This window comes from Acinonyx jubatus, chromosome A1, assembly GCF_027475565.1.
Source record: "Acinonyx jubatus isolate Ajub_Pintada_27869175 chromosome A1, VMU_Ajub_asm_v1.0, whole genome shotgun sequence".
NCBI classification, from domain to species: Eukaryota; Metazoa; Chordata; class Mammalia; order Carnivora; family Felidae; genus Acinonyx; species Acinonyx jubatus.
Genome location: NC_069380.1, coordinates 148,808,559 through 148,952,737, shown reverse-complemented (window position 1 = coordinate 148,952,737; position 144,179 = coordinate 148,808,559). Strand labels below are relative to the sequence as shown.

Genomic DNA, 144,179 nt, shown 5'->3' with positions numbered 1-144,179 from the left:
ATCATTTTCCCCCAGAAGTCAAACTCTGAAGCACTTTATAGTCCACAAATTAAGCAGGCGGAGAGATTTGTGGTGTTCCTGAAGAGTGAGATTGGCCCATTTGGGAAGGGCTTAGTGTAACAGCTCCATTCTCCCCTAGATGGCACTGCTTAGCTTACTGGGGTGGATTGTTGTGGCACTTGTAGGTGTGTATGCACAATAATTTCAGGAGTTAAAATGGCATCACCCAGCTACCCAGTCTCTAGTATTGGAACTCTGTTCTCCTCAGTCAGCAGTCACACACCTGTGCTTTGTCTCCAGCTTCCATCCACTCCCGGCTTTTATACTGTCTGTGACCAAGCTGTCAGGTTGCCAGGCAGCACCTCCCTCCTGAATTTTATCTCAGGTAAATCTGTCCTTCCCGGCCCCTCACTTCTGAGGGACTATGGCTTTGGCTTGCTTAGACCCTCTGGGGAGGGTCTCACTGAGCAATGGCCAGGTGCCAGCTGCATCTAGGAATGTTCATGGGACCATGCTGCTGCCGATGCGTAGAGACTGGCTGGGTGCCAGCCTGCCCCAGAAAAAGTTCACACGGTTGTATAGCAGTAGTGTTTCAGGGATTATGGAAAATCACAACACACATCTGGCACCAGGCATCACCCTTAATGACCTTGTTCTAGCACCAGTGAATATGGTTGTTCTCTGGGGTCTGCTGGGACCAGGTTGCCACACAGCCTCTACCAAATGTCCTTCCAGCAGGGGAACCGCCTCTCCGCAGGTGGCCTGAGGATACCCGGACTTCACTCTGCTCCTGCGGATTCGTCCTTCCCACCAGAGCACCACCAGGTATTGCGCTACGGGGTTTCAGACTCCACACTCCCCCTGTTTATAGAGTCTTAATGTAATTTAAACCCTCTCCTTTCTCCTTTCTCCTTTCTCCCTTTTTAGTTCAGTCCCTGCAACTCTTTCCACTTTTCCACTTTCTCTCCAGCTGCTTTTCCGGGGGGTGCTTTTCCTGTACTCTCCCCCAGTCTCCATCCTCTCTCCACAAGCAAAAACAGTTCCCTGCTCTCCGCAGTTTCTCTCTCCCCTGGTTCACCCCTCTCTGCCACGTACCTGCTGAGTTCTGTGGTTCAGATCGTGCAGATTGTTGTGTTAATCCTCAAATCCGTTTTCTAGATGTGCAGGACGGTTTAGTGTTAATGTGGCTGTATATCATGGATGCAAGTCGCAAAAAAAATACTTCCATGCTGTTCTGCCATCTTGGCTCCTCCCCTGCCACCCCTGCTTCTGTGCACCCAAACTGGAAACAAAATCTTTGACCTTCTCTGTCCTCTCTCTTTCTCTTCATAGTTCAAGCAGTTGTCCTAGTATTCTCCCTGTTCCCTGGTCTTTCTATTCCATATCTACTATTGCTGCTCTTTTCTGGATTGCCTCTTTTGAACTTTGTAATGTCTTTCTAACTGGAATTTGGACTCAGATCTGATTCATTCCAGTCTTTCTCTTTCTCTCATAATCAAAGATTTAATAAGATCATGCTAAAGTTGGGCACCTGGTCATTAAGCATCTAGCTTCAGATCAGGTCATGATCTTACAGTTTACTAGTTTGAATCCCGCATCAGGCGAACTTGAGCCTCACTTCAGGTGAGCCATGCTTCTCAATCTCCCTCTCTTCCTTTCTCTGCCCCTCTTGGGATCCTCTCTCTCTTCTCTCACTCTGCCCCTCACTCACTTGCACACCTCTCTCTCAAAAAAAAATCATGCTAAAGTCACCAATGGCTATTAACAGCTGTAATAATTTTAATTGTCACAATTTAATATTCATAGTCATTAACACAATAATAATAAAAACAGTTTTTAGTTTTATCACATTTCCCTACTTTATGTTCTAACTAAGTAGTATAGTTGTGAATCTAAATAGTCCCAGGCTTTCCAACTACATGTCTGGATCTTGCTGTTTCTACTGTCAATTCTTGGTTTGTCAAAATAGTGCTCTTTGGTCAAGGTCTGTCTTAAATGCCACTTTATTCATGAAGCCCTTTTTAAGAAGCACTTTTTATTATGAAAAAATTAAATGGACAAAAAAAAAGGACAAAATAATGTAATGAACCTTCATGTATCCATGATGAAGCTTCAATAGTTACCAATTTATGCCCAGGCTAGTTTTATCTGTACCCCAATGTACTACCCTCCTTTTTATCAAGTTTCAAGCTACATGTAATCACTTCCTCCTTTTTGCACCTGTCTTGTAGCACTAACAGTGCTGTGAGCATTTTACAACTTTTGTAACACATTTTATACTCTTTCCTAGATTTAAAGTCCCTTGAAGGTAAAATGTGTGTGTTGCTGCCCTTCAACACCTATCCAGCACAACCCAGTGCCCTAAATCTAATTGGAAAAACAATAAAAATTTTTAATTTGAATTGAAATACCTAATGTTATTTGAAAAGAAGTTATCTTCTCCAGAGTTAATAATTGTTCCTTTTTAAAAAATAATTGTATCTCTTGACAAAATTATTTCTGTACAAAGCCAACATGAGTACCAATCCTATTTTTATATTTTCTGAGAAGGAGATCCATGTGCTTCTTTAGTAGTCCAATGTCCTGTTTAGATTGTCTTAATAATCACTCACTTCTATGCTGAACCTTAGCTCAGGGTGACATTGGATAAATCATTTGGAATTAGCATAGTGAATATATTCTCTTTGCCTGTTTCCTTATTAGCAAATTGCATCTTCCAATTCTAGCTCACAAGAGAATTACAAGATTAAATAGGGTAGCCACCTATTTATTATACAAGTTATGAACCATTCAGAATTTCTTTTTTTGTGCTTTCTAGATCTGTTGTCCAATTTTGTGTTTTTATTATTCATTAGCTCTCCCTTAAAGGATGATGCAGAGGGAGAAAGAGGATTTTAGGCTTAAATTATTTAGCAGTGGGGTCAGTAAAAAATTTGGCAGGGTGGAAAATTAAAGCCATTAACTAAAATGAAGATCATCTGCCTTTCATTAACATGAATGATAAAGAATCATTTGTGAAGCATTTTGAATTCCTTAGAGAAAGTCTTTATGTTTGTTTATCTGATTGTGTGTGTTTTTATCATGGACAGCCTTAATTTCTTCAATTCTGATACTTCATCAATTCAAGAATGTCATCATGACTTAAGAGTATATAATAGAATTGAAACAGAAACCACACAAAATAATTCACTACGTTTCTATAATAATTTCTAATGTTGAGAATGAGATTGTGGGTTGTATTTAGTTTCTGTTATGCTTATGCACACTTGGAGTGAAATACTAAATTCAACAGTAAACCAAAAAAATGGGATTATATAAAAGGCTATGTAAAAGGTTCTACCTGAAGTTACATCATTATGCAAGGTTGATATACGGAAACAAGTCATGTAGGTAACAAGTGAGCCTGAGAATTACCCAGCCTATCATTTTAGGACTTTCTGTAGTTTCCTATGTATTGTATGTGTGGTTACTCTGATAAAATTATGCCCTATTGGGGAAGGAGGAGATAATTATATACTTTAGTGGTATTAATTTGGAGATTGGCAAAAATCTAAGGATGCATCTTTATAAAGGCCAGGCTGTTGTATCATTGATAAAGGAATGTAGAGGACCTGGGGAAGTAATCAGGTCCTCTTTACTTATTGGGTAGTGCCTTAAAATTGTGCAGAGAAGTGTCCGGACCATGCTGAGATGTACTGAGTGTCATTATCTCCATGCCCGTCCGTCAACCACCTTTGTTTTCATTGGTCTTAATGAAATGTTGTGTATTGTTGCTTCATTTTTATTTTCAAATTTAAGTGCTCACTATTAAAAATGTTTGAAAACCACTCATCAGATTTACTACCATCCCCACTCACCTCTACATAAGATTTTACTTGCACTTAGAGAATCTGACATATCCGTTAAGATCCCATTTTTGAAATCCACTTAAACATTATATGATTAATCAGTCTTTGCCTGAGTTAGACACTATCTTTTGAAATATTCATTTCAAATTATTTTAGTTATCAGATCTCTACATTAGGTAAATTAGTGAGTTCTTTCCTTAAGAATTTATGTTCCTTTTTTTAAGTTTATTTATTTATTTTGAGAGAGAGAAAGCATGAGTGGGGGAGGTGCAGAGAGAAAGAAGAGAGTGAAAATCCTAAGCAGGCTCCACACTGCCAGTGCTGAGCCCAACACGGGGCTTGAACCCACAAATGGTGAGATCATGACCTAAGCTGAACTCAGATGCTTAACTGACTGAGCTACCCAGGCGCCCGAAGTATTTATGTTTTTAAATCTAACCTTCCTCTCCCCCTTACCTCTTAATCTCCAGCTGTTCTTTACTGCTTACCAAATTATGGGCAATCTCAGTATGCTGGCATTTGTAGTCCTCAATCACAGGGCATCGGAACTCTCTCCCACTGCACACCTCCATATGCCTTGAAATACAGTAGAGCTGAGGGGCCAGAGCGAGGTCCCACACATGCTGGGTTGAATTCAGTCTCATAGCAACAATATGAAGCAACCAAATTTCTGCTGTTTTCTGTTCTGCTTCTCATTGTTCCCCAAAGTAACTATTTTTTTAAAAACTGTAAGGAAGAAAAATATTTTATTTTTCTTCTCTCTCTATGGAGACTGCTGCTTAAACTTTATGGCAAGTGAACATGCATTTTTCTTAATTCTGTGTTTCCTCTGTCTTTCAAGAGCCTATTTCCTCCTCGTTTCGAAAAATATTTTTTAGTACACACAAGCAATATATTTAATAGTCTGAGTCATGGTTATAAGGTTAATAAATGCTTAATAAAACCACCAGTTTGCTTACTTTCTGAAATGACATAAGAAAAGAAAAATATGATAACTTTTTGTGTGTGTGTAAATTCAGTACTTCTGAAAGATGCCAAATGAAAGATTGAAATCCTTCATTTATGGCACAAATAAAGTAATAAAACACAAAGCTCTATCACAGTTATTTATTAAGTATTCTGTTTTATTTTAGGAATACTTTAGAGGAGGAATTCTTCATATTTAAAACCAAGAAATTTGAAATCAATAGTTTAAAAACTACGTGGTACATTTTAATTTAACCTGGACTACAACTATGGAGAAACAATTAGACTTAATTGTTTTCTGTTTACTTCTATTCCTGGAAGATTCCTAATATAGTCTTAGTGACCAATTTTCTACACATTGTTTGCAGCTTGTCAGTTTGCTTCCATTCATTAATCATTAGGGCATTTGGATGCATTAAATAGAAATATGATATATGACAGATTTGAATAATGCATATAACTTACCTTAAATACTTTGTGTGATTGCCTAGTAACTATATTTATGTATATTATATCTATATTTGTATATGTTGTATATAAATACATATACAGACATTAGAAACTACATTATAGATAGAGTGTTACGTGTCTTCAGATGCAGAATATGCTTTTCTTTTTTCTTAAATGGCTCTTTTCAGTTCATTCTATGAATTAGCTATACTAATCACAGGTAAAAACTGCCATCGCTTTTACATTGCTTATAAAGATTGGATTGGAGGAAGTGGCAGAAGGGAGGAAGGTGCAGAGGTTTGGGGAGCATTGAGGATGGTGAGGAAGTTCAGTGGCTGGGTCCAGTAGTTTCTTTACAAATTGTAATCCAATGCAGTTGTTAGCTTTGTATTTGCGATTAATTTCAGGTTATGAAAATATTTTCATTTGTTTAACATATTAACTTGCCTTTCCCATGCTCACATTTTTATATGAAGATGTTGAGATTTTATATATATATATATATATATATATGTATATATATATATACATATATATATATACATATATATATATACATGTATATATATATACATATATATATATATATATACATACATACATACATAGGTGTGTGTGTGTGTGTGTGTATAGAATTGATGGATATAGATACATACATATATATACAGCTAAAATTTGCTGTTGCTGCTTTCCCTGGGGTATATACCTAGAGTTGCCTCTGTGATTGTAAATCAGCTGCCACTTGGAGTCCCTGCCCCTTAGAATCCATTGTCTATTTACTGCCTCTATTGCATCTTGTTGCCTGTGGCATGCCTCTCCCAGATGAGTAGTCACATGGGCTCCTTATTGTGCCTTAGTTTCAGCTGCCCTGGGGGATTATTGAGTTTTCAAATCTTTAGTTTCTGTCATAGTATCCCAAACATAACCTCAAATTTAGTGAATATCAGTCCTGAACTTTTCACATAATGTGATAACAGACAAATAGAATACATTCTAACAGCATGTCTTCCACAACAGTCCTAAAGGTATATGATAGAAGAAAAGACAGTAGACATGTTTTATTTCAACATTAGCACACTTAGCTGCTGTGTTATTTGTCACAAAATGGAAATATTTTATTTATGTTATTTCATTCACTTTATTTATTCCTTAATACAACTCCATGAGGAAGGTTTCTTATTATTCCCATTTTACATGCGAATAAACTGAAGCTTAGGGAGGTTAATAATTTGCTCAAGGACACACAGATAAGAAAGAATAGGAATCTCACCAGCTCTATCAACCTCCAGAGTTTAAGCTTTTAAGCTGTGATATTTATCCAGCCCTTGAGTTACTGAAAATCTAATTAAGAGATAAACAAAAAATGAGAGAACATAGAACAGTTAGTGAGCAATTATACCCCATTGCATAAAGCTGTTGCATGGTAATAACTAGCTTTCTAGTTTATAATCCAGACTATTATTTTTTAAAATTATATATATCAGAGAAGTAGAGCCCATCTAACTACACTTCTAAGAGAAGAAAAGTAATTGCAGCCTCAAAATGTGGGTGTGCTCTATAACTGAAAGGCTGAATGTTACCTAAAGATCATTTGTAAACGTTATTGATGAGGTTACACCCCTTTGTCCATTGTTTCTTATTCTCTCTGTCCTGCAGGAGATTGTCTTTCTCCTCCTAGCCTCAACACTCTGAGGACCCTCACCCCCACCCCTCACACCTCAGCACCTGGTATCTTTCAGTTCCGCAGGTAGCTTATCCATTCAGCACTCCTGCTGTGCAGATGATCTTACTGTTAGACTCAGTGTGACTGTCTGTCTTCAAGAGAGAACAAGAGTTCTTTCTTAAATCAGATATTGAAATTATTTTCAATAATTTCCTGTATTTCACAGTTTTTCTTCTCTTTCTGTTTCATCTTAAACTAACCCTTGATAAATACTGTCTCACTGAACTTTGATATTCTATACCTTAGAGAAGGCTTATCTAGAGAGAATCTGAGCCCAATGCAAGACTCCATAACCTACACTTTTAGATCTGACATAGTCCACTTTCCCTGATTCCATTCAGCCAGTTCCTGAACTTGACTTGGAATGCTGTTCCTTGACCATTCTTCAGATTATCACACCAGACTGCTGCTAGGAGGCCATTAAGTTCTGTGCCATCTATCTTTCTTCAGTTTATCAGTATAGTCTTCCTGTGTACATCTGTATTATTTGCCTAGTTACCTTTTAAGTCAAATAAATAGCCATGTCCCATTTCACTTATGTTCAGAACTTTGCGCTGTGTTGCAGATAGTTGTATCGACTTCTAGCTAATGAGACTCTCCCTGGGAAATTACAGTCTCCCACAGAAATTCTTCTCAATTGTGGCATCAGTTTCATAGCTTTGTGTAGGTTTAACCACTGAAGAGAAAAGGATAGAGGTATTTTGAACCAGTGATCCCGTATTTTACAAGACAATTTATTTTAGAATTTCCTGCGTGGGCAAAGTTACTTAAATAAAGTTAAGAATTGAAGACTAGATACCAAGTATTCTGCTTTTCTCTTGCTTTCAGGAAAATACCCCTAACACCGGATTCATTGTGATATCACATCTGTGGAATAAGTATTGTACATACTGAACATGAAGTAGTGTCTATGATTAAAACAGGCTTTTTTTTTTTAACCTCAAACTGTACAATTTGCAGCAAAAGTAATGGGAAAGAAAACATTTATAGGTATTAGAGTCCAGCTGTGCTGCTCTATATGTATAGATATATATAGATCTATATATATAGATCTATATATATCTATACATATATATAGATATATATATCTATACATATGTATAGATATATATAGGTCTATATATATATGTATAGATATCTATACATATATAGATATATATATAGATATCTATACATATAGATATAGATATGCTCAAAATTGCTATTCTAAGAAAGACCAATTAAAGTAAGATACAATCAAAAGTGAAAAGATAGTAGGACCTCCCTTTTAAGTGAAAAAAAAGTCCCTGGTCCAAGTAGGGAGTGCTGACTTGGAAAAATTGGTAGTTTGACACTGTGAAAGAAATAAAATTGTCATGAACAAAGGTGAAAAGGGATTATATTTGTCAAGAAGGAACTCCTACTGGATGAACTGTCTGAGGGCTGTGGCATGTCACATCTTGTCTTGGAGAGTTAATGACTGGTAATGTTGAAGGAATAGGTCTTTTGTCAGATCATTACGGCAGTCCCAGTTACATCTGCCTCAAGAGGTAATGACTGGTCCAGATAAGGGGCCCAAATACTTCACGTGAAACATGACTCAATCCAATCACCTCATCCCTGATTACGAGAGGGAAGCCAAGACAGTTTTATCTAGAAAGCACTAGGGTAAGCCCTAGGGTGAGAACACAAAAGCTGCTTATGGTCCTTAGGAACTGAGGGCTGAAGAGTTTGCATGGCCTCCAATTCTGTGCATGTAGTAGATTATACTTTGCTCAGCCTTTCTCTACTATAGAATATATTCTTAGTAAGCATTCTGAAAAAGTGAAAATTGAAAATTAAAACTGGTGAATTAAGCGGGGCTAGATAAAAGATGGCATTGCTCCTTAGAAGAAAGGATAAGACCCTACACAGTTTAGGTACCTCAAGAATATCAGGAAAACAATGAGGGAAATTGTCTCTTTCTAAGAGTGCCAGAGGTCAAATTTAATGCGTGGGTATAATGAAGGAACATTTTATTTCTCAACTCTTACTACATCCCAGATATTGATGTTTCTAGAATTCATCTACTACTCTTAACATGAGGAGGACACAGAAAGACTCCTAATGAGAAAAACACCAAAGCACATCATTAGCCTGGAAAATAAATATTCCTCTAAACTGCACCTTAACAGTTAATTTAAAAGATATTTTCTTATGGTTTAAAAAAAAAATGATAGGGCGCCTGGGTGGCTTGGTCGGTTAAGCATCCGACTTCGGCTCAGGTCATGATCTCACGGTTCGTGAGTTCGAGCCCCGCATCAGGCTCTGTGCTGACAGCTCAGAGCCTGGAGCCTGTTTCAGATTCTGTGCCTCCCTCTCTCTCTCTGACCCTCCCCTGTTCATGCTCTGTCTCTGTCTCAAAAATAAATAAACATTAAAAAAAAATCTTAAAAAAAATGATAAAAGTTTAAAATGGAACTAGTGCCTAGTTCACTACACAACTCATGGTAGGTGATCAGCAGATGTTAGTGTCATCTTACTCCCTTAATCAAAAAGAATTAATAGCCTTCATCCCAATTATAAAGTAGGTCAATTATAGAAATTTGGAAAGTTCTAAAAAGCATGAAAGAGAAAAAAATCACCTTATAATTCCACTATTCAAAGGTAAACACTTGAGATAGTGCTTATTCATTTTCTTACCAACATTCTAAATACTTCACACACACACACACACACACACACACACACACACACACACAAATCATTGAGCAAACTTCTTTTTGTGATTCCTCCAATAGTTAGATTTCAGGGCTAACAGTGATCCTTTAAAGAAACATAGTGAGATTCATCACACTGTATAAGTGAAGGGGATTGTAACAGAGGTGATAAGAGCTTTAAAAATTAGGCTCCACAAGACAGGGATGTCCACTCTTGCCACTGTTATTCAACATAGAATTGGAAGTCTTACCCTCAGCAATCATACAACACAAAGAAATACAAGGCATCCAAATCGGCCAGGAGAAGATCACACTTTCACTCTTTGCAGATGACATGATACTCTATATGGAAAACCCAAAAGATTCCACCAAAAAATGGCTAGAACTGATCCCTGAAGTCAGCAAAGTCACAGGATATAAATCAATGCACAGAAATCGGTTGCATTCCTATACACCAATAATGAAGCAACAGAAAGAGAAATCAAGGAATCTATCCCATTTACACCTGCACCAAAACCATAAAATACTTAGGAATAAATCTAACCAAAGAGGTGAAAAACTTATACACTGAAAACTGTAGAAAGCTTATGAAAGAAATTGAAGAAGACACACAAAAAAAAATGGAAAAATATTCCATGCTCCTGGATAGGAAGAACAGATATTGTTAACATGTCAATACTACCCAATCTACATATTCAATGCAATACCTATCAAAATAACACCAGCATTCTTTTTGTTAATGTTTTTTTTTGTTTATTTTTGAAGGAAAGAGAGAGCATGAGCGGGGGGAGGAGCAGAGAGAGAGGGAGACACAGAATTTGAAGCAGGCTGTAAGCATAGAGCCTGACGTGGGGCTCGAACCCATGAACCACAAGATCATGACCTGAGCCGAAGTCGGACGCTCAATGAACTGAGCCACCCAGGCGCCCCAACACCAGAATTCCTTACAGAGCTAGAGCAAACAATCATAAAATTTGTATGGAACCAGAAAAGACCCCGAATAGCAAAAGCTACCTTGAAAAAGAAAACCAAAGCAGGAGGCATCACAATCCTGGACTTCAAGCGGTATTACAGAACTGTAATCATCAAGACAGTATGGTACTGGCACAAAAACAGACACTCAGATCAATGGAACAGAATAGAGAACACAGAAATGGACCCACAAATGTATGGTCCACGAATTTTTGACAAAGCAGGAAAGAATATCCAATGGGATACCCAAAGACTATCCGATGGACAGTCTCGTCAGCAAGTGGTGCTGGGAAAACTGGATGGTGACATGCAGAAGAATGAACGTGGATCACTTTTTTACACCATACACAATAAACTGAAAATGGATGAAAGACTTAAACATAAGACAGGAGGCCATCCAAATCCTCAAGGAGAAAGCAGGCAAAAACCTCTTTGACCTTGGCCATAGCAACTTCTTACTCAACACGTCTCTGGAGGCAAGGGAAACAAAAGCAAAAATGAACTATTGGGACCTCATCAAAATAAAAACTTCTGCATGGTGAAAGAAACAATTAGCAAAACTAAAAGGCAACCGATGGAATGGGAGAAGATATTTGCAAACGACATATCAGATAAAGGGTTAGTATCCAAAATCTATAAAGAACTTACCAAACTCAACGCCCAAAAAACAAATCATCCAGTGAAGAAACGGGCAAAAGACATGAATCGACACTTCCATTCCAAAGAAGACATCCAGATGGCCAACCGACACATGAAAAAATGCTCACTATCCCTCATCATCTGGGAAATACAAATCAAAACCACAACGAGATATCACCTCACACTGGTCAGAGTAGCTAACATTAACAACTCAGGCGACAACAGATGTTGGCAAGGATGTGGAGAAAGAGGATCTCTTTGGCACTGCTGGTGGGAATGCAGGCTGGTGCGGTCACTCTGGAAAACAGTGTGGAGGTTCCTCAAAAAATTAAAAATAGAACTACCCCATGACCCAGCAATTGTACTACTACATATTTTTCCAAGGGATACAGGTATGCTGGTTTGAAGAGGCACATGCACCCCCATATTCGTAGTAGCACTATCAACAATAGCCAAAGTATGGAAAGAGCTCAAATGTCCATCAACAGATGAATGGATAAAGAAGATGTCATACACACACACACACACACACACACACACACACACACACAATGGAGTATTACTCAGCAATCAAAAAGAATGAAATCTTGTCATTTGCAATTATATGGATGGAACTAGAGGGTATTATGCTAAGCAAAATTAGTCAGAGAAAGACAAATATCCTATGACTTCACTCATATGAGGACTTTAAGACACAGAAGAGATGAACATAAGGGAAGGGAAGCAAACATAATATAAAAATAGGGACAGGGACAAAACATAAGAGACTCTTAAATATGGAGAACAAACAGAGGGTTACTGGAGGGGTTGTGGGAGGGTGGATGGGCTAAATGGGTAAGGGCCATTAAGGCATCTACTCCTGAAATCATTGTTGCACTACATGCTAACTAATTTGGATGCAAATTAAAAAATAAATAAATTATTTTTAAAAATTAGTTTCCATCCTTGGCAAAGGGAGAAGAGCTCCTATTTAAGCCAACTGTTCCACAGATAACAAAAATACATATGGAGAAAATATGAAAAACAATTATCTGAAGACATGGGAATATGACCAAAAGCAATAAAAACTGGAAGGGAGTGGAAAAAATTAATTGATAGAGTTAATGACACTAAGTAAGCTTCCTGTTTTTGTGGTATTTTTGGCCAGCTGGTGTCATACTTGGTAACTAAAAACTAGATATAAACCTGCTGTCTTACTGCCTTAAATAACTAATATTCAATTAGGCTACAGATTTTGAGTAAGTAGACACAGAGGAACAAAAAAAAACTGATGGAAAAAAAACAAATAGAAAACAAGTAATAAAGTCATAAAATTAAATACCACCAGATAATAGTTATATTAAGTATAAATTGGTTAAAAACTCCAGCTAAAAAGCAGGAAACAAAAAACCAAAGAAAAACTCTTTGAAAGGATTAACAAAAGTGATAAACAGCTAGCTGAATGATCAAGAGAAAATAAAAAGAAAACACAAGTTTTCAGTGTAAAGAATAAAGGGTGTATCACTATAGATTTTAAAGACAGTAAATGGATACTAAAGAAATATGTAAATATCTTTATGCCAATAAACATAACAATTTAAATGACATAGACAAATTTTTTAAAATACTACTTTCTTTAAAGGGATGCCTGGGTGGCTCAGTCAGCTAAGCATCCTACTTTGGCTCAGGTCATGATCTCAAGGTTCATGGGTTTGAGCCCCATGTCGGGCTCTGTGCTCACAGCTCAAGAGCCTGGAGCCTGCTTAGGATTCTGTGTCTGCATCTCTCTCTGCCCTTCCCCTGCTTGCTCTTTCTCTCTCTCAAAAATAACATTAAAATTTTTTTAATAATAAAATATAACTTACTCTAAAGACAAAAAAATGAAAAAAAATCTGAATAGCCCTTCAACTGAAGAAACTGATTTTTTTTGTGTGAAAAACCTTGCCATAAAGAAAGCTCTAGGCTTAGATAATTTCATTGATGAATCCTATTAAACATTTAAAGAAGAAATAACACCTGCCATATATAAACTCTTTTAGGAAAGGTAGCAGGAGGGAGCACTTCTCAAATAAGTAAAATGTAGCTATTTTAAAAGCAGTGCAATATAATTTTAACAGAGAAAACATTAGACATTTGAGCCTTTAACAAAGTAAGAAAGTTAACTGTCTTAGTTCATTTGGGCTGCTATAACAAGGTACCACAGAATGAGTAACATAAACAACAGAAATTCCTTACAGTTCTAGGGGCTTGGGGAGTCCAAGATCAAGGCACCAGGATGGTTGCATTCTGATGAAGGTACCTTCCTGATTCAGAGCCCGTGCCTTCTCGCTGTGCCCTCACAAGGTAGAAGGGGCAAGGGATTGCTGTGGGATTTTTTATAAGAACACTAATTTCATTCATAAGGACTCCATGTGACCTAAGCACCTCCCCGAAACCCCATCTCCTAATGCCATTATCTTTGGAGGTTAGGGTTTGAACGTATGAATTTGGAGAGGAAACAAAAAATTGGGATCATAGCACTATCGTTTCTAGTATATAAACAACAGCAAAGGGGATAAGAAGAGTTCTCTACATGGCTTAATAGTTTACATTTTCCTTTTGTATTTTAAAAGGTAGCTTTAGGGGCGCCTGGGTGGCTTGGTCGGTTAAGCGTCCGACTTCGCTCAGGTCATGATCTCACGGTCCGTGAGTTCGAGCCCCACGTCGGGCTCTGTGCTGACAGCTCAGAGCCTGGAGCCTGTTTCAGATTCTGTGTCTCCCTCTCTCTCTGCTCCTCCCCTGTTCATGCTCTGTCTCTCTCTGTCTCAAAAATAAATAAACGTTAAAATTTTTTAAAAAAATAAAAAAATAAAAGGTAGCTTTATTATTGTTTCTTTGCTCATAAGTTGAATAAGTTATAAATATACAGAGTAAAGAAAACAAAATAATAATACAAGCTTTAACAGTTACAAGAATGTAGACAATGAAAGGGAAAATCTTCTCTTTCACTTGCCATCCTCTAGTCTCCATTTCCTTTCCCCAGAGGCAACCAGTTTTTAATTTCTTTTTAGTTTTTATGTTGATATCCTCTGCATGCATAAGTATATATGTATGTATTAATTTATATATATGTCTATCATTTTTAAGAGACTTCCTTAAAATATAAAATAGTGGAGGGGCGCCTGGGTGGCTCGGTCGGCTAAGCGTCCGACTTCAGCTCAGGTCACAATCTCGCAGTTCGTGGGTTTGAGCCCCCGCGTCGGGCGCTGTGCTGACACCTCAGAACCTGGAGCCTGTTTCAGATTCTGTGTCTCCCTCTCTCTCTGACCTTTCCCCGTTCATGCTCTATCTCTCTCTGTCTCAAAAATAAATAAACGTTAAAAAAAATTAAATAAAAAAATATAAAATAGTGGAACATTTTAAAATAATTTTATTTAAGTAATCATTTGACCACTTTATTTTCTCTCTGTATTCTCTGTTATACTTCTCAAGACAGGGGGAATTGGATAGTCATGGGTACTTTTGGGAACTGGTGAGGGGGCAATTGAATTAAGGAAATCATTTAATTTGTATTTAGGGGAATATATTTGGGTGGTTCATAGTCAATTTGTGAAGTTAACTTTTCTTACCAACACTCCCTCATGTAGGAAAAGCCTTAGGAATTCTTCTCACTGTGCTGACTCATCCAGGAAAACTGTGGAGCCTGGAGCTGTGATGTGAGTGTCTCATCTACCTAGCGCTAGAGGTTATATAGATGGCGTGAGGTGGTGGAAGATGAATAAGGTTGATATATACACAGCTAGAAGACAGTTTGTAGATTAGTCTTCCAATAATCAGAAATGCAAAATTATAGGGATGCTTGGGTGGCTCCGTCGGTTAAGCATCCAACTCTTGATTTCGGCTCAGGTCATGGTCTCAAGGTTCATGGGTTAGATAGAGCTTTGCATGGGGCTCTGCACTTACAGTTTGAAGCCTGTTTGGGATTCTGTCTCCCTCTCAGCCCTTCCCCCGCTTGCTTGCTCTCTATCTCTCGCTCAAAATCAAAATAATAATAATAAAAAAAGAAATGCAAAATTTTAAGGAAAGTAAATGAAGAGTAAAAAGTACTATAGAAATTCCAGGCAAATGGGGCACCTGGGTGGTTCAGTTGGTTAAGCATCCAGCTTCCACTCACGTCATGATCTCAGGGTTCATGGGTTCAGCCTGACTCGGTGTCAGGCTCTGTGCTGCCAGCTCAGAGCCTGGAGCCTGCTTTGGCTTCTCTGCCTCCCTCTCTTTCTGCCCCTCCTCCACTTGTGCACACTCTCTCTTTCTCTCTCTGTCTCAAAAGTAAATAAATAAACATTTAAAAAAAGAAATTCCAAACAATTAATAAAAATAATATATTATTTTTTCTGAATTATTTTACATTTGTAAACCTATCTTTATTTAAGATTTATAAACTTGTGGGGTGCCTGGCTGTGTAAGTCTGTAGAGCAGGTGACTTCTGATCTCAGGGTTGTGAGTTTGAGCCCCACATTGAGTATAGAGATCTCCTTAAAAAAAAAAAAAGTTTAAAGACGTATAAATTTGTAAAATTTTACAGTTTGTTCTGATTTCTTTTTCTCATTCTAAGTATTCACTTTTTATCCAACTTTTAATTTTTGAATTTCAAATTGTTTTAAAGAGAAACCCCAAAGTTGTATAAGCTTCAGACTGTACAAAAATTAGATCTTCCCTGTTTAAGTTGTAGGAGAAACTAGGGAAGAAAGACGTGAAATTGATCAAGGGCAGGATACAGATGCCCCTTAATTCTATACTTTAAGCGAAAAAGAAGAAATTATATATATATATATATATATATATATATACACACACACACACACATATACATACATATTTATAATGGAAGTTAAAATTTAAATGTCTAAAAGCAGAATACAGTAAGATACATAATTTCTAAGCCACTAAAACAAGAATGCAAGCTTGACTAATTCCACAGAAGGTAAGAAAGAAAAAAAAGTAAATAATATAAAATGGCAGGAAGAAATATAATCACAATAAATATAAATAAGTTAAATCCTCCCTATTAAATAAAACCCATGTCTCTTGGGCTTTCAAAAATCTAGCTATATACTTTTGAAAAGAGTAAAGGAAAATGGGCTTTTGAATTACATTGGAATACACTTCTATCAGAATCACCTAGGAACTTAATACTAGAATCACATAGGAAAGTCATTACATTAGAATCAGGGGGTAGACTTTGGGATAAAAGGATTTCCTTTTTCAGGACTGTAGAAATTAAGTAGATATGTTTGGTATATCTGGCACTGACACTATGACTGCTTCTGGAGAACGAAATGGGGTACTGATGAACAGGGTAGAAGGTCCATTTACTTCCACTCTTCACCATATGCTTTTTGGGGCCCTTTTGAACTTAGTCTCATCTTTTTTTTAATTTGTTTTTTTTTTTACCAGTTGAAAAATTGTTCACCAATTGAATAATTGTAATGTTTACTCAAATAATTAATAGGTTTAATAGAATATTTGGGAGAGGTCATCACCCATATGCAATTATGTGATTTATGACAAAGGTTCAAGTCAGGGGAGGAGAGGGTGATTTTTTAATTAAATGATTCTGGATCAAATGGAGTTCTATATGAAAAAAAGAACCCTGACCCCTTCCTCACACTATATATAAAATTAACTTAAAATGGATAAAGATCTAATGTGAAGAGTAAAACAAAGAAACTTCTAAAAGAAAATGTAAGAGAATAGCTTCATACCTTTAAGGTAGCCAATGTTTTCTTAAACGCAAAAACACTAACTATGGAGGAAGAGACTGATAAAATAGACTTCATTAAAATTAAGATCTTTTGGTAAATAAACCTATCTTAATAAAAGGGTAGGGAGATTGTTGCTCTGGAAGGTCCGTAGTTCTGGCATTTGCAGAGGCCCTACCTATAAGAACTACTAAGTGTAATTTGTGGTCCTTTTGAAAAGGACATGGCTTTGGGGAAAAAAATCTCTTTAAAAGACAATTGGGACAGTTATGGGTGTTTGAGTATAGATGAGCTGTTAAAGAATGTACTTAGTTTTAGAGATACATGCTGAAGTTTTAAGGAGTGGACTATATCTAATTAATTTTAAAATGTTTCAGCAAACATAAGATAAAGCAAATAAGGCAAAATGTGAAATTTGTCCAATGTAGACAATGGCATGTGGGTGCTCACTTTTCTTTATTATTCTGTGATTGAAAATAGGAACTTCAATAAAAGAAGGGAAAAAATTAAGGTCTTTTGTTTATCAAAAAACACCTTTAATAGCATCAGAAAACAATCCACTGAGTGGAAGAAAAACCTGAAACAACTATTGACAAAGGACTTACATCCAAAATGTATAAATCACTATTATAAATTAAAAAAAAAAAAAGACAACTCAATGTTTTAAAAAATGGGTAAGACTTGAATACCCACTTCAAAAATGTAGATATCTAAATGGTCAACAAGCAGATGAAGAAGGATTCAATATCATTCTTTATGAGGGAAATACAAATTAAAACCATAATCAGTTACCAGTATATATGAAAGCTTTCAAAATCAGATTTGAAAAATCAGATACCACAACTCTTGTACATTGCTGGTAAGGTGTAAATCCATGCGACTCCTCTGCTACTATCATTTCTATTTCCCCTACTCTCACTAGCAAGTTCTTATCATGCCACAGAATCCCTTTACTCATCATAAGGTGATAACTTTTCCTTTGTAGTTCAACTACCAATATTGAGCACATAATAATAGTTAAGTGTATAAATCTGTATTCCCTCCTTTCTTATTTATTCGTCCTACCTTTACTTTCTGTGTGCTCCTTAGTTCCTTATTATAAATCAAAGGGGCCTGTGTTTCCTCACTTATTAATGAAGGGATTCTCAACCTATCATATTCAGCTTAACGGGTAAATGGTTTTGCATTGATGTTACTAGCAGAGACATCATTTGGATAGCTCCTTAAAGACAGAAAACTTAACATTTTGTATTACCCTTCAGGGGCTCTGTATGTACTAATCACTCTATAAGGAAGTAATAAATTTAACATGATTATGGTCAGAAAAAAATGACCAAGATATTATGGAAGTGAAGTTGCTCTCATAGTCTTGGCATGACACGGGAATGACTGTCCTATTTTCAGGTGTCCTATGTCTTGGTGTCACTTTCATTCTTTTTTTTTTTAAATTGTTTTTAACATTTATTTATTTTTGAGAGAGAGAGAGACAGAGTGCGAGCAGGGGAGGGCAGAGGAGAGGGAGACACAGAATCCGAAGCAGTCACTAATGGGGCTCCTCATACGGGATACACTAACTTATGGTGGGAATTACTAAATGCTCATTAGCAAAGCATTTCTGCAGTGGGGTATATAGTAAAAAGCACTTATGTTGATTTTTATTTTCAAAGATTAATCATTTAAATCTATATTATAGAGTTATTTTGACAATTATGTGAGTTAATAATTTCAAACACTTAGGACAAGTGCCTGGCACATGGTAAAGCTGTCAGTAAATGTCATGGTGTTGATGATGATGATGAATATCATCATCATCTAAAAATTTCAGATAGATTCATTCTTCTATGATTATCATTTGTCCTGGACACTGAGGCAGATTCCACTGATACCAGATTCCTCTTCAGAGCTAAAGGTCTTGTTTCTCCAACTGCTGGGAATGCTGTTGGCTCACAGCTCTCAAGATGTGAGCTTTATGCAGGAACTGCCTACCCAAGGTCACATGCACTCGCTGGGGGCAGTCTTTATCTAATGACTGGTTATTGATGAGTATAAGTACGCCTGGCTCCCTACTTCAACTTGGAATACCTCTGAAGGGCCACCCTGGCTTCAGAGCCATCCAGAAGGTTGGCTTAGGCTTTGTTATAACTCTATCACAGCCCAAATTCTCTCTCTACCCAATCCGGCATTTTACCTGCATTAAAATTCCCTAATAAGTTTTCCTGAAATGCAAATCTCTGTCTCAGGTTCTGCTTTCCAGGGCACATAACTAGAAACATCAATTGTTACTTAGTGGATTAAAAGACTCCATTAACAAATGTATCCTTTTTTATTCACTGGTAATTATTAACACAAGGTTCAACTTTGATATGTATATATGTATAATTAAAAGATTAGACATTTGATATCTTAAGTTGGTGGCAGAGACTAGCAGAATAAATTATTAAATGAAATGTTTATCCTATTAAATATATCTATTTTTAAGTTTATTTATTTTGAGAGAGAGAGCATGAGAGAGCATGATCGGGGGAGAGGCAGAGAAAGAGGGAGAGAGAGAATCCCAAGTTGGTGGGGGAGAGGTGCTCGATCCCACCAACCCTGAGATCATGACCTGAACTGAAACCAAAAGTTGGATGCTTAACCAGGTGCTGCCTAAATATATTCTTATTGGAAAAGCTGGCAACATATTCAGCTATTTATCTGAGGTATAGAAAGCATGAAAGGCCATGTAAAGTTTTTGTTTTGCTTTTTGAAAACTTTTATTTAAAAATTTTTTTTCAATACTTTTTAAAAAGTTTCTATATGTATTTTGAGAGAGAGAGAGCATGCACCGGAGGGTCAGAGAGAGGGAGAGAGAGAATCCCAAGCAGCTCTGAGCTGTAAGCACAGAGCCTGGTGCGGAACTCGATCCCACCCACTGTGCTTAACCAACTGAGCCAGCCAGGCGCCCCTGTTTTTTGAAAACCTTGAACACAGGCAAAGTTAGTATACAGATTCTATTTGTCATGACAAGTTAGGTGATGCTGCAGTAATAAGCTGTAACAAAATCTTAGAGTCTTACACATAAAAGTTCTTATTCAGGCAAATCTACTAAAAGTCCAGGAACTTCTCCAGGGCAGCCCTTCATGTGGTGGCTCAACACTCAAGACCCACTTTGTTTTTTTGGTATCTCCATCTCATCGTGCTGCTTCAGGATTCTTTGTTCCAGGAAGGACAGCATGGTGAATAGTGCACTAGAAGTGACACAATGCCTCTGGCCATTGTCTGTCTTTAGACCTAGTAACAGGACCCCATCTAATTTGGAGAACTAAGAAATGCATATAACCATTTACAAATCCAGGAAAAGGAAGAGAATTGAAAATATTGGTAAACATTGGTAATGTCAGTCACAAGGACAGTCTTAGACACTAAGAGAGGCTAATATTTTAGTGTCCATAAGGGTCATCTTATAAGACATTTCACTCTTGAAACAAACTCTCAGTATAGATCTTATGCTAGCACTGGAATTAATTTGAAGCTCTTGTGTTTATCATGAAATTTGAACAATAGTAAGTTTAGTTAACTCTAAACAAAGACAATCAACAGCTAAAGTAGAACCTGACAAGACATGGATAGTCTCTTCAGTCATAAGATAAATAGTAAAAAACAGATCACAATTGAGTGAGCTGTGAAAATTTATGTAAAAATCTCTTCCAGAGGCTTCCTTGAAAATGTGATGTAAAATTTAAAAACAAGAACAAAATATAAATAAAAATGCGATGTGCCTGAATTTATTTCACGTTTGACCATTTACACCTCTAAAGAAAAGGAGTAAAATTACCATCAAGTAAGTATACCTCACACCCTTCTTTCTATGCCATTCTTCAACAAGAAAAAATGTTTCATATGAGAAACATTTCACATTATTGATTACAATACAGTTCAGAGCTAAACATAAAAAAGTCAATGAAAACAAAAATTGAATATAGATACAAATTTCCTTGCTTTCCAGAAACTCGAAAAAAACCATAAATTTCTGTGTGTTTGTCTAGTTCTATAAAATTTACCACATATCAGAGATTAATGTAGTGTTCATCACAATTAGGATATAAAACTATTCCATTACTCCAAAGTAACTCCCTCCTGCTACCCCTTTATAGTCATACCTTCCCTCTAACTCTAACCACTGGCCCAACTGATGTGTTCTCCATCACTCTAATTTTGCTATTTTGAGGCTGTTGTAGAAATGGAATTGTATCATATGTAACCTTTTGATACTGGCTTTTTTTCAATCAGTATAATGGCCTTGAGACCCATATAAGTTTTTGTGTATATGGTAATAGTTTGTTCCTTTTTTATTGCTGAGTAGTATTCCATGATATGGATGTACCACAGTTTACTCATTCACCCATTGGGTGGTCTCCAGTTGGCTGCCATAAAGATTTAATGAAAATCTATACACAGTGGCACCAAGGTGGCTCATTCAGACCTCCAACTCTTGATCTCAGCTCAGGTCATGGTCTCACAGTTCATGATATCGAGCCCCAGGTGGGGCTCTATGCTAACAGCATGGGGCCTGCTTAGGATTCTCTCCCTCTCTCTCTGCCCCTCTCCAGCTTGCATTCTCTTCCTCTCTCTCAAAATAAATAAATAAACTGTAAAAAATTCTGGACACAGATTTTTGTACGAATTTAAATGTTCATTTCTCTAGAGGAAATATCCAGTAGTTGGATTGCTGGGTATTATGGTAAGTTTATGTTTAACTTCAGAAGAAACTGCCAAACTGTTTTCTAGAGTAGCTATATCATTTAACATTCCCACCAACAAAGAATGAGAGATACAGTTGCTCCATATCTTGGCAGTACTTGGTATCATAAATATTTTTAATGTTAGTTAGCCATTCTAACAAGTGTGTAGTGGTATGTCATTGTGGGGTTAATTTGCATTTTCCTTACGGCCAATGATGTTGGACTGTAATGCTTTATACTTACATAGTGTTTTGCATTTTTACAAATATTCAATTAATTCTCACAAGTATAGCTATGTATTTCAAGTGATAAAAGGCTGATATTATGTAAATCTGGAAAAGACAGACAAATGTAATTACACCGATACAGAATCAAAACAATTTAAAACTCAAAAGGAACTGGAGGTAATTTAGTCAAACTTCTCCATTTTACAGAGAATAGAGTCTCAGAGAGGTTAAATGATTTCTCACACGGCAGGAATCATACAAAAACCACACTTCTGTTGCTCGAATCTCTTCTATAATGTCCAGTCAAGTAGGTGACAATTTATGCTTGAATCCTTCAAGTGACTGGGAATTCACTCTTTTTTTTTTTTTTTAACCCAGTTCTGTTACGAAGTGTTTCTTGACATTGGGCTGAAATGGCCTATAAACAAGTGAACAAGTCTGTAAGTGTTTTGACATTGAGCTAAAATGGCTTACTACAGCTCCTGCCAATGGATCTGGTTTCATCCTCTGAGACTTTCCTGAGGAAATGTGGTCCCTTTCCACATGACAGTACTTCACATATTTGAAGACAGCCATCATGCTCTCTAGGCTAAACATTTACATTTTCCTCTAACCACGTCTTAGATGAGCTCCTTTATCATTCTTCTTGCTTGTATTAAAACAGGTTCTAGATTTCTTACAGGGCAAAATACTGTACAAAATATTTCTAGTAACACAGCCAGAATGTATGCATTTTCCAATTATACATATTCACTGTAAGAGATAATGAAATTTCCTTGCCTTTCAGTTAGTGTGACTATTTTAAAAATTTAAGCTGAATACTTTATTTTTAAAATTGCATTTTTGGGGGATGTGTTATATGCACATGGCACAAATTCAAAACATCCAAGATGGTTTACAGTGAGAAGTCATGATCGTTAGCCTTCTAGTTATATTAGCCTTCTAATATAATAAAAAATAATATAACATAATATAATAAATATATTGCACACATCCCATTTTTAAGACACATAATACTGATTATGTTTATGACATCCCATCTTATAGGCTGTACTTATCTTTTAAATCATTTAATCTTAAATTTTTTGCTGATATAAATAATCTGTTATGGACTTCCTTATGTGTACTTTATGGATATATTTTAGATTATTTCTTAAAGCAGGTTCCTAGAAAAAAATAGCTACATAGTATAGTGTGACTTATATATAATAACTTTCCAGGGGTACCTGGGTGGCTCAGTCGGTTGGGCATCCAACTTCAGCTCAGGTCATGATCTCACAGTTCATAGGTTGGAGCCCTGTATCGGGTTCTGTGCTGACAGCTCAGAGCCTGGAGCCTGCTTCGGATTCTGTGTCTCATTCTCTCTCTGCCCCTCCCCCACTTGTGCTCTGTCTTTCTCTGTCTCTCAAAAATAAATAAATGTAAAAAAAAAAATTAATTAAAAAAATAACTTTCAAAAAAATTACCATTTCATGTTTATTCCAATGGTATTCCATTTCACCACATCTCTGCATACATGGAATACTATTATTTATTGATTTTCTTTAAATTTGTTGTCTTGATTTGCTTGTAATTGAGAATGAATGCATTTTTAAAATATGTTTTTATATCTTTATTGGCGATTTGTATTCCCCCCTTAGGGTGTTTAAGACCTTGTTAAGTTTTAGAAAACCAATTTGTGCAAGCTAGAATATCAGCCCATGATCATATTCTTGAAAACTATTTTCTTTCCAGTTTATTAAACTCCTAAAGGTGTTTTACACACACACTAGGGTCTGTCCATCCCGCTACTGTATGTAGTTAATTTTTAAAGAATTTTTACCAAATATGAGGCTTTACAATGAACACTTATGTTGTAATACAGTTTATCTCTTTATAAGTCTGTTTCAGTCAACAGATTTTAAACTGCTGCAATCAAGGGCAATACTTTAATCATCTTTTGAAAGCCTAATATAGAGTTTTGTACAAAGTAAATGTTCCATAAATTTGTGACATCTAAATGAGGGAATAAACTTAAAAATCCCTACTAGTTTGTTAGATTCTGCATGCATGGTTACAGACTTCCCAAATTTTATAAATTCTAGTCATGACTATCTAGAATTTAGCCCAGAGTCAACATTAAGCTGTTCAAAGGCTTGCAAAATATTCTACCCTTTCCAACTTTAAACTGGGTAAAAACTTGATAAATATGTGTTCTGTATCCTCTCTCAAGTCAATGAAATGCAGTGTTGACCCAGATAGGGTTTGCGATTCTATACTAAAAAACCTCTGGAGATGCTGACTGCCATCTAGAATTCAGTACCCTTCGGGTGTTAAGTCATTCCCTGAAGGTACTATCATGTAGCTCCTCCCACCCCCCTACCCCTGGCCCCAGTTACTCATAAGTATAGACAAAAAATGTCAGTAATGCCTGTTGGGCACAGATAAATATTGTCTACTGTATATTTTATTGGTGTACTAGTCTAGTAACCCTCGGAAAAAAATACAATTAGACAAATGAATTCTGATTTGTAAACCCACACTATATTTGGTTGATTACTGCTTTCTTTTATAGATATTTACAGAGTATTTTTGTAGCAAAACCTTTTAGATTCTTCCCTAGGTCAGTGTGGTCCTGGCAGATAATTAGAGATGTGAGGGACTCTGAGTTGAATGAATAAAGTCCGGGTCAAGACAAGATTGAAGGAAATGTTTCCAAGTGATTGGATCTCCATTATTTATCACTGGAACCTCTTTACTTGTCCATAATCCTTTCTATTTATGAAAGTTTGTGATTTCCAGGTAATATCGAAAAAATACTTTTTCCTAGGGAAGTTTAGACAGGATTGAGTAAAATATTGGCATAAGGACAGCTATTACTACAGCGATTACTACTGCAAGAGGTGGGGTAGTAAAAAAAACATTTGTTAATCAAACAGAAGCTCTCTCAGATGACATGAAATACTCTTTGGGGAAACACTGAATATTGGCTTGGCTTCCTGGTTCTGGCAATGCATGGGGTAACCCTGTCAGGTCTCTGAATTTCTGACAATCTCTGTCCAAGCAGAGACTGTATGGTTAGTATTTTGCTAACTCCAGTGTGGTTCACATATTACCTCCACAGAGTCCCTCAGACTTTCTCCACCCTCCACTATCCATTTCACAACCACCTCCCCAGCCCCACCCATTCCTTCCACCCCAGCAAAACCTAATCTACTAGGGACATTACTAGATTCTCTTTAAACTCTGTGCAGTAGCTTTGTAGGGCTGCCATAACAAACTGCCACAGACTGGTGACTTAACCGAAATTTATTATTTTATAGTTCCAAGGCCAGAAGTCTGAAGTCAAGATGTTAGCAGGGCTGTACTTCTACTGAAGGTCTAGGATAAAACCTGGTTTTTGCTTCTTCTAGCTTCTGCTGGCTGTCACCATTCCTTCACTTGTGGCCACACTACTCCAACCTTAGCCTCCGTGGTCACATGGCCACCTCTTCTCTGTGTCTTCTCCTCTGTCTGTCACATAAGGATACTTGTCATTGAACTTATGGCCGGGCAGATAATCCAGGGTGATTTACCTCCTCATCTCAAGATCTTTAACTTAGTTATGTCTGCAAAAGTCCCTTTTCCCAAAGAAGGTAACATTCACAGCTTCCACAGATGTACGACGTGGACATCTTTTTGGGTGCCACCATTCAACCTACTATATCTTGCTTAAGGATACATTTTTTTCCCCTTTGTCTTTCAAGCTGTACCTCTTGAAGCTTTGAAGAAATTCAAGAGGCCTGTTCTTTTTTTTTTTTTTTTATCACCTTAGCTTTTAAGACTTATGTCTTCACTTTAAGCACTTCTTTGGAAAATTCAATCTATTCCTTTGTTTCAGTTGCTTTCTTTTGGGATTCCCCCTTCCCTGGGCACTAATGGGAGGGAGTATCACCAAGTCAAAAAGCAAATCATTCCAGGTTTTAGATTTCTACTTCTTACCCTGAAGGCAGATATTTGTCCATGTTTCGAATAGGTGAATAATATTAATAAGTTGCTATTTGTTGTCACTGCTCTAAGCCTAGCTTAGTTGTGTTTTGAGTGTGTTACTTCCATTATTCAGAATAATGCTATGAAAAAGATATGGTTTTCTCCATTTTACAGAAAATGGAGGGGAAAAGGGGGAAAAGGAGACCCAGGGTCACATAACTACAAAGTGTTGAAACAGAGAATTAAACTCAGATTTGTCTGACCCCACAAACACACATAATTCTTTCTACTATGTCCACCTACTTCTCATGTTTCCTTTGTAGAGAATGAAGCAAAATATTATTAGGGAGTTCTGCTTTCTGTCAGCTGTAACCTTACACCAGAAGCTGCAAGTGGGCTTTTCCCTTCCTTGATCATCTTTTGGCTCTGGATAGAATTTTAAAAAGCCCATTCTTTGTCCTTTCTTAGCATTTTTTTGCAAGTCTCACCTCATTTGGGGGCTTCAGTTTCCTTGACACTATTCTTTTGGGCCCATGTTACCTTCTTATAATTATCCTTGGTATGTGGTTGCTTTCTCCCAAGGTTTCTGTCACTTCCAATTAGCCAGGCAATTCCTCCTTGTTGGTCAGAATTAGGTTCCCCAGTTGCTCTGCTGGGACATCAAATCATGAGAAAGGCAAATCAAAAACTTGTCAGATGTTTTGCTTTTAGCTCAATGAAACTTTTAAAAGGTATCCAGTTATTTAAACTTTCTTTTTTGATTGGTGCACTGCTACAAGTATTGACAAATTAGTATACTGTAGGGCACTGAGGTATCAATAATGAATTCTTTTATAAATAATTACATGTGGCAGTACATATTTGGAACCAGTTTTAAACCTCTGAAATAAAACATTCTAAAGCAGTTCCAAGCTCCCCATATACACCTGATTATTCTAACACATTCCTGTTTCTAATCCCCCGCTCAAGTTCACCACACGGAGAAATGTATACATATATATTTTTATTTCTAATAAACTAATGCTTTGTGTATCTTATTTTTCATGTAATCCCAAACCAGAAAGTGGGAGGTAGGGTGAAGAATATGAACTTTCTGCAGTAAAATATATGTCAGGAAGTCTATGAACTAAAGTCATAACACAGAGGGCTGTGAATTTCAATGAAAAAATAGTATACCTTAAGTTTTGCTAACCTTTAAGTGAAATTTAGAATTTCTTCCAATTGTAACATAGGCAATAAACCATAGTGTTATTAGAAGCAATGGTGGCTTTTTCACCAATAAAATCACAGATATTTTCCTATCATGTTACTATAGTCAGATAGGATAGTTATAGTTGCATACTGTAGTAGAAATCTCAAGATACTATTGGTGTTTCCTATTTTTATTATTACTATTATTATTATTATTTTTGGTGTTCACTTCTTTTAAATTACAGACATTATTAGACCCTCTGCTAGGATTTGTTCTTAGGTGCATTAATAAAGAAGTACATGTACAGTACACTTTTGTTGAATATCTTGATTAGTGTATTTTTGTATAATTTATTTCATTAATGATTGTATGCATATATTATGTTTTTTTTAACATTTATTTATTTTTGAGACAGAGAGAGACAGAGCATGAACAGGGGAGGGGCAGAGAGAGAGGGAGACACAGAATCTGAAACAGGATCCAGGCTCCAAGCTGTCAGCACAGAGCCTGACACGGGGCTCGAACTCACAGACGGTGAGATCATGACCTGAGCCAAAGTCAGACGCTTAACCGACCGAGCCACCCAGGCACCCCATATATGACATGTTTAAAAACATGATTCTAAAAAGGCTTTATAGGCTTCACCAGACTGCCAAAGGGATCCATGGCACAAAAAAGGTTAAGAATATCTGTTATGGACTCTGGCATTGTGGTTAAGAGCGTGTAGTTTGGTATCAAATTGCTTGGGTTCAAATTTTGCTGTGACTTACAGTATAAATTTGGCTAAGTTAGATATACTTTTTTTTTTGCCTCAGACTCTTCATGTGTAAGATAGAGGTAATACTTACCTAAAAGTCTTGTTATAAAAATGAAGTAATATCTACAAAGCCCTTAACATGATGCCAGGCACACAGTATGTTCTTTATCTCCATATCCATCCAGATAATAAGGTTTCATTCAAATCCTATTTATATTTATCCTGTATACAGGTATTGTTTGTTTGTTTTTTTTTACTGTGTTGTCACTGGCTAAAATTTAAAATTATATTATTAAATATTGACAAGTTTCAAATGAATATTTATAAAATACATGTATGACATTAGGAAGAAGGATATAATGAGGATCCATATGCCCTCCATCCAGATTAAAGGGGAAAAAGTTGCTTTAGAAAGGATGAATATATAATTTATGATCTAAACCAGAACACATTTGAGAGTAAGAGTGCTATTAATTATAACACCAAGAAAATAGGTAAACCAGGTCTGTTCTGGCTAAACCAAAATGTAAAATCAAACTATTCTTGTATGCCCCTTCCTTATCCCAATCCCTCCTTCTGCAGCTAGAAAAAAAATCACTATTTTGATTTTGTGGTTATCATTCACTTTATTTATAGATTTATGTCATGTGTTTGTACTCTTAAACAATATATTGTTTACTTTTATTGGTTCTTTAATTTATAGAAATGGAATCCTACTTTAATATTGTTTTGTGAATTGCTTTTTTGCTCAACATTGTTAGAGATTCTTCCATGTCTATGGATTTGTAATGCATTTTTTCCCACTGTTATATTCTACTGAATGAATCTACACAATGTATTTAACCATTCTATTGTTGATGGACAGGTGGACTGTTTCCAGTTTTGACTTTATAAATAATACTGTTAAGAATTTTCTTGCTCATATATCCTAGAACACCTCTCCTGGACCACAAAAGATACACATCTTCAAGTTTACTAGTTAATGCCAAATTGTTTTCCAAATTGATTATATCAACTTATACTCCAGCCAGCAATGTATAAGTGTTCTGGGATATTGTCAGACTTTAAAATTTTTGCTTATGTGGCAGGTGTGAAATTTTATTTCCTTGTGTCTGAGCATCTCTTCAGGTTTCCTGTTCTATGAATTGCCTATTTGGGGCGGTGGGGTGTGGTGTACAGTATTATTTTTTAACTAAGTTGTGTTGGTTCTTTATACAATCTGAATAGTAATCCTTTTGTTAGTAATATGGGTTGTACAGATTTTCTCCCAGTTTATGGCTTGTCTTCTGCTCTCCTTCTGATGTCTGGTTATTTGGTTTTTGTTTTTTGGCTTATTATAGAAAATGTTAAAACATATAGGAGTATGCAGAATAGAATAATAAGCTTCCTTTTACCTATTATCCAGCTTCAACTACTATCAACTCATAACCAATCTTGCTTTATTCATACCACTGTCCACTTTCCCCATTTCTCATTATTTTGAAGCATATCCCACACATTATATCATTATATTTCTAAATATTGTATCTCTAAATATGTATCTCTAAAAGATAAAATGTCTTTAAAAATACTACTAGAACATACCAAATTCTTTTTAATTCCATAATATCATAAAATATTCAGTAAGCATTCAAATTTCTAATTACCACAAAAATTTTTTTAAGTTTGTTTGAATCATGATCCAGGCAAAGTTCTGTGGTGGGTAGACTCCAAAATAACATGCAATGACTCCCATTCCCTGGTGTGCACACCCTTGCATAATTCCCTCTCACACTGTATCTTGGTTTTATGTGGGAACAACCTGTTGGTCACATATCTGTATGATGGTATGTCACTTCTGAGGCTGGCTCAAAAGAGACATAAAAGCCATGGTAGTCTCTGCCTCTCTGTCTTGAATTACTTGCTTTAGGGGAAACCAGACAGCTCTTTGGTGTGGTGAGGCACAAGCAATAAGCAAAAGAACTGAGGCAATTTGTCAAAAGCCACAAGAGTAAGCCATCTTGGAAGTGAATTCTCTAGCACCAGGTAAACCATCAGATGATTGTAGCCCCTGCTGACAGCTTGATTGCTGCTTCACAAGACACCCTGAGCTAGAACCATTCTGCTAAGTTGCTTCTGGATTTCTGACCCTCAGATGCTGCATGAGATAAGAAATATTTGTTGCTTTAATTATTATGTTTTGAGGTAGTTTTTTTATGAAGCAATGAAAATTAATAAAGATTTTTGTACCTGGAAATGAGGTACTGACATAACAAATACCTAAAACAGGAGAGTGACGTTGGAAGCGGTGGTGGGCAGGACGTGGAAGAACTTGGAGGAGAGTGTTAGTGAAAGTTTGCAAAGTCTAGAAGAAATTTATTTACAGATGCTTGGTAACTTTGAGGAGGTGGCAGATGAGGTCTTAACAGATTAGAAAAATCTTATTAAAATTGGAGTAAAGTGGCAGAAAGTTTAGCAAGTTTGCCAGCTACAGTTATATGCAAAGTAAAAAATATGCCTAATGAACTGGAGATTTCCAGTCAGAATGTTAAAGATGTCACCTGGTTTCCTTCTGTTTACTGTAAAATGAGAGACAGGGGAGGTAAGTTAGAGGAAGGACAGAACTTACAGATTTGAGGATTCTCAGCCTCTCCAGGTGATGAGTGATGTTAAAAGTAGAAAATGGCTGTGAACAAAGAACAATTCCAGGGACTAACAGGAAAATATGAAGTTGAGGGTGTAGAGGGTAGAGCCCTTTAGATGTCAGAAAGATATTAATGTGGTACCTCAGAGTAATTTCATACAGACCCAAAGGATGTGCCTCACAGAACTTCTCAAATCAAATTACAGGGCTTCTAAGTTTAAGGGTGTGGTATATCAAAAACCCAAGGTAGAGAAGGGTTTATATAGAGTTATGGCTGTCACTTTGTCTAATGGCATGAACTCAACTAAAATTCACAGGATGCCCACAGAGTTTATAGGAGAATTATTAGCAAAATATACTTTTATAAAGAGACTTAAAAAAATATCTATTTATTTTGAGGGGGGAGGGGCAGAGAGAGAGAGACAGAGACAGAGACAGTCCTAAGCAGGCTCCATGCTGTCAGCCAGGGACCTGAATGCAGGGCTTGAACTCATAAGCCGAAAGATCATGACCTGAACCTAAATCAAGAGTCAGAGGCTTAACCAACTGAGCTCCCCAGGCATCCCTACAAGAGACTTTTCAGGGGGAATTATATTACCAGGCTATTTGCCAGCCTGAACTGAAAGGAAGAGAATACCAAATGAAAAGAGGTTTTTGGACATCCAACTTTTTACAGGCAGAAAGCAAGCAGACAACTACTATAGAGCTAGAAACATGGGAAAGGGAGGATAACTTCGCAAGTGGATCCAAGAGATCAGAAGGCAGAGTGAAGATCCACAGAAAAATTACTCTCAGGCTGTGAATCTTAATCAAGAAACTGCCAACCTGTTCCCAGGTGGATTTTAGGATTTCTGTCAACCTGTATGCTCATTTCCCCCCTTTTAAATACACACATCTATAATGGTTATCCTATCTATTTTACATTAGGTTGTGGAGGCAGACCCTTTATGTGTCTCTAGTTTACAGGTCCTCAGATCAAGAGGAACTCCATTTAAGGAGTTGTGCTTGAGGAAGTATACCTGAAAAGCCTCATCCACACCTGAACTTGATTTATATTTCTAAGATTTGAGCGAATGCTGTAAAAGGATGAAAGTTTTCAGGAGTTTTGGGAGAGGATGAGTGTATTTTGAATATTGGAAGAATGAATCTTTGGAGCCCAAATTATGTTAGTTCCCTCCAACACTGCAGCAGGGATCATCACCTATAGAATATAGGAGAAATAATGATATATCATTTGGATTTGGATCACATGCTCTGGGAAAAGCCAGGTGCCATGTTGTGAGGACACTCAGGCAGCCCTGTGAGTGAGCCATCTTGGAAGTGAGTCTTCTATCACCAGTCAAGTCTTCAGAAGATGACAGTTCATGGGTGTCTGGGGGGCTCAGTCAGTTAACCATCCAACTTCAGCTCAGGTCATGCAAGTCCCACAATGAGCTCCACACTGACAGTTTGGAGCCTGTTTGGGATTCTCGGTCTCTCCCTCTCTCTCTGCCCCTCCCCTTCTTGTGCTCTCTCTCCCTCTCTGTTACACAATGAATAAATAAAAACTTTAAATAAAAGGAACCTCAAAATGGCAATTTTCTAATTCTATCATTCTTCATTCATTAATATATGTATATAAAGAAACTTCACCTCACTTACTATTTGGTTACCTGTGGTACAATCCACATAGAAAAGGCAGGACAGATCCTTGATTAATTTTATACACACGCTTTTTCTTTTTTTTAATTGGTTTTCAGAACAATGAATTGATTTGAGAGCGTCCTCCAATGTTGACGAAGTGGGTGTTTTTTGTTAGTTTAGCTATCATCATGAACTTGTGAATTTAAAGACATTTGATAATTTGCTGTTCCAATCGATTGCATTTGATATGTTCCAACCTGTGCTCAGGGGCATTTCAGAATTTCTGTAATCCTATGTGTCCTTATTGACAGTCAAATTGTCCATCTTTGGCCAGTGGGATGCTTTTTAGTATCTCCTGAATCCATTTGACATGATTCTAGGAGAGCTTACTTGCTATCTTGCAAAACAAAATATTCCAGGCTCATCTTCTACATTTCCTGTGCCTAACTAAAATCACCTGCTACTCCAAGAGCTTATAGTGTCTTTTAAACAGAGGTGTTTTTTTTTTTAATGCATTTGAATATAACTTTTTTCTTTATTGAGTATGCATTTCCCTACCATAAGATCATAAAGATAATCTTGCTATCTTATCTTCTGAAGGTTTAATGGTTTTCCTTTCACACTTAAATTTTAATTCACCTTGAACTGATTTTTCTGTTTGGTGTTAAATAAGGAGTTCCAATTTCATTTTCCTCCATATAGATATCCAGCACCATTCAATGAATTGATCTTGCTTTTCCTGCTGGCCCACAATGCCATCTGTCTTAAATCCAGATTCCTTATAAGAGTGCATGTATTTCTAGACTTGTGTTCCAATATAAATCATTATTTCCATCCCTAAGGAAGTATCACACTGTCCTAATTACTATAACTTTAACAGATTTATTGAGATATAATTCACATACCATACAATTCACCCATTTAAAGTAGAAGATGGGATGCTTTTTAGGATATTCACAGATGTGTGCAACTATCACCATAGTCAATTTTAGAACATTTTCATTACCTCAAAAAGAAACCCCATTTCCTTTAGCTCTTACTACCTTGTGCTCCCATCTCCCTAAACCTCACCATGCCTAAGCAACTACTAATCTACTGTCTCTATAGATTTCCTATTGCAGAATGTAATATGAATAGAATCATATAATGTGGTCTCTTGTGACTGGCTTCTTTCACTTAACATATTTGCAATGTTCATCCTTGTTATAGCAGGTATCACTACTTCATTTCTTTTTTATAGCCAAATAATATTCTGCTGTATGGATATACCACATTTTGTTTATCCTTTGGTCAGCTGATAGACATTTGTGTTGTTTCTACCTTTTGGCTTTTATGAACACCTAATTGGTATAATCTTACAATTCTTTCTGTCCGACAAGTTAACTCTCTCCATCTTAAATCTTTCGCTCCTGGAGTATCTTGAAATTCATGATCCCTTGCTCTTTCACAGAAACTTCAGAATTAGCTTGTCAAGTTTCTGGAAAAACTAAGCTGGGATTTTTATTGCAATTGCTTTCTTTGCAGGGGAGATTTGCCATCTTAACTCTAGGCTCTAAATACTTGAATGTAATTTTTTTCTTATCAGACATTCTTTAATGTCTTTCAGTAATCTTTTGTGATTTTTTTCTCTTAAAGGAAAAATAATCTTAATTTACTCCTATATAACTTGTATTTTCAAAATGATATGGTAAATGGTATTTTTAAAAATAATTTCTAACAGTTTATATCTGCTAGATAGGAATGCAGTTCACTTTTGTATATTAATATTATATACAGAATCATTGTAAAACTCTTAAAATTTATCTGTAAATTGTTTCTTCAATCTTTTATTTTTTGTTTTAACTGTCATACAATGCTAGCTGGGATCTCTAATATGGTACTTATTCCTGACTCTAAGGGACTGTTTAAAAATTTTCATTGTTAAATATATATGTTGTAGGTTTTATTGACTTAAGGAAGTTCTGGGGTGCCTGAGTGGCTCAGTTGGTTAAGTGTCTGACTTCATCTCAGGTCATGATCTCATGGCTCATGAGTTCGAGCCCCACATTGGGCTCTAGGCTCTGTGCTGACAGCTCGGAGCCTGAAGTCTTCTTTGGATTCTAAAAAATTAAAAAATTCTGCAAAACACAATTTGGCAAAAGGTTTTATCCATGTCTGTGTTAATTTTTTCAAAGGCTTTTTCTGGGCAACATGTTTTCTTTTTTGAAAAATTTCTACTGATTCAATCTCTTACATAGTAATCAGAGCATTCATATTTTCTATTTCTTCTTGAATAACTTTTGAGAAGTTACATTTTTCTAGAAAATCTACTTCACTTATATTTTTCCACTTGTTATAATAAAATTGTTCATGATATCTCCTCAATCTCTATAGCATAATGTCCTCATTTTTGTTTCTAATATTCTTTGTGTCTGCTTTCTTTCTTAGGTAATCTTGTCAAAGATTTGTCAATATTATTATTAAAAGGTGAAACTTCTGACTTTGTTGCCTCTCTATATTATTTGCTTTTTGTTTAATTCATTAATTTTATTTCCATTATTCTTTCCCTAATCTCTCAGGTTTAGGACAGATTATTAGATCTCTAATTTTCAGTTTTACTTTAATATTTAAAATTACCAATTTCCTTGTAAGTACTGTTTTAGCTGCATTCTGTAAGTGTTGATATGCAGTATTCCTGTCATTGTTCAGTTCTGAATATGTATTTTCTATTTTACATTTCATTTTCTATCGTTTGTTCTTTATTTGAATGATTCATCTTACATGGAAATGAATTTATTTTCCAAATGTTTCCTAAATTTCTATTAATTTCTATAAAATTAATTATACTGATTAGAAACTGTTATCTAATAATACCAATTCTTTGAAAATTTAAAAGACTTTTTATGATTACATTTTGTAAATTGTTCATGTGTACTTAAAGTATTTTTTATTTCTATTTTTCTGCAATGATGGACTTGGTAATTTAGAATAGCCCTTCTTGTGAAAATAACTAGAAAAGCTGGACAAAATAGAAAACAAACACCTGAAGTCATTAGAGAACTAATGGAAAAATCCAGTGGAAAATTCAGAAGAAAAAAAGAGTTGTTGAATCAAGCATTAATGACAGCTTTTCCCCTGGGATATCTGCTGATCCCAGAGAAGATGGCTAAGAAGCTCGAACAGAACTTCTGACTAAATTATGGAGTTAAGAAGACAAAAATTGGAGTTCATGGCCTGCTCTGGTAAACTCTACATGCTTCAAGTTGAGACATCAAAGGTCTATACCCTGGGGAAAAGTATGAACTAGAAGGAGATATGCTCAGAGTCCAATCATCTCAATCACTGACTCAAGTGATTTTAGCTTCCTAGTGCTCAAAACCCCTGCCAGGAGACATAAATCCTTTCTGCAAAAAATATCATTTCAGGGCTAAAAGTATAATTTCTTCACACAGTAGTTCTGGTATTCAATCCAAAAGTAACAACATAACTTAACAAAATATTATAAATAAAAATAAGCACAAATAAAAAAAATAGCATAAGTAATATAAAATAAAAAAAATGTAAGAGATGGGCGCCTGGCTGGCTCAATTGGAAGAGCATGAGACTCTTGTTCTTGGGTTATGAGTTCAAGCCCCAGGTTAGGTGTACAGATTACTTAAGTAAATAAATAGTTAAACTTAAAAAAAAAATGTAAGAGACCTATAGGTAAATAAGATAAATTTGGTAAAAAACCACAAGAAAAAACAAAGGAGCTTCAGATAATAGCAGACCCCAAAATTACTAGACACAGGTTTTAAAATGATTTATGCTTAATGTGTTTGAGAAAATAAAAGATCCGATTGAGGTAGATAACTAGACAGATAACTAGAAACCATAAAACAGAAACAAACAGAAATGACCAAAATGACAACCAAAAAAGTAACAACTGAAATAAATGCTTCAACAGGTATGTTTGACAGGAGATTAGAGACTTCAAAAGAAAACCATGAACTCAAAGGTAAGAATTATCTAGAATGAACCATCAGAGACAAATGAATGGATACATAAAGGATAATATAAAATGATCTATTATACATTTGAGTGCCAGAAAGAGAGAAGGGGGACAGGATGGGGGAGAAGCAGTATCTGATAAAAGCTGAGAATTTTCCGAAAGAGAATAAGAACATCATATCCCAGATTCGAGAAGCATTACAAACTTCAAAAAGAAAACCAACAAAACCCAAAACATTTAGTTACATCGTAATCAAACTGCTTCAAATTTAAGACAAACATCTTAAAAGCAGCCAGAGAAAAAAGATTACTTTTAAAGGGACAAAAATAAAACTGACATTATTTCTCAAAAAAAATTATGGGAGCCAAAAGCAATGGAATATATCTTCAAAATGATAAAATAGTTGTTAATTCAGTGAAAATATTCTTTGAAAATGAAGGTGAAGTAAATGGTTTAAGGATACAAAAATTGAATTTATCACCAGCAGACATTTACAAAAGGAAATACTAAAGCATGTTCTTCAGGAATAAGAAATATGATCCCAGACAGAAGCTCAGAAATTCAAGGAGTCATAAAGCACATAGACAAAGTAAATGTTTGAGTAAATATAAATGCACAGTAACTGTATAAAAATGTTGTCTTGAGGAATTTAGGACATTAAGTATACACAATGTATATAACATGAAGTGGGGTGGTAAGTAAAGCTGATGTGTTCTCAGGTCCTTGTATCATCCAGGAAGAGGTATAATACAACCTAATAAAAGAATATATAGCTCTCAAGTTCATGGGGCAGGAGAAACAGAATAATTAAAAAATAATCAGAAAGAATGCAAAAAAAGGCAAAACCAACATAGGACAAAAAGGAACAAATAATATCATAATAGATTCAAATCAAGCATATTAGTAACTATGTTACACATAAATGGATTAAACACTTCAATTAACAAAATATTATCAAAATAGATTTAAAAAATCTATTCTTTCATACCACTCCTCAGAGTAAAATGCCTTTCCCATCATACTCAGAATAAAATCCAAACCCTTTCCTGGCTTTCAATGCTAATACAATTTAACCCTTTTATACCCCCCAAACTTATTCTTTTCTTAGTCACTATACTCCAAAAAGGTAGGCTTCTTTGATTCCTGAAACATTCCAAATTAGTTCCTGCCTTAAGGTTTGCCATTATTGCCCTAGCTGCAAGCATGGTTTCCTCAATTTTTGCAAAAGTGGATATTCCCGTCAAATAGGAGCTTAAGTGGCATTTTCTTAGAAGCTTTCCTTCCTTCCTCACGTGATCTAAAATAGTCATCTATTTTAATTTCCTGACTACCACTGTTAACTATCTTATATTCTTATTTATGGTCAATTATCACTAAAATGTAAATTCTTTCATAGTAGGGACTATGAGAGAGAGAAAGAGAGTGTGAGTGGGGCAAGGGCAGAGAGAGAGGGAGACACAAAATCTGAAGCAGACTGCAGGCTCTGAACTGTCAGCACACAGCCCAACTCGGGGCTCGAACTCATGAAACACGAAATCACGACCTAAGCCGAAGTCAGATGCTTAACTGACTGAGCCACCCAGGTGCCCTGCAGTATACTTCTGAAGAGCATGTTGTTTTGTTTTTCCCAAATGAGGAAGATGAGAATTATATGGAGGTTACAAAGCATACTTTTGAGAAAGAAATAAGCCCCTTTCATCCATTCTTAAATAAAAGAAAATAAAATTTTAAAAATTACCCCCTTACAGAAAGGTTTTAAGGGTAATTCCAGGAATGGTGATTGATATACTTTGGTTACTTTTTTACTCTTTGTTCTATGTTTAGGATTTTCTTTTTCACATCAAAGCAATCTTACTGGTCATAATTTTGCAGCCTGCTTTTAACTTGGAAAAGAAACACTTCCCATTAGAAAGACTAGTCTAGGGGACCCTGGGTGGCTCAGTTGGTTAAGCCTCCGACTTTGGCTCACATCATGATCTCCCAGTTTGTGAGGTAGAGCCCTGTGTTGGGCTCTATGCTGACAGCTCAGTGCCTGGCGCCTGCTTCAGATTCTGTGTCTGGCTTTGCCCCTCCCCCGCTCACGCTTGCTCTCTTTCTCTAAAAAAAAAAAAAAAAAAGATTAAATAAACATTAGAAAGACTAATCTACTTTTAAAAAATAGCTATATTTCACTAAGTATACATGATAGCATTTGACTCATCTCTAATTGCTAACTACTGTTTCTAATTTTTTATCATTATAAGTATTGCTACCACGAATACTTTTGTTCATAAAGCATTTTAAGAGTAATGTAACTAAAGTGATTTTTGTCCACAACATTCATTTAAATGGTATTTCTTAAGGGGAAGGAGGTGGTCAACACAAAAAGGTCTCAGCTTTCTAGGTATTTATGTCTAATTAGGAAAACAATATACTATAGTAATTTGGGGGGAAATTACAAAGGCACCTTGTAATAAAGGACATAATAATCCTATTTATTAAAGCAAAGAAAAAGCAATTTTAATTTCTCAGAAGAGGAGCTAATCAGGAAAACATTTTGTGAACAATATGGAGCTGGTCTTTGAAACAGTGATAGGTCTTAATGGTTGAAAATGTTCCAGGTCATTGTGGGTGTTGAAGGAGGAAGTAACTTTTCTGCTGTTCTTAAGTTATTTGAGAACAGTTCTCACTCAGGACATTGCAACTTTTAATAAAACAAACAAACAAATAAGCCTTAACAATAAGCAACCAAGACTTGGATCAAAGATTAGACTAATTCCCTTGCCAAGAGTACTGAATTTCTTCCTAATCTCCCTTATCCACGTCTTTTATTTCCTTTCATAATATTCCCCTTTCTTTTTATCTGTTAAAGACTCTCATCTATTTTAAAGAATGGAAATAGGTAAATCCCTCTACTTCAACACATGTAACCAATACAAAACACTGTAATTATTTGTGGGATAAAAAAGACAGGGAGATGCTGCCTTTAAACATATATGGTATGCATTTTAATCTTTAGAAAACATTACGTATAACAGATTTTTCACACTGTAAAAGAAATTAGAATATTAAAGGATATTAATCAAGGGTTATTTATCAAATTGTCAAATACCAAATAAGGAACATAGAACTCCATGATCTATTAAAAATGATAAGCAGATAACGAATACTGACTGTGATTTCCTCTCGTGGTTTTACTCTGGCAGGAATAGATTCCATCCTGATAATAATTCCAGTCTTACTGTCACATAGGAGGAGATGCTCTGTGAACCTCAATGAGGCTGCCAGGTTTAGGACGGATGTAAGAACCAAAGTGTCAGAAATGAAAGAGTAAGACTTCACAGGATGTGTTGTTACTGACAGACTGATAGCCAGTTTCCTTCTCCACCTTTTCTTCCTCAAGGATAGCAGCTGCTTCCCACAGATACACAAGCAGAACGACTCCAATCCTTCTCTACCACACTTATCATCTGCAGATGCCCTGGGGCTTGTCTATTTACAACCTTGTCCCTATAGAGCAGAGGTGGAACCCTCAGGGAAGTTCTGGATCCGTTAGCAGCCCGTCTGTTTCACAAACTATTTCTCAGCCCCACCCCACCTCCAGCTACTTACAATGTTGGTGCTTACAATTCCTGTGTCTTTATCACATTATTCATCCCCCTTCCACCCCCACCAAAAAAAGAAAATTTAAAGTGAAAACAACTCATACACTCTGTCTCTAGTGTCTCTAGGCCCCTTTTTCATATAAAGCATGCTTCTTTGGGGTGGCTCAGAAGTGGTTCCCATGGTCTTTCGACCATTTATAGCTTGGGTATCATGCTCTCCAGGTACATGTATAGCCACTCCTGCCTGCCCAACCTTCTTAAATTTCTTGTTAAGCTTCCTAGTTTACCTCCCAAGACCAGCTTTATAACAAAACTAGATACTGGCAAAAAGAGATCCTGTAAGTGAAATTGTAGATACAGTCACGTCTTAAACAAGGATCCCAAGTTGTGAGATTAATTTCTGGGTTAAAGGTGCTCTGTATATCCACTTCAAGCCTGCCTCCAGTACCGTGGCTTACAGCCAAATAAAAAAAGGCACAGAGTTGCTGGGTACAGATTTTGGAAAAAAACACAAATTAAGAGGTACACGGGAGTTTCACTTTTTCCCCAGCTGATGATATATATTTTTTAAAATAAAAGGAAACCGTCCACATTGGAATGTATTAAATAGGCAGAATTCTCCTCCTGGTTTCTCTGCTCTTGGTAGATGTTCTTCTGGCTTCAACTGGTATATATGAATAGTGAAGAAACATCTGAGGATCAAATTCCACTGCCCCGCGGAAGAGGAGCGCTGCAGGACGCACTAAAGCAGGTAGAAGAGATGACGGAGGGACAAACAGGTCTGTGGAGATCCGGAAAGTCTCCAGGAAGGGGCAGCCTGGAAAAGGAGAAGGTAAAAGAAAGCGCGTGGCTGAGTTCAGGCAATCACTGTTGTCTCAGCACGACCACGGCCTGTGATTTTTCTCCCTCACTAAATCCTCTGGGGTCAGTCCCCACCCCGTTCATCAACCTGCGCCTCCATCGCCTCCCCGGGCGAGGATGCGCTCCGGCCCAAACCACCCAACGTACCTCCGAAGCTCACGGTCGCAGCAACACCCCCCGCCCGCCCACCTACCTGTGCTGCGCCTGCGCCTCCCCCCCGCGCACTCTCAAGGTCAGCACCGCCCCCAGCCTCTAACCTAGCACCCACGGAAGTGGCATTAGAGGACGTCCTGCGTATGCTCACCTCTGCGTAGCGTGGGGTCGCAGGCGTTCAAGGAAGGGAGGGACTTCCTGTCCCGCGCGGGCAGAACTTCCGCCAGAGCCGGAAAACTCTCCCTCGCGTTGTTTAAGAGGCTCCCGTCTGCAGGGTGGGGAGGGAAGGTTCAGGACGGTCCCGGGGATTCCAGGGCGTCCGGTCAACGACCTGTCCTTGGCGCCATGGTGAGTCCTCGTTTGAAGACTGGAGTAACAACAGGGGGAAGGAAGGGGCCATGAGGTTAGTCCTGTGAAGGTAGCCAGTCGGATTCCCGGCTGAGGATGGAACAGGCGAGAGCAGTGGGATGATTCGTGGGGCAGGACCCCGCACCTGTCCCGGAGTGCTGAAGCTCCTGGGCCCCTGAGGAAGCGGCATCCGCCCTGCCCAAAGGCGAGGTTTGTCCAGGAGTACCTAGTAGGTAGCCAGAATGTTTGTGGTCCATTCACTGTGTATGGCGTGTGGCGCCAGGTGGTCCCTAGAGCTGACCTTGCCGGGTTGATCATTTCCGCCCCTCCCTCCTCCTCTGCTGCTTGGCAGTGGCCAAGAACTTAAGATGTTAGAAATTCCTTTAGCTTTTCCAAGTTGACACAAAGGAACCCTTTCTTGTAGAGGATCAACACTTGTCACCTAAGATAAAGGGCAAAGTCAGCTTATCTTTCAGACTCAGCCCATTTGAAATTGGGAAGGGTGTCATAAAAAATTCAGACTCGGTAAGGAGGGATTTTATTCGAAAGGAATATTGCAAAGGTCTGGGGAATGGGACTATTGCATAGGGAGAATGCTCTAACCATAAGATCGGCAAGAGTCTCAAAGGTTAAGCAAAAAGGTTTTTCTTTTATAGGGAGGAGTAAAATAATGGTAGGAAGAACCATATGTGGGGAGGTGAGATGAAAGCATAGTACATTGAACAGTTACTCAGATTGTTTTACTCTCAGGCCAGTCTGTTCTGAGGAAGAGCTGTCAGAAAGGAGTTGTATGCTGCTTCAGACTGAACCGGGGGAAAGAGGATCTTAACCAGAATTTCAGTAACAAATGTTTTGTTTCAGTTGATCTGTGGGCACATGCAGTTCAGCCAATCACTTGTGAAACAACGAATGGGAATTTGTGGGCTCTGTCTCTGAGCTTGTCATAGGTAAACACGTGGGGCATCTGTGAGTCTTACCTAAGTCATATGGGTACCAGTGGTTCATTGCAGTAAGCCCTTTACAAAACACAAAAGGGTGTGGGGGGTATTTCTGAACCTTAGCTCTTTTCCAAGATCACAGGGATCTGGTAAAGTTCAACATTGTCAATTATTTGACTATATAAAAGATTTCAAATTCTCATCTGGAAGGGAGTGTGTCTTGGCATTTAGTTTCAGTGTACCGTGTTTATCCAGGACCAAATGTCGACCTTGTTCAGCTGTTGTGTACGATGTTGGACTTTCGAATGACTTAGAAACTTCAATGAATGTGAAAGAAAAGAACTTCAAAGTAATGTGGTTTCTGGTGTACTCTACCAGCTAATGTAACATATGATTCTTTTTGGCACTCTGTGTGTTTTTAACTTCAGTGAATAATACAGCTTTTGTTCATTAAGAGTTTTTTTTCTTTTCTTCTCTTTTATATCAGTGAAATTAAGACAAAGATAGAGTATAGTAGAATGAGAAAGAGCCAAAGACAATAATTAGCCTAACCACCTTCACTCCACTCTCTCCCTAATTTGACATAAGGAAGAGTCTGAGGTCTGGAAACAAGCACTGGTTTCCCTAGGATAACACTAGTTTGGCATAGTCAGACTACTACTGACTTAAAAACTCAGTTAAAAATCTCCACTTCTAAATTTAAGCTCAGTTTTTGCTTATTGGTCTGAAAAGCAGAGGATGAAAATACAATAAAAATCCTTAAATTTACAATAGTCACAAAGAAGCTGAATGTGAACTTACGCCCAGTATTCTGTAATACTAGAAGGAGAACTCCTCCTCCTGCCATCTCAAAAAATATAGTTTTATTTTAGGTTGAGGTAAACTCATGCTGTTTCTCAAAATGTCACGTAAGAGAATGTCACCTGGAGAAGGTCACCAGGGGCCAACTAATTGACTCTCCATTCTGGTATTGCTTATATTTTTGTGTTAACTTAACTCCACTTAAGTGTTCCCAGTCATGAAGTTGATAACGTCTGTATATGAAAGTTTAGGCAATGTATGGAATCCTTCAAAAGAAAAGGTTTAGACATTAAATGAAGTGAGGGGTTGAATTTATTTTGAATACAGCTTGGTTAAATTGAGAACTTTTTCACAGCTTGGGCCTAATGCTATGCAAAACAGGCTGTACTTGAACTCAGAAGACCCAGATTCTGCCCATTATTAGTTCCATGAATTTGGAAAAAGGAGTCAACTTAGGTAAGGGTTCCAGTTTCCTCCTAGATAAGAGAAGTGGGGCTTGATGAAGATTAAAACATCTTTTTTTTTTTTTTTTAAGTTTACTTATTTTGAGAGAGAGAGAACGAGCAAGCTAAGGAGGGGTGGAGAGAGAGAGAATCCCAAGAATCTGCACCCTTGCAGAGCCTGATGTGTGGCTCGAACTCTCGAACTGTGATATCTTGACCTCAGCCTAAACCAAGAGTTCTTAACTGACTGAGCCACCCAGGCACCCCAAGATTAAAATACTTTCTAATTCTCACATTTCTGATTCTTTAACTTTCAGGACTTTTTTCAGAAGAGGTACATGTTTCTCATTCAAAAAATTTTAGTCTTGGGGCGCCTGAGTGGCTCAGTCGGTTGAGCGTCCCACTTCAGCTCAGGTCATGATCTCATGGTTCGTGAGTTCGAGTGGGTTCGAGCCCCTCGTCGGGCTCTGTGCTGACAGCTCGGAGCCTGGAGCCTGCTTCAGATTCTGTGTCTCCCTCTCTCTCATCCCCTCCTCTGCTCATGCTGTCTCTGTCTCTCAAAAATAAATAAATGCAGAAAAAAAAAATTTAGTGACTTCCACTTTTTTCCTTACCCACTTTTTTCCTTACCCTTTTGATTTTTCAAATTTGATTTTTTTTTCATTCTCCTTGTGTTTTTTTTTTTTTTATACATCATGTAGGTAATACTTGGAATCTTTGTACATATGTTTGGCCAGGTATTTCACTATTGTCCTAAATACTATTACAGAATGGAAAGCAAAGCGTTGGGACACCTTGATTTTACTTGTTTTAATTGATAAAAATTCACTCTGTTCTTTTATTCCCTGGTACATTAAGTAGACCCAAACTCAGTAAATGCCTGTGCATGTAATAAGGTTCTTCTGTTGTGAGCAGATGAGAGTAGGATTATGGTCCAGACTAAAAATACTTAGTATTCACTCTTAAGTTTTTCTTTCATGTTGTAAAAATTGTTAGTCTATAGACAGTTTACTAAAGGAATGATGAAACTATTTCTTCTCTTATACTTTTCTTTTTGAAAATTACAAATCAGCTGTAATCAAATAGATCTTTTTACCATTTAAGCTTATTTGCAGGACAAAGTATGTAGAATAGAGCTAGTTCCTGGAATTGGAGGTATCTCATGGCTTGTTTTATTTATGTAGCATTCTGTGATAATTTTTATTGCTGGGATTGAGCTATGTTGTCTGTTGGCAAAAAAAAAAAAAGGGCTGTCAACTTCTGCCTTACTCATTTAGAGTTAATGAGAAAGATTAGGGGGCCGAAAGGGGTATTGAGAAGAGAATGGTAAATGTTATAAGAGGTATGTATAACGTGCTCAAAGAATAGAAGTAAGAAATTCTAACAGTAGGTGTCATGTAGTAGGTGACTTAACTGAGGACACTAGTTCTTAAATTTGAGTTTGTGTAGAATTCACCTGTGATGTTTGATAAAAATGCTTATCTGGGCCCCATTAATGGGAGGTAGAGTTTCAGAATCTTACTTTTAATGAAGAGTTTTACAGTTAAATCTGAAATTGGCAGTCCTTAAACCATACTTTGAGAGAACTCTAATGCAGACCTTACAGACTTTAGTTGAGATATTGGAGAGATTTGTGTTGGGTGATGATCAAACATCTGCAGTTTATTGATATGGTGGATTCTTTTAATTGATTTTTGAATATTGCACTAGCCTTGCATCCCTGGAATAAATTCCGTTTGGCTGGGATATATAATTCTTTTCATATGTTGCTGGGTTTGATTTGCTAAAAGTTTAGGATTTTTGCATTTATATTTATAAGAGATAAAGATGATCTGTAGTTTTCTGGGCTGAATGCTTTCTGTTAAGGAAGGTCATTAATTGTTGATTCAGTTTCTTTAATAGATACAGGCCTGTTCAGATTGTCCATTTCTTATGTCAGTTTTGGCAAATTGTATCTTTCAAGGAATCAGTCCATTTCATCTAGGTTATAAAATCTGTGGGCATGGAGTTGTTCGTAGTACTTCTTTATTATTTTAATGTCCGTGGAGTCTGTAGTGATGTCACCTGTTTGGTTTCTGGTATTAGTAATTTGTGTCCTCCTTTTTCTTAGCCTGACTAGGCTTATTGATTTTATTGATCTTTTCAGAGAACCAGTTTTTGTTTTCATTGATTTTTCTCTATTGATTTCTTCTTTCCAGTTTTACTGATTTCTGCTCTAATTATTATTATTTATTTTCCTTCTGCTTAGTTTGGATTTAATCTGCTCTTTTTTTAGTTTCCTAAGGTGGAATTTTAGGTGTTTGATTTTAGATCTTTTCTAGTATTTACATTCAATGCTATAGATTTCTGTTTAAGCACTGCTTTTGCTACATACCATAAATTTTGATAAGTTATGTTTTAATTTAATTAAAAATATCTTGAATTTGTCTTGGTTTTTCCTTTTTGACCCATGTGTTATTTAAAAATGTATTGTTTAGTCTTGACATATTTTGGGATTTTCCACTTTTCTTTCTGTTTACTGATTTCTAGTTTAATTCCATTGCAGTCTGAGGGCAGACATTGTATGATTTCTGTTTTTTTTTAAGTTTAAGGTGTGTTTTATGACCCAGAATGTGGTCTTTCTTGGTGAATGGACATGTGTAGCTTCACGGATGAATTCTCAGGTTTTATCAATTAGCCATATAGTGGCAGAGATTTGGGTTTCTTCCCACATCTCTGATTTTTCCTGTGACTTCTCTCCTTCACTACTTTCCGAAAGAGGCTTAGTTCAAATAATAGTAGAGACTGTTCTCATGGGTAGAATTTGGTTTATTTAAGATTGATTCTTAAGACTAGCTTATACTCTGGTTTTGGTCCACTTTTTAAATTTAGTTCTTTTGTTTGCTCTGGAGTAAAAGCGTAAAGCAAATTTGGTTGATTTTAGAAAATCAGAAGATAATTGAAAGTGTTCGTTTCTAAGAGAGAACTTATTTTCTTAATGTTGTACTGTGGTTTTGCCCATGTTACTAAGTCGAGCGAACACAACTTGCCCCAAAGAAACTTTGAAGAAACTTGTCTGTGAAGTGTCTCTTTACTCTTTATCTACCACCTACAAACAAAAATCTTTGAAGGTCTGGTAGAATGAACATTCGCTTGGTTTTGATTGAAATGATTATACCTTTTCCTTCCCCAAACATTTAAAAATCATGGTCTCTTCTCACAAGTAATGTTTAATCGATTATTCACTATTTATTAAGCACCATCTGTATGTCAGGTATATCTGTATTCTTGGCCATAGGGATATAACTTTATTAAACAGGGATAATACTGCCTTTGTGGAGCTTATGTTTTACTGGGAGATTCTGATGATAATGAAATGAGACATAATATGTGTTGGTTGTGATAAATGCAACTAAGAAAGATAAAAGCAGGGTGAGGGATAGAAAATGATTAGGGTGGTTGTTTTATTAGTTAAGTTATTCAGAGAAAACCTAAATGAGGTGACAGTGGAACAAGTATGATTTAATATACATATGTATATATCTTCAACATATATGCGTGTTATCTGTGAGTACATATTTGGGAGCTATACTCTAAACAATTACTATAATGTCAGGCACAAAGCTCATATTGTCTGTAGCTATATAATTCTTTCAATAAAGTTAAACATTATCATTTTTCCAAACAGTGAACAGGTAAATAATTTAAGTATTTTTTTTTTTTAGTTTTTTATTTTTTTCAAGTTTATTTATTTATTTTGAAAGAGAAAGAGAATGAGGGAAGGGGCAGAGAGAGAGGGAGAAAGAGGGAGAGAAATTCCTAAGCAGGGCTCCACACCAGCAGCATGGAGCCCAACGTGGGGCGTGAACTCACAAACCAGGAGATCATGACTAGAGTCAAAACCAAGGTTCAGACATCCAAACTACTGAACCACCCAGGCGCCCCTAAAGTATATTTTGTGTTTTTTTCCTTAAAGAAACCTCTATAATAGTAAGTGATGTTTTATTTAATAGATTGGTTTGTGCCACATATTTTTAGTCTTTTAGTATATTTTTTGTGAGAATACAACTCATTAACTCACAATATACTGATTTTACATTCATATCTTTCACTTACATAAAACAGACTTAGTTATTCCATTGTTAAAGTAGACTAAAATATCTTTTTGATTTGCCCATAATCAAAAGATTTAGAAAAACCTGGTATCATTTCAGCTTTTGATTCTTTGATCTTGAGACTCAGGGTCTTAAGTTGTATTTATTTTTAAAAAATCTTTAGGTAGTATGAAAAGCCAATCTGCTCATACATGCTCATAAGGATGATTTTGGGGAAAGTACAATAAATATATGGCATGGAAAGTATGCTTGAACTAGAACTAGATGACTTCTGGGGTTTGACTCAAGTTTTTGTGATTCTGAATATGTGAAACTGAGTATCACTGATATTCACTGATGCACATTTAGTTGAATGTATATTGAAGTGACTGACAGTGGAGGGAATATTCAATTTGTCTTTCAAGAAGAGTTTCACAGAGGATTGATTGGACTAGGTCTTTTAAGGGTAAGTAGAAGTATGTTAGGTGGGTAAGAAATTGAATTTTACTTTTCCTCATTTTATTTAAGTAAAAGTATTTATGTATCCTACTTACATTAACTCATTTAAATCTTCATGAAGTATTTAATCTTGGATTTTTTTTTTCCACCTCCACTTTTTTACCTGCTTTTTTTTTTTTTTTTTAACCTCTATTCCACAGATGTAGAAATGGAGAACACAGCAAGATTAGAGTAACTCTTCCAAAATTAAACAGTTATTGGTGGTGGAATTTGACTTGAACGCAGGCAGTTTGGCCATTGTATTGTTGTGCCAGTTTTACTGTTGACATTTGATAGGTTTCAACTTATGAGAGGAGTCATTTCCAGAACATTTTCCTATAGAAACAACATTAGGGTGCTATATTTCTAGAAAGTCTTTCCCAATCTAGTTAATAACTTCTATTACATCTCATATACTATTAAAGAAATCAATCATTACTGTCATGCATAGCACTAATGATTAGCCTAATTAAAGTGCCAAACAGGTCTGACATTGCTGCATTCACTCAAAATAAGAATTCAGTCCTTCATATTCTCTCCACCTTAATTGCATCCAGTTAAGGCACTCCTTCTGTACAGTATTAATTTCCATTGCGCCTCTAGTATAGACTTGTAGTAACATTGATGAGGTGAGGGGCAATTAGAGAACTGGAGATGAATTGGAATTTCTTGTCATTGTTAAGTATCTAGTGTGCTAAAAGCCTGTCTCAGCCCATTCTTTTCCTGAGGCCTTCTATGGATTGGCTTGCTCATATCCTTTCACTTGGACTACCTGTTGCATATAGCTAGAACTTAGTTTTCTCCCTGAGTTGCAAATAACATAGTATCATAGGGTACCTTGCATTCCCTACCATATGGTCAACGCACATGATAAAGGTTATTACTACCAGTAGATTTTTTTAAAAGTCACCTTGCCATGTTACTTACTTCCAGCTGATTATAACTGTTTACTTATCATAAAGGTCTTTTAGGGAAAAAAGTTGAAGCTCTGGATGATATTGATGAGTCTTTGTAATACATTCTTGGAAGTAGAGAGGTTTGGATTGTGAAGAAGAGATGAGATGGAAAATAATAAGGGACACTAGAGAGAGAAAGGGAGACCTTTCTCCTCCAGAAATTAATTATGAAGAAAGAACTTCAACAAGCTGTTCTTTTCTGTATTATAAATATATGAGTATAGATTGCCATCATATGATGTCACAAATAAGGCACTATAAGGCTATGGTAGACTATGGCTTTTTTTTTTTTTTAAATAAACATGATACTTTTATCTTTTTGATAGATAGTAGACGCCTTTTGAAATACTAATCTGATTGCTTATTTTTTTTATGTAGTTATCTGTGTCTGCCCTTTACACAGTGCTTAGCTGATTTTTGTTATCTTTCACCATTTGATTGCCACTGTATGCCCAAATACAATGATTTACCTAGCAAAGCAATGCCACACTTTCCTGCTTTTTTTTTCCTAAAAGAAAAAGTCATATTGGAGGATTCTGCTCCGTCATGACTTCATTAAGTTCATTATGTTTGTTAAGTATTTTTATTATTTCAGAAGATTTTAGTCATTTTTATGATCAGTATAAATGATTGATTAAAAATGTTTCCAATTCTTTGTGATTTATGGGCATATGTATTCAAATATGAATGTTTATGTCTTTTGTTTCTGAATATAGTCTTGCTCAGAAGAGAAGCCATAACTTTTTTTCCTGAAAAGTTTTACATTATTAATAGTTACATTTATTAGTAGAATTTTCTTAAGTTTAAATTCTTGCTTATTGTCTTTTCCCTTCCCTGTATTAGGTTAATTAATATTAGGACAGTGAAGCTTCACTTTATCATTTATTACCAGACAGCTTTGTTGGTTGGGTGGGTCAAATGCTAACTAGAATTAGAATTAATTGTAAACTAAGTCTGTTTTCTAATCAGGAGGGACAGATAAGAAAGCTTTGGTAACATTCATTATAATATTAAATCATAACTAACTGAAACATTAGTTGGTTAAGACTAACACTATTTTTGGGGCACCTCAGTGGCTCAGTTGGTTAAGTATCTGACTCTTGATTTCAGCTCAGGTCGTGATCTAATGGCTTGTGAGATCGAGTCCTTCATTGGGCCCTGAACTGGCAGCATGGAGCCTGCTTGGGATTCTCTCTCTCTCTCTCTCTCTCTCTCTCTCTCTCTCTCTCTCTCTCTGTAAATAAATTAAGTAAATAAATAAACTTTAAACAACTGTTTTCTAACTTGATTCTGTTATTTATTGAGTACTTTTGATTTTGATAGAGAGCTTCTCAATCATATTAGAAGTATTGAAGGTCATCATAGTTCTTTCTCTTGATAGTCACTGAAAAAGAACATTTCAGATCATCAAGAAAAGGAATCCTTTAATAGGTAGAATTGGCCAAGTATCTGAGATAAACTTAAAAAACAAAACAAAGTAATATTGTAAAACTCTTGGTATTCACAAGTCTCCTGAGAGAAATTCCTGCAAACCACTAACAGAGGGGAGAATGCTGGGCAGTGGGCTAGGTATACTCCTTTACATCAGAGCTTGGAGCTCTGATTTACTTTCAGGTCTCCTATAAATGTTAGCTCATTTAATCCTTATGAAGAAGGGATAATTGTTCCTATCAGCAGTAACTACACTTCACAGGCTTTGACGATGGTTTAGAAATGGTAGGTGTGTGAATGCCAGTAATCCATTGTGTTTATTTAAAATAACTGCAATCATCAACAATAAGATCTTTTAAGAACTTGGAGATCATTTGCCAACTCCTATCTTTTGTAGATAAGAGTAAGTCCCAGAGAGAGCTAGCTCATCTGTTATTAGTGACAGCGAAGTTCTTTGATTCTAGTATGGTTAATTATTCAGTACATTAAAATATTTACAGTAAGTGCATCTTTCCAACAGTTACCATTAGGAGTACACCTTAAATTTTCTTGGCTTTTGTGTGTGGCTTAAAATTTAGAGTTAAGCTAAAATTTTTATTTTAGATTTGTTTTGATGACGTTTTATTAGTGTACTTACCAAAGTTGTCGTTCTTAGTTTGTTTAAAAGAAAGTATTTGTAACACAGACTTAAATTGCTAAATTGAGAGTATTATCTTATAGAAACAGACTACTTTCTCTGAGATACAGTGTATTGTCTTTTGATCTTAAAGTGAATAATTTTTTTTTTTTTTATGCTAAAGTTTAGTGCTTGGCACATAGGAATTGAATGTAGTGAAGGACAGTAGGCAAATTTATGCTTTATCCTTTTATTTCATCTAAAAGGTAGTATTCAATATATATTGAAAACCTGCCGTGTTAGGCACTTTCCGGGGAGTTGGGTTAGGGCTCAAGAAATGAGATGAGTAATTTCATTGGAGAAGAGATCCATAAATTGTTGGTCACAGTTGAGCATGATAAAGTCTGTTTTGGAGTGATGTATATTTTTTTTTTTTTTTTTTAACAAGGAAGGTTTTATAAGGGAAGTGAATATTGAGGGATGGGTAGGAATTGGTTTGAAGTTGATGATCTATAAATGCTAAATACAAATTTATTAGTTGTAATTAATAGCTTCTTTGGATATAGATCTATATATAGGGGTATTTTCTGTAATGTCAGAAAATACAGTTAAGGAAGAGTACTACATTTAAGAATGCCGTCTTCCATTGAACCTTTTATTTGTTACTTATTAGTACTATAATGGAACATTTATGAATGTCTTAGAAAAAGGTGAAGTGGCTTGTTACCATCTTTAAAAATATTGCATTCTTCAACATTTTTTTAAAGATTTTTAAAAAATAAGTGTTTATTCCACACTGTATGTTAGCCAATTTGACAATAAATTATACTTTAGAAAATTAAATAAATGTTTATTCATTTTTGAGAGAGCATGAGCATGAGAGGGGTAGGGGCAGAGAGAGAGGGGGCCAGACGATCCGAGGCTGGCTCTGCACTGATAGTAGCGAGCCCAATGTGGGGTTGGAACTCACGAACCATGAGATGATGGATGACCTGAGCAAAAGTCAGACACTGAGTCACCCAGGCATCCCTAAAGAGAATTTTTTATTTTTATTTACTTATCTTTTATTTATTTATTTTTATTTATTTTATTTTTATTTACTTGAGAGAGAGAGAGAGAGAGAGAGTGCACACAAGTGGGGGAGAGGGACTGAGGGAGAGAGAGAATCTTAATCAGGCTCCATGCTCAGTGTGGAGCCCGACACCAGGCTCAATCCCACGACCCTTGGATCATGACCTGAGCTGAAATCAAGAGTTGGACACTCAACCTCAACCAACTGAGCCACCCAGGCACCCCTCTTCATCAACTTTTTAACGACTTTGCCTTACCAATTTATGTCAAGAAACATGTCTTCTCAAGTTTATTTATAAATTTAATGAAATTCCAAGGAATGGTTTTATATCGTCATCTTAAGCAATAAGTCTGGAGAGTTGTTTTTGAATATAGTTATATCAAATTCATGCATGCTCCTATGTTGTATGTGTTATTAAGATATTAAGGATGTACCAAGGTATTTTATTGAGAATTTTTGATTTTTGGCTTTAAAGTACATTAAATTTCTTACTCTCAGTTGGAAAATAGCAAAAATTTCTGCTCATACTTTTTACTTTAAAGAATTAAAAACACATTTTGTGTTGTGAAGCACGATGGTGGCAAATCAAACAAATTCTGTAAGCAATTAAATTCGAAAACCCATGTGCTTAAATTCAAATCAGAGCAGTTGGTAATTATGTTTTACAGTTTCCTTTCTCTGATTTTACCTTCTTATTTATATAATTCTATTGGTAGTATTATTTTGAGGTGTATGAAGTTGCTGTTTGGTAGGTCAGAACAGTTAAGTATCTGTGATTTCATTAGATTCGTTTAATAAATCTATAGTAAATCAGTAGGTGACCTTATTCTTTAGCTGGTTTTCTATCAAACCCTTTGATTATTTTCATTTTGTTTATTCAGCACAGTTTTCCTTTTCTTATTTTCAGACCTGTTTAACTGTCTGTAAGGGCTGGGGCTAAGTAAGGACCAGCGTAGCTCACATAATGAACCCTAAGATTCTAGAAATAGTCTATTGGCAAGAATTCTCCTTGCTTGTTAATGATTGTTTAAGGCTGCTTTTACCTGCTTTGGCATTATATGGAAGAGTTTCTCATCTTGATTAAATCTATACAGCCCTTAAACTAGAAGTAATCTTTATTATTATTATTTTTTTAACCAGCTTGAGTCTGTTAGTCATCCACATGTATATCACACCTTTCTTCCTGAGTTTGTAGACCTCTTCTCAGTCACATTGCCAAGATCCTGAGCTTGGTTTGTTTATTCTTCAAAGTCTCTCAAACTTTGTTTTAAATTTAATACATCTCTACACTACTTGTACTTCTCTTCAGTAGGACACGTCTCATAAAGTTTTTTTCAGCTTGCACCTTTGGTCTCATCTATTTCTGAATCTTAAGTGATTAAATTCCCACAAACCCGTCTCTAGAACATTCAGCACCCATCCAACATTGGTTCCTTCCCTTTTGCCTTAAGCATGTTTTATTTTCCTCCTTATGAGGGTATATTTTAAATATATTTTCTTTGTCAACCATTCTAGTATCCATCAGATTTTCCTGTTATTGCTCAGTTTCTTCAAAGAATAATTTTGTCCATTATTTCCATCTAATCTTTACATAATTGCTTAAGTTTTATTCTTATCTGCTGATACTTCCCTTACAGAGATAATTAATAATTTTATGCCTAATTCCCTTTTTTCTCTAAAAATTTTAATTTTTTGGTTTTTCTCTTCCTTTTTTCTTTCCTTCCTTCCTTCCTTCCTTCCTTCCTTCCTTCCTTCCTTCCTTCCTTCCTTCCTTCCTTCCTTCCTTTCTTTCTTTCTTTCTTTCTTTCTTTCTTTCTTTCTTTCTTTCTTTCTTTCTTTCTTATCTTTCTTGTAAGCTCTGTGCCCAGTGGGGGACTGAACTCACAACTCTGAGATCTGGAGTTGTACACTCCACTGACTGAGCCAGCCAGGTGCTCCTGGTTTTGCTTTTGTTTTTGAAGCTGTCTTAGTTCAGGCTTTTTGGTGTTCATTGGATTATTTCAGATGGCTTCTATTTTACCTCTTTGCTTCCAATTACTTTTCACTTTAATTTTCTACTTAGTGGCATAGTTATCTTTCCAAAATATATATATCTTTCCAAAATATATATAATGGATTTGGTTCATTCCAGTCTTAAGATCCTGAACTTATTTCCGAGTACCTGAAGAAAAGTCCATTATGTGCAACCCCTATCAAAGTCTAAAGCATGTGGAATTGCTCATTGTTTTGGATCTTGCCATTTACTCTCTGTACAGGTGGGTGTATCTGTCTAAACTTTTTTCTTTTTCTGTGTGAGAGTGGGATACTTCTTTAACCTTTTAACACTAATTCACATGTCACCTCTGTGAACCAGTCTTTCCCAGCTCTCCCACTTGGATTTAATCACTGCCTTTCTTGGGGTGCTCCCATAACACTGGCACTGACCTCTACCATACCACTTATCACATATTATTTGTAGGTGGAAGTCAGGAGTGGTTAACACTGTAAGAGTTTGATACAAACACCTGATGCAAGATACGAGTTATTCTCTAACCTTGAACTTAGATATGGATTGGTTCCAAGACCTAAGATAGACTAGATTGTAGCCAAAGCAGTGGTATTTACATATTGAAAGATAGAATAGTTTTTATCTAGGTTTTTGTCTTTGGAAAGAGTATATCAATTGGAATGCAGTTTTATCAGTTGAAAGTCTAGAAGTTTAGCCAGATTTAAACATATTTATCCATATCTATTTAGGGTTGAGAGTATTTTACCCCCTAGCTATTCTGTATATTCAAACTTCAGCACTGAATGAATGAGCTATCCCTCAGTGCTGCCTTTTGGTCTCAATCACTACTCACCAAGCAGCCTACTTATTATTTGACCTCCATAGGATCATTAAGACAGTGATTGAATGGAACACTTAGTGTACTTTAACATCTGATCTACTTGATAGTTTATGTTTCACTGTAAATTAGTTGATAAAATTCTTACAACCTGATTATTGCCAGTCTGTTTCATGTAGATTGGTTGTACCAGTGAAGCATTTTTTGTGTGTGTTCTGAAAAGCTGAGAATGTAGCTAAGTTGCTGTCCTTGGGAGGCCTGCCTGAGGCTTGATGTTCCTGCAGTTTTCATGCACATTGTCTTCTAGGATTCTACAATCACCCAAACCAAAATGTCCTGAAAATATCTTTGAGATCGTCTTCATTTTTATTCTACAGTTGTTTTCCTTCATGTTCATTCACAAAGTTTGATTGGTTTTCTTCTGACATACTTTATCTTTTTTTTTTTTCTTAGTTTGAACTGCTTCTACCTTAGTCTTAGGTTTTCTTTTTAATTAATATATTTCTATGTCTCATTTTTCTTATATGTTACTGGCATTATTTCATCTTCCTATCCTGTTTGCTTAAAAGTCTTCCAAGGTGATCTTATGTGTCCTCTTGGTTTTGAAGACTCAACAATGGTAGATTCTGTCTTCATTGTATTTCCTCCAGTTCTTTGCCCTATAATACAAAAAGCCTGCTTTGGTTGAGCTAAGATTTTCACTGTTGCGTGGTTACTCTGTTCACATTTTCGTTTAGCCTCGAATTCCCTTTTAGTCTTTATCTCTGTGATATTAGTTTCCATGTTAGGTTTCACTCTATGAAACTTTTCTTTCTTCTTCTTTTTTTTTTTTTTTTTTTTTTTGTTGCTGTTTTATTATTTTTGAGAGAGACAGAGTGTGAGTGGGGGGAGGGCCAGAGAGAGAGAGGGAGACACAGAATCTGAAGCAGGCTCCAGGCTCTGAGCTCTCAGCACAGAGTTCATTGTGGGGCTCGAATCCACAAACCATGAGATCATGACCTGAGCTGAAGTCGGGGGCTTAACCGACTGAGCCACCCAGGTACCCCACCTATGAAACTTTCATATGCAGTTTGTTCAGTTTCTCTAGCTTTTGTTCATAGTACTGTCCAATTTTGTCCTGCAATACTGTCTTAATTTTTTGGTACCTAGTATGATAATCTTGGATTTTAAGTTCTGTTAAGACATATTCTTTTGCAGTGTTGCCATTCATTTAGTTGTTCAACAAATATCAAATGCCCTATTATTTGCCTTGAACTATTCTAAATGTCATTGTGCTAAGTATTTGGGATTTAAGTCTGTGAAACACAAAGTTCCTTTGCCAACTTCTTGATAACAGCCAGCAAGATATTGGATATGTGTTAGGCAGATAGATAGCCTGTACTTGTAAATTAAATTTTTATTTGCTTTTCCTGTTTATAGATATAAATAATTTCTACAGTGATATAATTTGGATTTGTATCATTTTTCACATTGTTTGACCGAGACCCTAACCAATTTGTCACATAATATATGGTGATATACAGTTCTTATCACCAAAGTAAGAGAGATTATACCTGCAGTACTGCTACTGACTTTAGCACAGTTCTTCATGTCATACCTGAGCTTAGCTATCTTAGTGCTGCGGGGTTAGCAATTTTTGTTGAATACTGATCTGATCATACTACTTCTCATGGGTTTCCTGTTGCCTTTAGGTTACATTCTAAACCCATTAGTTTTGAAGCAGATACCACTGGTGGCTCGTTCACTCAAGCTGAGTTCATTGGATTTTGACTCATGCTTTAACATCCAAAATGCCCTTTCATAGGTTTTTACCCTTAATAATTTCTTTCTCTCTCTCATTTTACTGTGTTCTCAGAACCTTCTGCCTATCCTCTCATCACTTTGTATCGTAATGGTCCCTTTACTCTCCTAGTTCCCTGGCTGCTCATTGGTGACTGGGACTCTGCTATTTCTCCCTATTGCATTTGAGTGATCTAATGCTCAGCGCATGTACTTTGTTGCTCATTAAATGTTCATCGAATGGGCTGAATTGATTTAGTGGAAAAAACTTTAGGTTGGAAATTAAGGGTCTGGGTTTTGGATAAGTCTAACTTTGATCTTTGTTGTTTGAACCCTGATTTCCTCATTTGTAAATTGCTCAGAGATAGTTTAAGTGCTCAAAGTGTGAATTTGAAGTTTTATGTAAATCTAGGTTGAAATAACAAAATGTATACCTTTAAATTATTTGAGCATCTCTTAAGTCTATCTCAACATGTCTAGCTGTCAGTAAAAGATGTAAACAGTCAAGAGACAAAAATTAGGAAGGTTATTGGGTAACGTTGGGTGCTCTGATCAGATGAGGGGCCACCAAATGTGGGGTGTCCCAATTGGATGGGGACCGGTGGCAAGGCAGTGAAGAATTCATCCAAGGCATAAGGAGATAGAAGTTTACTGAATACACTCAAGGGAGTGGCTGGCAGCACAATAGAGCAGAGGCTGCCACAGGCATTGGTGAGGGGCCACATTATAGGGTGGAGTGAGGGAATGTGGGGACTTTGGAATTTCCCCTTTTTTGGTAATCTTAGGAATTGTGCCTGGTTGTAATTGGTCAGTTAGGGCCTATACTTATTTTGAGGTGGGTTGCTTAATGAGCTTGTTTGCAATCAGCTGGGTGGTCTGTCTGATTGCTGTGGGCCCTTTTGCTTTACTCAGGTTAGCTTTGCTCAAGCCTATTGCCTAAAAACAGCCTCTATAGGTAATATCCTCTTTCCTTTTTCTCCCTTCTAATTTATTCAGGGAGATTATACTTGAAATCGTTTGGGGGTGTCTGAGTCCCAAGTATATATGCAAATATGCCTTCTAATGTTAAACAGCATGTGCTTTGTTTCAGTTGGTTAGCAGGAGAGCTAGTTTAATGAAACAAAACAAAATGTCAACTCTACTAAGTCTGACACAGTATTCTGAGTTTTATTTTCTGTATTGACAAGCAAGATAAAATGTTGAGATTTGATATATTTTATTTCTTGGAGAGTTGTTTAATTTTCCTTGGTAAGAACTTTTTAAACCTACCCAGAAATGATTACTGACAAAACTTGAAATGATTATTCTTCTAGAGACTAAAGGCAAATAACTTTGTCTTGCTCTTCATGGCTTCAGGTTAATAGATAATAGAAAGTTATCTTAAGTTGAAACCTAAGTTGCCGTAGTATTTCACCCATCTTGGGTCATATGAGCTATTTCACGAACAACTTTTCCCACTTTAATTATCAAGAGAATCAGGGCCTACTGGCAATGAATCTAGACAGAAACCATCACTTTGGTTAAATTTTGATGCCTTAATAAAAGCATTAGGGCTACTTGAGTCATTGATCCCAGTGGTTGTGTTTGAGACTTGAGCCATGATGGACTTTGTAGCCTCACTGTATCTCTCCCCAGTTTAACAGTTTTCTGTTGTGAAATATTTGATTGTTTATGGCTAAATGTATTTAATCATTGTCTTTAATTAAAAATGAGAAATATTCAGGGATTTTTATTTTTAAGTTAAACAGTTCAGTAATCATGCTTTTGTATAAACTTAGGTGTACATAGGCACACCTGAGTGGCTTAGTCGGTTGAGCGTCCAACTTTGGCTCAGGTCAGGATCTCATGGTTCATGAGTTGGAGCCTGGAGCCTACTTTGGATTCTGTCTCCCTCTTTCTCTCTCTCCCTCTCTCTCTCTCTCTCTCTCTGCCCCTTCCCCGCTTGTGCTCTGTCTGGCTCTCTTTCAAAAATAAACAAACATTAAAAGAAAAAACTTAGGCATACATAGATTCTAAGTTGGGCAGTGAAGGCAGGTTATTAGAATGATTTTTATTTATTTATTTTTAGAATGGTTTGTTTCTAAATTTCAAATTGTTGTGTCCCTTAGTTAATGAGTTGAATATTTTTTATACTTTAACACATTAATCCCTAGAATGTACACTATAATTGCTAATTTCATAGTAATGTCTCAAAAGTTTATTTTAGTATTAATCTATTAAATTGATAATATATAACTGGTAACATACAATATAATAATTTTGGTGAAATCATTTCCACATAATCTTACCTCCCTAAAAATTAGATAACATTCTAGGAAAGGTTCATTGACTTCTATTAGAAAGTCAGAAGAAGACTGACTTATATAATAATACATTTAGGACAGTATATAGATGAGCTTTTGGGAAAATATTTCTAGCTTTGTTTCAAAAGGTAGAAGTGGCAGGGTGCTTTGGTGGCTCCCTGAGCCACTGGACACTGTTAAGTGTCCCGACTCTTGATTTCAGCTCAGGTCATGAACTCACGGTTCATGAGATCGAACCCCACATTGGGCTCTGCACTTGACCGTGGGGAGCCTGCTTGAGGTTCTCTCTCTCTCTGCCCCCATCCCACGTGTGCACTCTCTCTGTCCCAAAATAAATAAGTAAATTTAAAAAAGAAATCTATTTGAAAGAAAAAGTGGACGTGGCATAATGAATAGTGTTCAGGTTACATTTTTGCCTTGAACATTTTTTAGTCAAACGTTAGCTACTGCATTGAGAGCGGTGTTTGCCTTTCTTGGGGTTCTCTTTAATTCTTCCTTTGCCTCTATATTTGATAAACTTTTGAGTTCTGCACAAAGATATGAGAATGCATTTCTCGTCTCAGTACCAGAGATACCACTGTAATTTAAAGCTTCATTATTTCAGGTCTGGGCCATTGTAGAAACCCAGTTCATATTTCTAATTATCCTCAATCCAGTTTGCTGATACTTGTTTTTGCCTTTGCATGGTTTACATCTTCACTTCTGCATCTATCAGCAATATCATGCTTAGTGATTTGAAGCAAAAGGAGAGAGTTGAGCAAAATACCTCTCTTTCACTGTTCATCACATTCCATCATATATATTTTCCGTATCAGTCTTTCTGAAATGCCATTTAATACCTGTAACACTTACTAGATATGACTAAAATATGATTTCTGCTATTAAGGAGTTTACACTCTAATAAATTGGTATATGTATATTTGTGAGAGATTGTACTAGATGACCTTGAAGATTCTGTGATACTATCACTTATTTCTTTAAAGACTAGATTGAGGTTCACTTGGTCCACAAAACTTTCCCTGACTAAAAACTTATCTTCTGCTTTTAAGTCTATAATCTCAAATAGACCAACCTTCTGACATACTTGCTAATATATTTCTTGGCCTTGTTCTGCCTGAAAGAATTCTTTGTAATGGCATTCATTGTATGGAGATTGCAGAACTTCTATCACAAACTACACAGAAAATAGGGTAGTAAATTCAAGTGATAGGAAATGTGAAAGTAGAAAGGTAAAAATGTAACCTTTGATGTTAGGTGAATATAAAAGTGGTCTGAACCTTAACCCAGTTGGTAAAATTTAAGGCAGTAAAATATCCACAGTAAAACGAGAGTTGAGGCAGGTTTAAAAAGCATTTTAAAAGCCGTCCTGTTTAAGAACCACTTTTACTTCCTTTTTTTGGAGAACTGTCTGTACATATTTTTCCTCTTTTTTTTTTTTTTTTTAATTAGGCATTTGGTCTGTTAGTACACTAGTTATTCCTCCTCATCCCCACCATCCACTGTTTCACTTCCCATGATTTCAGTTACCCAAGGTCAATTATGGTCTGGAAGCAGATGATCCTCCTTCTGAGATAGGGTCAGGTCAGTAGGAACCAAATGCTATGTCACAGTGCCTGCGACATTCGCCTCACTTCATCTAATCACGTAGGCATTTTATCATTTCACATCATTACAGGAAGGAGGGTGACTGTAGTACAGTAAGATATTTTGAGAGAGAGAGACCACATTCAGGTACCTTTTATTACAGTATATTGTTGTAATTGTTCTGTTTTGTTATTAACTATTGTTAATCTCTTACTGTGCCTAATTTATAAATTAAACTTTATTGTAGGTATGTACGTACAGAAAAAACATTGTGGATATAGGATTCGATACTATCCAAGGTTTTGGGCATTTACAGGGGGTCTTGGAAAATACCTCCCACTGATTTGGTGGAGGGACTACTGTAGTTGATTTGTAAGAACTCCGTTTATAATATCTAATAAGGAAATGATCCCTCTGTCATGTGAATTACAGATGTCTTTTCCCAGTCATTTGACATTGTTTATATCATTCTCTATTGCAGAAATTTGATTTTTCTTAATTCATAAAGTTTACTTTTTAGAGTAGTTTTAGGTTCACAGCAAAATTAATTGAAATGTGTAGAGTTCCTGTGTACCCTTTGCTTGCACATGTTCACCCTCCCCCTCTATCACCGTTCCACCCCACAGTACTACATTTCTTACAGTGATGAACTGTTGGTGGCACAGTTTGTTATAATAAATGAAATTTGATTTTTTTCAACTTAGTTTTTAGGTTTTTTTTTTCAATCAGGAGACTTGTCAGTTTAAAAAAAATTTTTTTTAATGTTTATTTGTTTTTGAGAGAGACAGAGATCATGAGAGGCAGAGGGGCAGAGAGAGAAGGAGACATAGAATTTGAAGCAGGCTCCAGGCTCTGAACTGTTAGCACAGAGCCTGACGTGGGGCTCAAACTCATGGAGTGCAAGATCATGACCTGAGACAAAGTCAGAGGCTTAACCAACTGAGCCATCCAGGGGCCCCGAGACTTGTCATTTCTTGAAAGCCTTCTCTCTTCTTGAAATTTAAAAAGTTTTCTTACAGAATTAAAATAAAAACTTCAAAAGAGTTATAATAGAGGTAATAACAATGACAATAACAACAAATAGTATTCATACATATGGAACTTTCTCTGTATCAGGCATAATTTATAACCACAGCTTGATTAGGTAGGTTAAGTGAATAGCTTTATTTTATAGGAGAGATAATAAAGGTACATAATGTTTAAATGACCTTTGCAAAGTCATGCAACTAGTAGTTAGTTGGCTGATTTTATCCCAGGCAGGTTAGGTCTAGAATCCATGCTCTTAAACCTGTACACTATACTGCTTCTTTTAAACATTTTTATATTTTTATGTTCTTATTTGGTGTATTATGTTTGAGGTGGGAATTCAGCCTTATTTTTGGACTGCTTGGATAGAGGGAGGAGCTAGCAAAGAGGAGTATGAAGAATTGATTGTCATGGTGTGAGTAAAGGAAGGCCTGTGGTAGGCCTTGTGGGATCCTGCTGAGATTTAAAATAAGGAAAGATAATTTGTTAAGATGAGGTGATCTTGATGGTAGATCTTTCAATGGAATGGGCTGAAGCAGAACGTCAAATGGGAACTGTGTGGGGATGTAAGAACATAGAAGCAACTGGAAATAAGTCTTTTGTCAAGTAGCTACGAATATTAGGGAGGAGGGCTGTGTAATGAGGGAAAATCATTGTTATGTTTCAGAAAGATGAAAGAGACTTACAGATGTTACAATGCGGGTAGGAAGGATTCAGATACAGAAGAGATTTTAGAAGATATAGTAAGTAAACTATTCAGAGGTTGACGTTCCTGAAAATCAAAAGGAGGATGGGCTCTTAAGCACATTTGAAGGGATTTGTGTAGAAGATGCTCTTTATTTCCAGAGGGTAGAGGAAAAGATGGGTGCAGATACAAATGATTATGAGCTTCTTGGTGAAAAGGGAGGGTTTTCATTTAATGGTGTTTATTTTCTTTGTGAGTACAAGATGAGGGAGGTTGGAAGTGTGGAGATGGGGAAGGTTTTGACTTCGTTATAGTAGAGAATAGGGAGGGACTGATGAGAGTAAACTAAGGAGGCTTTTGGACATTATTGAAGGCCCACCCACTGGAAGTGGGTGATGACAGCACGAGTTAATTTTTTTTCTAGTAGTGACTTTTAGGTCAGTTCTGTCATCACACTTAATATGGTTAATGCTCTTTAATCATTCACTTAATCATTTAATTGTTCACTATCACCTTAGAAGTAAAAGGTAGTCATACTCCTTTTAAAGCTTGCCAAGCTCGTGTTTTAAGTGTATTGAATAGAGTAAGTTTGGAGAAAGATGGAAAAAACGACTACTTTTTACTTCATTTGGATACCCTTAAATAATGGAGAACGTTTCCTGGGAATTGATTTTAAATGTGCATGCTAACCCATTTAACTTTTATTAACATGGATGTTACCCTTGGGGAATTTTGTAGAGGATTATGAGATGAGATTAAATGTTTTAAGTTTAAACATGTGGTCTTGAATGCTTAAATGCCAGAATAATAATGTATTTTAATTGTAAACTCATCTTTTTTAAAGTCTAATTTTTGGAATGTATACAAAGTTTTCCACCACTGTCCTCAAATCTAAATTTATTCATTGTTAAACTTGTTTGTTTGTTTGTTTGTTTGTTTTTTTATACAGGGTGTGATAGGTATACAGCTGGTCGTTACCATGGTGATGGCCAGTGTCATGCAGAAGATTATACCTCACTATTCTCTTGCTCGATGGCTACTCTGTAATGGCAGGTAAGGCAAGGTTAGGCTGACTGTGTCTGGTACTTTGAAATCTGTCTTTAGTTCAAGTCTCAGACTGATGGACTTACCAGAAGTTAAGCGTGAATTCCTGTTTTCTAAAAACATGACAAAGGGAAGTTATGAGAAAAATCTAGCTTCCTTATTTTTCTTACTTTAGACATTAGTAGTTTATTTTTTTTAGTACAAAGGTAATGGGATCATGGTGAACAATTCAGTCCTCCCCCTTTCATGTCCCTTTTTGTCCATTGCCATTCAAAATACCGCATCACTTTTCCCATAGTTACCTCCTTAAACAGTTGGTCAACACAGGGAGGAGACTATAAACTGAAATGATTAAATATTTTTACCATTGTTGGGAAAATGACTGAGAGCATATATTTGATTATTGATGACTCATTTGAGAGTTTATTATGAGAATTAGGGATTCTTTGTTCTACTGCAAAGAATTTTAAACTTTAACTTAACAAGGAGAGGTCAAAGTTATTTTGCTGGTTTTAATTTTGTCTACTGTGCTGTAAGCTTACTACTATTCCCAATCCTTCCACAAAAGAGCTCAGTTGCCTTGCTGATATGTGTACAATAAAATAATGTCACAAGTAAGGAAGTTGAATATAGGGGATATGAGACAATTGCAGGAAAATGACCTATAGAAATACATGCCAAAATCCTGTGTAATTATGAAAGGTAAGTTATAGATATGGTACCACAACTATAGTTTTATTCTAACTGTTCATCTCCAGTAAATAACTGCATTCTCTTAATTTGTAGGTCTAGTTTCTTTTGTTTAGACCTTTTGGAGTTAGAAAACAATGGATAGATCCTATCCTCCTAATGATTTCATACACTGCAAGACAAATAATAAGCTTTTATGATTAGATCAAGGTCATTCTATCCACAAAGCTTAAATCTCCTTTATTGAATTTATTTTCTATGCTTCTTTTCATATCATTTAAATACAGAAAAATATTATTCAGACTGCTTAAAATTTTTTTTGACCGCTGGCGCATGCACGTGTGCACACCCACACACAGTGTGTGAGAGAACGGCTATTTAAAAACATATGTTTTATTAGCAAAGTAAATAATAACTAAAGTTTTAGTAAACTTTAAAACCTCTGTCAGCGTTATTTATAAGAGAAAAGTCAGTCATCTGTAGCTAGTTTTTAAATGTGTAGTCTTGTTTACTTTTTTGCTTATCAAAACCCTTTTCCATAGATCATGAAAGGATAAACATCAGCTGGGCAAATTACCATTCATTCTAAATAAATGGAATCTGATTTAATGAACTAGATAAAAGTATGTTAAGGTAGCTCGTTTCTACTGAGAATTCATATTTATAGATTCTGTTTATGATGAATCTCCAGTGAGACTCCAGATCTCTTTTTGGCTCCAAAGATCTTCGCAGTCTTGTCTCATTTTAGGGTATAGGCAATTTCCTGTTCTTACATAATTTGCTTTCCATTTGTTTCTGTGAAAGTTACATTTACTAGTAAAAACTAAAACTTCAGAGATTGAAAACCAAATTCTTTTCTCTTAATATTGGAATTATGTTTTATAATTAAAATGGGTTTTTTTCGACAAATATTAGCATGGATGTAAATATACATACTACATGTTTTGTAAATACACATACTACAGATTTGAGGGAGAGTTCAGCATTTAAAAATAAATATGAAGTTGATAATTTTTTGTAATCTTGATTTGCTTTTGTAAACCGATTAACTGTAGTGTTAATTAACACTGTCTCTAATTCTAAATCAGGTTCCAACTATAGCAATCAGAATTTTCTAGAAATAGTTACTTACTCCTTGTTTCATTTCCTCCGTTGTTTTTTTTTTTTTTTTTTTATGTGTGTGTGTTTAAGATTTATCTTTTTTTAATGTTAATTCTGGAATTTTTAGGTCATGAAGTTAAATCGCTTAATGTTGTTGCCTAACTGTGTTCAATAAGATCATTGATTTTATCCTTTTGGGATAATTAGTGTTTCACCAACCTTTAATGATATGAAATTATGCTGTTTTAATATTGGTAAAATGTAAAATCCCTTGTGAATTGCTTATGTAGAAATATTGATCAGAAATGACAGTTTGCATTTTAAACCATATGATGCTGTTGAGTTAAAGAGAAAGATCTGAGGGCATTCTTTATCATCTGTAACATGCTTAAAAGAATTTGAGGGGAAAGGCTCATGAAGACTTTTAAAATTATGAATAGTTTAGGAAGGCTTGGGAGTGACTGTACTGAATGGAACAACTGAATAGAACTATTCAAATGAATAGCTGTGTAGATACCATGAAAGGTTAATCGTGAGTCTGACAGAAGAGAGTTGTTTTTAGGTTCTGTATATATCGTTCTAATATTTGTCCCACTAGTATTGTATCTTCGTATTGTAAATAAATATTCATATTTGCCTTAAAAGTTATGGCCTGTCTTTTTGTATCATATAACTTAATTTATGTCCATCTCTCATCAATCTGTGTCTTTTTGGAATGGAGGGTTTAAAGTGCCATTGGATTTTATTATGTTGATTTAAAGAGTAAGCCTGCCATTTACTTAAAGAAGTAAATAAACAATTGAAGCAATAAACAATTTTTACTTTATAAATTACTGGCCTGTTGATTTTTAATATTAGAAAAACACTAATTTTCTAGCTCTTGTTAAATAACATATATTGCTGTTAGTATTGTAGATCTCTAGTTTTTTAAAAAATAACTGCATAGTCTTTAGCCTTGTTTAATGCCATTAAATTACCTTTACAATGTTATAAAACTTAATACTGATCAAAAGTTTTATTTCTCTTATGCTGTTTGGATCTGTACACTGTGAATTAGTTAGGAGAGGAGATGCACTGGGGTATGCTATGACCTCAGAATCTCAATGTCTGAACCTAATGAAAGTTTCTGATTCTGTTTCCTCAGGCAGGAATCAGGGTCTTATGGGAGAGTTAGAAAGGGTTTGTTGGGCAGCTCTTAAGGTAGATTCTTGACAAAATGGTATTTAAAGATTCAGCTGTCTTTCCAGTGGTGACTTAGGGACTCTAGGCTTCTTCTGTCTTGTGACCCTTGTATTCCTCCTGATACCTTGGAATCTTCTGTTAGATGTTGTATCTGTTGGCAAATAAAGGGAATAGGCTATGGATCTTTCAGGAGATGGCAAGGGGTCACACTCAGAAGTCGATATATCATTTCTGTCCACATTCCATAGGCTGGGGCCCTGTGACTAATTAAGGCCAAAGGGCAAGTGTGTCTGGGAATGTAGTTTTCAATGTACCTAGGAAGTAAAAGCAAGATTGGTGAGGGTCTAGTCCTTCTCTGCAGTAGGTGATAATGTGTTTACGAATGAGAAAACTCATTTAACTACTCACAGTCACATACTGAAAAATGAAACAGATCTAAGCTTCTTATCCTGAAGTTCAGTTCACAGTATAGTCTTTATTTGATTTATGGCGCTCATCAACTCCAGACCTTGTCCTGGAACTGACATACTTGAACAGAGTTGGAATTTGGTGGAGGTGAACTTTTCTACAATTGTTGTGACTTCTTTTGGCAGTTTACAGAGTAATTTTTTAAGATTTGTTTTCTACCTTTTGTTCCTAGTGATACTTAGCCTTTTATAAGCTAATCCTACAGGTTATATATAGTTAGTGTATGGTTTCTCTTCACTTACTGTATTCTTCTGGCTTTTCTGTGACTGCGTAGCCACCTTTTATTCTAAATTAAAAGGTATCTCACCATTGATTTTGATTACCACAGACATGCTAAGTACAAAGTAGAGTTTAAGAAATATCATCTATTCAAATTATACTTCTTACCTCATTATTTGAAATTAAATTTGTCCCACATTACTAAATTATAAATATTTTGTATTCCATTCTTCCAGGGTTTTTTAATAGAAAAAATATTTTTCTTCTGAGAAATGTTTTTCTCCTTTTTTTTACATGCCTTTTTATATGACTATCAGATTTTGTTGAAGGGATTCTGCTTTAACAAGAACTTAAGTAATAAAATCTTTTCTGCCTGTAACCTGTGAGCATGTATTATTAACTTTGAAAACCCGACGGTGAACAGTCTAGTGCTCTCAGACTGCTGTATTACCCCCTCTCTTCACAAAGGGAGGAAAAATCATCGGAAGTTGGTTTGTCTGAGCTACTTTTCCCTAACATAAGGAACACTTTTAACCGTCGTTCAGATCATTTGAAGATGTTCTTTATCGTGTCCAGCAAACCACTGTATTGTAGCCATAGTATTCTCTACTTTCTATTGTAATTAAAGTTCCTTTCTGTTTTGAAGTTTGCTTGGCCCCTCTTTTCTTGGAGAGGTAAGTGATAGGTTACATTCTTTGTACATTTGAATAGTGGGTTTTGCATGAGGAAGTAGGATTTTGCTTTTTTTTTTTTTTTTTCCCTGCAATAGCTTCCTTGCTGAATCTGCTTTCCATTTCCCTGATTGTTTAGCTCAAACCTTATGCATTCTTCTACCCCTTTATCTCCAGAGGCTCTCACTTTGGTTTGCTACTTCCTGTCATGTGTCCCTCATTGAAAATACATTATGGTTGGATTTACTCTGATTTTGTCTGATCCTGTATTGGGTAAAGAGCACAGTGTACCAACACCTTCATATTCAGTTGCTCTCTGTTCTCTTTTGCATGTTGCCTGATCCAAGAATCTACAAGTTCCCTTTGGTGAGAGAAACCTACTATTCAAATGCACAGTAGGTGGGACCTATGACCTAAGGGAAAGGTGTAAACAGTCAGCTACTACCCTTGTGGAATGCCTGAGCCCTTGCTCTCTCCTTGCCTTAGTCATCTTAACTTCCAGTTCCAGAATGCCATGCTGTCCTATTAAAATTTCCAGTAAATAACAAGATAATGTGTGTGTGTGTGTGTGTGTGTGTGTGTGTGTATAACAAACGATATTTTAGCTACTTGTGCTGAAAGGTCTTCTAGGTTTTAAGCAGTATTTGTTTTCTGTTAAGTGTTTTTTCTCACTTGTCGAAATTATTGGGATTTAAAATGAAGACTGAAAGTGTCTATATGACCTGTGTTTTGAAATAGAGTTTTGTATTGATTATGTATTAAAACTTTTTTAGCTTGCTCTCAGTACTAAGTTTTTCTGTATTCTTGTTTAGATTTTCATTTCAAATTTCTGAAATTTTTACTTCTGAAAAATTTTGAAGTGGTTTGCTTTAAATTACATTGCTGTTTAAAATTTTAAAGGAGTCTACATCAATATATTTTATACATTTATAAATGTATATATACATACATTTTCTGATACGTATTTTTTCAGTGCTGTTGAACTTCAGTAAGAAAGATAATGGCCTGTTAGTATGTTATGTAAGAGATTTACAAGAAAATTATTAAAAAATATTTCAGTGATTGAGTGGAGTGTATCCTAGGTTGGCTTTAATTTCTGAGACACTACTGACAATTTGAATGACACGCAAATTTGTGAAGTGAACATAAGTGGAAAAAAAAGCCACTCAGTAGCCAAGGTAAATGTCATAAAATACAGTGAGATTAATACAATTAACTTAAATGCAAGAAGTTCAGTTTTTAGTGAGATCCTCTTAATACCTTTTATTTTTTAAAGTTTTTCCCCGTCTTTCAAACACAGTAATGCGTGTGATATAGAAAACGGTAATAAATTGATAAAAAGGGAAAATAAGAGGTAATGGACTGTATTCTCATCAGCTAAAGACAATCACTGTGTACATTTTGTTGTATTTCCTTCTAATCTTTTCTATTCATATTTTCCTCTCATGGTTGTGATTATATTGTATGTGCAATTTTAGAACATTAATGCAAAGCATTTTTCTCTAATTGTATTTTTGTAACCATTCTTATTAACTGCTACATAGAATCTAAAGCTAATTAGCTTTTATATCTGTCTTCCAAGCCCATATTAGAAAGGCATGGTGCAGCAGTTACAAGCAGATTGCGAGTCATTTTGCTGAGATAGACATACCAACTAATAGCAAAAGACAAGACTAAAAACTGAGACCAGAGCTAAAGTATAGTACAAGGGAACCATATGGTATGGAATCCAACTGTGTACGAAGCACTGACTGTTGAGGAAAACTGTGCAGCTGTACTTCTAGATTTTACTTGGAATTTTCAGATCTTAGGTGGCTACTCCATGCTGCCTGGCTGTCTTTGTATGCTCCACTTCTCTGACAGCTTTTCAACCCAAACCCTTACTCCTCAAATAGTATGCATGCCTGCCTCAGCTTCAGCTCTTGAAGCCAGAGCTCTGCACTCATTTTCTCACCACCAAACCCACAACCCTAGTTATCTGTGCAGCCCCTCTATATTTGTAAAGAATGTTTGTATATTTTAATTTTGGCCCATGGAGGAGGTGTCCTGTCTGTCAGGCCCCAATTCCTACATTTGTGCTCTGTACCCCTTTCCCTCTTTTACCTAGACTGCTCCTTTGGCCATTTCCTTTCTTCCCTGTCGTAAATTGCTTCACTTCCATTGGGAATTATTCCTGTTAGCACACACACCCATACACATGCTTCTTTTTTTTTTTTTTTTTTAAAGATCTCTTATTAAAAGTAACAGCAACTACAAATAAAGAAGAGTTACAGCCCTGCCTCTCTCTTCTGTCTTAAAAAACAAAGCCTTTCCCGTGTCCATTTCTTAGTTTTGGCCTATTTCCCTGTTTTCTGTTATAGCCAAATTTGTTACATGCATTGTCTTCATGAACTCTACTTCTCACTTCCTTAATAACTGTTTAGTTTTCTGCCATGTGTTATCTTCCCCTTAGGTGATATTATTGATTCCATAAATACCACAATTGTGTAATGACCCCAGGTTATCTCTGAGCTCTAGATTCGAAAATACAGTTTTCCTCTTGATGTTTTCACTTGATATTTCATAGGTACTTAAAAACTCAAGCATGTTCAGATTCATAATTCTTCCTATTCTACTCCATCTGAGAAAATGTACCACCATCTTCCTTAAATCAGAAAGGTAGATATCCTTCATTGTTTTTTTCCCACTTCCTACTTTTAGTCTATCACTGTTGATTCAGTGTCCAAAATATATTTCCTTCTCTCCTTGCCTCCATATAATTCACAGAGCAGCAAAAAGGGTCTTAAAATGTAAATGAAGTTATTTCTCTATCCTGTTTTGAGACTATTATTTTAGCATAAAATCTAAACTCCATACTGTGGCCCAGGAGGATGTGCATGATCTGATCCCTTTTTATCTCTTCCGCCTCCCTCATATGTTTCTCCTTGCATGTGGTGTAGCCATCTCTTTGGCCTTTTGGTTACTGCAGCCTTCTGTGTTCTTTCATGCCTTTGTGCTTTTGGACATGCTCTTCTCTTCCTCAATGCTTTCCCCTCCATTCTTCTCATCCTTTAGGTTGCTGGGTAAATGTCATCTCAGAGAGATCTTTGTAACCTACAACCTAAGGCTTTTCTCTCTCATTCTCACCATTTGTTAGGTTCCAACTTGTGGCGGGTTTTTTTTGGTCATTTTTTACTTGGTTAAATTCTGCCCCAACTAGAATACAAGCACCAAGAAAGCAGGGACTTTATTGTATGTGATTACATCTCCATTGTTCAGCGGAGTACTTGACCATAGGGGACTCCATAAGAGTCTGATGAATGGATGGATGGATGGATGGATGGATGGATGGATACATACATGAGTAACAGACTAGAAGTGGCCCTAAGAGCACCCAGCAGCCTAAGGTTCCAGCTTTGAACAATAATTTTTACTGATGAAGATGACCCATTTGTCCAGTAAGAAGTATAATAAATGCAATCTATTCTAGAAAAATGGGTTCACAAAATGAGTATATTTAAAAAGAAAATGAGTCCTAGAAAATGTTAAGGATCTTAAAATATTTCATTATTATAGCATTCTAAAAGTAATTTAAGTTTTCCTATACTAAGAGTTCTTTTACAGATTAGTAATAATTAGCAATTATTCCTCAGTGCCAAACAACTAATTTCAGTCTTTATAAATGAGTTATAAATGAGTTGCATAAGTGATCTTCTCAATGTTATGCACTCAATCTTTATCATTCATGGATTGTGTATTTGTTATTTGCTTACTTGCTGAAGTTCATTTGTAACCCCCCAAATTCATACTGGTGGTGCTTTCAAGATCATTCATAGATATATCCAGATTGGCAAAATATTTGAGTGGCCCAATGCCCACGTTCCCAGCTGAGGCCTTGTTTCACTTTTCATATTATAAACAAGTGTGCTTTTTGTGGTCTGTTTAGTACCATGTTGTTCACATTTTAGCTTTAGCTTTTTGTTGATTTCACTATTTAAAATGGCCTCCAAGCATGGTGTTGAGGGGTTGTCTAGTGTTTCGAGGCATAAGATGGGCCTTATGGAGAAAATGCATTAGAAATATTCACAGAACTCAGGAAAATACTATACTTATGATTATAGTTATTAAATAAGCTTTGTTCAGGTGTGAATTACAGTGCTATTGGCTGTGAATTTAATGTTAATGAATCAACAGTATATATTAAATAAGGTGTCTTTAAACTTAAACACACATAAAACAAGGTTTTGTATATATTGGTTGATGAAAATGTTGTGACCAGAGGCTCGCAGGAACCTAACCCTGTATTTCCCCTAGGAGCAATGTTCAGTGTTCGCGGCGACTTTATAGAACATAACTACCGCGAATAACGAGAATCGACTGTAAGTTAAAATTCTGGACTTAAATCGAAATTTCAGGAAGTGCCTCCTCACCCATGTTAATTAGAGTTTAGTGACTTTTTGGTTGGGATATATTTTATTTTAAAACCTTTAAGGGGAGAACTGAATTAATTTTGGTTCAGTGATCCTTTTTGAGCACTTACTATATGCCAGTAACTGTACTAGTTTTGAAGTATACAATAACAAGTAAGTCTTAAAATCTTTACTCTAAGGATCTTTCAGTTAGGGGAGTATTTCATTTTAATCCAACTGGTCTGTTACCAACTGCAGTTTAATTTTGACACTACCTGGAGTTAATACAGACTCCATGGGTTAAAGACCAATTTCTCTGTAAGAATGCCTAGGTTTCCAGATGCCAGCTGCACGTCCTTGGAATCCTCAGGCCACCCGTATTTCTGTATACTGGCTACTGGCTACAGATTGGGGCATTTTTATGACCCCTCTCAGGTTCATTAATTTGCTAGAACAGTTAGAACTCAGGAAAGTGCTAAGCTTATGATTACAGTTTTATTATAGAGATGATATAGGAGGAGATTTCGGAAGAAGTGCAGTTTGCATTCCCTCCCTGTGGAGTCAGGGCATGTCACCCTCCAGGCACATCATTGTGTTGACCAACCAGGATGCTCCTCTCAGCTCCAGTGTCCAGAGGTGTTTTGGAATTCCATTTTACATAGGTATGACTTTAAATAATTGGCCACAGGATTGAACTTAATCTCTAGCCCCCTTCCCCTTCTTGTAGATCAGATGGCTGAGGATCCCCACTCTAATCATATAGTTGGTATTTCTGGTGACCAGTCACCATCCTGAGGCTCTCTGGAGGTCCACCTAGGGTCCTCTAATTAACATACCAAAGATACTCCCTATCACTAAGGAAGTTCCAAAGACTTTTGAAGCTCTTTGCCAAGAATGGGGGACAATGACCAGATACATTCTTTTTTTACACCATAGGGCAACTTGCCTTATAAATAGTAAAAGGTAAACTAGAAGTTTGCCAGATAGGGGCATTGATATTTATAAGCAGATACAAGAATATATGCAGAAACATCAAGGGATGAAAGAATTTGTAGAGTAAAATGTCACTTAGTCTTGCTAGAATGTCATGTTCCAAGGGGGAGTTGTTGAAGATGAGTCTGGTAAAGTAGATAGTAGTCAGATCATCAAAGTCTGTGGAAATAGGTCACAAATCCTATGCGCATATGAGCCTTACAGTGTGTATTCTAACTTTAATGGAAAACTTCAAACATATACAAAGAGTAGACAGACTAATACAGTGAATAATGATTTTTATGATCTCCTATGTACATATCACAATTAACAGCTGGTGGTTAACATGTTTCATCTGTTTTCCCCTTCATCTCTCCTCCCCCTAACATATTACTTTGTAGCAAATATTTCATTCATAGATATTTCTGTGTATATCTTTAAAGTATATAAGCTTTTAAAATAACTTTAATCCTATCTTTACAGCTAAAAAAATTTAACAGTAATTTATTAATATCATCAACTATCCAGTCATTATTCAAATTGCCAGTTTTGCAGTGTTTTTAAAAACAGCAAATCACTTGCTAACTTTTTAAATTGAGACATTTTACTTTAAAAATGTAGATTTTTTTGTAAGTGAAAAATTGGAAGGTTTAGCAATACTAGGTGTATGTTTCTCCTTTATAAAAACAGGGCCTTGATCAAAGTCTTTGCCTAGCTGCCACTTACTGTTTTACCTTGAGAAGACGCTTATAAAGGATTTAAACAGTCATTTACCTTAATAAGATTTGCATTATGGAAAGATAACTAAAGTTGGGATCAAAATGCACTGAGGAGAGTGTCCTGGCAAGACAAAGAGACCAGTTAGAGAGTGTTGCCAATAGAGCTAGAGAGGGACATGTGCTGAACTTAAAGTTCTTACAGGGAGCAGAGAAGTTAAAATTTCAAGAGTTAAAGAACAGAATTAATGATAATATGTGGTGAGGACACATTGAAGATGAAACTAGAATATCAAATTTAAGTAGTGGGTAGGAAATTCAGGTGAGATAGGAAATTGAGAACGAACAGGTGGGTGCTTGGGAGGGAGTAAGTGATTTGTTTGGGTGTTCTAACTACATGGTGGAGGTGAATACACCCTGTTGTTGGTTAGTTAAACCCTAACTTAAAGGGTTTTGTAAATACAACTTTTTACTCTAATTCTTCAACACATAAAGTTTCAGAATTCTCCAGGTAAAGGAGGGGAGGATAGGAAAGTAAAGACTACTTGTAGTTTTGAGGACAAAGGATTCTTTTTAAGACAACTGTCAATTACTTCTGTGTAAATGAGGGGTGGGTGGAAATTCTAATGTGCTCTTACCTGCAAAGTTCACTCTGTTTACTTTTAATAGTAAGCCTGTATAGCCTTAATATATATTAATACAATGTCAGTTTTAAGAAATATATCTACAAACAGCATTGCAGGGTCTGGCATCTAGTAAGTGCTTGGTAAGTGCTGGGTTTGAATCAAAACCCTTTTAAGGCTTAAGCAGTAGTATTTAATTCAGATGAGAGTTTTTCACCTGATAATTCCCTTCAGTGTCTTCACACGTAGGAAACTCAATAAGTATTTGTACCATAAATGAATAATTCTGGTGATTTTAATTTCTTTATTTAAAAGGATTCTTTTTTTCTTAGTTTGAGGTGGTATCAACATCCTACAGAAGAAGAATTAAGAATTCTTGCAGGGAAGCAGCAAAAAGGGAAAAGCAGAAAAGATAGGTAAGTTATATTGTTGAGTTTGTAAAGTGTTAATATTTGACACATTTGTTATAAATATATTTTTTTACTTTGGTTAAATGAACATTTACTGCTTATGCCATGTGCAGTTAATACATTTGAGATCAAAATCCATGATCTAACATAATTTTAAATTACCCTTTAAAAAAACCCAATATGTACTAATTTAATATATAAGCACAGAAGCGAATATTTTACTCAAGAATGGTTAACTTTATTCTTCTTTGTGTTTAAATTATGAAAACAGTACAGCCATCATATTAAAACTTGGTGGGGGTTGACTGGGGAGAAAACCATAGCCCGTGTATTTACCCTGTAACTCATTTACAGATACCTGTTGGTTTGTTTTTTCCCCCAGGTTTTGCTTTTATTCAGTATTTTTTAAATAAAAGGGGTAGACAGTACAACTCCTTAGGTCCCATTCAGTTGCTGCATATTATATTGACATTTAAAGTTTATGAAGAAAACTGCCTGCTAATAAACCTCACTGAATGGACGACCAAACTTATCTGTGAAATGGAAGGACCAAACTTAGTAATTTTCTAGGATCTCTCCAGCTTTAAAATTTTATATCTCTATTTAAATTGAATTCTCAAGAAAAGTACATGATAATTATCCTCTCTATATGGACCTTAGTGTCCTCAACTGAGGAGGATTTTAGGACCTGAAACTATGATTCTAATATATTACAGAATGTCATTGACAACAACTTGTCACCAAATTTCTCATGTGTATCATAAAAATTATATTAACCTGGGCTAATGCATTTGTAGGTGCTAGAGTTTTTTAAAGCATTAATGATTATTTGGCATGAAATTGAAAATTTTAAAAAGGACCTTTTTTTTTGATCTTACTGCCATTCTCTTTTGTGCTTATTACAAATACACCTTGAAGATCATTGAATATTTAAGTGTAAGCCCTCCTTCTCTTTATTATTATTCTGAAAAGGCTTGATTTATTGACATAATTAATATTTTTACTGAGGTTTTCCCGCAATAATTGAAAAATGTGTCTTGGTATTGTAATTAATGCTATTGAAAATTTATTATTTTCTATATACATGTGATTGTCTTTAAAAATTAAATTTAGGAATGATCACATGTGTACCTGAAGAATTCTTTTATTTCTCCTATTTGTGATTCTCAGAGCAACTCCAGATTAGGTGTTCACATTATTGAATTTCTCATGCACATAAATCTTAGTATATTTCTTCAACTCTGACTTGTTTATAGCTACAGGTTTCTTTATGTGTAGACATGTATAATTTCAAAGAGAAATGCGTTTTGTCTTCATTTGTTTTTACTCTTATACCTAAAGAAATAGTTGAATAGTTTCAAAGTGAAATACAAGAAAAGATTCCAGTTTTTATGTGTCATGTCATAGTAGAGCTACTTTTGGGGCACCTGGGTGGCTCAGTCAGTTGAGCTTCCGACTTCAGCTGAGGTCATGATCTCCTGGTTCATGAGTTCAAACCCCGCATTGGGCTCTGTGCTGACAGCTCAGAACCTGGAGCCTGCTTCAGATTCTGTGTCTCCCTCTCTCTCTGCCTCTCTCCTGCTCGTGCTCTGTCTCTCTCTCGAAAATAAATAACAAATGTTTAAAACAGAAAAAGAAAAAGAGCCACTTAACCTTATTTTAGGTTTCCTGAGATTTTCTTCCATTTGTTTAAATATTATGTGATAATGGTATTTCTTTAATTTTAGATTTGCTTTTACTCTTATACCTAAAGAAAGAGATGTTATGTTGTCTTTAAATGTATAGAAGAGAGAATAAGAGAAATAGAGTGAAATGCTAAGCTAGCAATCAAGATTTTGTCACTAATTTAGTACCTCTTACCCTGGTAATCTGTATGATTGACGTAATAATTTACATCTACGTTTCGTAGTCCCCTATCCCTTTAAAAACTACTTTTGGGTATTCTACCTTCTTTTTTGATGAAATATTAGAAATTCTGCTTTTTTTTATACTGTGAAATTTAAAACCTCTTTTGTGATTAGTTGATACAAGCACTTGGATAACAGTGTAGGTAACTTGTTTTTTGTGTCACTTGTCTGATTTTTATAGGAAATATAATGGTCACATTGAAAGTAAGCCATTAACCATTCCAAAGGATATTGACCTCCATCTAGAAACAAAGTCAGTTACAGAAGTGGATACTTTAGGTAAGGGGAATCTTGGTAAAGTGTTTTGTAAATCTCATTTTATACTATGCTAGTGAAAGTGCTTCCATTTTATCTATTGTGGCTAGATTTTTTTGGTTAGTTTTTAATCATTAAGTCCATTTTACAGAATACGAAATCTTTTTCAGAACTTAGAAGCTCAAAATGACTTCATTTAAATTCCTTTGTCTGTTCACCTAACTTGTACTAAGAATTATTTTTCCCATTTTTCAGAAGAGGCTGACTTACATGTTTGTTATGCAGTTTCTGTTTTATGTCGAGATCACAGTCAGTTTTCATTATTTTGAATTCTAGACTTCTTACCATATGTGCCATTCTGCTCCTTTTATGATATGGCTTACAGAAATGCATTTGTGTGTTTGTATTTAATTACCTGTACTAGAATGATTCAGCTTTATGCTCATGTTTAGTAGAAAGGAAAGTGGTTTTAGAATAACAAAGTGGGGAGCACCTGGGTGGCTCAGTTGGTTAAGCATCCGACTTTGGCTTAGGTCATGAATGATCTCATCGGTTGTGGATTTAAGCCCTGCGTCAGGCTCTGTGCTGACAGCTCAGAGCTTGGAACCTGCTTCAGATTCTGTGCCTCCCTTTCTCTCTGTGCCCCTCCCCTGCTTGTGCTCTGTTTCTCAAAAATAAGTAATGTTACAACATTGGATTAGGACTGGATTAGGAATCAAAAAACTTGAATTCAATATTTGCTTTTACCCACTGTGTATCTCTAATAAGTCATTTGGTTTTTTTTTTTTCCTGTATATCAGTGTTTATAATTGCATAATAGCTATGATGGTTTTAAATTTAAAGTGAAATTTATGTGAAATTATTTGAATCGTATAAGAGAATGATATCTAAGGTGAAACTGTATTAAACACTGATTTTCAAATGGGGCTGTACATCAGAATCATTTGAACAGCTCTTAAAAATAAAGATTCTTGGGGCGCCTGGGTGGCTCAGTCGGTTGAGCGTCCGACTTCAGCTCAGGTCATGATCTCACGGTCTGTGGGTTTGAGCCCCGCATCAGGCTCTGTGCTGACAGCTCAGAGCCTGGAGCCTGCTTCAGACTCTGTGTCTCCCTCTCTCTCTGAACCTCCCCCGTTCGTGCTCTGTCTCTCTCTGTCTCAAAAATAAATAAACATTAAAAAAATAAATTAAAAAAAATAAAATAAAGATTCTTCATATCTACCTCCGGAGATCCAGTAAATCTAGAGTGAGTTCTGGGAATTGAATTTGTATTTGTTAAAATGCTCTTAGTGACTCTTATTTTTGACCAGTTTTGAGAACTAATGGTTTACATGATAAGTGAGGGATAAAAATAACATATTAAAAGGAATAATTTTGGTAATGTATAAATCATAACCACCCCAGAAAAGCCTTAAGAGATTCATGTAGCATCTCATATAGAATTATTTATTGATACAGAATGACTTCAAGATATTTGAAAGTTGATTCTATATTTACAAATATTTTACATACATGTGTGTGTGTGTATATATGTGTGTGTGTGTGTGTGTGTGTGTGTGTGTGTGTGTGTGTGTGTGTGTGTATATATCTGGGAAGAGTGTTCTAGAACCCAAAAAATGTCCGTGAGGAACGGTATAAATCAGTTGTCATACTGGTTTTCGACTGGTTATGTCATCCACTTTTTTTCTTTTTAATTATTTTTCATGCAAAATTTAAAACCTTTAAAAGCACTTTGACTTTTTGATTGGTTGTCACATTTCTTTTACTAATTTTATATGTGTGCTTGTATAAAATGTTCACAGATGTGTAAATACAAGAATATATATGTATATTTATTTATACGTTCTCCCTGATTTCTAGTACATATTTTTGTAATTTTTACTAATAACTAATATTAAATGAGTAATTATCAACTTACTAACTTTAATAATAGCTTCAACTGAGTACTTGTCAGGCATTGTTGTAAGTGCTTTCCTTGTATTAACATTCTTGTAATTCTATAGGGTATGTAACGATTATCGACCTTTTTTTGGGGGGAGGGGCAAGGACTCGAACTCAATTAAATAATTTGGCCAGGGTTACACACCAAATGTGGTAGAGACAGTCAATGAGAACTAGGCTATTTTAACAAACTTACAAAGATTTAAATTATGTCTTTAGAACATAGCTTATTCAATATTTTGTTTCATTTGTACAGTTTTGAAACTAACTGCAAATGATATTAGTTTAACAAGTGGTCACATAATTTCAAGAGCAAAATAATGGAGAGGGATTTTACTTATGTTTATATTTACGTAATCATTTGTGAATGCATGCTGTGTATGTGTGTGTAGGTAAAAGTAGAGAATTTTCTGCCTGTATTTAAGGTATATTCACAAGCTTAACACAAACCACTAGGCTTGATCAACTATAAATTTTCTTTTGATTCTAATAGCCTATTAAAAGACACATATGTGTATTATTGAATACAAAACAAATATAATACTTGGGTTAAATATGTAGCCAAGCATGTGTATAATTTGTACTTTTTTTTGAATGTATATATTATTGGTATCCCAATAAGTATCCTGAATGTCTGTCTCAATTTGTATTAGCTCTATTACAAGAACCTCTTAAAGCGTATAAGAGTATTTGAAAAGTCACTTGGCTGTTTGCTGTGAGAGTTCTCTGGAGGAAGCTTCTGTGAATGTGAGCGGGCATGAAGATGTGGAACACTTACTTCACCTGTTATTAATAAAAATTGAAAGCCTTTAAATAAATGGATATTTGTCTATCTGTTCTACCCATTTCCCTGTCCTCCTTCTGGAAGGTTATTCAAAAGGATGATTGTAGTGGGGAAGAGAGGTGGCTAGAGGGTAAGAATCCCTCAACTGCTTGAGGGTAAATCAGACTGTTGTTCCTAGGCTATTACATCTTTCACACACAAAAAAAGCTAACACACCCATAATAACTTGAAGCAAATAAAAAATTGACCCAGTCGTAGAAGGATTTGGAATTTTTGCTATCTCACAGAGATGTAAGTCTGGTTGGTTTGTTTTGATATTGTAAATAAGTCTTACTTTGAGTCTGGTATTTTATTTTCAGAATACTTTCTCTGTGAGTGCGTGATTTTAAAATATCCTCAGATATTACAGTTTATAACTAAAATTTTTCTAAAGCAGCGTAGATCATTTTATTATGTGCCAGTGGGAACATAGGAATTGATGTTTTTGTATATGATTTATTTGCACATTTTCAGGAGGTCTTCTACAAAATGATGTTGATATTTTGGACTCTGGCAGAAGTAAACAAGAGTATCTGAGATGAAAAAGATAAAATCATTTATTATCAGAGAATGCTAATTTTAATGTAAACCCTTTGTTGAAGGGGTGTGGTGTTATGGAAAATTGACAGGCATTTCATCAGCTTTTCTTGCAGGAGCACAAGAGGGAATAAAAAAGTATATTATTTCAATCTGTAGTAACTCACAAAATTATTAATCCTCCTTTAGTACAGTTAATAACTGTAACAAAGTTTACCTCTTCCTTCATAGAAATGAAAAATGTATGTAAGTCTGTAGGACTGTATACCAAGTTAAATCCTGAAGTTAAAGGATCATCCTTGAGATTCTTTAAAAAAAAAAAGCTTTTTAATTTCTGTAAAAAACAGCTACTCCCCTAAGAAAATACCAGCTCATTTTGCAATCATGTTTTTAACAGTTTAAATCATTTTTGATAATCATTTTAGGTTTTAAAAATTATTTAATTTATGAGGTATTAAAATTTAATTTTGGATGTCAGCATTCTTGATCTGTTTTCTGCATTTTTAGATTCTCCTATTTGCAAACCTTAACATTGCGTATCAACAGATTGAATAAAGTTTAGCATGATTAAAGTTATTATAGATAAATCCTCCTGAGCTACTTATGAAAGTTTAAGTAAACTTTTTTTTTAACTTTTATTTTTCAGCATTGCATTACTTTCCAGAATACCAGTGGCTGGTGGACTTCACAGTGGCAGCTACACTTGTGTATCTAGTAACTGAAGTCTACTACAACTTTATGAAGCCCACACAGGAAATGAATATCAGCTTAGTCTGGTGCCTGCTTGTTTTATCTTTTGCAATGTATCCTTCAAAACATCACTAATATTAACTTATATATTTGTTCGTCTTGTGCAGCTAACACAATTAGACGTCATCTCTAATTTGAAAAAACTTTTAGATTATTAGAGAATTTTTCTTTGTTGAAATCCTCTATATTTAATAGAAAAAATTTTCCAAAGTAGAGGTAGTTTAAAAAGTGAAATATAAGAGAAGATGCCAGTACCTTTCCTTTGCTTTCTCATGTGAATCTTATGGCACAGAGGAGCCACTTTACCCTGTTTTAGATATTCTGATATTTTCTTCCATATGTTTAAATATTATGGGATAATGGTGTTTTTCTAATTGTAGATTATTGTATCATTCTCCCCCTTCCTTCTCCCAAAACAGTAAGGAAATAACTGTTCTATCAAATCAGTAGTCAGTTTTAGTGATGCCCCTGAAAATATTATTTATAGGGGTGCCTGGGTGGCTCAGTTGGTTAAGCCTCTCTTAATTTCAGCTCAGGTCATGATCTCACAGTTAGTTTATGGGTTTGAGCCCCACATCAGGCCCCGCGCTGATGGCATAGAGCCTACTTTGGATTCTTTGTCTCCCTGCCCTCACGTGCATGTGTTCTCTCTCATTCAAAAAACAAATAAGTTTTCGGGGCGCCTGGGTGACGCAGTCGGTTAAGCGTCCGACTTCAGCCAGGTCATGATCTCGCGGTCTGTGGGTTCGAGCCCCGCGTCAGGCTCTGGGCTGATGGCTCAAAGCCTGGAGCCTGTTTCCGTTTCTGTGTCTTCCTCTCTCTCTGCCCCTCGCCCGTTCATGCTCTGTCTCTCTCTGTCCCAAAAATAAATAAACGTTGAAAAAAAAAATTAAAAAACAAAACAAAACAAAAAAATAAGTTTTTTTTTTTTTTTTTAAATACTATTACAGCAGAGCATTATAGTGTCTTATTACCTTCCTTGGACAATTTTTTTATTCTCATTACATAGAAGCTAAGTTTTTTTTACAAAATTCTAGAATTTGGTAGTTCAAGTAAGTCATTTCTATTTTGTTTCCCCATGTAAGTATCTTTCTGGAGCTCTCAATTCTGTAAACTGACTGCATAGCTGTTAACCTGGGATTTTCTTCATTGACTTTCTAAGAATTCCCTGTGCCTGTTTTTGGATCACATCATCTGCCCTTCCTTGGCTTACTGTTTTGCCAGTATAATGTCCTTGATTATAATGTCCTTTTGCCTCCTATAATGTCCTTGAAAGGGGTGCTACATTTTTTTATTGATATAATCTTGCATGCCTGAAATTATTTTTTCCTCATACTCAGTTGATGGTTTGACTCTGTACAAATTCTAATTGTTGGGAAACTGGATGTCTTCTTGCTCTTGGAATATGCCTTCCTTTCCCATTGCATACACCCTCCAGATGCTTTTTCTCTTTTGGTATTATGAAGTTTTCATCGCTGATTGGGTTAAGTTTTTGGTTTAGCTTTTATATCTGGGAAGTCATCCTTTATTATTGGGCAATTTTTTCCCCTTTTATTAAAATTAAATATTTTCTCCTCCATTTCTACCTCTCCAGAGATAATTTCTTCCAGCTCCTTTCTGTTTGAGGTTTCCTTCCATATTTCCATGTGCATACAAAGCTACTGCTTGTTTTTAGTTTTAGGCTATAACTGTTACTATTACCATTTCATTCTGGAAATGAGGACTTGGCACATTTGTCATCTATTACTGAACATTTCCCATTCACCTCATCTTCTAGAGATAGTAATGTCATTTTTTAGAGGAATATTTAATGTTTATGTTGTAATTATATAAATACTATTGACATAAATATTTGCCCTAATTTTTCATTTGCATTGTTTTTTTTTTTTTAATACATGATCTTAATTCAACCTAAAACTCTTCTGGTTGTATAAATCTCTCAATATATCAGATATATGAGGTAGTATGTTAGTTTCATCTTTGAGAAGGTTCTTGTGGAGTCCTTGGACCCAGTTTCAATTGGCTAATCTTTCCACTTGATGCACAGCTATCCCATTGGGACCACCAGTTTTCACTATCGTAGGGATTGTCTTTATTTCTCTTGACTTGGAGCTATTTTTCCTATATTCCAAGTCTCTTCCTTGGTTTACTTTCTCATTTGGGTGGAGCATATGCTCTAGTATTAAGAAAGGTTGCATGAGAAGTGCATTTTTTGTGATCTTGCATTCCTGAAAATATTTTTATTCTGGCTGAAAATTACTTGATCTGTTGATTGAGAACAGAATTCCAGGTTTAAAGTTATTCTTTTGGTAATTTTGAAGGCATCGTTTTCTTGTCTTCCTTTTCATTCTTTTAATGAATTCTAGTTGCCATTCCAGTTTCTGATTTTTTATATATTCTCTTTTTTTCTCTGGAATTTTTACCATCTTTTCTTTGGCTACGTAAGGTGTTGAAATTTTATGGTGATGTACCCTTTTGTGGATCTGTTTTCATCCATTTTGCTGAGACTTTACTCTATGGAAATGCATGTTCTTAACTTCTAGAATATTTTTTTGAATTATTTTATTTGTGATTTTCTTTTCTCCATTTTCATTGTTTCTGGAATGTTTATTGTTCAGATACTGGATCTCTTAGACTGGCTAAGATTCTCTCTTTTCTCTCCTATGCGTTCATATTTTGATAGTTTTTAATTTTGTGGGAGGTTTTTCTCAATATTCCCAAACCTTTGAGTCTCTGTTTCTAATTTCTGCTGCAATTTTTAAATTTTTTTTTAATGTTTATTCATTTTTGAAAGAGAGACAGAGCATGAGCATGGGAGGGGCAGAGAGAGGGGGAGACACAGAATCTGAAGCAGGCTCCAGGCTCCAAGCTGTCAGCACAGAGCCCGATGCAGGGCTCGAACTCAAAAACCGTGAGATCGTGACCTGAGCCGAAGTAGGATGCTTTTTACTGACTGAGCCACCCAGGCGCCCCACTGCTGTAATTTTTAATTACTTTCAAGAGCTCTTCTTCTTTTGTTTTCCCGTCCCACCGTAAGGAAATCTGCTTGCTTTAGATTAGGTTATCTTCTTGTGTCTATTTGAGATGTTGATTTTGTTCAGAGTTGTCTTTCTGCCAAGTATGATTTTTATTGTAGGTTGCTTTTGTTTGCTTGGTTTGGTTGCAGTCTTTCATGTTAAGGACTTTTCTTAGCTCTGGTGATTGTTTTTGCCTGTGTGAAGTCTAAGCCACTAAAAAGCTGAATGAAAGTTTTAAGCAGATGGTGAGGCAAGTTGTTGAAATATCTAGATGGGCCAGGGATCATCTTTTTTACCTTCTCCAAAGCATAAATCTCCAGACCTCTTTGAGGTGGGGGCAGTTTTAAAGTGCTGCTTTTTACTAGTCCTTCTTTTTAATATCTCCTGCCACCCCTAATAAGCACATTTGCACTTTAGCCCATTGTAGAGAATTACATGGCATCTGACCACTTCTTATCCTACCTGGGAGCTCTGCAGTAACATCAGGTTTTATCTTAGCTTTCCATTTGAGTTTCCTCATGCTGTTTAGTCAGTTACCATTTACCTGCCTGCTTTCTGGCTTCTGGAGTTTTACTGCTTTTATTATTCTCATTCATTGTATTTATGTACCCTAAAACAAGTTTTCTTTATACTGTCATTTTGGTGGAGGTTAGGGAGAGACCAAAAGTCAGTGGAAGTGCTCAATCTGTTATTTTTATCCACAAGTTTTATATTGACTATTTAATAAGATTCTGTTTTTTGTCTTCTTTTTCGGGGACTCTTGGTAATGGCATATTCTTCCTTTGAATGGTTCTTTAATATATCTCCCTTTTTCCACTTATTCTATACTATTTTCTTAATTTTTCTCTTAATTTTCTCTTTTAACCCTTTTGTTGAATTTTTTATATCAACTTTTTAAAAACATTTATTTATTTTTGGGAGAGATGGGGAGAGAGGGAGACAGAGAATCCCAAGCAGGCTCCACGCTGTCAGTGCATAGCCCAACTCATGGCTCCATCCCATGAACCCTGAGATGATGACCTGAGCTGAAACCAAGAGTCAGCCACTTAACTGACTGAGCCACCTGGGCACTCCCTTGTTATTTTGTTGTTTTGTTTTTGTTTTTTTTTTTTTTTAATTTTAAAAACTTGGAATGTTCTCATAGCATTCATGTGTCATGGATACATAATATCTTTATATTTCTAAGGATATTACTATCTTTTAATTTTTAATTTGCACCTTGTATTGTTTATTTTCTGAGTATCCCTCCCCTTTTGCTTTAATCATTGTCATGTTCGAGATTGTTCTTAAATGTCTCATGTCCTTTGATTTTCTGTTTATATTTAATAAGGAAGAATTTAAAAATTAGAAGTTTTGTGCAAGTGGTTGCAACTTGTTGATTGGTGGCCTTTTTGTGCACGATTAAGTGGGGACTCTATATTATCCTGGGGGAGACCTCTTAATATCCGTGTCTGCAGATTGTTTGGGTCTGTCATTTTCTCCAACAAGAGTTGTCCATTTTCTCATCTTTGGGGTATAAGTGTAACAGCCAGTGTTACAGATACTGATTGGGGAAGAAAACTCAGAGACTCAGCATTCAGTGTATAGGCATTAATTTAAATGCATGTCTGTGTCCCCCTTGTGCCCCTTGTTTTCAGGTCTTCATTGCCACCCTAAGTTTTGCATAAATATTCCCAAGCCCAGTCTTTTCTGGTTTAACATTTTCTCATAGTATTTCTTCTAAGGTTCTGCCAGAGTTAAGGGATGACCATCACCTAATCTGTATGATTAGGCAAGAGAAGTTGTAAGAAGTCTAATTATTGCTAACACAGACATACAGCCTATCCTGTTTTCATTAATTCTGTAACCCTGCCTTCAAAGGTGCCCACTTACCTCTAATTCCTGACTTTTCCAGAAGCTTTTTATGAATGAGTTGGCTTTCTTTTCACTGGATTTTTTTTCCCTCTGTAGACCCAGTGTAACAGAGAAAGCTGAAACCTAAATCAGTTTTTGCTTGTCCCATCTACTTAGATGGTCTTCCAACTTTTGTTGATATTTCTTTTCTAGAAACTGTTATCTCTTCCTATTTTTTGTTTCTTATGGCTTTTAGTTTCTTTCCTATATGGTTTAGTCAAATTTTGGAAGTAAGAATAAGTGCATGTCCTACATCTTCTATATTCAGCTAGAGACTGCTGAACTATCTTTTAATACTGTAAGTGGATACTATTTTAAATATATGGTATGACTTGGCATTCAACACCAGTATGTTCTTTGTTGACTCTTCTGGATTGAGTTAGGTATAACGTAGACCAGAAGAGCCAGAACAAAATCTTAAGAGTTGACATCTTTACCAGGTATATATTCTATTGGATAGAAATACTGATCATGTGTGTCAGTTGAGAAACATCCCCAGATGTCTAGTGCTATACTCATTTCAACAGGAGATTAAGTTGAAGCATTTAGAATATTACTATTTAATTCTACAGTATTAAATATGTGAAAGTACTATGCAGTCAGAATAAAGACCCATCTCTAGACATCAGGTTATATAAATACCAAAAATATCTTAACTTGGAAATTAGCACTAGCTCCCATGTTACTTTTTTCATACTTGAGTTCTCATGTTCTCTGAAACATCGCTTCTTTTGGAGTATGCTTGTCTTCATTTTCTTCATGGTTGATAGCATGATGTCAAATAATGTTTGTGATATTTATGTTGAAATGCATAAATAGTGCATTGATAACCAGTTTGATTTAATGTGATACAACCCTTAGTACCTATTTACCAGAGAAATTAGAAAAATGTACCTCTTAAGAGCTACTCAGACTATTGTTTATGTGAATAAATTTCATCTTTCATTTCACTCAGTAATGCCTAATAATGTGAGAGCAAAGGTCCCACATAGTCTTCAGCACTGAACTGGCTCTGCTTAGTTTTGAGTAGTGCACTCGTGAAATGCACCAAACAATAGCATCTCTGCGGGAATCTAGTAGCTGGCTGTCTCCACCATCCTAGAGAAGACAGGAAGTGCTGAAGGGCTTTAGAATCCAAGCTATTTTCTGCCAACTTTGACCCTTCACAAAAGGGATAGGGAAGAAGGAAAGTAGAATTGTGTATATGTTGAGGTATGTGATTTTCCTTCAAACTTGCATCGTGTGAGAAAATGATCGACTGCCTTCAGTAGTATGCAGGAAACCAGAATTTGAATGTCATATCCAGATTAGCACTAGGGAGGAGTCTGTTTATAGCCTATCTTTTATCTTAGTTATAACATATCTGGTATGCCTTTCACATCGTATGAACAGAGTATAACTGCTGTGACCTCTGTTTGGCTTCTCTTTATTTTCTTATTGTATGTGCCTACTTATTAGTCAAACACATGTCTCCATTGATTACATAGGACAATAGCTCCACTTAATTCCAGAGTCACACACACATCAGTTAATTCAGAAATTCTCTGCAATTGTTACTGATAAAATGTCCTTTGTTAAAGTGGTCCCAAATTTAGACATGAATAATAACTTAAATAATTGGTTCATTTAAAAGCAAGGAAGAAAACTTTTATTTCTGCGGTCATTTTGTTTTTGTCTCCCCATGAGTTTTGTTTTACATACTTGTAGGGCAACAATTAGAACTTCTTCAGAATCTTGGAAGTTCTAAAAGCATAGGAATGAGTTTTTTAAACTTGTGACACTAAAATCTTGAACCTGCTCCCTAAAACTAGGCTGCCTTTTATCATCAGCTCTACTTGCTATGTTTCAGCAGAGTTGTACATGTATCTCAGCTGTCACACCTTCCAGTCTCACTCCTAAACCCAAACTAACTCTCAGCTTTTCTCCCTTGCCCATTTGTAATTGTAACCACCTTATTTGGTCAAGTGTGTGTGTTCCAATTCCATTTATGCTGAGTTACATGGTATGGGGAAGGTAAAAGGTAAAGAAAGCCTTACAGTGAGGATGGAACAGTTGTGTTAATTGTCTTTCCTGCATGATGGTCCATGAAGGCTTAGAGTCACTGGAGAAATGTCTACTGATTTTATAATATGAAGTATATCATTTTTATTTATGAGTAAAGGAAGACAGAAAGGTAAAAATGATGCTTTCAAAAAATCCAGTAGTCCTTGGGTGGAAGTAAAACTTTTAAAAATTAAAACTCTACTATCTATGGATTTTTTTTTTTCAAAGAATCTTTCCTTATGAATAAGCTGTATCACGGAGTAATATTGAGTCAGTTACGTGAATTTGAGTGAGAAGAAAGCTATTCTACAAAGAATGATAAAGCTTCTCAGTAGTCCTATTATATTTGGCTAAAGGACTGGATCATTAGTCACATTTCCACACTGCTTGTATTTTACAATGTGGATGGTTTAAGGTACAAAACCCTATTATGTATGTTTTTAAGGCTATGTTTTAAATTTTTAATTTGCCTTGGTTGCCAGCCATGCAAATTTTACACAACGACAAAAGTTGGGAATGGTTTAAATTGAAATAAATTCTAAGGTTTTCTTTGTTAAATATTTCAGGTTTTTTTGTGTAGATTTGTAAATTAAATGTTTGTAAATTGAATGCTGCACTTGTTTGCTATAGGAAATAGACAGCTATAGCAAATTATCACAACTTGTCACCTTTTCTAAATTCCTTAAGGATTCTAAATTGCTGTATTCTTACTTTACAAAATGTTCTGTTTTATATTAACAAGAGAAATGAAGCACTAAACCCTAAAGTGAACTGCATAAGCTATCCCGTCTCCTAGTGAGAAAGGGACAGAGTAAAAGCTTTTGAATCTAAGCCAAAGTACTTGTTTGAAAATTTGTACATAGCATGGTGTGTCAAAGATTGTTTTATAAACTTTTAAAGGTCTTCTGTGATACCAATGTTGCCAAACTTTTTACCTTTCAGGTTGGAAACTTAGAGCTATATAGAGAACTTACTTTGAGAGATAAAATCAGTATTTCTGATTTATTAATTTATAATTGAGATTTTTTTCCCCTTTTAGCTAGGAAGTGAGAATTTTTCTCCTACACCTAAAAATTTAAGGATAGTCTTCATTGTTCTGCTATATTTTTTTGCTTGCTTTTGTTTTGAAATAAAACCTGTGTTTTATGCTTTCAGAAATCCATGACCATTATTTCCTTCCACAACTGGGCTAGGTTGAGGCTGTGTCTGTAAGCTTTTGTGGGACAGATTTTAAACATGCAAAAGTTTTTGCTTAAATCTGAGAGAAATTTAGGTTCTGTTTCTTTTCTCTTTAAAATAAAGTAATTGAACCTTCTTCACCTAGAAAATAGAAAAAACTTTAAATTATCCAAGTTGGTTGTTTTGTTTTTTAAGTTGGAAGACAGGATCAATTCTTTTTAAAAGGATTTTACTGGATAGGTCATTAAGGATTAATGTACTTGTTAGTTTTCATTGTACACACTGTAGCAGAATCTTGGTATAGTTTTTAGGTTTCTTTGCAGTGAGAATGCAAAGTATAATGTGTTTTGAGTATTTTGGTTGCTTTTTATATAAAAATAGGTGTTAAGAGGTTTAGCCATTTGAATAGAAAACAACTTTATTGTTAGTGGTCACCAAAACAAGACCATAATCTTTCACAGAGTAGAGAACTTTCACTTTAGATGAAAATGACTGACTTGAGTGGAAACATGATTTTAAAAAGATAACCATAAATTTTGGGAAAAATTTTTTGAGAATCCTCTGTTATTAGGATAGTATCCATTATGTTTGTTTATTGGCAACAAAATACTTATTCTCAGAATATGATCTCCTTCTATTTCCATCTCAAAAAAAAACATTGATAAATATCTTTGAATAATTTCAAGATGTTAGGATGTAGAAGACATTTTCTTAATAGGAGAATTGGGTCTTTAAAACAATGTAAGTACAAACTAAACTGAAACAGTGTCTCCATAAGTGTATGTTCTTTAAGTTGTTATCCGAGATCTGAGAGAAATTTGCCATTTTAGATCTAAAAATTAAGCTTTCTCATTATTTAAAAGCTCTTTTCTCTGGCTCAAAGATAAATATATTTAAAATGTTTCCTACTGATTGAATCTTTCCACTTGTCCTTGATTTTTCTTTCCTGTTGTAACTTTTATATTTGCATCTATAATGGCCTAATTCCGGTTGCAAAAAATGTTGATATTGAATTAGAACTTTAAAAATGTCAGCCATGTGGCAGAAAAAAATTTATCCCACCCCTAATGTTTTTCTTTAGCTCAAAGGTTGAAATTTTATGATCTAAAAAAATTAGCCCTTAAAGTATGTGATCCATTCAGCTAAGAACTGAGGGTTAAAAGGGAAAAGAAAAAAATTATTAAAAGAAAAATTTTGAAAATGATCATTTGCATCAGTAGTTTTGCATATACAATTTTGAATATTTACTAATATTCACTATGAAAGTCTAATTAACAGTTATCTATGAAAATAATAAAGGTAGCAGGAAGAACTTATAGAGAAAGCATTTGACCATTATTTTCATTAAATCGTAAATCAGGAACTGTCTTGTCTTTTACATAGTGTTTTTTGTTATGCATGTCTATAAATACAGAAGCTTAATTTTTTTGGTCTAATGTTATTTACATTATCAGGTTGTATTTATTTATGAAAGGACAAAAGTAAGTATATCTTATTTGGAAATTGTAGAAGAAAGAACAGACTTAAAGTCTGTTTTAGAGAAATTTCATTTTTAAATTATTTAAATTTAAGTTATTTTACATATAAGAAATTTTATTTTGAAAGTCATTCAGATACCTGAAAGTATTTCAGGTGTGGTTTATTATTTGTTTTTTTATATGAGTAATTTATGTTTAATAAGCATATTCATGAGATTGGAGCATAAAAGGATTTTTCCATATTTCAAAATAATTTGTTACATAGGTATTAGAGAAATTTGATAAGTAGCTCAATAAGAAACTTTGTTACTATCTCAGCTAGTACAGAAAGTTTCTGTAAGTGATCTCAAAGTTACCAAAGTTGTCAGTGAGGAAATCTGATTTATATTCTCTTACATCAAATGCTAACAAAAGTCTCTCTCCTTCTCAGGAAGTTTTTTAGTCTATTATCATATACTACTGTTTGGTCTTATTATATATTAACTGAATAAAATACACATTGCTCTAAAAGTTTGGTAAAACAAGCAGTTGAGTTTTGAGTTGAAACATGGTGAAGATTCTGCAAAATATAATCCCAGGATAGATGTCAGTTGGTTCAGCAATAAACTGGCCAGGAATAAACTGTTAGGCACGGGGGTTATTGCTGGAAAATACACAGATTTTTTTATTTTGGAGAAAGAATAGAGCTCTTGGAAAAATGCCTGTTTAGTTCTTTATAAAATAGGTTAAATATTTGTTCTGTTCTGGGTTGTTTATACATCAGGTCTTTGTCAGTGGATGGATGATTAGATTGTTTTGAAATCATAAGGATTTATGATGATACTGTTCCACAGCATTGAAACATTTCTAACAGTTGGTTAGTATTAATTACCATTAACATTTCGGTATATTTTAATAGGATGTGGAAAAAATTTCAGTGCACGTGATTTAAAAGGTAGTAAAACATATACATGTGCTTTACACTGTGAATTCATAAGTAGTTTTGGTTCTGTTAAACTCCAGGACACAATGTACTTTTTTCTGGAGTTGAGGGGTATGTGGTAGACTTTATTAAAATCTAGATTGAATTTCTTAAAATGTTAACTTTTATCAAATAATATGTACACATAGGTTATATAGACAAAAGTTCTTACTGCGTTAAAAACCAAGAATCCCCTTCTTGACCCTCCTTGCCACTTCTCATGTTTTTAGCTGATTATTTTGGTTTTTAAAAATCTTTGTATTTCTAAATATAATGCTTACACTATTAATTCACTTCTGATAGGTGAGGGTTTTTTTTCTTAAATTATGCCATCCTCTGTGCTTCTTCCTCTCTTTTATGTTCTTAGTTTAATTATTTTATAATTTTACTGAAAATTGTCAATATTCAGTGGTAATTAAACCTATATAAATATTATTCATATGTGAGCATTATAAGGTATTATAGCTTCTGTAATTTTTTCATTTTTAAAAATTTATTTATTTTTTCCTTGTATTTATTATTAATTCCATTACCTTTCCACAAGGTTGCTTATAACTTTTTTAGTTGTGTCCTGTCCCCATGTCCCCCTGACTCCCCTTCCCCACTGGTCCCTGTGGAGATGCTCTTCCTGGAGACCCTCCATTCTCTAGCTTTTATCTGGAAGGGTTGCCCTTCAGGCTTGCTAGATAATCATCCTTTTGTTGTTATCTAGGAATTCTCTTTGCCTTTTTCCCAAGTTTCATTTCCCATTTCCAGAATTCACTATTTTTCTCTTTTTTGGATTGTTCATATATTTTGCTGGAGCTTTCTGCCAAAGTGTGCATGCAGAGTAACTAGTTTTAGACTGCTGTCTTATCTGTACTCTCATTAACCTGGATATAGAATTCCAGGTCATCAGTATTTTCCTTCATAATTCCGAAGACATCACACTCAATGTCAGACTTTGCTGTTAAGGAGTACAGTGTCATGATGTGTAATCTTTTTCATATGATTTGTTTTTCTTTATTTTTCTTTTCAGGAAGTTTTACAGTTTTCATTTGTCTTGTTTTTGAAGATTTGTGATCTTGTAGTACCATGTTGGAAATCTTTATTTTATTCTTTGTGCTGGGCTTTTGGTGGGCTACTTTAATTTTGAAACTTCGAGTTTGGAAATTTATTTTATGATGCCTTTGATAACTTCTTCCTTTTTGTAATCCCCCCACCCCCTGTTCTTTTTCTGTCTCTTTTGTTAGTAAGATATTGTACCCCCTAGACTGATTCTCTTATTTTGTTACCCTTTACTGCTTGACGGAACTGTTCTTCAACTTTATCTTTTAAACCTATTTTTAAAATGGATTTTGCCTGTCCTATTCGAATTTTTTCTGAGCTTATTTTTGATATCTAACCATGCCTTCATAGCATCCTGCTCTTGTTCCCAAGATGTATTGATCTTTGTTTAGCCTTATGAAATACAGGTATATCTCATGTATAGATATCTTTGTATAAAAACATGTGTGTATCTATTTGTATATATATAATTTTTTTTTTTATTCTGCCGGTATCATCTTTCTTTTCTCCAACAAGTTATTTTCCCCTTTGCTCATTTTTTCTCTTTTATGTAAGATGCTATGCTCTAATGCAAGGATTGATAAACTGACTTGCGTCCGGTTTTTGTATAGCTCTTGAGTGTGGGTTTCAACATTTTTAAAAGGTTGTTTAAAAAAAAATTAAGAGGGGCGCCTGGGTGGCGCAGTCGGTTAAGCGTCCGACTTCAGCCGGGTCACGATCTCGCGGTCCGTGAGTTCGAGCCCCGCGTCAGGCTCTGGGCTGATGGCTCAGAGCCTGGAGCCTGTTTCCGATTCTGTGTCTCCCTCTCTCTCTGCCCCTCGCCCGTTCATGCTCTGTCTCTCTCTGTCCCCCAAAAAATAAATAAACGTTGAAAAAAAATTTTTTTTTTTAAATAAAAAAAAATTGAGAAGCATACAGAAGAATATGGTACAGAGACTGTTGATGGCCCACAAAGCCTAAAATATTTACTGTCTGTTCCTTAACAGAAAAAGTTTTCTGATCCCTGCTCTAATGTCTGGAGATTCCTGGCTTTCCTTTTATGTTCGAGAGTCAGGCACTTTAAGCAAATTGGAAACTATATGTAAGTAGGGCTTGGTTAGCTTCACTGGAGATTATAGCTTGGTAATTCTGAAGCTAGTTTTGTTACAGGTAGATCATAAGGTCATTTTCTATTGGTCTTTTGGACCTTTTGATTTCTCTAGGAGAGTCTAATCTCCTTGCCTGAGTATATGAGCCTGTTGCACATGTTTTGAAGGTGAGAAAACCTTTGAGTAGGTTTTCATTTATTCTAATTTCAATATAGTTGCCTTAATCTAAAATCTGTACTTCAATTTTAATTTTTTAACTTAATTTAATTTTTTAATGTATTTTGAGAGAGTGGGAGAGAACACCAGTGTGGCCAGGGGAGGGGCAGAGAGAGTGGGAGAGAGAGAATCCGAATAGCTACCAGAGAGAATCTCTGATAGTACAGAGCCCAGAGTGGGACTCCATCCCAGGAACCATGGGATCATGACCTGAGAGCCAAAATCAAGAGTTGGACGCTTAACTGACTAAACCACCCAGGTGCCCATAAATTTTGTACTTCAGATTCACTTTCTTCAGAGGCTAAATCTTCATTTTCTGCTGGAGTCAGAGTGAAGTTTGTTACTTGGCTGCACAGGGGGTGGAGAGTTGGGCATCCATTTTGTACTTATACAGAGGTCAACTCATACCTATGTTTTCAGCCTGACACAACACTGTTGTGTTTTATAGAGAATTGTACCTTCTAAATTAGCTTTTCATGGAAAAGCTTAAAAGATTTAAACGTAATTGGGAATTGTATCTGAAGTAAAAATAACTTAATTTTTTATTATATAATCTATTTGTCCTAGTATACATTCCCATACTACTTTTTTGGTATTGGAAGTTTAGTATTTTATTTCATTATATAGAAAACAAGTTATTGCCAAGAACTACAAAGAAATCTGTAATATTCAAAAAAGCCCTCTGAGGTGGTAAAGGTATTAGTTGCATTTCACAAGTGAAGACATTGGAGGCACAGAGAAATTATACATGGATGATCACATAATAGCAGTAGAACCAAGATTCATCCAGGCAGTCTAGATCTAGAGAATGCTTTCTTTCCATTTGTGTTACACTGTAGGTCAAGATAGCACATGATATACATAGCAAATGAATTACAGTAGTGAGTGCTTTGAGTTCAGAAGATGATGAGAATGGTCTCAGCTGGAGAATTAATGGTAAGCTTCATAAAGCGTATGGAGCTTGAGTTGAGTCTTTGACTAGGTAGAGGGAGGGGAATAAGGTAGTTCAGGTAGTGGGTTATGATTTACGACAATATAGCTGTGAAGTTTAGGAGATGGTAAATACAGCATTCTGATTTAAGTGGAAGCTTGAACATACGGGTATAGCCAGATCATAATACATTTCAGAATACTCTGGATATTTTACACTGTGGGTTATGGGAACATTTCTAATCTGGGACTCAATGGATACATGGTTTTAAGATTCATCCTAGTATTCAATTTGAATTGAGGATGCAGAAATTATAACATTTTAGGTGCTTGTGGTTAAATGGATTAAAGTAGTGATATAAGAAAGATTATGCCTCATGCCTGGATTAGATTGCCTCTCATTTTTTTTTCTTTCCTTTAGTGTTGACATATTTTGTAATTTAATTATTCCTTGGTAACAGAGTTTTGCGGTGGGTGTAAATCTATGAGAAATTTCATTTTGGTCATTTGATACCAATTGGCTAAAATGTTTTCTTCTTCATTGTAAAAGGAGTTGGAAATTATCTCCAGATTCTTGTATCCATTTTCAGTAAAAATGAAGCAGTGTTTTTCCAGTCTGGGCTTAGGTCCCTCAGGCAATGGGAGAGATCATAGCTAGTTCTCAAAAGCAGTTCAGTTGTGATTGCAGGGGGTGGGGGTGTATTTTCTTTTTTAATCTTACTCCTCTTTCCTTTTTCTCCCCCAACGTGTAAGCTCTTATTATTATGCCAAGGAAGAGGTAGACCTGTAGTGTTTGATACTAGTAAAATGAACCACCAGCTTTGTTTGTTTTATTTTTAAGTAATGGAGAAGAGTTAAATGAGTAAGGAACACAGATTCAGAATATCCTAGAGGGAAAAATTTGAGCATCTGTGTTCTAGAATTTCACCATCACTCTTAAGCAGTGTTTTGTGTTTCACTCCTTAAAAGCTGAAAGTTAAGGGGAAGTTTAAAAGACTTGTAAAGTTGTTCCTAACTTGCTTTCTTGGTGCTCAGAGATAGATTCTCTACTTCATTATAAGACACACTACCATTTACATGGCGAAAAGCTTCAGTAGTCCTATTTATTTGAAAAATCAGTTTTTTGTTGTTGTTATTTGCTTTCATAAATTTCACACTTAACCTGGCTTCAGCTCTTACCGAAGTGATGAATATCACTTAATCATAGATATAATGAGGTTATGCCTTTAAAATTGCATAATTTAAAAAAATAATGGTATAATAGAATGTTACATGTATAATACTTTGTTTTCTTCTCTGAGAAGTTAGGAAGTTTTAAGCAGAGAAGTCTTAACTTTGTATTTCTTTAGTAATTGAACCACTAAAAAATAAATCATAATGTAAATTTAAATTACAGTGTGTTTACTTTGGTTAATTAGAAAACTATCCCACAAGGTAGTTTAGATTAATGCTTTGTAACTTTTTTTCTGCATGCACACACAGCTGGCTCCTCTCAGAAGCATCTTTGATTGCAAACAATGTGTTTTCACCCAGGTTAATGGAAAAAGTTTGCACTGATGGCGTTGCAGACCTTGCCTTTATTTCTGCTCACTGGAGACTCTTGATTACTGTCAGGGTCCTGTCTTGGGTATATAATCTTACTATTTTTTTTCCCCTTGGAAAGACTTTTATTTTAAGCAACTATGGACTACCAGTGTTTGTCTTTGATGTGAGAGCATTATAGAAATGGAGAAAAAAATAGTGGTAAGATATATGTAGTGATTAAGTTGTAGAAAAGTTAAAAATAATTCACATAATTACATCTTAAAATGATGCGGAACCTAAATGTGCTTTATTAAACCCTCGTTAGTCATTTTAATTGAAATTGACATCCTATCAATTTGACAGTTCTACTTAAGCTGACTATTATTACAAAGTCGTGCCAACTTCTGCAAGGATGCAGTACACTCTTATTGTTTATAAATGATTTAGTAGCTTTTAGTAGCCAATATAGAAAGAGGATTGACAAATATGTTTAGGGAAAATTTGTACAGAAGACTTGAAGGTTTATAAAAATAATTTAGCTTCCCCTTTCTCCCTTATGCTCAATATCATAGAAAACTGATACCTATTCTTGCATGGGTTAGCTTTTTTCTTCAGTAGAGTTTCAGATTTCTCTATATTTCTATAACCAGAGTACTACAAACTTAAATTGAGCAAGATAATTTTCTGTTAGGGTGCTGAATATTTGCTGTGGGTAGTAATTATAAACTAATGGCATTTGCTTGTTTATTAGTCTTATTTTTTTACACTAAAGAAGTAATTTGTTCAAATACCTAACCAAGTGTATGTTTAACCTGAGTTATAGTGGATATCAGAAGACATTTAGAATGCCTGATAAATGTCTTCAGAAGGTGTATGCTAAAGTTCTATAATTGTATTCTGGTTATATGTATCCTAAAGCAAGTATTCATTATAGCAAACATGAAAACATGCAGAGGTGTTTTTAATAAAAAAGTTTAGAGATTATCATCGAGCTTTCCATTACCTGGTTTTGTCTGGTCTTTAGAAGCAAATCAGGTGCTTTATAGAATGTAGCATTGTAAATAATATAGTCTATGAAGAAATAGGTTAAAAAGTTGAAATTAACTTCTAGTACAGCACTTTGTAGGTAGTCAGTACCCAACTTAACATGTCGATTGTATTCTTAACTGTTTAGGCGCCTGGGTGGCTCAGTCTGTTGACCATCTGACTTCAGCTGAGATCATGATCTCACGGTTCTTGGGTTTGAACCCCGCATCTGGATCTCTGCTGTCAGTGCAGAGCCCACTTTGAATTCTCTGTCCTCCCCACCCCCTCCCTCTCTCTCTCTTTCAAAATAAGCATTTTTAAAAATTTATTTAAAAAATGCTTAGAAATAAAATATTTTTCTAGAGAAATAATGCTATAAGTGGCATCTCCACCTGTAATATTAGCCCATGAACATTCATTTGATCTATAAAGTAGCATACAAAACTATATTTTTTTCAAAGAAAATAACACTAATACTAATACATGATTAGGAAAATAGATCACAGAAGTATTTATCTGGCATCATGGCATTTAAGAAAAAGACAGATTTGTGTGAAAGAGAGATGAGCTATGGTGCAAATAACCAAGATGAGAGCAATGAAAGGCAGGAAGGGGATGATACTGAAAAAATGAGCTTAGTAAAGGTTGTTAACAAAATACCCACACACTGTTCTGGGGGACTGGCTGAGCCCCTGTACTTTTTTTTTTTTTTTTTTTTTGACATTTTAAAGGGGAAACTATAAGCTAAATAAGCCTTAGGAAAACAAAGTCATAGCCTTTATAAAACCCAGGCAATCCTTTAAATTCGTAACCATGGGTGGTAAATAATTTATATTGTTGTTATTACCAATGAAAAAAACAGATCGTTAGATTAAAACTTCTTAAGTTTTTAATGTTTATTTTAGAGAGAGGAAGAGAGAGTGGGGGAGGGGCAGAGGGAGAAGCAGGCTCCAGGCTATGAGCTATCAGCACAGAACCCAACATGGGGCTCGAATTCATGAACTGCAAGATCTTGACCTGAGTTGAAGTCGGATGCTGAACTGACTGAGTCACCCAAGTGCCCCAGACTAAAACTTTTTCTGCGTTGTTTTTTACTTTGAGTATATTATTACGGGGAAACAGTGTTGTTTTTGATACCATTCTTCAAAAAATCTATTTTACCCTGAAAGCATAGACTCATTACTATTTCAGCTTACCTAAACTACCTTGTAAAAACATTATTTCTGTGGCAAAATTCATTCACTAATTGTTCGAGTACCTACTATATGCCATTTTTCTTGGCATTCTAACTACAGAAATGAACAAGGGATAAGAATCTTTGATATAATTAACTTTGCATTCTAGTGGAGGTTTATTTCAAGTTCCTTTTGAAAAATGCCAAAGAGTCATCTATCTTTATTACTTTAAATTGTCTTACTTTATGATAAGTGACCTTAACTAGTGTAGCTGTGATGCTCCATTTATACCCAGTATCCTAGGGAATATCCAAAAGAAATAGAGAATGGGTAATAAGTATATTAACCATTTTTAAATAGGGCAGAAAGGAATACCTTTTTAAGAAACATGGAAGAGAGTTCTTACCCTTTCTTAACTTTTCATGAAGAAGGATTCTTCTGATTATGAGAATGTTTTGAACTATTCACATCTATCATGCATGGCACCTCTATTTTTAGAAGGTTTCAAGTGGTACTACTCAACTACCAAATAACTTAGGTGCTGTTTACAGTTTAGAAGAGGCAGTATAATAAGTTAAGTGAATACTCCCTGTATTCAGATCACCTAGATTTAAATCCCTGCTTCCTCTAATTTAGCTGTGTGATCTTGGGCAAGTTACTTAACCCTTTTGTGCCAGTAAAATTTTAAATATATAAAGTAATGGTAATAGTTGGTTAAGGTGAGAGTGAAATGAGTTAATTGGTAAGGCCTAGCACTTATAAATACTAGGTTACAGCTGTTACTATTTGTCATGCTTGACACATAGTTGATGTAAAAGTTGCTTTTCTATATTTTTTTTTTTTTTTTTTTTTTTTTGCCAAGCACTTTATTATTTTGTTTGGCAGGTTTATGCTTTCAAGGAGAACAATTTGATATAATGGAAACCTGGGTTCTAGCTTTGGATCATCCACTGGTTTGGTCAGTTAGTTGTGGGAAGGGCTCAGATAAAATAATCTCTTTAATATTTTTGTATAAGATTATAAGATTAAACCATTTTAATTTTTTTTTGATAGGTGAGCATGTTGAACCTTTGGCTGTTTTTGAATGCTCAACTAGAATTTATTTTCTCTGGAGTTTTTTGTTTAATGGTACTGTGAAATGATGATCCCAGATAACACAGTTTACCAGTGGCTATTAGTAATTCTCAAATTTTGAATTATTGGATGGTTTGCAGATTTCTGTGATGTGTGTTTGTGTGTTTAATTCTAAATTACTTGAAAAACATGCCCAATAAAAGATAGCTCCCTAAAATAACCTCTACCTTGGTGTTTCATGTCACTGGGAACCTATTTCATAAAACTGTTGTAATACTCTCCCAGTAAAATTTGAGTCAGATAAAATAGAAATAGATTTTTTCCCTAGTTACACAGTTTAATGTGTGTATGCACTTTTCATTAATTTAAAAATGTTATAAGCTTTGCTAAAATTTGCTTGTTTTTATGTCCTATTTCCTGGAAGACTAATCAGATTTTCATTACTTTGTCACTTCCTTCCAAAGGGTACCTTGTAGATAATGATGTTGTGGAATTAAAATAAATGTTGTAGTCAGATTTTACTGGAGTTCAAATCCTGTAAAGATGGTTGTATTTAACTCCCCACAAAGTTACTTGTGGTTTTTCCTGAACTTTTCCTTCTGCAGCAAAGTTCTATTTTCATTAACTACACACTATTTTAAAGTCGAAGATGGTGGTGAAAGATCAGTCTGTGTTACTTTTGGATTTTTTTTCTTTGTGAAAGCAATGGCAGTCTTGATTGTAACAGAAAACTATCTGGAATTTGGACTTGAAACAGGTAATCATTTCAAATTACTTTAAAAATCAATTTTGCTTTATCAAATGTTAATATTTTTTACGTCATTATTTAATTTTTATATCTGATACATTTTTAAAATTAGGGTTGAGGTGTTTATTCTGTAATGTCCTAAATAATTAACTTTTATTATTCTTAAATAAGATCTTCCTTTTTTGTAGTTGTTTTAGCTCAATTTTTTGTTTACCTTTTTTCAAAAATGCACCCCTTCCCCCTTTTTTCCTTACAGTTAAGTAAGTTTCTACAGTGCTAAAGTTTACTCACATAGATAAAGATGCAAATTTTAATGCAAATTTTATGCACATTTATGGAATGTACAAATATCAAAGGGATGTTTTCAAAGACTGTTCCTGCTAATAACCAAATTTTATTGCATTATGGCATACTAATTAGCACATGAAAGAGCTAAGCTAGTCACTTCAACATTTAAGATGTTCTGTTTTCTAACATTTTATTTCCAAAGAAAGATTCTGTATTAAGAATTTTTTTTTTCTCTCCCTGCAGGGTTTACAAATTTTTCAGATAGTGCGATGCAGTTTCTTGAAAAGCAAGGTTTAGAATCTCAGTAAGTTTTTAAAAATACTAAGTATCACTTAAATTTTAATTTTTCCATTTTTTTGTACAAGAGCATTTTGTGGCTTTTTGTTTTTAATCTGTGAGGATTTCTTTTTAAGTAGATTGTCCCTTTTAGAAATATCCTTGCTCGTAATTTTTACATGTGTATAAAGTTAGTATGTTTCATAGAATTCTTATTTGTATTCTTATTTGGTTTAATTCCTTAAATAACTTTATACTGAGTTGTAGATCAAATTCTATGTTGAATTTATTGGTTGGGTTGTTACCAATGTGGCTAGAGAGGCCTGATTTAGTTTATAGTTCACCCAAATATGGCTCATTATAATTGAGTAAGAGAACTCTTTTTGTAAAAGTTTACTTAGTTTTTATTAGTTATTGTGGTTTGTAAAGTAATGGATTAGAAGAAAGGCAATTCCTAGAAAGTTAACTTAGAGAACTTCTTACTTTTTTTATTTATTTTTATTTTTTTATTTATAGGGGTCCTGTTTCAAAACTTACCTTCAAATTTTTCCTGGCTATTTTCTGTTCACTCATTGGGGCTTTTTTGACATTTCCTGGATTACGACTGGCTCAAATGCATCTGGATGCCCTGAATTTGGCAACAGAAAAAATTACACAGTAAGCGGAAAATGTACATAAGCACATGCAGATAAATATATGTTTTCCATCTTAATGAAGGTATATTATTGTGATGAAATAATAAATTATTGTATTAAAAATTAATAAATAACCGTTTGATGTCATACTACTTCCTCTTCTAGAAGCAGGTTTCTTTTATTCACTTCTAAATTTTAAGTCCTATGTTTAAAAACATGTATCATTTACTCAATTTCCTTTTCACTTGTTAAAATGGAAATGTCAGTACTTCTGTTAGTTCTTTTTAAGTCAGAAGTCAGTGTTTATGAAATACTCCCTATAATTGAACTAAGGATCTGTGGAAATTTTCTTTAATCAGAACATTTTAATTAAAATATTTTATTTAAATTTTATGTAAATAATTTTATGCAAATAATTTTTTACTTAAAATGTTTTTATTGTTTTGAAAGTTAAAACTTTGTACATAAGAAATAAGTTTTATTTTTTCTTTTTTAATTATTGATCTGTTTATGAGACCCTTGTTAAAATAATACATTATTTTATTTGGAGATTGCTGATACTGTACAGTGTTAAATATCATAGATTGCTTTTAACTGCCAAATCCTATTTTAGTTCTCAAATGGAGAAATAATATTTGAATCTCCACATATAGTTCAAAACCCATTTACCATATTCTTTGTGGTTGTTACAGATGTTTTTTGTTGACTGTTAGACACCTTGGCAGAACGACAGGTTTATATCTCTCTGAATTCATATCCAGACCAAATTCCTGTCTTGTCTTCATGTTTTGCAGTAGAAGCCCAAGTTGAGAATATTCCATTTTGATATTTGTGTATATAATCTTTGAGTTTCTCTGAGTGATCATTTTTCCCAACATTTCTGTTCTTTAAAACCCTGTATTTAATGAAATTGTTTCTCTAGTCTTTTCACATTATCTCTCTTACCTATGTCATTTTCCTTTATTTTAATTTTGCAGTCTTTTTGGTTTTCTCCTTACCTCTATTTTTCGGCATATGCTCTATGTGTGTGTTTACTTATTCTCACTTCCCAGTAACCACTTCTTCCTCCCTCTTTTTTCCCTTCCTTTTTACTCAGCATGCTCTTGGCTACATCCTGCTTTTCTCCCAACATCCATCCATCTCTCTAATGGCTTCTTTTAAAACAAAACCTGGTTCTTCCCCTCCTCTCTACACACACACTTCAGTCCACTAACCCCGGTGTTAGGATTTAAATAAGCTGAAAGGGTGGGTGGAGGGGAGCCCTTCACCAGCTACTGAAACCGCTGTGGGCTGCTCCTTGATACTAGAGTGTTCCCTAGCAACACTGCATACCTAATACTGCTGCTTTCTTCCCCCGCACCCGGTGGTTTACCCAGGCTGGGGGATGAAAGAATCACTTTATAAAAACATTTAAAGCATTTGGTGGTAGTTTAGGGTTGGGAGGGAGCCTATCTTCGTTTCCTTTTCAGTAAAATGTAGCTTCTTTTTAAAAAAATTTTCCCTTTGGGGTTGGGAGCTTTATTTTCAGTTCATTGCAGCCCCCAATCGTGTTTTAGCACTCTGCCATGATACAGGAGTGTGGGCAAGCTTGTTCTATTGTGAGAATAGCAGGACTGGCACAAAGCGCGGCATTCTCCTCACCCCCACCACCAGGCACTAGTATGTGTTTTCATGCCAGAGCTTAGAACCAGAGTTCCACCTTTTTCGGTCAGGTTTTCATGGGTTTCTGACCCAGGCCTGTTTCCTCACACAGGTCACTGTCATTTGCATTGTAGTGATGATTTTAAAATGTTGCATGTATGTATTTAAAACTGTCCAGTTAAGCCCTTCACTGTGGTTAATCATGAAGCAATGTATGGTAATAAAGCAGAAGAATTTGTCTTTTTCTAAAATAAGAACTGTCTTTAGTAGTCATCTGCCTTTGTGGGATACAAACTTAGAACATTAATTAACAATGAATTATAATTCAGACCTAAAACCTTTTAGTGTATCAGGTATTTTGGTTTTCTGGAGTAATGTAAATTTCCTTGGTACATACAGGATAGGGAAATTAATTTCAGGCATGTTCATAATATGTCATGAGGAAATAAAAATATTTGAATCATGATTTTAATAGTCTTATTCAAACATTATGCATGATCATTGCATTTTGAAAGTTTCCTTATGTGTAAGTTGTTGCAGTAGGTTCCATGTGCCCTATGCCTGCTAGTATTTGGACCTTGCTAACACTGTTTCTTTCTTATACATAGTAAGGAGGCACTTTTGTTTTAGCTGCACTGAAAAAGTATCAAAAGATGATGCCTGTATACTGAAAGTCCATTGGATTCGTTGACTGTGGAAAGTTAGGGAATCATTTAAGTACCTGTGTATTAAATCAGGGATATCGTGGGAGATTGTTAAAGAACACTAGAACAGAACTGAACAGATTTTGATTTTAGTGCTAGGTCTGCCTTTAACCTGTGATACTCCCATGAGCAAGTCACTTAGCTTTCCTGAATCTAAATGTTCTCATCTGAAAAATTCAGATAATGAGGTAGTTTTGCAGGGGCTCAGATGAGTGTCCTGTAATAAGGATAAAAAAAAATAATGATGTCAGTAATACCTTATTACAGAATACTGAAAATAAGTTTCTACCTCATTTTTTAAGTTCCAAGTTCCTGTAGTTTATTAGTGTATTTTATTCCTGGATTTTTATGTTTTTTTCTTACATACTTTCAGAACATTACTTCATATCAACTTCTTGGCTCCTTTATTTATGGTTCTGCTCTGGGTTAAACCAATCACCAAAGACTACATTATGAACCCACCACTGGGTAAAGAAAGTGTCCCTTTGTAAGTATGGGTATTTGGTGGCTATTTTTTGTTTCCTTATTGAATCATAACTTTTTCAAAATGGTATTTCCTGTATTTAAGTTTTTTAATGATAATATTAGGACACTGTACTTTTAAAACATAAATAGAAATGCTAAAAGATGTGTTCTAAAACTGAAGCTACTGGCAAATCATCATTTAACCTTTTTATGAATGTGAACAATTATTAATCCACACCAATATTGTCTTGTACACTTGTAAGTTTTTCTGCTTCCTCACATCATGTCTAGTTGTTACCTGACATTTTTCTGGTTTGGGGCCTGTTTTTAAGATACTTTCTGCAGTTCTTTTTTTTCCCCTTTAATTGTGAACATTATGGAGGAAATAATGAGTAGTACAAATGGAAACTCATGTTCAGCCATTATAAGAGTTGTTGATATTTTCCATATTTGCTTCCCCTTTTTTTGGTTTGTTTTTTGATGCAGTAGTTTTTCAAGTGAATTAGAAGTCTAATATTTTTATCCCTAAGAGCTTTAGTATGCACCTCTAAGAAATAAGGTCATTTTCCGACATATTATCATTATACCTATCAAATTTTAAAAATAATGCCTTAACATTATTAACTAACATTAGGTTATATTTCCCCTTTTAACAGAACTAGACAGTAAGGAAACATAGAAACAATTTATTAAAAGGTGCTAATAACTGCATTTGATACATTAACTCATTAACCTTGTGGAACCATGTTAGAGTAATAGAAAGAATCAGACAAAGCTGGTTCAAACCCCAGTTGTGATCTTCACTGAAACTGTCACTTGAGGGAGATTATTTAACTTCACTGAGCCTCTGTTTCCCCATCTGGAAAATGAAGATAATAGTATCTACCTCACAAAGTTGTCATTGGAATTAAATGAAAGAATACATGTAATGCAACCAGCTGGAAGTAAGTGCTTAATAAATGTTTCCTTTACTGCTCTGCCTCACCAGAATTAAAGTGGAAAACCTTGACTAGTCATTGACTACACAGTATACATTTTATATTAATATATTTCTTTTATATCCTGGTACATATTTGTCTTGGAGTACTCAATCAGTGATGACCATGATGGTTTTTTTTTTTTTTTAAGAGTTAATCTTAATGAACTAGGGAAGTATCTTTTGAAGTTGTAATGTTTTCCCCCCATACAAGTAAGTCTTGATGGCAGTTTTAACTTGAAAGATTCACAAAGTTTTTAAAAAGTAATTTCACATAGTTCACTGTCCTATATTAAGCACCTGATATGTGCTAGAGATTAAAAGAGATGCTGAGCATGGTCTAGGTGTTACTTTCCAATTACTCATAGTGTTACCTTTTATCAAAGCAGAAACCATGGTCTTTTAAAAACATTAAACCACAAAAGGACATCAGAAGTTATCTCTTCTTTCTAAAATCCTCTGAAAAAGCATCATAAGGGTACATCTTCTCACCTGGAACCCTCATCTTAGTCTTGAGATATTGCTCACAGCTGAGCCAGCTTGAGCACATAGGTTAAATGACTTGATAGAGAGGATTCTGAGCCATCTGATTTCTTCATAATATATCAGAATTACTGGTTTTCCAATGATCCCAGTCAGGAGCTCAGCAGAGAGGTCATATTGAAATATCTGTATAATCAGACAAAACTCTAGGCATGGGTTGTTGACTTGGTAGTTCCACATGTAGTCCCCTATAGTTTCCTTTTTTCTTAAACTCTCCAGTTTAAGAGCACTCCTTCTCTTCATTTCACAACCAATTTTTTTTCACAGACAAGGGTAGACAGAGAAGAGGATCCCATGTACTTTCTGCTTTTTTCTTGTAGATATATGTTACTACTTTACCTTCATGATCCATTTATCTGTCTAGTTCTATTGTGCAAGTCAAAGTATTCTATAGTAAGGCTGTAGTATAGTGGGATACTTTTGTTTTATATCTCCAACTGTAGCTACGTATAGATATCCTGTGTTTTATATGGTGAAAATTGACATATTTAACTAGATGCTAACATATTTTGGTTTTTGAGAGCACCATATCAACTTTTTGACCTGTAGAATGACAGAAGCTACATTTGATACTTTGCGACTCTGGCTAATAATCCTGCTGTGTGCTTTGCGGTTGGCCATGATGCGCAGTCACCTGCAAGCTTACTTAAACTTAGCCCAGAAATGTGTGGATCAGATGAAGAAAGAAGCAGGGCGAATAAGTACAGTCGAGCTACAGAAAATGGTAAGTTTCATACTCTAGTCACAATGAAAAATAACAAACACTGTAAGAAAACAAAGCCTTTGATTTCCTTTAATAGTAATTTCATCCCATCATACTCTTAACGAAAATAAATGGTATAATCCTAAGTTGATACATATTAAGAGACCTCAATCTGATTGTGGGGCGAAGTGAAGAAAGAATCTCAAGTCCTCTTCCTGCCTTAGTACTTTAAGTATCTTACAGTTTGGGTTGCAAAGCTATAGTATGTCTACTGTTGCTAAATGGGACCCCAATTGATTTGGAAAATACTACAATATATTATGTCTAGCCTTTAAGACTTGCGAGGTAGGAAACACTAGTTTTAGTGACTAAATTAATTCCATTTAACATTCTTCCAAGTATTTGAACATGAAATGTAAACATTTAACTTAATGTGAATTCCAGAGAAGGAAAGTGCTAGGAATCCATGTACCATTATAGTTAACTGGATCTATATAACCTGATCTTGTCTTTTTTAGAATTTTGATGTTGGGTCCCCTATTTTTCACTCTTCTTTCATAGTCAGGGACATTTATCAAGATTCAAACACTTTTCTTTTGTTTTACTGTGCAAATTTTCACACTCTCTATAGTTTTACCTCAAATTTTAGTTGAATATGTTCATATAGAATGGGGATTTAATGTTTTTATTTATGAGGGGTTAATGACTCGGCATGTTATTTTTATTTGATGTTTTTGGTGTCTGTCTAGAGATTTTAGCATTTTATTTTATATTTGAAATGTAACTGAATATGCCATTTGAATTTAAGTGATTATTTTCTCCAATTTATATTAATCGCTTAAGAAGAACTATTTTTAAGGAATTTATTTTAATATTTTCACATTTTAAAAAACTCATTTTCAAACTAAGCCTTTCTGAAGTCCATTTGGGGGCATTTATAATGAAGTGTAGACTTATTAGCATTTAGCTTCCTTCCCAAGATGGAATTACTTATCTCTTAAGCAATTCATTTTGATAATTACATGAAAGTTAAATTCACCCATAACACATTCACCGTATTAGACACTTAAGGATGTTGTTGTTTGCAGGTGGCTCGAGTCTTCTATTACCTTTGTGTCATTGCACTGCAGTACGTGGCCCCTCTGGTAATGCTGCTTCACACTACTCTGCTTTTGAAAACACTAGGTAGGCATGCCCTGGTGACGAGAAAGGGTGTCGGTTTCCTTTCTGCCTATAATTAATAATGCTTTTTGTTACCTACAAAGAAATAGGCCTCTTAAAATTGTTTTCTGTAAAAGTTTTAAGAAGAAACATGGAAAACTTTGAGCTGTAGAAGTTGATTCATCATCTTGGATTTGAAAACTCAAGTCCATATAGTTTTATAGTATTATGCTCTATTTGTTTGTAAGAATTGTTTGCTGAAGGTTAATTCCAAAATTTACTGAGAAACTCGAATGAGCACTCTTGGTCTTAGTTATTTTGTGTTGTAAGAGGATGATAAAAGATTTTTGTTAGTGCCTAACGTTTAAATTATTGTAAGGTCCTTGTATATTTATATGAATTGCAAGATCCTGTAGTGAGGTCTACTTTAGATATTGACAGGATAAAGATTTCTCAGTGGAAGAACAAAGTTCTCCCATAAGTCTGTTCACTAAACTATCAAGTTCCTGTGTGGTGTTATTTGAGAGCTATCCATTATTGTATTGACCATTTCCCTTTGCTTAGATCAGGCAATCAGCCAGTGTGGGGGTTTAAGAAGCCCAAAGGAACTAGCAGTATTAGTTGGGTGTGCTTAGTAGATACTATAGAGCTGATGACAGATGTAAATGGCCTTTAGGAATCTATGGAACCTAAAGAAGTGCTCAATTATAAATTATGTGACTCATATCCTATCCAACATAGTAAAATATATGATGAAAAAGTTTCTGGAAGCTAGCTATTAATAGTGTCTCACATTGAAATCGTAGATAGTTTCTGAGAAAGAAATTTATTCTGATATTGTAGAGGTAGAAAAGATTTCTAAGAAGTTACTGAGTCTGTCCCTGTCACTGCAGTAGAGGTAGTTGATTAATGTATTATACAAGGAAAAAAATGTTTTTATTATTTTACCAGATTTTACTGCAGTTAATTAAAAGTAAATTAGACTTTTTATGTGTACTTTTACTGATAAGGCCAGACTGTAGTCTAGTCAAGTTAAATGAATTTTTACCAGGTATGTAGAAAGGTTTTTTTACTTTATTTTCAACGTGAAATAATTTGTTGTACCACTAAACTTGTTCTCAATTTCAAGTATAAGTTGAAAAAATTATTTTATTTTTTTAATTAGAAGCTTTGAAATTAGTCATTGTTCAAGTTTTACTTGTGTCTTGAATTTTCTAGGTAATCATTCCTGGGGGATTTATCCAGAATCTATCTCTACCTTGTCAGTGGATAATAGTCTACCCTCCAATTCTGTTTACTCTGAATTGCCATCTACTGATGGGAAGATGAAGGTAACTGTTACACAAATAACAGTGGCACTGAGCAGCTTAAAAAACATTTTCACTCCTCTGCTTTTTCGGGGACTTCTGTCTTTTCTGACCTGGTGGATTGCTGCTTGTCTCTTTTCTACAAGCCTTTTTGGGCTTTTCTATCACCAGTATCTGACTGTGGCATGAATCTCCGTTAACAGAAAAGGATATCCAAGCCACACTTTGAATTGAAATATCTGTGCCCTTGAAGGGCTATCGGAAACTAGAAGAAAGCAAATACAAAGGAAAAAGACATATCAGCATTATCTTGTTTTAAATGCTTCCTCTGTATTCTCAGGGTGAATCAATGGTATAATATTTAAAATTACAGAGTAGATTATTAACTACTATACTGTGGCATTGGAATTTTAACTCCTTGTATTAACTGATGGTGAGAGGGTTATCTACAGAGGTAATACTTATGATTACCTTGGTTTACAGAAACCTCCAGCAGTCTTTGAAACTTCTCATATGACTCTAGTTCTTGATCGATTGCTCTTAATGGTATAACGGTACTGTTAATATTCATAGTGGCTGCCTATAGAACAATCTTCAAACTGAGCCATGCTTTGGAGGAGGGAAAGGAGCTAAAGTCACCTCTGTTGGTAATATATTAGTCACTCTTCAAATAACAACAATAGCAAAATCCAACAGAAAGGAAGAAATAGCTACTGTATATTACAGTAAAGAAAGCTGCATAGTAATTTTAAATTTAATGGAGATGTACATGGTTAATATCTACAAGTATTGCTGCTTGAGAGTAGCAAGAGTATTGTTTTAAAATGTATTTTATCCAACTTGAGGGATCTTTTAAAATGATTGGCTATATGAACATTTGCTGTTAGGCTTGGAACTCCCATATTTTATTTTATTCTTTGATCCTAAATATAGTCCTTTTAATAGTCTAAAAATATTTATCAATATTGATCTGACTTTTAAAAAATTACTTTAATCCTGCTGACTACCTGTATGTATTGTATATATATTATATATTAAATATATAATATATTGAAATTATAAAAGATGAAAATATTGAATCCTTAAATATTTTAAGTTGCTGAATGTATATTAAATGTGACTGAATGAGATGTCTTTGTATCTAGAAGTTTTCTTTCTTTTTGGAATGAGATTAAAATACATTTTGAAATTTCATCAGATTAAGCAATTTATTTGCGTTGCCTATGTGTGAGACTGCTTAAAATTATATAAGTACTTAGGTGATTTCTCCCAAATAAAAATCTTTTTTTTATCACTTTTCAAAACTCAGAAACTTTCCCACTAACCAAATCTACAGGAATCATTTAAACATTGTTAAGTAGGATTTGTTTTAAGTTCATAGTGTTTAGAATTAGAAATGTTAATATTTTATTTGATAGGATGAAATTCAGGTAATTTGAATGATAAATTCATATGAAATGAAAAGAAAAAGTAAATTTTTTTTGATGCTTTTTACATGTAAAACCTAAAATTAAGGGTTTCAGTTATAAAGGGAATGAATGTAAGAGATAAATAAGGTTTGTGTGTGTGTTGTTTTTGTTTTGTTTTGTTTTTTAACAGAATTTATAGGTAAATGTTCTTCCATGTTAAGGTCTTGAGATTACATATTAGTGTTATTGTTTCAGTGCTATTATCACTGTTGAAAGCACTTTTGAAGCTCTTTTGGAATTCCTTCCAAGGCTTGTGGTTCACATTCATTCAAATAATGGAATACAGCAAATTCCTATCTTTTGTTACAGACTAAATATTTTGTAATTCGCTGATACTTTAAATATGACTGAGTAATAAGTGCTTAAATTGGATAAGATTCTTTGGTTGAAATGAATTGTTAATATAGCCTAATGATAGTTCATGCGTATTTCCAAAAGAAACATTCCAAATACATCTTAAGATAACAGAATCCATGAAAATAAAGATCTTCTAACAGGATGACAGCATTTGTAACAAGATTATGACATTTATTTTGTATGTGAAAGTTCTGATATGTTGGACTTGAAAACAACCTCACCTGATATTTATAACCATTTTTATTAAAGAGCTACATCTTAAAAATTAGAATTAAAGTTACTGTTTTGAGTTTCAAAGATTGTACTGTGGTAGAGTAATATGGAGGGAAAAAGGCATAGAATTTATTATTGGGTGAAATAACATGCATTTCTGAAATACTATTGATTCACTCTTTTTAAACTTGAATTCTCTCTAAGTATACTGTGAACGTGTGCAAACTGCACATTAATTTAAGTAATGGGTTTGGTTTTTTTTTTTTTTTTTTATTCTTTCCAAACAAATTTAAAGCGAATGATTGTTACAACTACTAACTGGTTTATTTAAGCATCTTGTCTTTGTACACAAATTCTGTTCCTAAGTGTAAAGGGTTTGTACTTTATGTAAAACAAACAATATTTTTAATTGAGATATAATTGACATATAGCATTTTATTTGTTTTAGGTGTGCAACATAATTATTTATATATATGTATGATTCCAGATAATATTTTAATATTGTTAATTAGGTCAGTAGAATTCTTTTATTTTTTGTGTTGGATTCTGGTCAATATAAATGCTTCATAGGTCAGTTACTTTACATTTCTGTTAAAGTAACTAGGAATCCTTATAATCTTGCTTCATATAATTTGTGGAATTGTATTTGATAATTTGTTGACTCCTGCCCCCCTATTCCCTGCCCATTGCACTATAAAAATCAGAGCTCTATTCTCTCTCCTACCCCCATTGAAATGTCTGAAATGAAAAGCATATAATTTTATCTTAATATCCGTATGCAGTTTGATTATCTTTGGCATTTTCCCCAGAATTCCAATTGCTATGCATAAATGACCAACGCATCCAAGCAGAATGGGCTCATTGTCTTATTGTTTCTGATATAAATATCATTGGTAAAATAGTGACATTTCTTCTTGAGTTATGATTCAGAAGAGATATTCATCCATTAATGGAATTGATAGGTCCAGGAAGCAATAAGTAGAATTCATTATGAAATCTATAATTGGAACTTCACTGGATAGATTTTATTCTTTCAAATGAAAGATTAAATTCTCAGTACTGAAAAGCATAGGGTCTCAACATTCTCTGAATTCAAACACACTTTCTGAGCCATCTCATAATTGAAAATGGTCTATCATGGTATATGGCTCTATTCGGCAAAATAAAACTAAGTGATTTTTGAATGTGGATCATCCTGCATCTTCACAGAGCTTTAGGTGGCTTAAAGAATCAGATTTAAACACATTTATGATCCTAGACCATGAACCCAGTATCTCAGATATTTCTACAGTATCATCTTTTAACTCCTACTCCTCTCATTATGTCTGTACTCTGGGTTTCTAACTCAGCTGGCTATATGCCATGAAAACTCTGACCTGGACACTAAGGATGATCACAAAGCTAATGTCAACCTCTCGCTTCTTTAAAGTGGTAAACATTTTACTTATTTTGTTTCTTCCTAAGAAAAAGAAAAACCAGATTGAGCCTGTCCTTATGCTTGTCTTTTGTTAGTTGAACTTCTTTCTTTTTAGCTACGAACTGTTAATGTTGGATGGGCCTATCTTTAATGATTCAGATGGCGTGTCTTTTTCTATTTCATTGTTCTTTCCTTTTTTTCCCCCTCAGAATCCCTTTATGTGGTTACTCCTCTCCTTTCTCCCACTTGGCCAAAGACTGTTCATTGTCTTAAATAAGGAGAAGCAGCATAATTTTGTGAAAAGAATATTAATTTAACCACCAGGAAACATCCTGTTTCTGCCTTCAATTAGCTATTTTTTGCACTTCTTACACATTCAACCTATACTAATTAAATAGAATTGAATTATCGTCACTGTTGACCTCAATTTTATCATAAAATAAAGAATTTACATTAAATGTATGGCTGTGTTTTTCTAAATCTGATAGCATTTTCTCTTCGTGTTAGCGTGAGAAAGATAAAGAGCAATTTTTGGCTTTAGGAATGGTTACAGATCGTGTTAGAGGACTTTGACTTACTGTTTGTTAAAAACTACTTCACAAAGAGTGTTTTCTCCAGGAACATTTTGCTTTGTGCTCATTTAATTATTCATTCAGAAAATATTTATTGAGTACATTTTATATTCCCTAAACTGCTCTACATACAGCAGTGAACAAAACATCAAAATCCCTCCCCCCCAAGGAACATAGAGTTTGATGTAGGAATGTAGCAAAATGAATATGAGTCAAATGTAGGACATATTAGATAGTGATAAGTTCTTTTTTGTGTGTGTGTGATGTTTATTTTGAGAGAGAGAGAATGCACATGAGCTGGGGAGGGGCACAGAGAGAGAGAGAGAGAGAGAGAGAGAGAGAGAGAGAGAGAGAGAATTCCAAGCAGTCTCCATGCTGTCAGCACAGAGCCTGGTGTGGGGCTCAAACTCATAACTGTGAGATCATGACATGAGCCATAAACAAAAGTGGGACACTTAACCAAATGAACCACCCAGACTCCCTTAGATAGTGATATGTTCTAATGAGTGGGAAGGAATCCAGGAAGGGAGAATATGAGGTTGGAGGGTAGAGATTGAAAGAAAACCTCACTGAAAAGGTAATTTCTGAGTAATGACCTGCAGGAGATAAGAACCACCATAGTGTTTTTTTCTTATTATTCCTGTAGTTCATTGGTTGACAAAACACCCTGATTGCTCGTACTTTGCTATTTGTGAGCTCCCTAATGAAATTTTAGAAGAGATGGACAATATTGTATAGTCCCCTTTTCAGGTTGGTATATTGTACAGGAAGGATTATAGGCATGGAATTTAAATGCTGCTTGTTTGCTAATGAACAGTAAAGCATGTAACAAATGTAATCTCCTGAGTCCACTTGTTATAGTTTTTCTGTCAGGTGCTTTTTAACTTAATTCAAACATGTTTACATTTTATTTCAGTAGAACTTTTAAAGACTCACAGGATTTCAAATGAGTTGCAGGACCCTAGAGCAATATGATGTGTCCATTTGGCAGTCAGATTTTACCCACCAGTTCTTTAATCTGTCAGATAATCTGTTACACAAATGTAATTTACACAACGGGTAACATGACTGAGGAAAAATTTGAATTAATAACATCTTATCAAAATTTTAAATAGATACCACAATTTGAGTAAATCAAGTGTACCTACTGCTAAAGTACTAAAAATGAAGGAGATGTATTTTTTAAAATAGTGCTCTACAGAAGTTAGCTTTAACATCTGTTTTATTTGGAATGTATTTTTCTTTCTGTAATTCTTGAAAACAATTTATATTTATGAATAGAAAATTCCAGAAGACTAAACAAATGAAACTATGTTGGTAGAATTACTTTAAATAAGTAGCAGTGGTTAACTTGTAGGAATTACTATGATTGCGTTTATGTGTATATATACTTGTTCCGTTTCCATCATTTCCTTAGAGCATGAAATGCAACTTTTTCCATGTATTTAAATCTCTATCATTATAGTAGATAGTCCATGTACCAGTTTTGGATAAGTGCCTGATGTCTAAAGTTGAGATTCTGTCAACTGAATAGTCTGTTGAAACTGAATATCAGCATCAGAGAAAAAAACAGAACTATAGGAATAAACAAATTTTATTTAACAGATTTTAACCTTAAAAAGTTTTTGTTATGTAAGTAGTGACATTTTAAAGGAGTAGCATTGCTAGCGCCTGGGTGGCTCAGTCGGTTAAGCATCCGACTTCAGCTCAGGTCATGATCTCATAGTTCGTGAGTTCGAGCCCCATGTTGGGCTCTGTGCTGAAAGCTCAGAGCCTGGAACCTGCTTCAGATTCTGTCTCCCTCTCTCTCTGCCCCTTCACTACTCGCATTCTGTCTCTCTCTCAAAAATAAAATAAAAACAAATTTTTTTTTAAAGGAGTAGCATTGCAACAATCGAGAAAGCGGAGTCATTTCAACTGTTGTCACTAAAATAGTCACGGTTCAGAAAATGAACCTCAATCCTTCATTTGTAGTATGTAGTACTTCACACTACACACAAAATTTAATTCAAGAGGGACCATATACCTCATTGTAAAAACTAACACCATACAGGGTGCCTGGGTGGCTCAGTCGGTTAAGCATCTGTTAAGCGTTCGACTATTGGTTTTGGCTTGGGTCGTGATCTCCCAGTTTCGTAGGTTCAAGCCCCATGTCAGGCTCCACATTCACAGTCCGGAGCCTGCTTGGGATTCTCTGTCTCCCCCTCTCTCTACCTCTTCCCCACTCACACTGTCTCTGTTTCTCTCAAAATAAATAAGTAAACTTTAAAAAAATTAAAAAGAAAAATTAAACCATGAAGTTTTTAGAGGAAGTCAGAATAGCTTGGTAATTTTAAGGGTGGACAAAGGTTTGTTAGTATGCAAGCAATAATCAAAATTTGTTTAAAAATTTTTTTAATGTTTATTTCTGAGAGAGAGAGAAGGAGAGAAAGAGAGACAGTGCTCCAGCCGGGGAGGGGCAGAGAGAGGGAGAAACAGAGCCTAACACTGGGCTTGAACTCATGAACCATGAGATCGTGACCTGAGCCAAAGTTGGATGCTTAACCGACTGAGCCACCCAGTTGCCCGAAATTTGTTTATGATAAAAGAAATTTCATAGAGATTTAAAACTTCTCATCAAAAAACTTAAGAAAATAGACATGTCACAACATGAGGTAAAATGAGGTAAAATATTTGCAAACATGAGGCAAAGTACTGGTGTTCAAGACATATAAACAACTACCAAAAAAGAAAAAAAAAAAGATGAAGGAGTGGGCCAGAAATTTAAGTAGACCCTTCACAGTTGACCAAAAAACACATGAAAAAGTACTCAGCCTCTAGGAGTTGTTGTTGTTTTTTAAGTTTATTTATTTTGAGAGAAAGAGAGAATCCCAAGCAAGCTTTGTGCTATCAGCACAGGGCTTGACATGGGGCTCAGCTCAGTCTCAAACTGTGAGATCATGACCTGAGCCAAAATCAAGAGTTGGATACTTACCTGGCTGAGTCACCCAGGTGCCCCAAACGCTAGCAGTTTTAATATGATGATCCTTATTATAATTTTGTTATATTTCTTTTACTGAATTTGTTGAGGTTCTTAGATCACCAGGTTTTTATCTCAGGTCAAGTTAAAAGACTGAACATTTTTTCCATGTTAAGGAAATAAGTTCAAATACAATTGCAATGCATTGTTGCATTTTACAGTTTTTTTGACTGCAAGTTGTCTCTTGCAGACAAATGTGTTGAAAGAAAAGAGTGTTTGATTCTTAAAAGTTAGGATGGTTACATAAAATGTTAAGTACTAGCACTATCAAGCATAAAAGGTTTTTCAATTACATGATAAGACATAAGCAATAAATTTGATAATAGTTTTCTTTGCCTCTTTAAGTTCTGATTCTGCTTGAGGGTATTAAAAGTTCTTGGCAGAAGGAGTGGATTTTAATTTCACATTTTAAGTGAGCGAGCACTTTCTGGTCTTGTCACTTCATTTGAGTACCTCTTAGAAGTACCATGTTTGTAGTTATTAAGCTATATTTGTTGCTGGTTGTAAAGCAATTAAAAAAAAAAAAACCTTTTTGTCTGTTACTTTTAAAAAAGTAAATTTGTTCCACAACTCATTGACACTGTTTTCTTTAGATGATTTTTCCTCTCTGTTTATTTTGGATAGTTTTTATGGCTATATGTTGAAGTTCACTAATTTTTTTTTTTTTTTTTTTTTTTTGGCAGTGTCTAGTCTGATGTTTAACTCATCCAGTGTGTTTTTCGTCTCAGACCTTTTTTTAATCTCTAGAAGTTAAATTTGGGTCTTTTATATTTCATACATGTCTCTCCTTAACACGTTTATACTTCACTTTCTTGAAGATATAGGGTATAAGTTTATAATAGTTGATTCAATGTCTGGGTCTAGTAATTTTATCAGTTGTGTCACTTTGGAACTTGTGTCTGTTGATTGATTTTTCTTCTCTTTGTGGGTCAATATTTTTTCATTTGTTTGCCTGCCTGGAAATCTCTGGATGGCAAACACTGAATTTTGCCTTGTTAGGTACTGGATATTTTTGTATTTCTTTAAATTTTTCTGAGCCTTGTTCTGGAATGCAGCTACATTACTAGGAGACAATTTTGATTCTTTCGAGGCCTGTCGTTAAGACAAGGGTAATCTTTAAGTTGGTGCTAATTTTTACCCACTAGTGAGGAAATACCCTTGTGAGTACTCCACCAGTGCCCACTTTGACTTGTGGGAGCAGGAACTATCCCAGCCCATTTGAGTCCCAAGGATTGTTCTGCCTGTTCCTTTCTGGGGGTTCTTTCCTTAGCATTGGGTGATTTCCTCAGATGAATCCATTGATCAACACTCAGCTGAAGACATGAAGGGACTTTGCCAATGTCAGAGCTTTCCCTCGGCAGCTCTCATTTCTGATACTCTTCCCTGATTTTTTTTTTTTTTTAATGTTTATTTGTTTCTGAGAGAGAGAGAGAGAGAGAGAGAGAGAGAGAGAGAACATGAGCAGGGGAGGGGACAGAGAGAGGGAGACACAGAATCCAAAGCAGGCTCCAGGTTCTGGGCTGTCATCAACACAGAGCCCAACCCGGGGTTCGAACTCATGGGCCACAAGATCATGACCTGAGCGAAGTTGGACGCTTAACCAACTGAGCCACCCAGGCGCTCCTCTTCCCTGATTTTTAGTTGCCTTTTCCTCACAAAACTGTCATCTCTGGGAGACCACTGGGCTCAGTTTAGGTTCTCCTTCCCTGTGCTGTGGCTTCAATGCTTTAGTCAGTAAGCTAGAGCAGAGTTCACCTCCTAATTTTCTTCTTTCAGGGATCACGGTCCTCTGCTGCCCTTTCAATATCTGAAAAACTGTTGTTTCATATATTTCGTTCCGTTTTTTAGTTCTCTAAGATGAAAGAGTACATCTGATCCCTATTAACTTCACCATGGCCAGAAGTAGAAGGCCCAGCTTCCGAGTTTTAATTTTTTACTGGAGATTTTTTATTCTCCATGAAGAGTCTGTTCAGAGACAGCCTTCCATTCACATATATTTTCAAAGATTTGTCACTTAACATTGTTTGTCATCAGGGAAATACATATTTAAATCACAATGAGATAGTGATATATACTCGCTGGAATGGCTAAAATTTAAAACTGACACTGCTAAATGATGACAAGAATATGAAGCAACTGGAACTCTCATACTCTGTGCTATAACTACATTGGAAATGATACAATCGCTTTATTAAAAGCTCTAGTATTTTTGTTTTTAGTTAGGCTCCGTGCCCAACATGGGGTTCGAACTCACGACATCACGATCAAGAGTCACATGCTCTACCAACTGAGCCAGCCAGGTGTATTTCTGGTAGGTTTTTTTTTTTTTTTTTTCTTTTAATAAAGCTAAGAATACAGCTGCCCAACAACCCCACAATTCTACCCTTAAATGTTTACCTAAGATAAGTAAAAATAAATCCACAAAAAGATATAAGATACGCATAGCACCTTTATTCATAAGAGCCCCAGACTGAAACAGATAACATGTTCATCAATAGTAGAATAAACAAACATATCGGTACATGTGTTCAGTGGAATACTCAGCATAGTAGTGCATAGTAATACCTGCCTAGTGACTTCCTTACAAAGGGTACGGTATGGAAAGGGGGGGGAAAGCTAATTTTACAGTGGAGAAACCTAATAAACCTCACCTTAACAAAGTGATCAAGTTGTTAACATCAGTAAATTATGTTAGTAGTATGTACCCTTAATAATGTGATATAATGAGAATGATGATTTACTGCTATGGTTTCCCTCCCCCAAACCCATAACACCAGTATAATCATGAGAAAAGCACCAGAAAGAGGTCCCAATTGAAGGACATATTATAAAATACCTGACCGGTACTTCTCAGAACTTTTCAAGAATGTCAAAAAGAAGGAAATTCTGAGAAACTCTTAGAGCCAAGAGGAGATTAAGGAGACATAATGACTAAATCTAATGTATCCTAGATAGGATCCTGAAAGAGAAAAAGGGCATTAGGTAAAAACTAAGGAAATCTGAGCCAAGTATGGACTTTAGATAATAACAGTATATTGATATTGGTTCATTAGTTGTGATAAATGTACCATAATAATAAGATGTTAATAATAGGAGCAACCAGGTATGAAGTGTATAGAGCTCTCTGTACTACCTTTGCAGTTTTTCTGTAAATCCGAAGTTGTTCTACAATAAAAAGTTTATTTTAAAATATATGTGAAGTTTACCTACAGTTTTATTAAAGTTACATAAATATTAGACTCCAGGAATACTGAGGAAGAATAGAGGTCATAGGTTTCTAAATGCAATGGAGTGCTCATTCTTAATGCAGCAAGATAAGGAGAATAGGACAATATAATATATTCTTCATGAAGCTAAGTTGATATAATTTAAAGATTTGTTCTTTATCCTAAGTTTGTTTCTAGAGTTTGTGATGTTACAGTATCTTTTGCTTTGAATTGATGCTAATAGCAAATTTGGTCTACTCCTATACAATCTCAGTAAGAGTTCATTATTAGACCCTGAAATTAAAAAAATCTGAGCCACCGCCCTTTTCAGTTCTTTTTCTGAAATCTTTCAGAAAATTTCCCTGCTGTGTAGAGCCAAATACTGTTGCTTTATAGTATTTCTCTTACATCTACGTTTACATATTTGAAGAGTCTAGATACATATCTGATACTTTCTGGCACCCTTGAGTGGAGGAAATAAAAGCAGAAGAACCAATGAAAGAGTTCCCACAATCTCATCTCACATCCATGCAGTGGAGAAAGGAAATGCCAGGATCTTCCAAAGTCAGATTATCAACTCATTAGGTAGAAAATGAAGGCCCTGGAAAATAGGGCAGCCCAGGTCAATGGATTCAGAAAGTGGTAGAAATCTGCCTATAATGGAACCCAAAAAGGTTAATCATGGGTTTTGTGTTTTAGGGTGGAGTGAGGTAAGTTTTTTTCTTCCTAGGTTACAAGATTTGTAAGCTCCACTGATCTTTTGAAGCTACCTGAAAATAATTTAAACCTTCACCTTCTACAACTGCTATTACCTTGTATGGTAATGCATTTATTTTTTATTTTATTTTATTTCTTTGATTTTTATTTGTATTTATTTTGAGAGAGCACAAGGCGGAGTGGGGGCGGGGGGGAAGGAACAGAGAGAGAGGGAGGGAGAGAGAATTCTAAGCAGGTTACGCACTGTCAGCACAGAACCTGATGTGGGGCTCCATCTCACGAACCATGAGATCACAACCTGAGCTGAAATCAAGAGTTGGATGCTTAACCAACCAACCCACCCAGGTGCCCTCCCCTTTTTAACTTAAATACATCTATGTATTTTAAAGTTTGTTTTTGAGAGGGAGAGAGTGCAAATGGGGGAGTGGTAGAGCGAAAGAGAGACCGAGGATCCTGTGCAGACTGCACTGACAGCAGAGAGCCCAAACCCAGTGTGGGGCTCGAACTCTCAAACCATGACATTAGATTATGACTTCAGCTGAAGTTGGACCGCTGAACCCACTGAGCCACCTAGGTGCCCCTGGGTAGACATTTGCAGTTAAAAAGCACAGTGAAATTTCAGGTGTTCTCATTGATAGCCATACCTCTGTACCCTAAGTGTATGTTGTAGTGAGTATATCCTCCATTCAAATGTGCGTTAGTTTGCCCAGCAAACGTTTAATGGTTCCTCTCAGCCACTATGTGTGCTATGCATATAAATGTGAACAAGACAGTCTTTGCCTTGAAGTGGCTCCTAATCTAGTTGAGAGACATGATTGCCATACAGTATGGTAAGTACTTTGTTAGAGATTAGTGTAAATTTGATTTTTAGGGGAAACTTTATGAAGGACAAAGGCTGCATTGAAAGTTGGAGTTTATGTAGTTGAATTGGCTGAATGTTAAGAAAATCAAGATGTTAAGAGTTATCAATACTCTTAATGTTAAGAGTAATCAAGGCAGAAATTTCAAACTTAATAGTTGGAATAATATTGAAATAAAAGATCTATTCACCAATCACTGATATGGTGGCAGCTGTCTGAAACCTTATTTAAACCACTGTTTAAGAAGTCTGGGAATTGAATTATAAACTTGCTCTTAGTAGGATTCCGTATTTGTAAGATGAAGAAAAAAGATAGTCTGTCAAGGAAAAAAAGAGATGGTCTGTGTCAGAGTCTACAACTCCTTGTAGTTACTAATGGGACACAAAGTAGAAAACATTAAATGTATAAAGCAGACATTTGTCCAGAGACTCAGACAAAGAGAGGTGGAATTTAGATTAGAGACAGTGATGGGACACCTAGGTAGCTCAGTTCAGTGTCTGACTCTTGATTTCAGCCCAGGTCATGATTCTGGGGTCTTGGGATAGAGCCCTGCACTGGGCTCCACACAGTGTGGAGCCTGCTTGAGATTCCCTCACTCTCCTCCTGCCCCCTCTCTCCTTGAGTGCAGTGTCTCTCTCTTTCTCTAAAATAAAAAAAAAAATTTTTTTTTTAAAAAAGATTAGGGACAGTGGAGGAAGGAATGAGTTTTGTACTGCAGAGAGGGGAGAGGTGGTCTAATGGCTGGATTGTGGAATCCTTCCACATTCAGTGCCAAGGCAAAGACCATGTTATCATCTCAAATGAAGATCATTATATGCTACTAGGCAAAATGAAGAAAGTTCTATCAGCTGTTTTCCTGGATCTCTTCAATTTTGACCTTCTCTGAAAAATTTACAGTTTAAGGTGACTGACTCAAACTCACACGAATCCCTGGTTGTGCTGCTCCTGATGTTGGATGGTGTTGAAGTGTAAAGTACATTGAGCTAAGGGGAAGTTGAATTGCTGATATATGTTATTCAAATTTAGTGAGGTATATTTATGTGGTTTTCTGTCACTTCCATGTGTGGTTATTGTTGGCTATCCAAGTAAAAGACTGACTTCTAGAATAGTTCTAACTTCACTGTGCTAACTGAATCACCCAGCATCCTGTCCTGAGATGCCAGGCCAGAAGTATGTCATTTAATAAAAATATATTGGGGATGCCTGCATGGCTTAGTTGGTTAAGCATCTGACTCTTGGTTTTGTCTTGGGTTTGTGAGTTCGAGCCTCATGGCGGGCTCTACGCTGACAGCACAGAACCTGCACAGGATTCTGTCTTTCTCAAAATAAATAAACTTAAAAAAAAAAAAACAAACACAACGAATATGGTGTTTCACTGTATTTTGTGACATAGTTGTTATTTTCAATGTTAGAATAATTGTGATGTGATTTTTTTCATTGTAAGTAGCTATTCACTTTTTAACCTAATTCTATATACATAATTATATATTTTTCTTCAAGAGAGTTCCCCAAATTGTTTATGCTTCAAAACCCACAAAACCTGAATCTGCCCATGTTTAACTCATCTAATAGGACTTCAGCTCATTCTCCCTTCTGCTCCAATAACCAATCAATCAAACAAACAAGTGACAACAATAATTTGTCCATCTGCCTGCTGATGCATGTAAGTACGAGAAGGTAAAATTTTATTTCCCATTTAGATATACAAATCTTTAAAAAGGACGTGCCTATTTGAGGTAGTATTTCACCTGGTTGAGTTTCAGTTATGTGTAATCGGTTAGTCCAAAACTCTGACTCCCATATAGTTCCTACTTCTTTTAACTGCGAGAAAATGAAGGCACACGGTTGATTCTAGAGATGAGGATACATTATCAACAAAGAGGTAAACAGGCCAGAGGAAGGAGGCTGAGAATTTAGAAAGCCAAGACCAGCCACATCCCTATTTATCCTGGTAGAGTTACAAACAGAAGCTTTGGACAAAGGAACCATTCCTCACTGGGGAACTTTTAAAAAGTTTTCAGTGACCCTAAAAGCTGGACTGTTTTTTTAGGAAGCTGCCTCCAGAGACCACTTAGCAAGAGGATAACTATTAAAATAATAATTCTTTAAACCTCCTGAGAGGTTTGGCAGTTTTGGTAGACTTGATTTTTCTCAGGTGAGTGGGAGAATGGTCAAAAGATTTGGCATGTGGAGGAAGCTGGTTGGGCAGATAAAGGCTGAATGTAGGACTCTAGATTTAGTTGGGTGAGTTTTAAGCACTATTTTGTAGGTAAGAATATGTAAGTGGAAGATGCAGGGAAAGACCTGGATTCAAATCCTACTTTATACTACTTGATATGGCCTAGTTCCTTCTGCTGTATTTTGAAGATAACAGCAACCCTCCAGGGTATTCAGGGTTGTCCTAAAAATAAAAATAAATCAGTAACTGACACATAGGCCAGGGGTTCATAATCTGGGGTATACAAATGGCCTTGAAAAAGGAAAGTAAATCTTAAAATTTCAGCTCCACAAACTCAAAATTTCATTCAAATATTTCTCTGTGTGAACACTTTGAGGAGAAAGTGGTTCATAACTTTCATCAAATTCTCAAAGAGATTTGTGACTAAAAAGATTAAGTGTCATTGAAGTAGGATCTCATTTATGTTTGAGAATGAATTGCAAAGAAAAAGGTTTGAAATTCTCCCGAAGTAGAATAGTCACCAAAAAGTAAAACAGCTGGGACAGAAGAGAAATAGGTTATAGTGAGGAAAATGATCAAGTTGACACTGATTAGATAAAGTAATTCTATATTTGTACTCAGTACTAGTCTTTGTAAATATATTTCTGTTTCTATAATGAAAAGAATATAAAACATTTTCCTCTTTTTTCTGCCATGAGAACATGGTTGATATATTTTCAATGCAGTAATTTTCAAAAGCATTGGAGTGAGAGTTTAAAAATTAATAATGTAGTCCTGGCCCTACCACCTGAAAAATTATGCGATTTTTGTGCAAGTCATTTGCCTCAGTTTCCCCAAGTGTAAAGTAGTAGTGGGAAACCATTTCTTTTTAACACTATGTCTCAAAAATTGACTAATAAATGAAAATATGTTAACTTTTTTTTGAGGAACGAGCTACTTAAAATCAAGATGTTATAACATATTTTTCTTTCAAAATTCAATCTCTTTACAAATTTTAGCAATAATGACATCCCAATTCATTGTAATCATTTGTCGAGGAGCTTTAACTTGGTATCTGCACTTTACAGTCCTATCATATTGATAGTGGATATCATAAATAACAGTTCCTTTGCATGTGTAGTTTTTACACAGCTAAATCATACCAGTGATATCCTATTGCCAAAGTCCAAAATCGCTATGTCCCACAGCACACAGACTCACACACCCTCATTCACCCATCACCCAACACAACTGTATGCATCATTATATACTTAGCGTAAAGATCACCTTGGCAGGGCTGGAGGGCGGGGGCTTTCTTCAATTTCTGCAGTTGAACAGCTTCCTCTCTTGCCCTTAATACTTAACTTGTTCAACTTTGTTTTCTCTGCCAGACTATAAGCACCAGGTGGCAGGAGTTGAGTTTTTCCTACTACTTTGTCTCTAGGACTTAGCAAACAGCCTGATTTATAACAAGCCCTTAAAAAAGATGATTATTATTACTTTAGTTATTTTGAAACTGTCGTAAATTTACACCAAAGTTTCAAGGATAATACAAAGGACTTTTTAAATTTGCTCAACTATTTGATAGTAAGTTGCTCACAAAATGCCTTTTCTATCCCTAATCCTATAGTGTTTTCTTGCCAAAGACATTCTTCTGTATAATCACAGTACAACCAGCAAAACCAGAAATTTGATATTGATATTGATATTGATTTGATTTGATATTGATCCATCTAACTTTTAAACCATAGTCAGGTTTTGCCAATTTTCTCAGTAATATCCTTTATGTAATCTAGAATTTGACTCCCTGAATTTAGTTGTTAGGCCCTTCAGTCTGAAGTAGTTTTTTAATCTTATCTTGGTTTTCATGGCCTTAACCATTTTGAAGATTTTAGGCCAGTTATTTTATAGGATGACCCTTAGTTTGGATTTCTCTGATGCTCCTTTATGAGTAAATTCAGGTTATTCAACTTTAGAATTATCACAGAAGTGATGTCTTGCTTTTCTCATTGTAGCCTATTGGCTGGCACACAGTTGATGATGTTCACTTTAGCCCCTTGGTTAAGGGGGTGTCTGCCACTATAAAGATGTCTTCTTATCCCTTTGTAATAAGTATTTTGTGGAGAGGTACTTTGAAAAAATGTAAGTATCTTGGTCCTCACCAAACTTAGAATTCATTTAAATCATATGGACTACTGTTTATTAATGAGTCATTATCTGTTACTATCATTTTTTAAAGTTTATTTATTTTGAAAGAGAGAGAGATCATATGTGCACACGTTGGGGAGGGGCAGAGAGAGAGAATCTCAAGCAGGTTCTGCACTGTCAGTGCAAAGCCTGATGTGGGGCTCGAACCCACCAACCAAACTGTGAGATCATGACCTGAGCCAAAGTCAAGAGTCTGACACTCAACTGACTGAGCCACCCAGGTGCCCCTGTTACTATCATCATTTATTTTGATGCTCACATTGTCCCACTGCCAGTGCGAGTTCCTTCAAGCTGGCTTTTATGACCTTTGAACATGTCTCCATTGTTCTCTGAGATCTTCCTTACTTTCTGGCACAGCCAGGCATTCCAGACTCATCTTGCACTTTCCCTCTTCTGGAATCAATTATTTCTCTAAGAAACTTGAGTTTCTTGTAGTGAAGAATGGTATTTAGAAACCATGAATTTAGCATTCAGGTGTATATGGCTGTTGGATCGTTCTTGTTCCCAGACTTTCTCAGAGGACAGAGCCATGGGATAGAGGAGTGTAAGTGCACGTACACACGCACACACACTTGTGTGAACATGCAGACACTCATTGACAGTGATGTTTATTTTCACATTCCATCTGTGTTTGTTGATAACCATAGCAGTGCCACCTTCCCCACCATGGATGGCCACCTAAAGCCTTTAAGTTCAGCATTGTTCAGGAAGGGGAGGGGATCAAAGAGTACCTTTTAAAAGTCTGAATAAAAACACACTTGACATGTTACTCACCTGTGTTTCAAGTTCATCCAGCCTCTTGATGTGTTTTATCTCCTTTCCAAGGCTAATCTGCATTTCTCTGGGTGTACGATAGGGAGGGCTCTGCCTCATTGGAAGAGGAATATAAAGAGTCAAAGCTTTTTTACCTTTATCGTAAGTTTTTTTTGTATTTGTTTAGCTCAGTATTTCTCACTTGGTCTTTTTGGCAGGAAAGAAATGCTTTATTTTAGGATTGTCACATACACCAAGGTATTTTGTATCCCTCACTCTACATTCACTATTGCCACCTGAGGCCCCCCACTTAAAAATGGGATAACTAAAAAGCAAAAACAAAGCACTTTTACACATTTCCAGCTGCCTTGTAGGAAGGCCACCTTCCCCTAGTTGAGAACCCCTGGAGCTCTTAGCAGTTTGTTAAATAGTTGTTTTCTGATACATTCTTAGGTTCACGCTAATTCACATGGAAACTCACAGAAAACAGTTTGACTACCTCACTCTATTCTCCATCGAGTGGGTTAGCCTTGTAAAATCAATGCTTTCTTTTTGATCAAGAAAAATTACACAAATTTTTGACTTGGTAAATGTCCCCTGTTGATCCTATTTTGGGTACTGAGACCCAAAACCAAATGCTGCTTTGTAAGGAGACTTTCTTCTGTCATTGAAATGTCCCTTGAATTAATTGAAGTATGTAAGCCTTAAATACAAAGCTGTCTGAAGCAATTGGACTATCAGTATTTAAATTAAGGCCCCAATGCCATATATGAAATGTGTGTTATTAGCTTTTTAGCTATATGTTTTCATAGGAATGGTAGATTGTTTGGGCTTAGGCAAGTTAGCTTCTAGCTAACAGTCAGGGCTATACTCAGCAGGCTCGGAAACAGAGGGATTCAGTGCTGTCTCTCCCTGATGGACAAGGAAGGGCCACATTTTCTCCAGGCCAACAGGCTACAAGAACAGGTCCATCCTCCTTCACTGGTGGTTTGTACAGCGGCCTACCTGCACTGGGAAGATAGCACAGTCTTCAGCTAGAGTTGTTTCTTTCCCTCTGTGTCTCAGTCCTTTTAGGCTGCTATAACAATATCATGAGTAGGTGACTTATATATAAACAACAGAAATTTATTCCTCATCCTTCTAGAGGCTAAAAGTTTAAGGTCAGAGTGCCAGCCTGGTTGAGCTCTGATGATGGCCCTCAGTGAGGGCCCTCTTCGGTTGCCGATAGCTATCTTCTGACTGTGCCCTCTTGTGATGGAAAGAGGGGCAGGGGGAGATCTCTGGGGTCTCTGTTAAAAGGGCACAAATCCATTTAGGCGGGCTTCATCCCATCTCTGACTTAATCTCTTAATGGCCCCACCTTCTAATATTATCATGTTGGAGTTTGGGATTTCAACATATGAGTTTCATTGGGGCAAACATTCAGTCCACTGCACAATGGGACTCCATAAGAGTTTCCTTGTGCCCTGTTCTGCCCTGAGTTTAGAGGAGAAAAAATCTAGTTCCACCATCAAAAATAGGAAGGGGAAATAAATAAGTTTCAACTCATGCTATGCTTGAAAAATTACTTTAGACTTGAGAGTAAGCTTTGTATGAATACATGATAGGATTTTAAAACTTAGTGGGGTGCACTGCTCTATTTTGGGTAGAACCCATGAGAAAGATATTTACTGCTTACCAAATATGTGTATGTTCCCTCATAACACTCAGTTCTTTTGCAGTTAGGTGGGGCTGTGTTGACTGGTTCTACCAACTAAGGTGAGCTAGGGCTGTGAGAAGAGTTGTGTGTCACCCAGCCTCAAATTTATAAGGATATATTCATTTTTATGAATGCTTTCAAGTGAACTAAATTTGAGTTGTACTAAAACTGGACAGAAATTTCTGAGATAATTTCCAGCCATCCCAGGAAATGAGAGATATCATTACATCATTGAATACCTCCATTTAGAACCTAATGTGTAGTTTTATTTGGTTTGGTTGTAAACAAGTTTGAACCAGGGTTGATATTCATTACCTGAAAGGACCTAATCTGAATGGGATTGCTTCAGTAATTTAAAGAAAAAAGCAGATTAGAAAATTGTGTCAACATGACAATATTTCATTGCTCTTCAGTTAATAGTTTAAGCCATAGGAAATTTATTTTAACTCAAAAGGAAACTCACACACTGTAAAGTACATAGTTCTCCTCCTTTGCCTTCCCTTCCCTTCCTTTTCTTGGGAACCTGGTACATATTATTTCAAGGGCATTTCCAAAGACTTGCATCAGCAATTTTTATACCTATGAGTGGCTTCTTTCAGTTCATTTAGGATCCTGGACAGATGTAACATACACACCTACCTTGGGGTATCTTATCTAAAATCAAATATTTCTTCATCTGAGAATTTTTTTAGGATTTTGATCACTTGGTGCTTTTCAAAAATGAAGATTTTGCACACTGTGTCCTTATGACCATTTTTTTTTTTTTTTTTTTTTTGTATTTGGTGAACAACAGAAACAAGGAGAAAAAACACAGAACAATTTCACACCTCAAATTGAAGGAGTTGATTACCTTCATTTTGATGATGCGCCTTTTATACGTTTGCAGTGGTTAAGAAAGACGTTATGGTTTGGAGCATGAGCACTTTAAAATGATTCAAAATTATTGAAGAGCTACAAATTTTATAAAGTGCTTCAATTTGTTACTGACTAGAGCAGCAGTGGAAGGATTCAGCCGAGCTTTTAGTACTGTGCACAGTCTGCAGACTCTCTTATAATCTTTCCAGGTGTTGCTCCTTTACACACAGGGGCTCTGTGTTCCTGCCCAGAGACAGCTCTCCTTCTGTTCTGGAGACCTGCGTGCCACAAAAGCAGTGCTCACACGTGGGTGTGGTTTTAGCAATGCTGCTAACTCCAAAGCAGCCTTCTGTTGTTATTTGGCTTTACCAGAATTTAAAGACTGTAGGTCTAAAAAACTACTAGACTTTTGGTCACTTGATTTAGTGTCCGGATGGGTGTAGGCCTACAGGGAGTGGAAAATAAGTGGCATAGGTGTAGGCAAGGTGGCTTAGAGAGTGCAAAATTAGAAAGTGACCTTTTAGTCCCTTTGAGACACACAGAGACCAATGTTTAAAAAGTCGGTGCTTTTAAGAGAGGCCAAAACTTTGTAAAAGCGGGTTTTAAAGACTTCTTTCTGCTTTGCCATTAGCTTGCATTATTTTGTTGGACTTTGATTTGCATGTTTTAAAGCACCAATAAGTCCTGCTTGTGTAAAATAAGAAAAATAAGGCACAGTCATTGAAATTTAAAATGACCATGTGCTTTAAATATTGATTTGTAATGTGGGGTTCCACTAAAGCACATGTATAATTCTACCTTTTAAAATTGATTTACACCCCTGAGATGTCCTGAATAGTACATGCCTCCCCCATGGGTTGGCTGTAAATGGCACATTTCAGTTCTTTAGAACTAGAGTTGTAGAGCTTAAGCTAGTTCATTAAGGAGAAGGAAATCTTAAATCAGAACAAAGCTAAATGCATAAAAGTCAGTTCAAAGACACAACCAGTTGCGTTGGTGGGCTGTAGGTGGTGGTGGCATTCAGCAGGTCTCTAGTTTGTGAGTTTCTGGCAACATTAGGTGTCCAGAAAACCATGGTCTATTTTGTTACCTCACACACAGATGATTCTTGCCAGAGATGAGGTTAGAAGCCACGTTTGCAAGACTCGTTTCTAACCAGTGTGTTTTTAGCACTGTGCTTTAGATCATTCCTATTTAAAAGCATGATGTGTCCTTTTAGAAGAGGACTTGTTAGAATATAGCTTATAAATAAAATTTAAAAACAACATGATACTCTAGTTTTTATGCATGAGAAATCTAGAATTTGCATTGAGATTTAAATAGTTCATTTGAGTGCCCATCATCCCCAAATTTAAAGGCACTAAGCATTTCTCTTCATCTGGCTGTCTTGGTGGTATTTCCAGTGAGTACCTCTGTGAATCCCTCTTTTATCAACTAAAATAATGAAGCAAAACTGATTTCTGACAAGATCCAAGATGTCAGAGCCACAGTATGTTAAGGTAGAGGTTCCAATTCATCATACTTCCTCAAGGACCACAGTGGAAAGATTGTATGTCATTTTTAGATCAGAACTTTCTAGGAAAATAAACTTATTCCCCCACCTTCCTTCTTCTCTTTTCTCCTAAGTGACCTAATACATGTAAAGAACTTAGAGTGTTTGACTATTATTACCATTTTATCATCTGTTATCATTATTTCCTCCTTTTCTTTACTCTTTACTTTGACATTTTTTTCTCTAAATAGTCATGTGTATCATTGTCTTTTTTGAGGTATTGTTTTCTCTTATCAGGAAAATTGGAATCAATGACGACTCCCAACTCTGTTCAGAGGGTGCCCCAGATAAAACTCTTCCAAGGATGTGCCCCAGCCCACCCTTAGTGTCAGAACCTGTCTGTCCCTAGTTGTGCTCTGCTGGGGAATTTCAGCCAAATTCATTTAGGTCTACCTGATCCACTTTGTGGTTTATTTGATTAAAGTGTGAGCACCTGGATATTTGTAAACAGAACATTAAAATATTCAGACATTCTGTTTTCATCAAGAAGATCTAAGAACTGCAGATGGAAATTGCCAAAACTTAGTAACATAATCAAGAATGAAAGATATTTATTCTTATTAACTAGGCGACAATCAACCCAAGTAAGGGATATTTGCATAGTGAATTAGTATTATATTTTAATTCAGCTCCAAAGCCAAGAAGATGTGGCATGAAACTCTTTTTTTTTTTTTTTTTGTAATGCATGCTTTTTAGGCTTTTGCTTGTTTTTTAAATTTATTTTTGAGAGAGTGAGCACAAGCCGGGAAAGGGCAGGGAGAGGGAAGGAGAGAGAGAACCCCAAGCAGGCTCCACGCTGACAGGGCAGAGCCTGACATGGGGCTCGAACCCATAAACAGATCATGACCTGAACTAAATCAAGAGTGGAACACTTAACCAACTGAACCACCCCGGACACCTGGTGTGAAACTCTTTAACATTGGCTCAAGAATGTGGTTTTGTAGGGCTCTTGGGTGACTCAGTTGGTTAAGCGTCTGACTTCAGCTCAGGTCATGATCTCTCAGTTTCCGGTTTTGAGCCCCACATCAGTCTCTGTGCTGACAACTCAGAGCCTGGAGCCTGCTTCAGATTCTGTGGCTCCCTCTCTCTCTATGCCTTGCCCACTCACACTCTGTCTCTGTCTCTCTCTCTCTCAAAAATAAACATTAAAAAACAAACATGGGAATGCAAGCTGGTGCAGCCACTCTGGAAAACAGTATGAAGTTCCAAAAAAAACTAAAAATAGAACTACCCTAAACCCAGCAATTGCACTACTAGGCATTTATCCAAGGGATACAGGTGTGCTGTTTTGAAGGGACACATGCACCCCCATGTTTACAGCAGCACTAACAATAGCCAAAGTATGGAAAGAGCCCAAATGTCCATCGATGGATGAATGGATAAAGAAGATGTGGTGGTGGTGGTATATATACACACACACACACACACACACACACACACACACACACACACACAATGGAGTATTACTCGGCAATCAAAAGAAGGAAATCTTGCCATTTGCAACTACATGGATGGAACTGGAGGGAATTATGCTAAGTGAAATTAGAGAAAGACAAAAATCATGACTTCAGTCATATAAGAACTTTAAGATACAAAACAGATGAACATAAGGGAAGGGAAACAAAAATAATATAAAAACAGGGAGGGGGACAAAACAGAAGAGACTCATAAATACGGAGAACAAACATCGTGGCTGGAGGGGTTGTGGGTGGGGGGATGGGCTAAATGGGTAAGGAGCACTAAGGAATCTACTCCTGAAATCATTGTTTCACTATATGCTAATTTGGATGTAAATTAAAATAAAATTAAATTAAGCATAATAATAATAAACTAAAAAAATTTTTAAAAAAAGAATGTGGTTTTGTATACCAAGATGATAATATCTAAATATCCATTCATTATCGGTATACAGTTGGTGTAAGAAACAAAGCCTGATTTGCCTTCAGTGCTTATGAAACTGTTACTTTTTCATTCTGTAAGTTAGGCTTTGTTTTTAAGTTAAATACATTGAATGAGTACAAACATTTTATAAGCTGGATATTATTTTGACTTAAACCCTTTAATGCCCTGGAAAGCTCTGCCCTTCTCATTTCTCCCTATCAAAATTCTATTCCTCATTTTCCACTGGATATTATAATCATCCTGGCTTAAAGCAATCTTTCCCTCCTTTAAATGTCTATTATAGCACTTGCACAGGTGACCCCTGCGACATTTATCACACACTGCAGACTCTTATTCCTAATACATCTTACTACATCTAATTTCTCAAACCTGATTGTCAGTTTCAGAACCTTGTTTGGACACAGTTCATTCAGTGTTTACTCAGTGCATGTTTATCAACTGACCACAAGGTGCAAGAGCTGTGCTAGGCACTGGAGGTACAGTGGTTAAAGACCTGGCCACAGACCCTTTGGAGATGAACTGTAGGATGAATAGATAAATGAGGGTCAAAGAAGGTGTATCATTTACAGTATTAAGTTCAACGCTGTGACCACTGTGATGATACTGAAGGTACTTTTGAGGAAAGATCTGTGTTGGTAAGCAAACTTACAACTAATGGAATGCCAACTGTTGGTGTGTATGCTTTTGCTACAAATAGGATTTTCTACTTTATTGAAGTAGCTTTTGAAAAAATATGTGGTATAAATAAATATAAAAAAATCCAAGATTGTCTTGGGGCACCTGAGTAGCTCAGGTCCAACTCTTGGTATCAACTGAGATCATGATTTTATGGTTTGTGAGTTTGAGCCCCTCATCAGGCTCTGTGCTGGCAGCACAGAGCCTACTTGAGATACTCTCTCTCTCTGCTGTTCCCCCACTCATGCTGTCTCTGTCTCTCAAAATAAATAAATAAACAAAAAAAAATCCAAGATTGCTGTTAACACTAACATAGGACCCCCTGGAAATAAACATTTTAAATCCATTTCACAATTTGAAACACACTTGCAAAAGAAAGAGTTATGTTTGGTCATTCACATCATCAAAGATAGTGCCTTCCTACCAACTATCTAATTTATACTGTCAATTAAACTCAGGTTCATGATTGATTACAAAATGCCAATAAAAAGCAATAAATCAGATGTATGAAATAAGTAAAGTATGAACAATATAAAAAGGTTTTTAAATTTTTTTAAACATAAGCTTCTGATTCAACATGGCAGTCTGACCCTAAAACATTAATAAGTTATAGAAAACCATCTTTAAATAACATAAAAGAACATAAGGAGAATCTAACTACAAAAGAGAGATTTTGTAAAAGTTCTGGAAGTTGAAAAATAGATGGAGGAGAGGCAACTAATGAGCCAGGTAGGAAGCAGTCACAACCCAGAGTATATGCAGAGGTGACTACAAGCAGAGAGGGATCCAGACTGCCCTGTAGAACCCTGGAAGACTCAGAAGTAGGTGTGAAAGAGGATGGGGGTAAGATGTGTGACTAAAAACAGGCATTTAGTTGATTATATGTGAAACTCTCAGTGCCCCACTCCAGTGTATAGAGTATAGACAATTGTATCATTTTCCAACATAATGAAAGGCCTTCTCTAGAGAAATTGTCAAAGTGGGTTCAGGGAAGTTTGTGCAGGCATTGATATTCCAGAACAAAGACCTGTGAATTATGGCAAGTGTGTGTCCTTCAATAAAATGACCAGCTTCCTAGTCACATTTTATTAATTGAACTGCCTGTAAATAAGACCCTACCCATGTTCAAAGAGCAAACAGCCATTTTACTATTTCCTATTTATAAACAGATACTACGCATCTTAATCATTTGAGGAGATTCAGCACTATGAATGAGAAAGGCCCCAAAAAAGTCATAAAAAAAAGAGAAATAGACACAGAGATGACAGAACCTTGAAGGAAATAGTTGAGGAACAACAACAGAAAAAAATCCTTAAAAGTTCTAATCCATACCACAGAAAGATTAGAAAGCATAGTACATCAGTAAAAAAAAAAAAAAAAAAAAAAGGATGAAATGCTATGGAAAAAAAAGATTATGTATGAAGTAGGTGCTCCTTGCATTTAAAAATATGATTATCATACTAAAAATACAATTGAATGATTGAAGAATCAAATTAAGTAAATTTCTAAAGAAGTAAAACAAGTGGAAAAATAAATGGAAAATATAATGGACATGTAAAAGAGAAAGAATTAGTCTTAAAAAAAATTTTTTTTAATGCTTATTTATTTTTGAGAGAGAGCGAGCAGGGGAGGGCAGAGAGGGAGATACAGAATCCAAAGTAGGCTCCAGGCTCGTGCAGTTGAGCCATGTGTCAGGCTCTGCACTGAGCACTCTCTCTCTCTCTCTCACCCTCTCTCTCTCTCCCTGCACCTCCCCCCCCAACCTACACACACAATCTCTCTCTAAAAGAAAAGAAAAAGAAAAAGACAACTAAAGAGAGCAACTAGGGTTGAAGGCCATGAGTAATTTGATTGAAAGTATTCATTCAATGCTCAGAACAATGAATAAATGCAGACCCACCTTCGATACATCATTTACATGTACAGAACAGTAAGAATAAAGAGAAGACTAAATGTTTCCTGGGCGGGGAGGGGCACTTGAACTTTTACAACAGGAAAAGAATCAGATATAATCAGTCTTTACATCAGCCATAGCAAAAGATAGTGGATCAATGTCTTAAATTTTCTGAAGGAAAATATTTTAAACCTAGAATTCTTTACCCAGCCAAATTATCAATAATATGTGCAATTGAATAAATACTATTTAAACAAGAAAGGACTCAGAAAAATTGTCTCCTCTGTGACCAGTATAAAAGTTTACATGAGCCAAATGGGGTAAGTAGGGAAAGTGACACAAAAAAGAATGATATGAGTTCCATGCAGAAAATATTGTCTACAACCCAGGAAAGTAATGAAGGCATGTCTCAGCCTATCAGTTGTAGACACACCTTGAAGAGAAATCTGTCAAGATTGAAGCAGAAAAGGAAAAAGCTCATGGGGGGAGGTTTTAGACAAATAGATTTCAAAGGTTGATAGCATCAAAACTTACGGAAGCAACAAAGGCAGAGAATTCAAGGAAAGAAGGCAATAGGAAACTCCAGGAAAAACAAAAGGCTGTACAAGAGAAAATATTATGGTTGTTCAATAAATAATATTTAAATTGTCATGGAGCACCTGCGTGGCTTAGTTGGTTAAGTGTCTGACTTCAGCTCAGGTCATGATCTCAGGGTTGTGAGTTCGAGCCCTGTGTCAGGCTCTTTGGTAACAGCTTGGAGCCTGGAGCCTGCTTAGGATTCTGTGTCTCCCTCTCTCTCTCTGCCCTTCCCCTGCTTGCATTCTATCTCTCTCTCAAAAAGAAACATTAAAAAGATATATATATATATATATATATATATATATATATATATATATATAAATATATATATATTTACATTGTTATAATTGTAAAACTTTATTGATTTTCAATTTTATATTTATAAAAATACATAAACTTAATTTTATGAATTTTAAAAGGAAAATGTAATGTCATCAAATTTGCTAAGGTAAACACAAAATACAGAAAATACAATTTCAGTGGTGAGAGATGAGAGGAGAGCTAAAATGTGATATCAAAAGATAGTATCTGAGGTTGTTTCATCAAGAAATACATGTGAAATATATTATTTAAAATTAAAAAGACAATGTAGAAAGTAAAAAATGGTGATGCAACTATATTGGGAAAACGTATGGGAAGTGGTACAGGTAACCTATATCTGCATTTCCAATGGAAGGAAGTTAATGACAGTGGCCAAAATTAATAAAAAAGTAGATGTATAAATATAATATTTAGCAATATGATAGTAATCACCAGAAAAAAATTAGAAACAATTGAAAACATTTAAAATGATTCTTCATGAGGAGCTATAATGGAAGTGAAGAAAGGACAGGACTCTGTGCCTTTTCATTGTAAGTCAATCTATGTTATTTTTTTACATTTATTTATTTTTGAGAAACAGAGTGAGACAAAGCGTGAGTGGGGAGGGGCAGAGAGAGAAGGAGACACAGAATCTGAAGCAGGCTCCAGGCTCTGAGCTGTCAGCACAGAGCCCGATGCGGGACTCGAACCCACGAACTGTGAGATCATGACCTGAGCTGAAGTTGGACGCTCAACCGACTGAGCCACCCAGGGGCCCCTCTATGTTATTTTTTTAAACCATATATATCCTTTACCTTGATAAAAATTAAAAATAATTATATAACTGGGGCGCCTGAGTGGCTCAGTCGGTTAAGCGTCTGACTTCAGCTCAGGTCATGATCTCATGGTTGGTGAGTTCCAGCCCTGGGTCGGGTTCCGGGCTGACAGCTCAGAGCCTGAAGCCCGCTTCGGATTCTGTGTCTCCCTCTCTCTGCGCCTCTGCTGCTTGCACTCTGTCTCTTGCATTGTCTCAAAAATAAATAAACATTAAAAAAAATTTTTTAAACATATAACTAAACATATATAACTAATATATAATTTAAAAATATATATTAAGTGGGGCGCCTGGGTGGCGCAGTCGGTTAAGTGTCCGACTTCAGCCAGGTCACGATCTCGCGGTCCGTGAGTTCAAGCCCCGCGTCGGGCTCTGGCCTGATGGCTCAGAGCCTGGAGCCTGTTTCCGATTCTGTGTCTCCCTCTCTCTCTGCCCCTCCCCTGTTCATGCTCTGTCTCTCTCTGTCCCAAAAATAAATTAAAAAACGTTGAAAAAAAAAATATATATATATATATTAAGAGCAGAGAGAGCTCTTCTTACAGGGAAATTAATGACCAGATTAAACAGACTGTGTCCTTGAGGCACCTGGGTAGTTAAGTCAGTTAAGTGTCCAGCTTTTGATCTCAGCTTAGGTCTTGACCTCAAGGTTGTGAGTTCAAGCCCCACATTGGGCTCTGTGCTGGGCATGAGGCCCACAAAATGAATGAATGAATGAATGAAAAACAAACAAATAAATAAAAGTCTTGTCTCCTCATTTCAAGCTCCCTTATGCCCTTGTACACACCTTCCTCATATTCCAGGCCTTGTCCAGATGAAGGAAGATGAAGATGTCTTAATGCTTCCGAGACAGTACTTGTAGTGGGTGCAGGGAGATTGTTTGCAAGTTTATCTCTGAAATACAAAGAATATAACTTTGATTTCATATTAAGTGTGGCAGATACAATGTCTGAAGACATCAGATTGGGAAAAATGGTAGGAATGTTGTGGAAGTAGCTAGAATAGCCTAACCCAACTGAATATTGGCATTTCACTTGAAAATAGAGGCAATGCTTCAATTAGGATCCAATTCAATCCTGTAATCTATGTCACACATAATAACTGATATTTATTTTATATGAAGTACTGTGTATCCATTATATTTAGTCATTACAATTCCCTGAGGTTAGTATTTTTATTGCCAATTTACAGTTGAAGAACTGAGGCTCAGAGAGGTTAGGTAACTGGCCCAAGGTCTCCCAGCCCAAAAATGAGGACTTGGAGATGTTAACCCAGCTCAGCTGACTCTGCAGTTCATGCTGTGCTGCCTGTTTATTTGCCATGAGAAATAGGAGTGGGATCTTTGGATTCTCTGAAGCACCTGTTATTTTTCTGAATATTTCTTTAATTCCCTTGTTCCTACACTTCTTTCAACAAATTATGTGACCATCAACTGAACACTGTTTTGTGTGAAATACCCCCTAAGTGGCTAAGAGCTCTGTCTAGAACCAGACTGTCTCTATTTGAACTTTGGCTCTGCCATATACACTCAGTTATCGGCATCTCTTGCCTCTGTCTCCTCACCTGTAAAATGGTCATACTAGTCCATGTCTCAGAGTTTTCCTGGGAGATTGAATGAGAGAATTCACACAAAACACTCAGAACGATGCCTGACACAATAATCTCTTGGCCTTACCAAGGAAGTTTCATTTTTACTTCTCCTATTTCCAGCAGTTGGAAGAGTTTTAAAAAGAATTTTATGATAATGGACTGCTTAATTTTATTTCAGATTTATGATATGTATTTAGTATTTTATTATGTTCATTTTGTATTTTTCATTTAAAAGCACTTCTAGGAACTATCCTAGGAACCACTAAAAAGCTGCCACTTCTCCAGTGATTCAAATAGTCAAATAGACACTGAGCACCCTGCATATTTGTTCATTCATTTATTAATTAACTCATTCTCCCATCTTTGTGCCAGGTACGCTGATAGGAATAAGGTAAAGACATGCCAGTGTTCTAACTCTGTCTACAAACAGGCGGGCAAAATATGGTGCCCATATTGATATTTGATCTTCTATATTGTATGAGTGCTAGCTGCGGTAGGAATTAAGATAATGATATCTGGAATTCTGAATGTGTCTCTGTTAAGTCACTTGTAATCTGTTAACATTTAATAATTAAATGGTTGTGGGCTAGTGCAGCAGAATGGGGCCAAAAATCCTGTCAATGAATGCAAGAGGATCTTAAGCAGCTTATTGAAATAAAAAGAAAGGTAAAGTTTCCAAAATGGTATTTAGCCTTTATTCTGTGATGGGAAGAAAAATGCCAGTGCTTTAATTGCAAACATGGTTTCTTAAAGCATTCCAAGTTTTCCTTGGAGACTTTCAGAACCAGGGATTGACTATCCTTGTGCCTGCTTGGATAGAAAAGGGCTTGATAAAAGTGCTATGACTGCTGGCACAATTTAATCACTTAATACCTTGTTCCGATTGAAAACGTAACCCAACCCCATTCAGATGATTGAGCACCTCCACTTGATCTGTCTATGGCTTGTGCAGTCACTGATATTTCCAAGGGAAGTCTTGTGATTGTTGAAATGGAAATTAATTTCATAGACTTGGGCCAAACTGGAAAAAAAAAAAAATGTTCATTGTAATCTGCTCCTGCTGATTGTTGAAAATGTTGCTTAGACTAAATAAACTCAGGTGAGCCTGGAAGAATGGGCCTAAGTGGGGACTGGGTATTGGGAATAGAAGAGGAACTGAGGGGAGAGGAAGAAGAGAACTGAGAAAAGATTATTACTGGAGAAAAAGACAACTTCAAGGACACTATCAGAGAGCATATTCTCCACATAGTTCTTGATTCTTATAATCACTGAAATGAACTAGCTGTCTTCCAGAGAAAGTTATAAAATTATCCAAGGTATTAATTCACCAACTTCAATAATGGCTGGAGGAAAAATTTAAGCTCTTTTTAGGGTCATAAAATTCTTATGGATAACACCATTCCTGAGATTTTCATTTTCTACAACTAGATGGAGTGCTATTGTAGAAGTTCACATAGCATTCGGTGCCCTTAAATTACTTTAAGAACTAAACCTTTCATCCATGCAAAGGAATGCCAATGCAAGGATTGCTGGGTTTGTTGTGTTTTTGACTATGAATGCTTCCAGGATAGATCTTTGGTTCATAAACTCTTTTGAATCATGAATCTCTTTGGGAATCTAGTGAGATATGACCCCATTTACAGAAAAGTGGATCTATGCATCAAGATACACAATTCTTTATAATCCTTCCTGCATTCCCTTGGATTGTTATGGGGCAATAGATCAGATCAGGAATCCTCCCAGAGAGTTAGAACAGAGTATTATATAGACAGTTAAAATACAGACTACTTGTACAAAGTAGCCAGGAAAATGTTTATTTTTATATTAATACTGTCTTTATGTAACTGCAAAATACATGGAAGTCAAATATTTTATAAAACTATAATTTTTGAACTGTAGATTGTTTAGTTCAATCCCCAAAATTAACAAAGGTGAGATCCAGGAAGGAGAAAAGACCCAGGAAGGAAAAAAGACTATCTGTGTGTACTAAACTTTCAAACTGCAATATGAAGAGAGTAGATTTAAAGAACAAATTTAACTTTTAAAAGTGTATTGTTGGGGCTCTTGTGTGGCTCAGCCGGTTAGACGTCCTTCTTCAGTTCAGGTCATGATCTCACGGTTCTTGAGTTCAAGCCCTTCTTCAGGCCTCTGCTCTCGAGCACCGAGCCTGCTTCAGATCCTCTTTCTCCCTCTCTCTCTGCCCTTACCCTGCTCATTCTCTCTCTCTCTCTCTCAAAAATAAATAACATTAAAAAAAATTAAAACAAAAATAAAAGTGTACTGTTGTTTGTCAATAATATCTATTCTGATTTGTACTCCAACATATTAGGGCATTATGTAGCAAAAGGAAGAATTAAATTCAGAAATGCTTACATCTGTATTTATTAAATCAAAACCTTATTAGGATAAATTTTTAATATCTATTTGTGTTTTAAATGTCATCTATTTTTAGCACAGTTGTGTAAAAATACAGTATATTTTTTCAAAGAATTCTGGAAGCAATTACTTTTCATGAAGCTTTAAAATCAAGAAGAAATTGAACACTGTTTTCCAGGGAAGATTATTTGAAAATAAATACTTCTTGAATTGTTAAATCGATCAATCTGTTAAAAATCAAATGGTTTCAGTTCACGAATCAGACACAAACAAGCAGAACAAATAGGAAATAAATTAGGTGCTATTAGGAAGGATTTTAACATTGGAATATTATTGTAGCTGTGTATGAGAACCTTCTGTAAAGAATCACCGGAGGGTGGAGAGGGGCCCTGGCATCTGCTTTCCTTGCCTGGCAGTTGGTCTGGGGCTCACATTCTGAGACACCCAGATGTTGATAGTCAGCTTGCCTTGTGGAGGCACTGCGGTCTCCTCTGGAAATGCTATTGTCTTTAAACCCAGTGGTACATCTGAGACAAGACCTGTCCCCACTTCCGTACTCATGCACTCATGGTCTACCCTTAGAAGCTTTGGGAAAGGAATGTTGTTTTGACCTTAAGCTCCTTCCAGAAGACCGAGTTCTGAAGGGGGTTACTGCCAGGTGATTAATTCCCATTCTGCAGGCTGTGAGTCCCCTGGAGTCAGCTGGTGTCTGTTCCTGGAGCGCAGGGACGACTTCCTGGCCTCCCTCGATGTGCGCTCTGCCACTCTGGGCCCGGAGCTCGGGTCAGTGCAGACTCCTCCCCCCTGTCCCTGTCTGCCAGGGCTTTCAGGGTTCAGGTGAGCTTTAAGCACAAACTCACTTCCGGAGAACTTTGGCCCTCGTGGCCAAACGCATTGAAGGCTCAGGATCTGGCGCCTGCAGGAAGCAGAGGGACTGGCCTTTCGCTTCCTAAAAGTTCTGCCAACTTTACTTCTGTCCATTTCCGGACCGGCTTGCTTTGCTTTCCGAGGAAAGCTGGGGAGGATAAAATTCTTTCTTAAATAGCTGTGCTGGAAGGGGCAGGCTCGGTGGGTAAGGGAAGAAGCTGGGGAGTCAGTCGTTTTGGCCCTCAGCCTCTTTTCCAGGCCTGCCCCGCTGGCGCTTGCCCAGTGGGAACGTAGGAAATGGGTGAGAAGTGGCGCCCCCGAGTTTTGCATTCTTGTTTTTTGCTAGAGAACATTGCTTGGGGTCTATTTTTTGCTGTGCTTTAGTTTTTTTGATTTCTTCTTTTCCCGTTCTGTTTGGAAACATGCACCTGTTTTTATTTACCTCTTTCGCCTCCAACATAGTCTCTTTGCCCTTTTTTTGTACCCCTAACCTCCAAGGTGAACACGTATATGTCGGCAGCTATCCTGACTTCCCTCGAGGGACCAGAGTCCACCGCCTTAGTCGGCCATCCTTGACCTCTCCCCCCCCCCCCCCCCCCGCTAGGGGCCCGGGGAGGTCATACAACTAGATTCCAGGAATGGGGGGTCCTTCGATATCTGGGCATTACTTCTGAGATTTTCCCGCTTATCACGGATGGAAATCAGATAGCAACCACTGTCAAGGGCTCTTAATACAGGAGCGGGAAGCCCAGGAAGAGCTGGGCCAAGCCCCACCCTCATCCTCGCGTTGGTCTCAAAGACTTTTTAGGGACTCTAGTCTCTGCTTTATCAGAGCTTTACATTTCACTTCTGTTATAAATTCCCAGAAGGAAGGCAGGCGATGGGGGAGGGAGCGTGGAGGAAAAAAGAAGAGCGAACAGGAGACACTTGGATTATATATTTATTTTATATAAAGAAATGATACATGTGTAATTTTAGATTTTCTTCCGAATTAGAGTTCTGAGGCTATAGAAAACCTATTTTTAACACCCCCTTCCCTTATAACGGCCTTGATTGCTTAAATTGCTTCTAATTGGGTGGCACGTATTACTGGAGACGGAGGACGCATGACAAGCAGCCTTCATTCTTGCGCAAATTTAGATAATGTCTCCGGATGAATATCTTTTCCGATCAGGAAAAACTAGAAAACTCTTAAACTGCCCGCAGTTTTCCTAAGGGGTTTGTGCAATAGAAGAGAAATGTCCTGACCATCACGCAGTCATGCAAATAGATGGCATTTTACAGAATACATCGCATAACAATCCAGTGCCAACGTTTTCCTCCGGGTCTGGCGTGAGCACCAAGAGTAAACATACTTTTATTATTATTATTTTTTTTAACTCACTTCGTCTTCCTTCTCTTACTTGGCATCTGTAAAAGTTTTTAGGAAACCTCTTTCAACATACATGTTAGCTACTCCCTCTTCCCTACTTCCCCTTGCCCAAGGTTTGGGCGGCTCTAAGCACTCGTGGCGCGGCATGTCAGCCCCGACAGCTGAGCAAATGCCATTATCGCCCAGAAAGGAGCGTTTCAGCACCTCGGGGAAAGTCAGAGCCTGGCAGATACCTGGGGGCGAGGGGTTCTTGCACACCAAATTGAGTGTGCTAAGGGCTAGGCTCTGAGGAGAGCGCTGGTTTTCCTAAAGTGCTCTCTGGCCATTGGTGGGTAGTTCGCCTCAGAGAAGCACAGACATCTGAAGATGGTGGAAGATGAAATGTTATGGTCAACTGGACAAACATGACATGCAGACACACTATCTTGCCAAACTGCAGTTTCACTGTTTGCATTACCCCGACACAAATACATAGCCAAAGGTATTATCTGAGGCCAGAGGAAACGGGACGAGAGGAAGTACACTTTTCTGTGTCAACTGTAGAGGCACTGGATTTTCCTTGTAATTCTTCCCGGAAAGAAAAACCCCAGAATGGCGTGGGAAGCTCCTTCAGGGCACTTTAGGTTGTGTCACAAGCAAAGTCCCGGGTGAAGCTGGGACACACCAGGGTGAGGGTGCTTATGGGTCCTTCAAAGTGAAGTCCTACCCACGTCACCTGCCTGGAGAGTAGGGAGTGAGCAGTGTCCTTAGGGGTTAGCCTGTTTGCCTTTCCCGAAAAACCCAAGCACAAGTTTTCTTTTCCCTTTATGCATCAGAGCGAGTATAACTTGATTTTGGATTAATGTAGCGCTATTACTGCATTAAAGGCCCACTGCTATGTATCTTTACATTCTACATTGGCCCTCAGATTGAATTTATTAACCTGATGAAGAAAGATTTGGGCAGTGAGAGATTTTCAACGGTGGCATTCCAAATTGGTTACTGCAGTAGGCTTGTGCCTCACCTCTGGCCTTGGTTGGGTTGCCAAAATGCTGCCGAAACTCCCTGGCTGTCTTTAAAAGGTCCTCACTCATGCAGCTGCCCCTCTATCAGTCCCTTGATGGGCAGAAGGTGCAACGCGCAGGAAAACACCGCTGAGTGGGGGCACCTGCAACTCCAAAGGGTCAGGACAATCCCTCCCATTTAGGAGATGCCTTCCGGTGGCAGTTTAAAAACTGAGAGGCAACATCAAAGCTTCCCCTTTAAAAGGGGTAGCCGTGATAATTCAAAACCGATCTTTGGCTGGCGAAGATGCAATTGCCTGAAACGAAATTGGCATTCAAATAGGGTCAGGTAAAGCCCAGAGCCCCTAGCCACATTTTGGACCCCAGAAGGGCACTTCTTGTCCCCAACTCTTTTGGAAGGAGAAGGGAAAAGGAAGAGAGAGGGCCGAAATGGGGAGAGGGGAGAGTGCAAGAGAGAAAGAAAGGGAGAAGAGGGGGATATTTAGCAAGTTAAGAGGTTAAATATTTGAACAGATTTGTAAATATATAGACAGCCCTTGTTATTTGGAATGTGTAATAATGCCTTTTGTGATGCGTCTGGCTGGGAGGCTGCGGGGAAAGACTTCTCCCTAGCACCTTCCTCCCAGGGAAATCAACTGGAAAGCTCATGAGCTCGCAAAACAAAAACAGGGCTACCCTCCTTTGGGAAAGGGGGATTCTCCCTCTACCGTGTCTTAAAAAACAAGATGGAAAAGGAAAAAAAGAAGAGAAAAGCAGAATAAATGAAAATGTTTTATTTTTCTTAGGTATGATTTTTCAGGAGCATCCCAGAAAGCCATCTTCAGGCTGAAGTAATTTCAAAGTATTGTTTAAGCTGATGACATAGTCTAGCTCTCAGTTATCTATTGTGCATCCATTATTTCTTT

At 35.9% G+C, this 144,179-nt stretch overlaps 1 protein-coding gene and 1 long non-coding RNA gene across 8 annotated transcripts; one reads left to right on the top strand and one right to left on the bottom strand.

Moving 5' to 3' along the window:
* Positions 1-38,510: 38,510 nt before the first annotated feature.
* On the bottom strand, positions 38,511-40,796 carry LOC106978601 (uncharacterized). The gene is made up of 2 exons (XR_001430817.3): positions 40,696-40,796; positions 38,511-40,458 (listed from the first exon to the last, which is right to left on the bottom strand). It is a non-coding gene; the product is annotated as an uncharacterized LOC106978601 (long non-coding RNA).
* A 51-nt stretch (positions 40,797-40,847) lies between these two features.
* On the top strand, positions 40,848-110,022 carry TMEM161B (transmembrane protein 161B). 7 transcript variants are annotated; one of them, XM_053224712.1, is made up of 13 exons: positions 40,863-41,003; positions 41,754-41,950; positions 62,983-63,086; positions 74,440-74,523; positions 76,606-76,703; positions 80,627-80,783; positions 99,987-100,138; positions 100,661-100,721; positions 101,210-101,350; positions 104,047-104,160; positions 106,207-106,381; positions 107,449-107,545; positions 108,740-110,022. In XM_053224712.1, exons 3-13 carry the CDS (start codon positions 63,013-63,015, stop codon positions 109,015-109,017), a joined length of 1,431 nt encoding a protein of 476 aa, XP_053080687.1. In that variant the 5' UTR covers positions 40,863-41,003; positions 41,754-41,950; positions 62,983-63,012; the 3' UTR covers positions 109,018-110,022. The 7 variants fall into 7 exon arrangements, with proteins under 7 accessions (XP_014931781.1, XP_053080687.1, XP_026894467.1 ...); XM_053224721.1 differs by lacking the exon at positions 41,754-41,950 and adding an exon at positions 71,702-71,766 and having other exon boundaries at positions 40,961-41,003; XM_015076295.3 differs by lacking the exon at positions 41,754-41,950 and having other exon boundaries at positions 40,848-41,003.
* Positions 110,023-144,179: the final 34,157 nt, after the last annotated feature.

Coding starts and splice junctions, on each gene's coding strand:
- TMEM161B (XM_015076295.3), top strand. Junction 74,524..76,605: donor GGGAAAAGCAGAAAAGATAG/GTAAGTTATATT, acceptor TGATTTTTATAG/GAAATATAATGGTCACATTG. Junction 106,382..107,448: donor CAGTCGAGCTACAGAAAATG/GTAAGTTTCATA, acceptor TGTTGTTTGCAG/GTGGCTCGAGTCTTCTATTA.